Source organism: Salvia splendens, chromosome 5 (genome assembly GCF_004379255.2).
Source record: "Salvia splendens isolate huo1 chromosome 5, SspV2, whole genome shotgun sequence".
NCBI lineage: Eukaryota > Viridiplantae > Streptophyta > Magnoliopsida > Lamiales > Lamiaceae > Salvia > Salvia splendens.
In genome coordinates, this window is record NC_056036.1 from 42,559,252 (window position 1) to 42,665,663 (window position 106,412).

Here is a 106,412-nt window from a genome sequence, read left to right on the forward strand (position 1 = left end):
CAGGCTCATGAGCAAGGTTTGAAGCACGCTCTTCTCCACGGGATCCGTCGCCACCCGCCATTCGGCCATCGTCTTGATCAACTGAGCGCGCGTTTGGGCGCGAGCGAAGAATTTGAGTTTCCGGGTGGAGTGGCCAAGGGGGGATGCCGACTGGACCTCCTGGGAAGCCCCGGCGTTCCCCCTCGCCGCCTGCTGAGCGCGCTTGCGCCCAATCGGTCGAGGTCCATTTACCGTTGTTGATCTTGAACAGAAATTAAGGTAGAGAGAATACTCGTTAAAACAAGTGGTGCGAATGAAAATGACGAACAAAGCGCGTATATATAGTGTTTCGAAAAAAAAAATTTAATTTTTCGCGCTAGGCGGTGCGCTGGGCGATCCGGGCGCTGCAATAGCGCCGAACGGACCGCCCAGCGCCACGCGACCGCCCAGCGCTGCGCGGTTTCTCTCTCCAATCGCCCGCTGGGCGGTTCCAATAGATCGCCCAGCGAACCGCCCAGCGCCGGCGCTCGGCTGGGCGGTCGCTGGGCGCCTATTGTGGATGACCTTGTTGGTAGAAGGAAAGTGACTGCACTCAATTTTAGATGTAGTACCATAATTTATCTTCATCTATAAAATGCTACGAATACCAACAAATTTAATACTATCCCACTTCGTAAATAAAAATATTTTCTTGCATGTTAATCAATGCTAAATTAGTTGGTTCATCGTTTGTTGTGGTTGTATACCTTTTTTGGGGTTGATTGACGGTCCATGCAACAATTTTCAACCTTTTACAACTAATACTCCTACATATATTATTAGAATTATGTTATTATTCTCCAATTTATTGTCTAATTCACGCTTCAAAATTCTTGATCATTGGATAATTGACATGTTGAGTGTGGTACTAAATAGAACTGGTTCAGGTAATTAACCAGAGTATGATATATGTACATGTATGTAGTATGATATTTTGTCGAAATTGGATAAAATTACAATTTACATATCATAATCAAAAGTATCTAACTGTTTAACTAAGTGATGTAAATTAACGAGGACGTGTGCATTCTACATGGGTCCAGAAGATTGGACCTTTATTTTGTCATTTCGGTCCATCGTCATACTCAATCCCAATCAATGATTTTAAGTTTTCAGAATATAACTTAAGTTACGTTTGTGGCATTTTTTTCTTACCTTTTAATTTCAATAATGAAGATAAAATAAATTTATTGGATAGATAAGATCAAATGGACCCCTTCACTAGGAAAAAATAAATCACTGTATTTTATGATAGGGCACCAGCTTTTATATGATTATAGATTTATCATTTCATAGTATAATGAAAGTTGAACAGAATGCAATGGGTCCATTATTGTATACTTTCTAAGCAATAGTTACATTGTCATTTTCTTGCACAGAATCATATTCTCAAGTACCAATATTTGTACACAATTAAATACTCTCTCTTAAATAGGTAGACTTTATATATACTCTCTCTTTCTGCGATTATACTTCTCATTTATTTTTTTGGCTACACGGGTTTATTAAATAAGTAGTACTAGGTAATACTCTCTCCGATTAAAAATGACTCACTTTCTTTTTTAATTGATTCAACTAAGATGATTCATTATTAAAATTAGAAACACCTTTTATCTCTATTTTATTCATTCTCTCTTACTTTACTGTCTTCACTTAACACACAAAATAAAGCTGCATAAAATCTCGTGTCACCCAAAGAAGAGGTCATCTTTTTGGGACGGAGGGAGTGATAATTAAAGGAATATTTATCTCATTTTTTATATTAATTAAATGTGATTAGAAGGAATAATGAAACTTAGGTTTTATTATTTTATTACACTTAATAGTAAAACTGAAATGAGATAAATAATACTCCATCTGTCCCCAAAGAATATGCACTTTGGGTTCGGCACAGGTTTTAACGTAAAATTGGTGAAGTAAGAGAGATGTAGAGAGAAAATGTAATTAAAGTATTGTTAGTGGAGAATGAGTCCCACCTCATTAGAGAAAAAAACTTATCAAAATTAGAAAGTGCATATTCTTGTGGGACGAACTAAAAATGAAAGAGTGCATATTCTTATGGGACGGAGAGAGTAATAATTGATAAACCAAAATGACAAAAATGAGATGTATAATCATGGGCGTAGAGAGTAATATATTATAAACTTCAATATGAATGTTATGATCATTTTTTTAATTATACTTTATAAATGCTTGTCTTCAAAATATGTACTTTCAATATTGTCCCACTTTATTTGAAGCGCTTTTTGGGTAAGTGATTTTAAAAATTATTTTGAGGAAATTAAATAGAGAGAAATATGAATAAATTAGATAAATGAATAGAAAATAAAATAGATAGTTCATGATATAATAAAATAAAAGAGATTACTATTTGTCATATAGAGAAATGACTCGAAGTAGTTTGAAACAAACGTGAAATTGATTACTTGAGTGAAAACATATTTATCTTAAGAAGATTCTTTTATTTAAATTAATGTTGATATTCTTCATTCGGGATTAATAATAGCTATACATAGTATTTTAGTTAATTCATCATAATTAATATCGTCATTATTGAGATTGGTTGGCTCATACATTAATACTTATTTCTCAATCGTCATTATGCAATGATTGCACTGCAGCAGCCTAATCCACTAGATTATACATCCTCAATATGTATTAAAGTATTTTGACATTTTTCTAAAACAATAATTGATTATAATTAATACAGTATTGTAGAGTCCCATGCAACATATAAATATGATTGCATGTTTCGTCACGTATACAATTAATTATATTATAATTATGGACTGTATTTAGACATTATTGCACATATACATACGTAACATATCCTACTTTCTTTCTTCTTTTTTTTAAGAACAATATTCATTTCCCGATTATTATGTGGTTGTTACCCATTTTTTTAATCAACAATAATTTCTCATTTAGTTCATTATACTTATATATGGAGGGTATTTAGACTTTATTGCACCTATGCATTTTCATATCCACTTTAATTTTTTAGTAAATTAATAATAATTCTTCATTTATTTCGTGACAGTCGTAATCCTCAATTTACTGATTGAAAGAGAAATTTTTTGTCGACTGCAATCTGTATCCTACTTAATACATGCAAACATCTTTTTTTCTTTATACATGACAACAAATTTGGGATATTTTTTGCTAAGAAAAATTCTGACTAATATATCCAAATAATGGTCACATGTATATATTATTTTTCTGTCTCATTCTTATCAGTTAGATTAGAACACTTGTTTTTGGGTATTATGTACAGTAGAATACCAGAATCAGTAGATAACGATGAGTGAGTTTATCGTGTGATGCACACACCAAATATTTTTTTATAGCAATAGACACTTTTTAAGTCTGAAAAAAAAAAAAAAAATACTATCACTATAGATATTTGAAAACTGAAAATATCACCGTGAGTCCTTTTTTTCTCTCCCTATTTTCCCTTAAATATTAAAGGCTATCTTTAGTATTCTCTAATCATTTTAAGTTAAAAAGATTATAAAAGATTTGGTTTTTAATTAAGAATAAATAAACACAATTTATTCTATAATTAACTATTTTATAATTCTAGAATTTATTTAAGTATTAAAGCACTTTAAAATTTTAATGATATTATTTCGAAATAATTGAATACTTATTTTATTAAAGAAAGTAGTATAATTTTAGTTATATTTCAATTAATTTGAAATTTATGCACTTATATACAAAATAAATATAGTTATATTATAACTAATATATCGTAATTAAAAAAAGCTGTTACTGTAATTAATTTATTGCAAATTAATCTAATATCAATATGTCTTTTAGTACTACTACTTTGGAGTTTGGATCATGTACAATTAACTATAAAAAAGATAAATCGTCTGAAATATTTAATTATGAGATAAATGATGAATGCAGCATATATAGTCATCCATCCATATAACAGTGTATGTGACTGTGTCACTTTGCATCAACTTCTTTAAAAACTCACACCAAATCAAGATTCAATTTTATTATATTTATTGTTGTTGTTGTGGTAGTTGTTATTATTATTCCATTTCTCATGTTAAAAAAGGTACCTGCGCTTAATTTGTTCATTAATCGACCCTTTTAGAAATTGAATTTGAAAAGTACAATAAAATCATCTGGATTGTTAATGTCATCAAAGAATACCATATTGGTAAAACGTTAATTGCGACTAGGATATATTTTTGTTTGTGCTTGGAAACTTTCAAAATTTCAAATATAAATCGACTTCTATAAATAGATTTATTGGGTGGTTAGTCATTTTCCACGAGGTCTTATAAATAAGATTGAGGGAAAATATAGGTGAAGTTAAGCATTAGTTTTCGTAATCTTTATTCTTATATAGGACGACAGTTATTGGTCAAATAATAAACTTTTACTCTAATTAATCTTTTTTGTATAGTACTACTACCAATATATTATCAATGATGATCTTCCATTTATATATATATATATATATATATATATACCAATATTCAGTGATGATCTTCCATTTATGTATATACGAACAAGAGCATATTTTAGTTGGTCAGAAAGCTCTAATTACATAAACGGTTTATGTACTAAGTACTTTCAGTCCACTTTTGTTAAATTTAATAAGTGTTTCTTATATTCCATTAACTCAATTTATCATAAAACTCATTTTATTATTTTTCACTGACATTTTTTATATTTTTTATATTTCACTGACAAAGGAATTACTTTGCTGTTGACCAATTTTAGCCACTATCATTTCTTTTATATAAAAAAGTACTTAATCATTTGTTTACAAAAATAAGTGGAGAATTAGCTTAATGATTTAATGTGTAGACAAAAATGGTTCAAACGTCCACATAAGAGTTTCTTCGCGTTGACGTAAAAACAAGGAAGAGAGTGTCGGTAGTGAGACACGGAGTGGAGATAGCAATCCTGCCTAACGAGAATATATATACTCTCCAATAACATAATTATAATGAAAAATATTCCTTTTCACTTACACCGGAGGCGCACTGTAGCATAGAACTCCGCGCTAATCTAATCTGTACAGATCCACCTGCATCTGCGCAAGTTAGCCACCACCACCCCCTAAAATCACCATATCTTCCTTTTTCGCCTCTTTCTTCCACCTCTGCTGCAAAGTACATAAAATTGCAGCAATTTCAACAGTAATTGTGAATGTGATTGCTGCTGCTTCATAATAATTGAGTTGTGTGCTACCTTCTTCTACAATTTTTTATATTTATAATCTACAATATTTCTCCACAGTACCTAATTCTTCCTCTCCTTTCCTTTAAATAAAGAACTTGAATTCAGAAACCAAGTTTGTTTGTCCATTTGCGTTGAATTTAGCTTTAGATCTGTTAGAGAGAGAGAGAGAGAGAAATGGTGGTGCATTACATAGTCTCTTTTTTGCTTCTCTTTTAACAAAGGAGAGAGAGAGAGAGAGAAGAGGTTGGAAGGTGCTGCCCTTTCTTCATAAAGTGTAAAGGTGAAGCCTTTAAGCATTTTCTGGAAAGCCCCTTTTGGATTAAGCTGTGAAAAATGATGACTGCTGCATTTGGGAGTAATTCCATCAGTTTCCACACAAGCAATACTTGCAATACTCTGCTGAAAGAACTTCAGGTTTCTATCTTTTTTTCTCACACACACACTTTTTATTTGGTTAGTGTAGAGTAGGTTTTAATGATGTTGTTTGGGGGAGAAAGGGTTCTTGTCATGATGTTTCTATGATTTCTGTTGAACTTTCTTAATTTTGATTTTTTTTTGCCTTTTTGATAAAATTTATAGGATAAGGGTTTATTACTTCATCAATTTCTCACAGTTCCTTGTTTTCCCTTGGAATTGTTATCTTGGTTTTTTTAACTATTCAGTAGAAGAAAGATTAATTTTTAAGATAATTTCTCTGTTAAAGTTTATGATTTGTAAATTATGTTATGATAGGGTAAAAACTGGAGTTCTTTGCACTGTTGGTTGCAAATCATGTCTAATCTGCTTGTGTAACTTTTGATTTTTTTTTCATTCTGACAAGTTTATAGGATAAGGGAGGAAATTTATTAGAGTATGTACTATCATACTATTATAAATATGTAATTTATTATTACTTCATTAATTTCTCACAATTCCTTCTTCCCTTGCAAGTGTTATCTTAAAACTTTTCCTATCAGTAAGACTCTATTTTGTTTTTTTATGAAGAAGCCAAAACATTGGTTTTAATCTGAAGAAAGATTAATTTTTATAATAGTTTATCTGTTAAAGTTTACATATTGTTAATTATATGATGGTATGGGCAAAAATGGAATTTCTTTACATTGTTGATAGCAAATCATGTCTAAACTGCTTGTGTGTATAACCCGAGTTTTTCTAATGAAAATGAAAAGATGAATTTCATATTTTCTTGTTTGAATATCACAATTTTCTAGTTTCTTTGGGTAAGACGGTTGATAAGGGAGTGTAATTTACTTGGTGGTTTTGTAACTGTTGTGATTACCAGCAATTATGGACTGAAATTGGGGAGACTCAAGCGGATAAAGACCGCATGTTAATGGAGCTCGAGAGAGAGTGTTTGGAGATCTACAGAAGAAAGGTTGATGAGGCCGCAAATGACAAGGCACGCCTTCATCAGTCTATTGCTTCCATGGAAGCTGAGGTTGCAATGCTTATTGCAACTCTTGGAGAAATCAACATAAATTCGCAGGTAATGAAGCATCTTTAACACTTGAGACAACTAGCACTTCCATTTTGTGTGATTTGTAGAATGTGTTGTGCAAGAATGTTTGTGACTGAAATGAGACTATGCTCTCGATTCCCGTCTAATGGTATGTTAAGGATAATTGAATCTTAGATTGAGCTGGTAAAACAACATAAAACAATATAAATCAAAGATTTTCAGAGCTTTACTGGTTTTAACCTATTACACACAAATTCACTCCAGCCCAAAACCTCGGTCCTCGATTGCTGAATATTGTTGTGACTGGCCAGTAGTTTTTTATGGTGTATTGGTTATTTTAGAGTTAACAACTTCATCGTTCTGTTCTGGTTATACATCTCTGTCTTATCTTAAACTATATTAATATTAACTCGATTTCACTTATAGATATTTGATTGGTTGTATAATATTGCTTGGCTGATATTTTGCGAACCAACAGGTGCATTCTGACAAGAAAGCGAAATCTTTGAAAGGGCAGCTAGCCTCAGTCAGACCATTAGTGGAAGATCTAAAACTTAAGAAGGAGGAAAGAATGAAGCAATTTGCAGATATTAAGTCACAAATCGAGAAGATTAGTGGCGAGATTTCTGGTTATGGCAGTACTTCCGGTTCTATGACCGCCTTGACTCTGGAAGAACAAGACTTATCAGTGAGAAAACTCACCGAACATCAATCTAAACTGCGTGGTCTTCAGAAAGAGAAGGTTCGTGAAGTAGTGTGTTAAACATTAAAAAATTATCTTCTATATTTCTGCATCCTTCGTTCCAGTCTTTATATTGAACTACAGCGTAGAAACTTTTTTAAAGCCTTATTATTTAATTTGGAAGTGCGTTTACTCACAATTTTAACGACTGCTTTCACTTAAGGATACTGTAGAAGTCTCCTCGACTATGGTTCTAAAACTACTCTTCTTCTTGGCAGTCTGAGCGCCTCCAGAAAGTGATGGATTATGTGAACGAAGTGCATACTTTGTGCGGTGTCCTTAGTATAGATTTCGGCCAAACTGTGAGTGATATCCACCCAAGCTTGCAAGGATCAAGTGTGGGGCTTGTCACGAATATCAGTGACAGCACCTTGGAGGGGCTTGATCAGGCTGTCCTTAAGTTAAAAACCGAGAAAAAGTTCCGGTTTCAAAAGGTATTTGAACTCTGGTAATCTTTTGTTCAAATGTTTTGCTTTCTTGCTAATTTAAGAACTATCGTTGCTGCAGTTGAAAGATGTCGCCGGGTCTCTCTTTGAACTATGGAACTTGATGGATACATCGAAAGAAGACAAGGCTAGCTTCCTTAGAATTACTTCAGTCCTTGGTTTGTCTGAATCAGAAATTGTGCAACCAGGTGCTCTTTCACCGGAGACAGTTCAGCAGGTAAGGGAGCAGTATGAATTTGCACAGCTTTGCGGCTTCTTTCCAGTAACGTGAGTTGATTGTTTGTAATGTCGTCTCGGACAGGTATCAGCAGAGGTTGAGAGGCTCACGAAACTAAAAACGAGTAGGCTGAAGGAACTTGTGATGAAGAAGAGGTCGGAGTTGGAAGATCTGTGCTGTAAAATTCATATTCAACCGGATCAAAGCACAGCTGCTGAGAAAACCAGTGCTTTGATTGATTCGGGTGATTAATCTGTTTCAATAAATACTTCCTCTCTCTCTGTGTCTTCAGTCTTGTTGATTCTTAGTGAAGTTAATCGTTTGAACTCGATCATACTGCAGGCTTGGTGGATCCCTGTGAGCTCTTAGCTAACATCGAGGCACAAATATGTAAAGTCAAAGACGAAGCTTTTAACCGCAAAGAAATAATGGAAAGGATAGACCGGTGGCTTTCTGCGTGTGACGAGGAAAAGTGGCTTGACGATTATAACCTTGTAAGCTACCTTATCATGTGCAGGATATGCAAATCAGATATCAGAATTCCGTCACCTGCAATTTATGATTTCTCTTTTATTGATCGATCATCCAGGATCACAATCGTTACAGTGCTGTAAGAGGTGCGCATATAAACCTTAAACGTGCAGAGCGAGCCAGGATCATGATAAATAAGATTCCAGGTACTTTTTTGGATTCGTTGACGATATCTCTCCTTATCGGAGTTGTTCGTGTTTCTGAGGTTAACGAGATGAAATTTGCAGCTATGGTTGATAATCTAATTAGCAAAACTCTTTCATGGGAGGAGGAGAAACAGAAACTGTTTCTTTATGATGGAGTAAGTGATTTAAAAACTTTCAATGTGTTTTGATGTTTTTGACTACTTTGTTAATTGCATTCTGCATGTCGTGTGTAGGTACGTTTGGTGTCGATTCTGGAGGACTACAAACAAGCCAGACGTCTCAAGGAAGAGGAGAAGAAGCGAGCTCGGGTAATTCAAATTAGATTTTCTTGGAGAAAATTCTTTGTTGATAAATAGTTAAGAAGTAAAGGAATAGCCTTTCTTGAAAAAAATCAAATCTTGTGGAAATCAGAGTAAAAAACTCGCCTTACGTTTACGAGGAAAAGCATCGAGAGACTATTTTTGATGGTTCTCATGTTCTATTGTTGTTTCTACCTTTCCTAAATTTAGGATCACAAGAAACTGCAAGATGTGCTCCTTACCGAGAAAGAATCTATGTACGGGTCTAAGCCAAGTCCGAGGAGAAGCAACAGCTTCAGGAATCAAAACGGATATCGAGCATATGGGAATGGATCAGTGACACCCTCGCCCCGTCGTAACTCCCTAGGCGCAGCCACTCCCGAGCTCCTCACGCCACGTTCATATTCAGGCCGCCACAACGGCTACTTCAAGGAAATGAGAAGGCTCTCCACTGCTCCTCTGAACTTCGTCGCTATACCAAAAGAAGACACCATGTCGTTTTCCTCGATCGGTGGCTCGGAGCCCGAGTCCCCTCCTCAAGTCTGAAGTAAGTTTATTCATTAAGTAGAGAAGCATACTATCACTATCTACAAGGTTTTGGATCATCTTCATTACTATTCATTCTCTGTAGTTCTTGAGAAGTATCGGCTCGTGCTGAGAGGAATCGATAGGGGCTTGTGAATATAGGGTGATGTACACTATGGTGACCGAGGGCCGCGTCTTAGCAGGACGAGACGAACGCGTCCGCGTGTATTTAACTTGCTTCTGGCTGATTTATGGAAGTATGTATGAGGTGTTTGAAGAGATGGGATGCTAAGTATAGAGGTGTTTATTCATAGCTAATTGGAAATAGTGTTGTTGAATTAGGAGATGTTATGTATGTATATAGAGAGGCTTGCTGTTGTTGTTGGGATTTGACTTAGCTTCCCTCCTTTGCTTGTTGCAGTTTCAGAGAGAGATTTTTAAGATATTTGCATTTTGGATTATTGGCAGTGATCATCAAAATACCCGAAAAAACAAATATCTGATGTGAACTAAATTATAACTTCATATTTGGTTTGGTTCGATTCAAATTTGACAAAATTTGGTTTTTTAGTTCAAGTATATAAGAATTTGAAAAAAAATAGTAACGAAATTTACTTTTATCAGTATATAATTATTAATTTTACCTAAAACAAATCCTAGTATAAATATATGTATATATTTTAAGTTTAAATACAGAGTAAAAATTATAAGTATAGATACTCCCTCCGTCCACCATTAAGAGTCTCATTCTTTGGCGGCACGTATTTTAAGAAATGTTAAGAAAAATGATCGATGTGTGAAAAAGAGTTAATGGAATATGAATCTCACTTATGTATAAATATATGTATACATTTTAAGAAATGTTAGTGAAATGAGTTAGTGGAATGTGAGACTCTATTACCATTTATGGTAAAAGTGAACCGGGACTTCTATTCGCAGACGGATTAAAATGAAAAAACGGGACTCATATTCGCGGACGGAGGGAGTAGTATTTTATATCTAAATATTAAAAGTTAGTATGTTTAAAAATAATATAACAGTTATTAATAAAATTATAAGTTTTTATATAAAAATATATAAATCCTGTATTAACGTTAATTGGTCCTTCATAAATAAATTATATGCGCTTGAAATTAGACATGATATAATATTTAATATTGGAAAATTCTTATATAGTTTTGAATTTTCGGTTCTTTTTCAACTTTTTTATTTTTTTTATGTAATTTCAATTTTTTGGTATGCTTTTTTATAGTAGTTCGGATTTTATTTTTCAGTCGATTTGATTCAGTTTTAAATTAAAAAAAAATTGGTTTATTCGGTTCTATTTGAGCAAAAAAACGTACAAAAAATCAAATATTGAAAGTATAGGTGTGTGACCTATTCTAAAATAGTGTAGGATTCAGAAGCATCATTTGAGTTCAACAAAACTAAAGAAATGAATGTCGAATCCACCTTTATGAGGTCTCATATTATTACCCATAGTTCGAAGTGCAAATTCCTTATTGAGTTTCTCACTCAAAAAATATCAAACTTTTACATTATTCAGAGAGAACAAGACACAAGAATATAAGACTATTGGTACAAGGGCGACAAAGTCGATGAAATCGCAACTAATCCTTCGTCACTTCCCTGCTGCTGCTTCAGATGGAGTCCGTGTAGTCATCTGGTCGACAGCGTGCACTCTATCCTGAAGTTCTTCCCATATCGCCTTGTATACGGCCCTCTGTCTATTCACAGCCGATTGCCCCTCAAAAGATGAGGATATGACATCTATGCTGCAAAAATTAGAAGATGAAATCAAACTTTTAGTTTACCAACCCAATGATTATGCGTAGTACAGCATCCTAACAAGATATGAACCCACAATAAGGAATAAGGACAAAAAACGAAACCTTACCTGACATGGCGACCATCACCGTAAGCATCCTTCACAACAACTGAGTCTGCACTCAAATGTTCCTTGATCTAATACAAGGAATATTAACAATATTCAGATAACCGATCCTCATGCTAAGACTACAACGGGAAGTGCGTATTAAATAAAAAAGGCAATCTCTTGTTGTAACCAGTAATGACATTTCACAAGCACTAGCATGTACGACTGTAGGTTTCTTGAAAACTTGCAACTTTAATCCTCGAAAATATGCTAGTGTATTCTAAATGAGTCTACCATCGACAGAATAATATTAGAGAATTGCATTGAATGATGCCTATTCAGTCCAAGCTCAATTTAGGGCCAATTTATGAACAAAATGTATCAAAACAGCATCCTCAAAATATCCAAGGACTAAAAGAGCTCACAAGCTCGAAGTTCAACCAGGTTCAAAAATAATTCATTCAAATTCAAGCTAATTTGTAGACAGAAACTTTTATGATGCATTTTTTCGATAAGGAAATAGGAAAAGCAAAGCCGTGTTATTATTCACCATAATATTCCCCACAATTCGGCACAAGTCAACTCATCGACCATTGGCCAGGAATCTCTTCTCATAAGAGATATGGTGCTTCAAAGCTGACTACAGCATAATACAACCTCAGAGCTTACAAATATACCTTAGGGAAAGAAAGTTATAATCTCTTAAATCTCATGTTTGCCTATTTTCCACTTAAAACCAAAGCTTGTTCCCTTAATCAAATCCAGAAGACTGTTCTAGGATTCTAAGGTAAGCAAGATCATCAGCATAACTTTGTAGTAACTCCAGCAAAGTTTAAATGCTAAGCAGATATGATCCAATAGCTGCACCGGTAAGAGCATTCCCAGTCAATTAATCGCGAGTTGATCAAATTATGTGCCTCAGAGTATAGATTGAGTTGTTTGATAAGGCTAATTTCATGCATCGGTCTAGGGGTTCATTTCATGAAATTGCTGGGTCTAACGCATTGAATTAAGTCAGGTATGTGAAGTTTTTCGCCAGATCCAGGAAAAGAAGAGGACGCTTGCATGGTCCTAGGAAACTGGCGAAAGGGTGAACAATTGGAAGAAAATTGCTAGACGGAGGAAGCCTCGGAGTTGAAGGGTAGAATAGGGATTTCTACGAAAACTCTAGAAGGCTATGTCCGCATCTATAAAAGGGAGAAGCATGCAGGCTGGAGGGACCTTCTCGGCTGGAGGCCTCACTAACAGCTCCTTGCTCGATTCACCTTTCCACACACTTGACTCTGAATTTGCGAGAGATTCCAGTTAGCACTTGACTGGTGGTTCACGTTTAGCTTTCCGACAATGGTTCGAGGGTTGTAACACCGTCCTAGTTCAAGGGCGAAGAAACAATTTACATTTCCGTTGCTATTTACACTGATTCCGCCGAGCTTCGCTGTTCGAAGCTCGGTTTTCTTTTGACAACCAATATTTTCGGTTTTATTCCAGATTTTACTTTTGCTTATGTCTATTGTGTTCATTTCTGGTTTGCTGGTTGAGTTCGATTGATTTCGAGTTAGGATTGTCGGAGTTAGTTATTTTTTTGCAGTTGGTTCTGATTTATTGCCGATACTTGTTGTTTGGATCTGAAGAATGGTTCTGCTTTTTGCATGAATCGGAGGTTGGGTTTTGCTGGAGTTTGTGATTTGTTTGCAGATTGTTCATGATTGATTGAGATTGGAGTAGATCTGTGAAAATCGGAGTTATGGCGTTGGTTTTGCTGTTTGTTGGGTTCGGATGGCTTGGATCCGGAGTGGATTAAGCGTCCGACGTAATCTGAGAAGGAGTACTTGATTTCCATGCCTAGTTTACGTATTTACATTTCATTTCGCCTAGTTTACGTAGATCTGTCGTATCTTCGAGTTATTGTAAGTTTCCGTCGACCAAATCTGTTTATTATGTTTGAATCTGGGCATTTCCTCTGTTTTCTCCATTTGCGAATCTGAATTAGTTAGAAAAGTGCATGAAGATTGTTAGCTGCAGCTTTACCGTACGTTGTCAGGCTTGGATTTCTTGGTCCCCTCTTTTTATTTCCTTTGTCTAGTGGTTATCGGTAGTTATGTACTCGGTCTAGGAATTGTTTAAACTTTTCTGCCTGTTACTTGGTTTAAGAGTCCTTTGTTCTTCGGTCTAGTATTTACGTTTTGTGCCTAGGTCTAGTAGTAGTTAAAATCTCAACCCCTTTTTGCGTGGCAGCAGCCATTTTGTCCAAATTCTCTCAATACTAGCCTACGAATCCATCTCTGTGGGATCGACTCCACTTCCCTATACTAATCCATAGTATTCGGGTTGAGGAAATTTAATTGTTGAAGGAGAGTCGTGAGTGCCCAACGACCGGAGCGCCATTCGATCCCTCGAGTTACTGGACCCTGTGATTCAGTTAATTCGGAGAAGCGTGGTGTCTCGACCTAGCAATTGCTTAGATCAAATTTTGCAAGCGCATAGCTCATAAGACTACTCACACGCCTCCCTTCATTGTTCAAAGACCAAATTAACCTACCAGTCCGATCTCATAACCGAAAACCCCAATCAATCAGGAAAATTTAAACTACATATGAAAGAAACAAATAGGTATGTTTGATAAAAGGCACCGGTAAGAGCATTTCCAATCAATTAAATGCGATTTGACCAAATTATATGCCTCAGAGTATAGATTGAGTTGTTCAAAGACCTAATTAACCTACCAGTCTGATTTCATAACTGAAAACACCAATCAATCAGGAAAAATTAACCTACAAATGAAAGAAACAAATAGGTATATTTGAGAAAAGGCACCGGTAAGTTCCTATCAATTAAATGCGATTTGATCAAATTATGTGCCTCAGAGCATAGATTGAGTTGTTCAAACTTCAAAGACATAATTAATCTACTAGTCCGATTTCATAACAAGGCACCGGTAAGAGCAATTCCAATCAATTAAATGCGATTTGATCAAATTATGTGCCTCAGAGCATAGATTGAGTTGTTCAAACTTCAAAGACATAATTAGCTACCAGTCCGATTTCATAACTGAAATCCCCAATCAATCGGACAAATTTAATCTACACATGAAAGAAACAATTAGGTATATTACAGAAAAGGCACCTTCTTCTCCATTGTTTTCATCAAAGGAACTTCGATTGGGGACGGAGTGTCGGTCGCCTGGACGCAGAAATTCCGCCTGATTGCAAAAGCAGAGGAGGAACGACCGAGGCTCCGGCTGAGTAGCGAGCGGATGGAGGTTGTAGCCGACGTCGAGATCATCATCGGCGAGGGAGCTCGGCGGAGAAAGGAGCGGCTGCCGGAGAGACATAGGGCGGCGACGTTAGGGCGGAATAGCAGCGATTTGGCTGCCATTTTTGGATGGATTTGTGTAGACTGTAGTGGTGAGGGCTGATTGTTTCATTCCCTCTCTTCAAATTTATATCCCTATAATTATTAATCAATTTAAACACTAATTTTGAAGTGATAATACTGTCAAATCTCTCTTTTAAATAATCAAAATTAATAATTATTCAGTTTTAGTGTCATAGCATATGGTAAAATATAATATAAATATCTTTTAATTAAGTAAATTTAATTTTCTTTTTCCTTGTAAATACAGTATTATTCTATTTATTCCATTAAAATTGATCATTTCTTTTTGGGCAAGGGATTTTAAAATGTTTAATGAATTAAATAAAAAGTGAATATAATAATAAAAAAAAGATTTATAAGTAAAAAAGAGAATTGGGAAGAATCAAACTATTTTGGAGGACAATTTAACGCATTATAAACCTTTTATTACTATTATATTGATACTTATTTAATAAAGAATATATAGTATGTTAAAAATAGTATTCCATATTAAGATCATTCACAAATCACAACTCATATCTCATTGAATATTCCAACTCTGTCATATTATCATTTTCCTTTTAACAGCAATAAGAGAACAACAATTATTATCTTCAACATTCAGTTTCCAAAAAAATTTATCTTAATTATTAAACTAAAGAGTAGTATCATCATGCAACTTCACCTGCCCTGATGATTACCTTTTACTCAAATGGTAATGATAAGATTTAGATGCCAAGACACAACAGAAATTTCCATACGAATGTAAATATATGAAGCACCAAACTTATAGAGAAAAGGATATGGCCTCAATAAATATCATTTTCAAAATGAGCAATAATATTGTTTTTTCACCTAAGAAGTAAAACTATGTACTAATTTCACAAGGGAACAATTCATCATTGTCTGATATTCTTTTTACGACACTATTAAATTGACTGGATTTATTTGGAATTCATGCATGACAGTCCATAGTTTTGGAATGATGCGCTGTGCTCCCAACTGGCAGGTTCAAACACAGTTTCGGATCTAAAAAGCATGGATGAAATCCCAACATATGATTGTGAATCCACGAATTACTTATATCCCACAATCAATTCATTGTTAGCCCAGCTGATCAAGCCAACAACCACAACCAACTATTTCATCGAATTTTCCCCTTCTTCTGTGACTACTTCCTTTCGTGTAGGTACATTCTCGGTCACCGTTGTGATCACCAGATACCCTTAATCGGCACCACATATCCAAGAGAATGATTAGACATAAAAAAAAAAACAAGAAAATTTGCCATCAAAACATGGGTATTAATATTATACAAGGAAGTTTACTACTAGTATATAACCAAATCTTGAAAGAAGCCTGATTGTTTTCAACAAATAAAACAAAAGTAATCAAATCTATATTAAATTACAAGCGTTTGTTTTTTGGAATGCAACCACTGGTTCGTTCAAATTTCCTTGCACGAGCAACTTCACCGTTGCATCGTGCATAAATTTGAAAACTGTAGATGCTTTGTGTCTTCTCATTTCAACTTCATTGCCGCAAAGGATTCTGCCACATCCATTGCAGTTTCAATACGAGATGCATCACTCCCCTGAAAGAGTGACAAAATCCATGAGCCAGAAAATAAAACAAAGCGTTCAGCTGCACGCAGTTAGCAGCTATATGCAAGCACGCGAGAAAATATACCCTCTCTGTTCCCCAGATGAGCATGAATACAAATCTTGACGTATTAAAACGCGCTTTAAACATTGTTTATGCATCATTATCCAAAGAGGTTTATTAAAATGGGATTACTCACCTGGCCTTGAGCAAGACCCCCTTTTCCTCCACCTCCTTTTCCACTTATCAATTCCAAAACCTTTTTCAACCATTCTGTAACATTTAAGGACTTGTACTTGCCATCTTTCTCGGGTACACCAGCACAAACAAAGGCCTTGTTCACTGTTTCGTCTCTGCTAAAGACCATGATCGCCATCCCCTATAAACACAAGTAAATCGGATTCAGAGAACAAGTGGAAAGTGGCTGTTAATCTAAGTAGGAAGGTGACGAGAACCTTCTGCTCCATGACTTTGACAACTGCCTCACGGATTGCAGAAGTATCAGAACCAACACCAACATGTGAAATGCAGAAGGTCTTTCCATTCGATGAAGCACCTTCAGCTGTTTGTATGGCTGCTTCGATGGCTTTCTGCATATGTTCTTCGGCTATCTTCTTTTTGGCTTTGATGACTTGGCTCTGACAAAAGCACAAGTCATCAGAGTGTAAGAGAGTCAATTAGGTAAGCCAATACATAGCGGAGTACTTGACAAAGAACAGGATCAACCACTAACTATGAGGAAATAATCAAAATTTGTTTTAAAATCACCATCGAGTGAATGACTAGCATTAATTTTGAAGTGCAGATGGAAACAACCACATGATCCCTACCTAACTATTTTCTCAAATAAAACAGTTTACAGATCTCTGAGGACAGATAAGAATTAGGCTCGAGCAGTAACATACGACTCCATTAGTACTCAGCAGACTTGAGAGTGAGAAGTACCTGAAGCACAGAAATTTTTGCCTTGAGATCAGCTTTTGTTGCAGAAGGGACAGATGCTCCTTCCACACGACTATTTAAGGCAGTTACTTTCTGAGAAATAATTCCGAAAGAGGTCAGCTCATAAGATAAAAAATAAGACATAGTAGTGATGATTAACAAGTTAATGTTTAAAGGAAATTAAGTCTTCAAACAACATGCCTCTTTTTCACGAGTGTTAAAACTATAAAATATGACTGGAGTAATTGAAGGAAGTATGATTGCATGTCAAAGTTTCAGGCATTAAGACAAATAAGGAAAGTAGTTATCCAACAAAAACCTGCTCCAGAATGCTTCCTTCAGTTTTGGATGCTTCATTTATTTCTTGTTCAAGTGATGCCGCCAGTTCAAAAGCTTTGAAAGCATAATCCAATGTGACGGCTGTAATTCTACGAATTCCTTTAGCAATTCCTTCCTCTTGTAAGAGTGCAAATGCTTTGGCTTCCCTAGTGTTCGATATGTGTGTCCCTGAAGGGGCATTTCAACTTTATTAACCCAGCAGAGATTCCCTGTCAAAAGGTGATTAAAGTCCTTTACTTACCTCCACATAACTCTGCAGAGATTGATAACCATTCTTCACTTTCAGGATTTGTAAGTAAATCCTCCACTTTGCGACCGACTGATACAATCCGCACAGGGTCAGGATACACCTACAGAAAAGGGGGGAAAAATTAACTGAAAGATGAAAGACAAAATGTAAGAAACCAGAAAATTCAGACAAAATGCTTCCAGTATAAAGATTCTCCAATCTCACCTCCCCAAAAACAGCTCTTAGACCATTTACACGTTTTGCATCAGCAAGTTTGGCCTCCTTTGCGAAAACATCCAGTTCAGCCTTAATCTGCTCGTTCACAATGGACTCGATTTTTCTTAGTTCCTCGGGCTTCACAGGCTTCCCTGCATTACATTGTGGGAGCATCAGTTACCTAATATAAGGACTGGAAAAAACTAAAGCAGATGAGCTTACCATGAGAAAAGTCATATCTCAGCTTCTCAGGAAGAACAATGGATCCTTTCTGGTCGACATGGTTACCAAGTACCTCCTGCACTTATCACAATGTATTGAAAGCTAATTTCAAAAATAAACAGGACCCCATGTAGAGGGCAAGTGTTTGTTCTGGCCTTACCCTTAGAGCAAAATTCAACATGTGTGTGCAGGTATGATTGGGAGCAATCAATGTCCGTCTATCATAGTCAACCTGCTCAGCAACAGTCCCAACAAAAACGCGACTTAATTGGCCAACAAAAGTACCTAATTTGCGTGTATCTGAACTATCATGATGAAATCCTTAAGAATGAAATAATGTATCACCTTACAAACCACTTTATCGCCAATGTAAAGCCTGCCAGTCTTTCCTCTAAAAGAACCAATATGAATAACAAACCCGCCATAAATCTGAACATTACTGACTTCAAAAGCTCCATCAGGGCCTTCAATTATTCCTGTATCATATATCTACAAGACAATATTGACCGAGTGAATTAAAAACCGTGCTCCAAACCCATGGATGGTTTTGCATTTGCACAAAATAACCCAAAATACGAAATAGTAGTGTATTATAATTTCCCAGCGCAAAAAAGAAAACCTACTAATTCAAGTTAGAAATCTTTACATAGGATAATGAGTTAGAGTATACAATTAGTGTTCTTTAACTATGTTTGTGTCTTGTGGACCATCTCATGAAATCTTGCCTTATAGGGTAACATAGTTGAGAACAATTACAGTTCATTCAGACACAATTCAGTCTGCGAATGACCCATCGATCAATCTTGGGTAACCAGCAATCAAATTACAGCCAGTTTAATGTAATTATTTTAACTAGGAAAATGAGACAAGGTTTCTTTAAAAGCAAATATGAGAACCAATTTACACTTAAGTAACAATTATCCACCACAACAATTTGAAAAATGTAACCAAATTAAGAGCTGACACTGAAGGAGAAAAACAATAAGTGGTATCTGTGACAAACTAGATGAAATCCAAAGCAGATTGACTTTAGATGTTTACCTGACCACCTTGCTCGGCATAAAAACTAGTGGTTTCAAGGATTAACCCAACTTCTTCACCAGGAACAACACTTTCGAGGAATTCAGCACCAGAGTAAATAGCTTTAATCGCACTTGTGTGGTCCTATAAAATGAAAATATACAAATCGAAAATGAATTGTTTATGGCCCAGACCAAAATGGTCGCAAGATTCATTTGTAGGAAATCAGTGGGGACAAAAATTGAAAAGCCAATTTTGACTTGCAAAGAGTAGCAAGAATAATTGGATGCAATTAATTAAAATGATTACAAACCTGGAACCAGATAAATTTAAATGAATCATCTGTAGCAGAAACCCCTTTCTTGTGCAATGAGGCAGTAGCATCAGCGTCCATGGCAATAACAGCACCAGCTTGCTAGAAAATCCACAGATAACTTTTAGCATAACCACATTAAGAGGAATAACAATCTTTGAATATCAATTGGCAGTTACTGAGTTACTTCACTCAGTGCATCAATACCAAGAATTATTCTAAAATTTGCTTATACAAAAATAAATTTTACAGCAAAATTATACTTTCTACTTCAAGAAATTTAATTCTGAGTTTCTTAAAGAATCAACAGAGGTAGAGAAATATATCTGAAGAATAAGCATTTTGATTATTTATTTGTAGCAGCGTGTATCATTACCTTATTCTGTGCACTCCTTGATCTTTCTCGTGCTTTATTCATTGCTAGATTAAAGCCTTCCACGTCCACTGTCAAGCCTCTTTCTTCAGCCATCAGCTGATAGACACAAGTTGTCGGTCACAATCAAAGGAAGAAAATCATTTTCACACTGAAAATTGGGGAGGCAATTACCTGAGTTAAATCTAAAGGAAATCCATAGGTATCCCACAAGTCAAATGCATCCTGCAATCGAATGTGAAATTGGTAGTTAGAAGCCAAATACTAGTGTCCTGATTGCTGTAAGTATACGTCAGTAGACCAATTTTATTACGTAGTAGATGTTTGAACGATGCAACTATGCATGTCCAAATTTCAGCTTATCAAATATAAACTGCACATCAGATAAGTGAGAATCAAGAAATTAGGAGGGAGTGCATGAACATTATCCATGTGGAGTCGTGGAGGTAGGTCCCAATAAATGAGAATATAAAAGAAAGTCAGGATGTTTTAGACATGTGTGAAGCCCTTCCATGCTTTGACATGAAGTGCAGAACATATAAATCATCTTCTTAATTAAGTAAAGATGGAAAGACCAGTAAAAAGAATTGAAAAAATTCTCAAGAAAAAAAGGATTTACTAAAAAATTACTTTTACAATATGTGTGTTGCTCGAACACGGTGGCAACATGATAAATATATGCTACCCATGTAGTGGGATATGTGGTTAGTTGCTCGAACTCCAATAAATCTATTATTCTTTTCTTGCCAGGGCTCCAACCAGTCACAAAAACAAATTTTCCGCAGCTAACAAAAATTGTATTCATGATCCTCTACTTAATCAATTAGGTCATAAAAACATAAACTGCATGCATGCTAACGCATGAAATTGAATGGCAAAATCAACTCTTTTACAAGTCTATAGGAAGCAGTTTAACAAAGAATAATATGTGGAAGTGAGTAACAATGTAATAGTTACAAAAGCTAGATTGGCCTACATATGAGAAATCTAGACAAAGGCACCAAATTACCATAAAAGGATAGAGACGAATGACAACAAAACGGGCTAATAACTTGCCTGTCCACTAAGTGTTTTCCCTTGGACTTCTTGAGCAGCCTTCTTAAATTTCTCAATTCCCTGCGGAAAAAACAGACCAAAGCATCAGAATGGAACCATAGTTTCTACTAGGGGATCTAAAATCAGTATTTAACAAAACTGATGTCAGTAGTAGAAGATGGATGGCTACAGAGTCGTGACAGATGTCTGCTAACTGAAGCTAATATAACCCAAATAAAAACAAGTCAAGGCATGGAACGGTTGTCTGCATATAAAAAATGAAGCTGCAAACTGACCACCAAATGACCAAATGGGAAGGATTATAAAACAAGATAAAGGAAATCAATGGACATACTTTAGTTAAAGTCCTGCTGAAGCTGGACTCTTCATCTGCAATAATCTCCCTAATCTTCACGGCATGTTCTTTCAGCTCTGGAAAAACATCACTCATGACATCCACCACAATTTGCACCAGCCTTTTCACATAACAATATAATAGTATGAGAAGCAATAAACAATTCTATTGAAACAAAACACATGAAAGATCATAATCGAGGAGATAGGAGGGAGTATATATTGCAATACCTCAATAGTGGAAACGTACAGTACAAAATACAAAGGATATATCTGGGGGAAATAAAAATATAACAAAAAATAAGCATAATGTGGCAGATGTGTACCCACTGAAAAAGCCTGGTTGAGCTTTCAGGACTTCAGTACCATATCTGACAGCTCGTCGGAGGATGCGCCTCAACACATATTCACGCCCATCGTTACCTGCAGATCAGTTATCAGCTTCTCAGACCATCTAAAAGATTCACATGATAGGCATAACCGTGAAGCTATATACTGACATCCCTCAAATAAGTCCAAAAATTCGGATGCTAAGAGTTTCGGAATATGCTATTGCTGGCAATATGAATGAGAGTACAACTTATGAACTAGGCACATCAAAAATCATGATTACAAACATTAGAACTTCACCTGGGCACGAACCATCAGCTATGGCGATTGAAATTGTTCTAATGTGGTCAGCAACAACCCTGTAGGCCATGTCAACTCCATCTAGGTCATCAGCTCCAACTTTCCCAGAGTATGGGCGGGCTTTAGTTGCCTAAAAAGAGTATAAATTACTTAGAGACCACGAATATCTAACACAAATATTCAAGTAAAAAATAGCAAGATTGGGAGCAAAATCCCTTATTATTTTCTGAAAAGTCATGTCTTAATATATAAGAACATATTTCACAGCCTTAAACATTTAAAACATGAAAAACTCCTTATCTCAAAAGAATCTTCAGACTACGAATAGGTTAGTTTACCAAAGATGCAGATATTCCATTTACCTGTTGTATTGCATCAAATATGGGCATGAAAATGTCGGTATCATAATTGCTCATCTTATTTTGAAGAACAGAAGTTAATCTTTCAAAACCCAGCCCAGTGTCAACATGTTTTGCAGGCAGCGGTTTCAGTACTCCATCCGCTTCCCTGTTAAACTGCAATGTCCTATCAATTCAGTTGTTGTAACCATAGGCACATAATTAAGTCCCATAGTATAGGAGTAAAGAACCACCTGAATAAACACAACATTCCATATTTCAATCACTGTAGGGTCATCATTGTTCACAAAGGATGCAGCATCACGCCCGCCAATCCTATCAAAATGGATTTCAGTACAGGGCCCACAAGGTCCAGTATCCCCCATCTCCCAAAAGTTGTCCTAGCATAAAATAATAAAATTTAGTGAATACAGAAAGTAGACATCATTAAGATAGCCACATAAACTGAATGCAATGTCGGACACTAATATACAGTGATACAAATACATATAAATAAAATAGCCACATGAATGCAAACATGTTCTGAAACATAGAACTAACGAAAAAATTATTTATGTTCATATCTTTACTGTTTTCGACTAACTAGCTATCTTAATGTTGTGGTCCAAATGCAGACATGTCGATAGTGTCGGAACCACTTCAAGCATCAATTTAAGCCACTCTTACCAGATCATTCCATAACAATGAACATCAACTTACAAGTATATATAGCTATATATGCATGCACACTTATAAATACATAAAATCATGCATGGTGCAGACAAATTAGGAGGAAAGAGAGAAGGGTTCGCACTTTACAACCAAAAGGCAAAACACGGTTGGGAGGAAGAACTTGGAGCCACTTATCTCTTGCTTCAAAGTCAGCCGGAAGACCAAGTTTCTCATCTCCACCAAAATAGGTGGCATAAATTCTATCACCAGGCAACTTATATACCTGTTCCGAAGTACAACAGATCAAATTTGAAGTGGAATTAGTGAAACAGTGAAGAAGAGAACAAAATCGGCATACATAAATCTGACATGAAACTTTTACCTTGGTAAGGAGCTCCCAAGCCCATTCAATGGCCTCATTCTTAAAATAATCCCCAAAAGACCAATTCCCAAGCATCTCGAAAAAGGTATGGTGGTAAGTATCCTTGCCCACATCGTCAAGATCATTATGCTTACCACCAGCACGAATACACTTCTGAGTGTTGTAAGCACGTTTGAGTTTGCTCAGCTCCGTGTTAGGGTCAACCGTGCCCAAGAAGATAGGCTTGTACTGATTCATACCTAACGAATACAATCAAACACACACCAGTGACAACAAATCAGCATCTATATTTTCAGCTTCCATCGGATCACAGATAGTACACTTTCACTAACACCAATTTGACCAACTAAGCACTCAAATCCAAAACATTTATAGATAGAACTCCGAAGTCCAAATTGCAGAACTTCGGATCACAAATAGCTACTCCTCTTCAAATTATGTATAACGCTTTCGCTAACACCTATTTGACCAACGAATCATTCAATCCAAAAACAATTAAATAGAGCACTGAATTGCAGAACTTTGGATCACAAATAGCCAATCTCACTCACTAATCATTCAAATACAATTCATAAACAGTTGAAATAGCTCCGAATAACAGAAAATCATGGATATTCGAGAAGCAAAACCCTACCAGCATTAGCGAAGAGGAGAGTGGGGTCATTGTGTGGAACTACGGGGCTTGATATCCAATTGACGTGAGCTTTGTCCTCGAAGAATTTAAAAAATGTGTTCCTGACTTTATTCGCCGGCCACTCAGTTTCGGTCGCTTGAGACCCCATGGAAGGCGTTGACGGTGCTTCTTCTGCCACGATAATACCGCTGCGGCTGCTGTAGGATTGAGCTGGACGGAAAAGCACGAGACTCCGGCAGACTGTGGCAGAAGTAACCGGCGGCGGATGCGGTTGCGGCGGCGGCGGAAGTTTGAGTAATTTGCGGAGTGGTAACGCTAAAGAGGAAATGCTAACTTTGATAGTGTAATAAACCCTCATCCATTCCCTTGTAGACTCGCATATTTTATGGATTAAACAAGGATTCTTAAATATTTGTCGATTGGTTTTGCTATGTATAATTAGTTTTGGGTTTACATATAATCAGATACCAATCTCTATGTAACGTTGTGTATGAATAATTTTAGCTTATAGCTACATGTTTGTTGATGATAGTAATATTATGGAGTAGTATATTGGACCAATTTAATTTTGAAAAGTCTAGAATAATTCAATCTCTTGTAATCAAATATCAAAATTTTCTCATAAAGTTAATGTTTGTGTATCGCGAATAACATTGAGCATCTATGTGATCTTTTAATTACATGAAGGATATTTATTCATTACTAATTTCGAATAACGACATGCATTTCTTTTTATATGCAAAAAATATTATACGTTTAAATATTAGTGTGAATTCGATAAATCTAAAAGAATTTTAAAAGTCATTGCGTGTCTTGTTTGGTTGTTGAGACACCCCCTATTTGGCATGGTATTCTATTGTGCCTATTTCTTAGAGCATCCACAATGGCGGCGAGCCAACCGGCTAGCCGATCCCAGGCGCTCGTTGGTCCGCTCGCCGAACCATTGCAGCCGGCGAGCGCAAAATCGGCAAGAAAAATGGCGAGCGCACGCCGATTCCCGAGCGCTGGCCGATGCGCTGGCCGATCGGCTGGCCGCCTTTGCAGGCTCCCGATCGGCGAGAGATCGACCAGCCGATTTTTTTTTTTAATTTAATTTTCAAAACACTATATATACGCGATTTGCACGTTATTTTCATTCGCACCACTTGTTTTAACGAGCTTTCTCTCAATTGCACAAGATCAACAACTCGAAATGAGTAGCGCGGGTGGTAGTAGTGATGGTAGTGGTGGGGATGTTGAGGAGTACGAACGGCGAATGAACGAAGTGTTGGAGGCCTATACGGACCGTGAGATAAACCGGCTGTTACAGAGGGCCTTGCAGCCGGCGGTACCTTGACCTCGACCCGTTATCCACTGCCGAACAGTGATTGAGCGGGATCACGTAGCTGCACATCAGCGGCTATATGAAGACTACTTCGCACCGGAGCCGCGGTTTAATGCCAACCTTTTCAGGCGGCGTTTTAGGATGAGCAGAGCCCTGTTTATGCGTATTGTTGACGCTTTGGAACGTCGATATATGTGTTTCCGCTTCAGGCACGATGCGGCTGGCAGACCCGGCCACACACCTATTCAAAAGTGCACTGCGGCAATCAGGCAGTTGGCCTATGGAGGCGCGGCAGACATGTAGGACGAGTACCTCCACATCGGTGAGACGACTGCCCTTGAATGTATGAAGTATTTCTGTCAGGGCGTGGTTGAAATATTCCGTGATCAGTACCTTCGAAGCCCTACCCCTGAAGACTGCCAAGAGTTGATGCAGATGCACGGGGAGAAGCATGGGTTCCCGGGTATGTTAGGCAGCATAGATTGTATGCATTGGGAGTGGAAGAACTGCCCCGCTGCCTGGAAAGGGTTCTACATGACCGGCTACAAGGGAAAGAATCCCACGATGATCCTCGAGGCCGTAGTTGATTACCGGCTGTGGATTTGGCATGCATATTTTGGGGTAGTCGGGTCGAACAACGACCTCAACGTCCTCAACTCGTCGCCCCTTTTCAACGAGCAGTGCCAGAGGGTCGGTCCGGCCATCAGTTTTATCGCCAACGGGAACCAGTATGATATGGGCTACTACTTGGCGGATGGGATATACCCGAGGTGGCCCGTCTTTGTGAAGACGATCAGGCGCGCATCAGATGAGAGGAAGGACTACTTTGAGGAACGGCAAGAGTCATCGCGCAAGGACGTGGAGCCCGCATTTGGTGTGCTCTAGTCTCGATGGGCGGCAATTAGGGGTCCAACGCGTTTGTGGCATGTCGACTGCATTGCTGATATAATGTACGCCTGTATTATCATGCACAACATGATTGTCGAAGATGAAGGTGTACAACTGACTAGTTGGGCCAACGACGATAATGAAGCCGGTCCAAGCCACGGCGTGGCCGCCCCCAACGTACGAAGTGGGGTACCTCACGATGAAGTCGGTCGCCTCCAAGCACATGCCGACATGCGCCAAGTAGAAGCTCATATTCGACTAAAAAAGGATTTAATTGAAGAGTTGTGAGCGCGGAGGACTGCACGACGTTAGTTTTTTTTTTTAATTATGTAATTTTTTTTAATGTACCTTTTTAATTTAAATAAAATTATTGCATTTTCCCGTATATGTGTCGTAAGTTGAATTCCGTATTTTGTGTGATTGTTATTTTTATAATTTTGTTTATTGTGGCTAACCTATGGTTAGGCTATTGCTTGTCCAGTTGTTTGTCCTGATGATGTGACAGAAGGAGTTTTTAGTGCTGATGATGTGGCAAGAGGAGTTTGTGGCTAGGCTATGGCTGGGCTATGGCTAGACTATTCTTATTGGATATGCTCTTAAAGCTAGTCTCCGGTAATAGTTTTTTCACCTTTATCTTGTCATTATTACTCTCATCATTCACGTGGGATTGATTTAGTCGATCAGATTCTGAGCATTAAGGAGGAAAATAAGGGTCAAAGAGGTGGATCTCTGGTCGAAGGGGTGGCAGGGGTACGACGACAAGCAATGGAAGACAGTAGTGTATCTCGAGCTTATTTCAATAGGGAGTTGATTTTGGTCGGGTTTGATTGGTGTTCCATAACGTCCAAGGCATGGATGAAATAATTAAGAATAAATTTACATTTGATTAAACTTCACTATTTTTGTTAAAATTTGCAACTTTATTTGCTTGAACTTGAATTGATAGTATGTGAAAGTAAGAGCATCCACTATAGGGAAAATGGGACGGACACCCTGGAAGGGGCGACGACGGGCCGGTCTATAGTGGCAGGGACGTCCGCCCCGGGGCGGACGAATCAAAGTGGGACGGACGAGGTACCGGCGGATAGGGGGCGAGGACGGGGCGGTGGGGGATAGGCGCGCCGGTCTATAGTGGGGCGGCGGTCTGCGCGCCTTAGCCCCCTCGATTTTATTTATTTATATATTTTTCGAAAATTTATCCTATAAATACCACTCATCCACCATCCATTTACACCATTTACACTCTCCATTCATTCACTATCTACACTTTCACTCTCTAAAAATGCACGGTGGAGACGACGAATCACCCGGCTCGCACGAATCGGGGATACGGCGACAATCCTTCCTAGCCGTCGGGATATGGCAGCTATCCTTCTCAGCCGTCGGGATATGGCGGCTCTCCGTCCCAGCCATGGAGCTTGAATCAATCTCCCCCGCCGTGGGCATCGAGTCCAACTCCTCCACCATCTCAGCCGTGGAGGTCTTCGAGTCCAACTCCCCAACCTTTGCCGAGGAATCTAAGCCGCTCGGCGTTTGGAGATTACAGACCCAACCTCGACGCCCTTCACCATCCGCGTCCGGAGACCCATTTCCAATCCAGCAGCTCTCCTTTCACTCAGGCAGATCAAGACGCACTGGATACGGTGTTCAATCTGCTTAATTCCGGCGTACCGGATATGCCCGTTGCGACAAGAGGCGGGGGGGTCCGGTGGCGGCTGCGGCGACGGCCGTCGCGGTGGCGGTGGCGGATCGGGCAATGACAGCGGAGCCGGATGATCGGGCAGCGGCGCCGGGTCCGCGACTGGCGGAGCTTCCAGTGGCTCAGTTCCAGCCGGACGGCAAAAGACCACGCACTACACCAAAGAGGAGTCCGTTGCTGTTGCGAGGGCGTGGGATGCCGCCACATCCGACCCCATAGAGGGCACCGATCAGAACGAGGTGAGCTTTTGGAAGCGCGTCGTAGCAGCGTACAACGAGTTCAAACCTAGAGGTGCCAGAGAGCGTGACGCGGAACAGCTCCGCAAGAAGTGGTCTAGGATTCTGCCGCCCACCCGGCGGTTCGCGGGCATATACCAGAACAACCTGCTCCATGTGGAGAGTGGCCGAAGCGAGGCTGACGTGAAAACACTTTCGATGAGCCAATACAACGCGTTGGGCCATCCTAAGTTCACAATGTGGGAGGAGTATCTAGTTCTCGAGGACTGCCCGAAATTCAAGGCCATCTGTGCGCAAGAGCAGGCTCCGGCGCCGAAGCGGACAAGACACAACATTGCCGGGGACTACAGCAGCGGCAGCGGCTCGCAATTGAACGAAGAGCAAGCCGAAGAGCCCTCCGCTACACACTCTAGTCGCGCCCGCCCTCCGGGACAACATGCCCCTATCCGACGCGCTAGAGAAGCTGGCGGTTCCTCCCGCCGATCGTCGGCAGCGTCTGGATCGCGCGCCCCGCAGCCCGTGCGTATATTTCCGTCAAGAGCAAACGAGGTCTTGAGGGATAACGTATATGTGCAGCTGACGCACGAATTGCTTGAAGTCTGCAACAAATACGAGGCCGCAACCGACCCGTACATCAAAAATATATACTCCGACCTCATACGTCGGCTCCAGCGTCGTCTGCGCTTGGCTGATGATGGTCCTGGGGCAGCGGCCGCCGGCGGCAGCGAGGGAGACGGAGAAGAGGATGAGGAATCGAACTCCGCCACCGATTAGACGGTGGCGGCGTTTTTATTTGTATTTTTTTGGACGTTCGTTGTATAATTTTACCTTTTGCCAATACAACGAATATTCAGTCTCAATTACCTCGTTTTATAATTATTTCAATTCAGCTGATTTAAAAAAGAAATGAAAAAATTAAAATGAAAATTGGTTATAAAATTTTGGGGCTATTGGAAGTATCCGCCTATAGTGGCGGAAACAAAAAATTGAGGTTGTGGATAAAAAATTAAGGCTGTGGATAAAAAAAGGGGGTGGGGCTATTGGGAAAGGCAGCCTATAGTGGATAATCTAAGAGACTAAGATGAGGAGAAATAGAAATGGATATGATATAGGACTATTGTGTAATATCTGTATTTTCCGTAAAGACAGATATATCTATGTGAGAAAAGTGGCAACACTGCCAAAACCATATAGAAAACCTAAAATAAAACTCCCATCTTCTTCATTTTCCCGTTGATTTTGCAGCAAACATTCTCTCTGAAGCAAATTCAACAAGTTTTTGTATTGAGGATTTTTTCCTAGATCCTTTAACCACAGATGTTAATTCCAGTTAATACCTTTTGATTCATCCACTCCAATTTCCCCTATTAATCAATTAATATCCAGAGGCAAACAATTCATATTTCCCGAATTTGGCTTAATTTATGATCGCGTGAGCTTTAATCGATTTCGATAATTGCTCGGAAAATTAATGCCTGATCGACCGGTGGCAGCTCGTCGATGAGAAATTGGAGAGAGCGAACTCTCCAAGACCTATGCGATGCCGCTCCCACTCTATCTCAGCCGCAGGCATGTTTTTTTTCGCTGCCCTTTTTGAAACCTACTCTTTTAGGGTTCACTTGATTCCTCGCATTTTTATTGATCTTTTGCAAATATCTGGACGCTCATTGGCGTGGTTCTGTCTCAAGTTTCGGTTTTGATTTAGTTTATTGTTTTATTTATGTGAGATACGTGACGAACTTGCAGAATTTATGGGTATTGGGTACTGGATTTGTCTCTACACACGAATGCATAATTTGTCAGGAATTGTTCTTATTCGACAAATGTATAGAAGCTTTTATTGGATTTAAATGCAATTGTGTTGTTGGAGTGTTGGCTGTATTATGTGTATAGATGCTCTGATTGTGTGTGCTGGCGGTTGGAACTTTAGTTTTCATTATTGTACTTTAATGTGTGTTGTCGGATTACCCCGTGTTTTGAGGAAATTTAGGATGGAAGGACCAAGTGATGAAGCAAATTGTGACTCTGCTGTCCAATATGGTGAACACTTTGGGTATCATGTCCTGTCGCATTTGTCTCTTCTGTCCTGCTCTTCCTTGTTTGTAGTTACCCTGAATTATCAGAAAGTGCTTACCTTTTCTATTCCTAATGTTTTGATGGTCTAAGATGGTACTGGAATATATTGACTTTTGGTTTGGGTTAGGCAGATTAGGTGAAATTAGTCGATTTAAGTTCGATATTTCCGTTGTCTATTCCAGTGTCAATTCTGAACAATGGAAGAAGCTTGAGTTTAGATAAAAGTAAAAAAAGAAGCAAGGAAAAACTTTTTAAGTGTCTATACAATTAGAAAATGAACGTCATTGCTAATTTCCATAAAGATAGCCAGGCATAATGTCTGAGTTTATAAGTTTGTGTGAAGTTAATTCTTTGGAGGTCCTCCCATTTATGCTGCCCTTTCTTCTGGTCTTCACTGCTAGTAATGAAGCAATGCAATCAATCTATTGCTACCATTCATGTTCTCTGAGAATCTATGTAAATTTAATCCCAGATATTCGGGCAACTTGTATTTTTCATCTTTTTATATTATCTGTTTTATTGTTTTATTTTATCTGTTGAATCCATATTATATTTATCAGCAGAACTATGTTGGGTTTCATACGACAAAATCCTTTCTTAGTTTCTTACTGTGGTCTGGCTATAATTTATTTCAAGCAATGTTCATTAAGTTGCGAAATTAGTATATGTTCTGTACAATATGGTAGTTGATTCTGCATTCCTGATTCAGTGATTAGTAGCTCTTATATATTTTCTTTGCGATCATTATACTCTTTTGCCTCTATTCTCTAAACTAAGCAATTGCAAACATAAAATTTGACACGGAAGTTGGTGTTTTAGGACATTCATCAGTATAAGAAAAGTAGTAATTGGTATTTTAGGCATCAATCTGTATGTGTATTGACTATCTTATCTCTTTAGCAGTCCTATTTGGAAGAGTTGTTCATCGGTTCTAATTTATCAGAGATCACACAATATCATGTTAGCTACTCTGAATTATCTGCTGAGAACCAAGTCCAACAATTATTATTCAATATCGAAGTTGTGCTGGATACTAGAGCTCTTTAAATGTTATCTGGAGAGTACTCGTCTTTTGCTCATTTGGCATGTTTGATAATTGTTTTTATTTGATTGATGACAATGGTCCATCTATATACTTGTTAGCAGTTGAATAATTAAATGTGCAAGATAGCTGTTTACTGCAGTGTGATCCTGCTTTCCACTATGATACTTCCAGCACCCAATCTTTCCGCCTTGATTTATTCTCTGAAGTTAACTAATATTGTGATATGTTAATTGATCAGGCGACATCTGAAAATAGCAGCCATTGCTCTGGTAGAAGCTTAAAGGACTATCGAGGGAAGTCTGGGACGTGTAACGTGTGCTCTGCTCCTTGCTCGTCCTGTTTTCATGTTAATAAGGTTCTGCTGAAATCAAACAATGGGCATGGTGGAGAAACATGTGTTGGGAATACTGAAACTGAGCAACTAAGCATACTGAGCACTGTTGGAGGCATGGATTCAACTGCTGATTCTTTTTCTGAAAATGCAGCAGGCAAGGCTTCTTCAACGACTTCCAATGCATTCGATGATAGTGCCATGCACTCAAAGTGTGATGGCCGGAGATCTCTGGAAGGACATGATGATTGCTTGTCATTTGTCAGTGGAACTGATGAACAGTTTACTAGAAAATCTGACATGGAAGACAGTGGGAATAAGTGTAATAAGCAGAACAGTGGAGAAATTTTTAGGAAGATGTCACCTAGTAGCTCACAAATTGCTAATGCTACTGAGATGCAAAAGGATCAGAGTACTTCTGAAGCTTCCAATGGCAAGAACCTACCGCAGGAAGAAAGCCCAATGAATGTAAATGATAATAAGCTTTCAGATACTAAAGTTGAGCTGTTGAAGGGTTCAACTGAGCATTTAAATTCATCACCACCTAATAATGTGGCTTCTGACGATGTTTTCGGCGATCCTCCAAAAATGGATCTCAATTCCACTGAGAAGAGTGATGACATGGAGATTGAACTTCATCCAGCTGATGAGAGTGATGACTCAGATATGGTGGAAGAAGATGTAAGAATGTGGTATTCAGTCATATTTCGTATAATTTGATAATCTGGTTGATCATTATGTTTCAGTGGTATTAATTCTACCCATACATCTGGAACAACAAAAATATTTCTCTGTCTGGAGATCTCTCTAATAAAATTATAATCTGTATAAGTATGACTCATTATGGATCTACACCCCCTATGATTATTCAGTAAACTATTAAATTCTTCTAGTCTTCTCATTCATTAAGTCCAGAGGTCATGAAACTAAAATTATGTAGTGTGGGCTACCCTTATATTTTAATGTATGTTTGCACAAGTTTCATTACAATACTGGTATTCAGTTACATAGTAATGTTTCTTCTATACTACTTTATATAGTACTATTTGATACTGTTTATATAGTTTCTGATGACCATTTCTGGACTTTTTTTTCCTAATTGATTTAAGATAATAGTACTAAACACTTGATTAACAACATCTGGTCCCATTATTGCTATTATCCCTTTTCTTTTGATAGAGTGAATTATCACTTAATGTCGACAAGAAGATGCTGATTCTTCTACCGGTATATGCACATATTAAGAAGGTTGAAGATTTGAGGTGTTCATAAGCAAAGATATTACACTAATTACAATATTGTCATGCATTTATTAATTATTTTCAGACATAAAAATCTGATAAAATTTCTTTTCTGTTGAACAGGTAAAAGTCTGTGATATCTGTGGGGATGCAGGAAGGGAGGATTTACTTGCTATATGCTCTCGGTGCAGTGATGGAGCAGAACACACGTAAGTCTTTGGATTCTCTAGAGTTTCTAATATGTGATGTTGCAAAACTGTGCATTTGTAATGATGCTTGTTTCCCAGATACTGTATGAAGGAAATGCTGGAGAAAGTCCCCGAAGGGGAATGGCTTTGTGAAGAATGCCAAACACTGGAGCTGGTAGGAAATGGAAAGCAAGAAAAGATTGGAAGTATGGATGAAAATGAGAAAAATATTTCGCCTGGTCGAGTAAGTGAAAATTTAAACAACTCTGATTTTGAGGGACACAGAACAAAGAGTTCTACAAAAAATATTTCTAAAAGGCGTAGAGATGATGAAGATGCCGAAGTTTCTTCTATTGCAAAAAAGCCCGCCCTTGAGTTGACAATTGGGTCGCCAAAGACGTCCAATTCCAAACTAGCTGTTCTTTCTCGCGAGAGTTCCTTTAAGAATTTAGATAAGTGTAGACTACGGTCTCCAAATCGTTCTAGCTTAGACACAATCCCAGTTAATGATGCTACAGAATTGGCAAAGCCTGCTTTAGATGCTCGAGGGCTCAATTTACGAGGTTATAATGCATACCTTGTTCTTTTTTTTTTTTAACTTTTGCATTGAGTCGACATGTAGCCTGACATGTTAAGTTAGTCTTTCAAGACTTTGAGGTTTCCACTGGCAGTCATCTTAATTCTTAGTCCTTCATTATTGACAACTTCTTTCTGTTCTCGCAGGTAATTTCTCAAAATCTAATTCTTTTAATTCTCTGAATTCAAAGCCAAAGGTCAAGCTCGTAGATCAAGTTGATATTCAGAGGCAGAAATCAGCTAAGGAACATGGTTCTTTCCGTCTTAAGGAGGGTGCAGTTCGATCTATAGGGAAATCTATGTCATTTAGATCTACAAATTCTGATCGTTCTGAATCAAACATAAAGATGTTATCGCCTAGACCTTCTAACATCCAGGACCTTAAAAATACAAAAGAGAGGAGCGCATTTGAACGGCAGCGCTCTTTCAGAACAGAACACCCATCACATAATTCAGCAATGGGTGATTCCATGAATTCGACATCGCGAATCGGTAAAGGACCATCCTCCAGGGCAGAATCATCTTCACTTGCCTCCCCTACCAATCACCAGGAGGTGAAGGCACTACAGACTGATGGTAAATCAGCAACATTATCAAGGTCATTTAGTCTTGCATCTCGAAGGAATGCAGATTTACCCAGTACTACAGGTAGAGTTTGATTTCAGCTTTTTGAGCTGGTTTCTTTTAGTACTTTTGAACTAATAATATTTCCGATTCATGTTATGTTTGCATGACCAGGTGAATTCAAGAGACCGTCAAAACATAGGCATAATAAATCTGCGCTTTCATCAGCCAATGGAGCTAATAATATTGAACAAAAACATAATCAGACTAGCCTGAAGCAGGATCCTCCCTCATGTGGTGTTTCTGAAAAGTTGTCTATTAGTGCTAGTGAAGGTGTATCTAATGGATTGGCTCAGTCCAAGGATTTAGCAAATTCTGCTGACCGACCGAGGGACTCTTCTGGAAGCCGATTGGCCCCACGGTCCTCAAGAGATGAGAGTGACAACCTGAAAGCTGCAATTGAAGCTGCTGTTCTGAGGAAACCAGGAGTCTACAGGAAGCATAGAGCTTCTGGTCAATCTGATGAGTCATCCGTGCGAACTGCAGCTCCTGTTGCTACTCATATAGACCAAATGGCAAGTGCCAAAAGTAGAAAACTATCTTCTGATGTGGAGCTAGCTGAGAGGCTTCTAGTATCTCGGAATTTCACTGCTGACCCTAGTAAAGAGGAAACTCTCAATAGTGTAAAGCAGTCCTTGCTGGTTCGTGCGGAGGGTGATTCTTCTGGAGTTCGAGATGGTGTCCATATAGGTCTTTCCTCGAGAGATGCACTCAGTAATGTCCCAATAGTACTGCCTATCTTGTTGAAATCCATAGCAATCCCCGAGCATGAATATCTTTGGCAGTATGCACTTATCTCTCACTGATTTTATTTTAAATCTTTGCCTCCATAAAAACTTGTTAGCTTCATATTCTCCATCACTGTGCTCTGTATGTGCAGGGGAAGTTTTGAGATTTGTAGAAGTGGTCAAACATTTGAGTTGTGGGATGGAATTCAAGCTCATCGATCGACATGCGCCTCACCTAAAGTTGTTGAAGCTACAAACAAATTTAATAATAGAATTTCACTCTATGAAGTTCCTCGTGCAAGCACCTGGCCTATTCAGTTTCAGAAAAATGGTGTTGGATACAATAACATAGCCCTTTTCTTTTTTGCTAAAGATCTTCAGAGGTACTACTATTCATGTTGTTTTACCTTGCATAGTCACAAATAATCTTTATCAGTTTGATTGTTATTGACTTGTATCCTAAAAATTGACATCTCTTTAATGGTGGTACAGCCATGAGAAGATGTACAAAGTTTTACTGGATAATATGATGAAGAATGACCTTGCTCTCCGAGGAAATTTTAACGGTGTTGAGCTCCTCGTATTTCCATCTAATCAGCTTCCTGTTAATTTGCAACGTAAGTGAAGCAACTGTCTCTATTTTCTTCCCAATTTGCACTTTTGCAGAATAAGTGGAACAGTTATTTAACATAAACTTATGAAATTAGGAAACTGGTTAGAGAATGTTAATTGTCGTAGAAAATTGAATCTAGATGTAACTAAGTCATACTTCTTCTGTTATCTAACATTGTGAGCCACAGTACAAGTTATTTTTTTTCATGTATGTGCAGGATGGAATAAGTTTTTCTTCCTTTGGGGTGTTTTCAGAGAAAAGAAAGAACCTAGCCTCCGGCAAATGCCCGAATCCACAATTGCACCTCTAGATATCCCTCCGCATATAATGTCTTTGCCTGAGAATAAATTCTCACTCAGGCCTGTTTCTGATAATGCAAGCCAAGATGAACATCCAGAGGTTGAAGTGCCTGCTTCAGAAGAGTTACGGGGTTTACCTAGAGCTGTCAAAAGTGACGCTGGTATGGATAAATCTCCTTTGGATCAGCTTGGACACAGGCTAAATTCTAGTTCGTCATCTGTAGAAAAAAGTGATGGTCCAAAGCAATGTGGAGAAGTGAGGGATACTTATCAGGTACTGTTCTGTGTTAATTTTTCTGGCTTCACACGTTGCCTTTTTTTGATTCGTGGTGTCGTCTAAATTGGCCTATTTCTTTCTGCTCTTCCTTTTTCATGGTAGTGGAATGTTATACTTGGTTTAGCTTGATGTTCACAAATATGTAGTTTTGCTTAGCTGATGTTTGCTAAGCTTTATTCTGCCGTCGTTTATATTCTTTCGCACAGGAAAGCAGCATCAGTTCCAGCTGCAGCCCCGCTGTTGCTGTGACTAATCCTGATGCTGGAAGGGAGCAAACGCTAATGGAACCGGACACTCCACTTGGCAATCCGCATTCACTGCTCGATTCTACCAAATCGGTGGCAGGCACTTCCAAGGGTGACGCATGTGACGGAGCTATATTGGAGAAAACATGTCGTAAAGATGAGTTAAAATCAAGAATGGATGCTATCGATCTATCAAGAGAAGCAGAAATGCCCATGGAGGGCATTAAAGACCTAAATGTGGAACCCGACAAATGGGTCTTTATCCAGAACGAACCGATGCTTCCTGGACCGTCATCCTCAGGGAATCATACTCTTTCTTCTGGCACTGGTTATGCATCACCCAGAAAGGACAATATGCACAACGAAACTGTCAAACCACTTGAAAAAGTAAGTACAGACAGACGAACTCTAACTCGCATAAGTACAGACAGACGAACTCTAACTCGCTAGTCGCTTGTATACATGGCAATTTTATATTTATCATAGACTTGTAACGAGGATGGATTGTGTCATAGGTAAGCCACGTTGCTACGGCCCCCTACACACTGCAGAGTCAAAATGTTGAAGCTGATCTCGGGCACATCCCTAAATACTATGACCACGGACACGGTGAAAGGTTCTTCTTTCCCGTGCAAGCGCAGCCTGTGACGGACTCAACCCTACCCGACGGATCTATGCCCTGGAAAACGCGTTTACTAGATGATGATAGGCTGAGTGACAAAGCACCGAATCTAGAGCTTGCTTTAGGGGGTGAAAGAAAACTACTGACATTGGGCATTGAGGCGCCATTGGTCAGTAAAATAGACCATAAAGTAGACGAGGAACGTATTCTTGAAGAGGCAAGGAGGAAGAAGGCGGAGGAGGATGTATCGGCTTCTCTCTCCCTTTCCCTCTCTTTCCCCTTCCCAGAGAAGGACGCGGATGCGAAAAGCGAGCTCACGTCTCAGAGGAAACATGTGAATACCACTTCCTCAAGGCTTCTCTTTGGAAAATTGAGAGACAATTAGATTTCGTTGCGTTGAACTGGAAACCATCACTCTATAATTTTGCTAGGCTTTTTTTTGTCTCTTTAGTTTGAAACTCAATAGTCCTAAATGGCTGGTTGTATATATGTAGAGTATAGGAGCCGTGACACTGAGATGAAATTTTTTTCTCTCATCAATTTGCTTTTCTCCATTTTCATTATTTTTACTTCTTTTTTATGACAGAAAAATCTGATGATATCAATAGTGGGATTTGAACACAACTACTTACAAATATTTCATTGGATGTAGGTTGGATCTGAATATATACAAATAGTTTGCCCCTAGTTTGTAAGGATGCAAACAAGGAGCCTTGTAAACAACTACGGCAAATGCTCATCATTGTTGCATGTTGGTATACATCAACGTGGATCTAGAAAATGAAACTTGTATAGTTGAATACAGTGAAAAAGGTTGACGGAAGGGAAGATAAATAAAAAATGAAAAACGGAGTGTTAGGGTGTCCACTATAAGGTGGACACGCCCAATAGCCCCGCCTCAGTTTTTGTCTATAGCCCCAATTTTGTTGTCCATAGCCCCAAAATTCTATTTCCGCCACTATAGTGGACAACTCCAATAGCCCCCAAATTTTATAATCAACTTTCATTTTTAAATATTTTTTAGTTTTAATCAAGTGTAATTTAAATAATCGCAATGTAATATCCCGATTCCTCAGTGTCGGGTGATTCGTCGTCTCCTCGGTGCATTTTGTAGAGAGTGTTTTTGTAGAAAGTGAGTGTATGGATTTTGTGAAAATGGGAGTGGGGGAGGAGGGAGAGTGGTATTTGGTATTTATATAGAGGAAAAAATGAAAAAAAAATTCAAAAAATCCGGCTATAGCCGCGGCGGATATCCGCCACTATAATAGCCGCGGCTATAGCCGCGCCTATACACACACCGCCGCGTCCTCGCCCCACTCGCGGCGAAGCCTCGTCCGCCGCCCTTCCCCCCACCAGCCGCGTCCACCCTCGCGGCGGACACCCTCCCCACTATAATAGCCGCGCCTACCGCCCCCGTTCGCGCCTTCCGCCGCGTCCACTCCATAGTGGACGCTCTTATAGCCCTGCAATAGTGGGGTTGGACTTATCCTGACCCCGCCTAAATACACATCAATAAATTAAAACAACAAAGAGGCAAACAAGAGTGTGAAGAAACCAATGCAATTCTCCTTGGTTCCACCTTAACATGCAGCAATAATTGTTTTGAAATTTGAACAATAAACAAATGTGAAAAAGGGAAGCACATTACTAGGTAAACAAATTTGAAAAAGGGAAGCACATTACTAGCTAAAATTATCGGTTCATGATTCAGTCGATCAGACTAGTTCAACCATTAATATGCATGAATTTTACAAATCATGATCAAATTGATTGATCTTATCAATCTATAATGACTCAACATATTAGTTGTTTATAAGTCCAAATCGGATTGGATAACGCATCGATTCGCAATCAAATCTGCCCGTTCAATCGGATTTTTAAAACACCACTCTTTGAAGCAATGTTTTAAAAACCGGACTGGTAAGCAAACCGATGAAGCAACTGGTTCAATGGTTCAACCGGTTCAATGATCGAACAACTGGTCAAAATAGAATATTATTTTAAATATATAATATATAAAATATGGGTCGTCTTCAACTGAGATTATCACCATAATCCCAAATTGAGACTGAATATTGGCCCTTTAGTCCAAAAATCAAAGGCTGAGATTGAATAAAAAAATATCAATAAATAGTAGACAAAATATCAATAAAAGGGTAATATAGTCATTATGTTATCATATGATAATTTTTGTTGGTGTTTTTTATATCAACATAGTGTATTATAAATATCAACAATATGACATGAGAATATCAAAACAAGTAAAAAAAATATCGACACAGTTTTATTGATATTTTACCTACATTATATTGAGATTTTGCATACACTATATTGAGATTTTTTTTACATTTGTTGATAAAATCTGATTATCAACATCTACGAAAATTGAAATATAATTTATCAAATTTCATCACCCGAACATCGTCGGAACATATGCAATTGAGATCTCGTTGGAATCCTTATAGAATTATCTTTAATTTGATATATTTTTTGCGAAAAATAATTTAAATCGAGAGAGTTACATAAATTTAAAGTTTTAAGATGATTTTGATGAGAGTGAATTGACATAAATACGAAGTTTATTTAATAATTTTTTTTCATTTAAAATATAATCCACGTGGCATTATTTCAACCGCTAGATCTCCTAATCTAATGGCTAAGATTTGGTCTTGATTTGTGATTGCTAATTAGTTGGCAATTGATCACTCCCCTATAAAATATATATTAAATAATGAATGATAAATGTAATTAATAATTTATCACTAAAACACATTAAACATTATGTATACATATATATAAATATATTATACAAAGAATATTAAAATATAATGAATATTAAATTTATACTAATATTTTTCATAATAAAGTATATTTTAAATATACTAAAATTTTGTTGATATTTTATGATAAAACAAATAAAGTTGTTTTTTTTCAAAATATGTTTTATTTGAACCAATAATATAACATATAGTAACAAAATGCAATTAATAATATACAAAAATATTAAATCTTATGTATAATTGATTATATATAAATAATGGAGTAATAAAATTTAGTGAATGATAAATATAGTTATATATAATGTAATTAATAATTATTTATTAAATTTAGATTATAAGTTAGTGTAAATATAAATTTATCATGTTTAATATATAAATTTAGTTATGTTCATGTTATATCACTCAAAGTATTGTAATGGAGTGGTAAAGATGTTACTAATTTGACAATAGGTCTTGGGTTCAAGCTTCAAGCCTTCTTGACAACAAAGTCTTAAGCATTTTTTGTGAAAATCGATTTTCGGTTTGCGGTCCAACCGGTCAGTTGCACTGGTTCAAAGCGGCTCAAAATAGTGGCGGTTTATATATGAGCAAACTGGATCGGACTACCTACCGGTTCATGGTCCAATCGGCCGGTCCAGTCCGATTTTTAACCGGTCCAGTCTGATTTTTAAAACACGGCTTTGAAGTTTTAAGTGTATTGTGATTTTTTTGCGTCGATTCGCTAAGGTAATGTTTGCATAAATTGGATATTTTTCCAATAAATCCCAATTCTTATCTCTTTCTACTAATTTTACTGAAAATCTCTCTCTCTCACACACACACAGCTGCGTCTGAAACTGTGGTAATTCCGCTCATCACATTTCCGATGGCATCCGCGGTGGTTCCGTTTTCTATCTCCGGTAATAATTTAGACGCTTCTGCTTGTGGATTCGTTGCGATCTTCCCCGAAACTCCCCCCATTAATACTGTGCATGTTCGCTTTGTGTTTCAGTTTTAATTAGTGCTCTATTCTATGTTTCTGTATCCAAATGATTTCAACTCTAACCACGAGATTTAGAATGCGTGTTCTGTTTGTTTTTTTTGTGCCGGCTAAGATGATTGTAAACTATTTTCTCGGTTCTATCGCAGGGGGAAATCATGTAAAGACCAGCGGTATTTCGATGGCGAACTCCGGTGGTTTGGCGAAGACGCAGCTGTTAGCAATTCGAAGCAAGGCTCGCACTCGCAACAACCGTGATTTGTCCGTTTGCGCTGAGTATAAGTATGAAATCCCTAGCTAGAATTTTGTTTGAATTATTAGGAGGAATATAAATTAACACGCACGCTTAAAATGATGCAGTTTTGTCTTGAATTAATTTATAAAATCAGATGATAGTAGTCTTAATGTATGCTTTGAGGTAAAACCCCCCTGTGGGGTTCTCGGTAGAAGACTGAGTTCGTATATGTGTTGTTTTGTGGTAGTGGCTATATTTGCAGGTTATTTGTCTGAATCATTTTCATGATCCACTCTTCACTTACTTTTTTTTATTGAGGAAAATGCTTTTGGTTGACTTGTCTGGATCATGGACTTCGTGGTCATGTAATTCATGGCTTTGATGAGTTACATATGGTTGTTTTAGCTAAAGTTTCTAGTCATTCATCCTCCTTCTATCTTGACACGAGGAATGATGTAATGCTACTCTAATCTGGCTTGGTATTTTCATGCTTCTGCTTTCTTAGCATTCCCTTGCTAGATGTAAATTTGGGACCTTTCATCCTTCAAGCATTGTATATTGGGAAATCATATTTGTGTCTATTCTATACTATTTCAAACATTTAATAAAAAGAGAATTGATGCAGGCATGAAGGATGATGTTTTGAGGTAAATTGTTTGGGGACAGTTGGCTAGTTAAGTATGCTTGGTGTTATAGGTCATGGATTTCGTGAAGTGTGTCGCAACAGGTTTAGGGCTTTAGTGGGAACTGGGAAGTAAGTTTCTTGTTATATTTGGTCAAAGTTAACCACCTTGCTTGTGTTTTGGCTTCTCTATGTCTAGCTGGAGTTATCTATCATTTTATTATAGAAAATTGGTCGTATTCGTGTGGATGTCATCTCTTTGCAACTTAAATCCATATCGCTCCTGCTATTGCTGTTATACTTGTACTCATTGCCTTTTGGCTGTGGCTGGCTGCTGCATATGGATTTGAAATTCTGCTCTCTTCCTTTTCATTCTATATACTATGCAAGTACAAACCGTGGATCATGGCATAAGTCTATGAAGATAATCTCTCAGTCTTGTGATATATGGATTTTACACTCTTATGTTTATCGGAGTAACCAATGTGCTAATAGTAATAAAAATTGGATTTTACACTGTTATGATTATATGGATTTCTTAAAGGCATAAATCATTGGTGCCATTTACCAGCTATAAGTGGCACTACCTGTTGATTTATAAGATCTTTCTTTGTACTTGCAGTGACCGCAATGGTGGAAATGGGGCTGATTTTGCAGCTGGCTTCATTATAGGAGGTGCAGTATTTGGAACACTTGCTTATATTTTTGCTCCACAGGTAAGTTTATATCTTTTATATCTCGCGTGCTACATTTTTTTAAATCCCAGAAGCTTAATCTAAAGCACATTGGGGCTCTGTTGGTCATGCTGTATTATATTTGTGAGATAAAAAGGTGGAAGTTTTGGATTTGTTGACATCACTAGTCAAAAAAGTTGTTGAGACTCTTGAAAGTCAGTTGTGTCAAATATAGTGCGAGTGTATATTTCAGAAAGACCTTCCGTGCTAGGAATGGTGTTTATTTTGGAAGGTTCCCTAAAACACACACATATTGATCAATTTGGACAACTTGAGTATGAATGGACTTTAGCTCATGGCATCTCTTTTCTCTTGGGAACTCTGCTGTCATTACTGCAGCTTTAAGCATCTATATTTTTATTTTTGGCCTGGATGGGGCACTTTGCATACCTTTCGCAAGGTCCATCATTTGGATCTTCTGCAAATTACATGACATACAATTTGAATAGATTTTTCTAAAACTTTGTAAATGACAACAGGAATATTAGACCCGTCTTCTTCATTAAGATGTGTTTCAAATGCCTTAGAATGTTGACCTTAGTCAAACCTATTTGAACTCAGCATAGTAGGTCGAACACCAATTATGTTTGAACCTCTAGGAGCCACTAATAGTATATTTGAACCAAGTCTTTCTACTCAATACAGTTCATTAGTTTCCACATGGATTGAGAGCTATTTAATCACATTGAGTTTAGTGCTTCACATATTATGTGGGAGAAATTGCTCTTTTACACAAAATACTGCTTTGGCAGAAGGAAAATGCTGCTGTGGAAGGCACACAAACATGATACACGTCAAAACTTATGCCACTATCATACAATTCATTGATTCAATGTATACACTCTGATTTTATTTCTGTTTCAAGATAAGAAGATCTCTGCTAAATGAAGACGAAGCTGGATTCAGAAGGGCCAAGCGTCCGGCATACTATGATGAAGGTTTAGAGGTAATGGTCGTATCTGCAACTTTCTTGCGCTGATCACCCACCAATTTCTTGACCATTCTCTTTCTGAAATTACAGAAAACCCGGCAGACCTTAAATGAGAAAATCGGCCAACTCAACTCAGCTATTGACAACGTCTCCACCCGTTTGAGAGGCGGCAATAATCTGCCCCAGGTGCCTGACGAGAGTCTTGAGACTGATGCTGAGGAAGCTGCACTGTAAGGACTGGTTTTCTTACATCTCCATGGTTGCAGCATGTTCGATCTTTCCCGTTTTAATAGTTGGTTTGTTGAGCATGTGAATGGATGCTTTCAGTGCATAACAGTTTATCTCCATTGGCAAACTTCATTATGAGTAGGAAGAACACCTCAACTTTAGAAATTATTTGTTCATGGCATATCTGAGGAGCTTATTTTCTACTATTTGACATTTTGTTTTCCTAATAAAGATTGTTGTACCGTATATTGTTGGTGCTCACATGACCACCCGAGTTTCGGCCACTTCGGATTTTCAGATGGCGATCTAGGGATGTTCGTTCAGCCCAAACCTACAGGTTGATCTAAATAGTCTGTTAAATATAGAGGTTTAAGGCTAATAATTTTAGCCCGGTAAGTCTCTAGTCTAATTTTTCATAAAATTTTTAGATTGTGAATTCTATGCTTATTCTATATATATGATCATTAATAAACAGAAATTTTATCATTAGATTTTAGGTGATTAGGTCAGTTAGCCTATTGAACTAGTCCAAAACTCGAACATTTAGAATTAAAATTGTAAATTTCTAACTCCGTAAACTTTTAACTTGAGTAGTAATCTGCAATCCAAATATGACTTATCCAAATATAACTTGGATACAAAATTTTTTTTGGAATACGAAACCAAAATTTTCCTTAAATTTGGGGAAATAAAAGAGAGAGACACGTAACATTTGCCTCAAAAGCAGAATTCTTTACGTCTTTTCCGTTCCTTTCATACTTAATAAATCATCCAATAATAAAAAGAAACAGAAATTTGTGGAAGCAAAAAAAAAACATAAAAATAGGAGGCCGAGTCCCAATCCGACCCGGATCCTAGAGAAGGACGGGTTCGGGTTGGGCCGGATCCGAACCGGACGAAACAAAGAGGCGAATTTGATCCAGAAATGTCAGATGCTGCGGCCGATCCTTACGCTTCACGTATCCCCTCGCCGCCTTCTCCGTGTAGCAGTTATACGCCTCCTCCTCCTCCCCCTCTCCTCCGCCGCCGCTCCTCCGCCACATCGCCTCCGCGTAGCTCCGGTGCGCGTAGTACGCCTCCGCCTCCACGATCGCCGTCTCCGCGTCGTCATCGGTGTGGATCTGGATCTGGATCGGGCGGCGCTCGTAGTGGCCGCGCGAGATCCCCTCGAGGTCGTCCATCCTGGCGAGCGCGGCGGTGGAGACGGCGTAGAGCTCGCCGGAGACGCGGTGGCCGCGGCCGGGAAGGTCGAGGAGGAAGGGGACGCGGTAGGGGCCGCAGACGAGGGGGAGGCGGAGGGCGGTTCGGCCGGAGCCGGCGAAGGCGGCGTCGCCGGAGGAGATGAGGTCCTGGAGGAGGTGGTGGTTGGAGAAGCCTTGCTTCAGAGTGCCGTAGGTGAATATCAGCGTCGCCGCGGCCGGCACTCCCATGGCGGAATTCGCTTTTTGCTTGCTTCGGGAATTGTGGAGATTTCTCTCTCTCTCTCTCTATTTGAGAGAATTATGATGTTTTCGTACGGTAATTTACCATTGAAATGATTGCTCCGCTGCTGCTCTATATATATATAATGTGTGTTACTGTGTGTACGTATCCGTGGTATCTGGTTGGCCGTTTTTATTTGAGAATTAAAAAATGACAATAAAAAATAAAAAGGGATGGGCCCGCTTATTTGATTTGTCTCTTCCTTTTTCTCCATTGCCCTTATCAATTCCTTTAAAGAAGCAAAACGAAAAATATTACTCCTATGTCCATGATAATTGTCACTATTTTTCATTTTTGTCATTCCATAATAATTATCACATTTCATTTTTATCATAAATAATAAATAGGTCTCACACTCCACTAACTCATTCTACTCACATTTTATTTTAAAACCAATATAAAAATATAAGTTCCACATTTAACTAATTTTTCCAATTAACTTTTATTTAAATTTCTTAAAACTCGTGCTCATAATAGGTGAAATAATTATTGTGGGATAGAGAGAGTACTTTCTTTCTACTTTTAAAACATCATTCCGATTTGCATATGCACCTTGTGAAAACTCACCTTGACCAACATTATCATTGCTTTCTTTCACTTACAAAAGAATAAAAATATGTTCGATAACGAGAGGTAAGATGAACAAAATTCATCGACTATTTTTAATTATTAAGCTAATTTAATTGGTATTTTTAAAATAGAAATATCAAATCTCTTGTTTGTTTTTCTCTCTTTCAGTATTTTATTTTCTCTGTGCTTAAAATCACGTGTAACAAGAAGTGCTATATATAAAGTGAGATGAAAAGTATGTTTCATTTCTCTCTGCTTTATTTTCTTTCCACCTTCCCTATTTTATTCTCCAAATGTTGTAAATGAAGTAAATACGAGTTGAAAAAAAGTTAGGGTATGTGACCACGGACGAATAGAAAAGTGTTTAAAACTAGTACTAGTAAGATTAATTACATGAAAAAGTATGTGAATTTTAAATACATATATTTTTGTTATGGTAGCATCAAAGCCATTCTGGCATGTGATCATTTCTGGTAAAGTTGATGTCACAATTAGCAATTTAGGTAATGAAGAAAATAGGTGTCTCCAAATTATATAGAACTCATTAAATTTGGTCGTTTAGCTTTAATGAACATTAATTATTAAATTTGAACAATCTAGTCACTTGTACTTAGAGCATCCACGATCCTAAGCTCGCCCTATGCACTGCCACGTCAACATTTTATCCTCCTACCTTTCCACCTGAAGTGGGGCGCCCTAAGGCACGCTCTAAAGGGAGCCATAATCATTTTCTTTTATTTAAATATTTAAATAACTAAAAAAATTGGGAAAAACCTTACTTTCGTTTATAAAATTAATCATCTTAATAACTCGAAGAAGTAAATTCTCGTTTCACCGAATTCTACTTTTTAATCATAATTTTATTTATTCATTTTCCCAATCATACTAATTAAATATAACCTTATTGTGAATAAATTCGTATAAATCTAAAACTATTTAGGGGCCTACTTTAACGAAGCTAACGAATAATTAGTAAGGCACTAAGCATTTTTAATAATTAGTTTTTCAAATATCTCAACTAGCGTTTGTAGACCAATGGTTAGGATAATTGTCTTTTAAGCAATAGATCCGGGTTCGACTCCTGGCAAATGCATTTTTAAGGAAAATGCGTGCAAAAAATCAAATCGTCCGTCGTTCGCCACTGTGGCGCGCTCGAGGCATCGGACGGCCTATCATCCGCCCCACTGTGGATGCTCTTAGCAATAATTGCAATCTTTTGATCTTCTTCCAGAAGCAGCTACTCTCAAATCATTCTGCAATGACCACATATTTTTTCTTTATTATCCTCATTTTTAATAAATACTCCACTATATGTAGTTCACACATAGTATATCATTATATAATTAGATAAATTGTCAGAACAATTATAAAATTTAGTAATATTGTGTTCAAATTACTGTATAATTTAAATTATATTAATCTAGTATTATTCAATTAGTGTAGTCTGAGAGTCAGAATTTCTTTTCAAGCCGAAGCTTTAGTATATGACTAAATCATTCATCTATGCTCGTTATTCTCATCGTTTTAAATGAATATCAATAAACTACATTGACATTTTGTTAAATTTATGTTAGTTGAATTTATTTATTTAAAAAAATTGTTGAAAAAGTTATGAAATATCCTTATAAATACACGATGTAAAATGGCACTATAAATAATAATAATAATAATAATAATAATAATAATAATAATAATTATTATTATTATTATAGAAAAAAAAAGAAACGTATTGGGCTTAGGATTTCCTTTCCCTCTCTTTATTTCAATTGAAAAAACATTGTCCACATTCATTTCCTCCCATTCTTCAAATTTCACCACAAACTCCACTATTTCTGCCCCTGCAATCAATGGTGAGTAATCCAAACTCTCTGCTTCAATTAATAGCAATACCGCGTCGATCGGCGCCATCACTTCACGATTTCAACAGTATTCATGCATTTCATTGATCATTGAGTATGTGTGTGTCAGTGCGTGTGTGTTTTTCCGATCAATTCTTTCGATTAGTACAGTTTTGAGGTGAATAGATTCATTATTGATTCTCCGATCACGATTTCAGGTCAGTTTCTACGGCGGAGAAGAAGCCGACGGCCGCGGCAGCAGCAAGTGGCCGCCGTGGCTGCGGCCGCTGCTGCAGAGCAGCTTCTTCGGCCAATGGAAGGCGCACGCGGCGACGGCGCACAAGAGCGAGTGCAACATGTTCTGCTTGGATTGCATCGCCGCGCCGCTCTGCTCACTCTGCCTCGACTTTCACAAGGATCACCGCCGTATTCAGGTCAGATTCTCGGGATTTCGTCTCCGATCGCTGAAATTTCACCTCGCGCCGTTCGATTTTGACGAGTTAGGGTTTGATTTTGATCCGCAGATGCGGAGATCGTCGTACCACGACGTGATTAGAGTGGGGGAGATTCAGAAGTTTCTGGATATCGGAGGTGTTCAGACCTACATTATCAACAGCGCGAAAATCGTGTTTCTGAATCAGCGCCGCCGCCCTCAGCCGCGCCACGGGAAAGGCGCCGCCGCCAATTCCTGTTGCGTCTGCTACCGCAGCCTCCTCGATTCCTTCACTTTATGTTCCATTGGCTGCAAGGTCTAAATCTACGAATTCGAATGTGAATTTTGCTGATTCGAATTTGGTCGATTGATTGATTATGCAAGTCCAAATTAAATCCCCTAAATTTCACCACTCTTTTGCTGTAGATCGTCGGAACATCGAAGAATTTCGATAAGGAGAAGATGAGGATTGATGATGGCGGCGGGGCCTCCGACTCCGACGAGTCGTCGGAGACGTTGACCGCTGCCTGCTTTCATAAACAAGCTTTTGGAAGGAAAGCGCAGAGCTTCACTCCATCGACTCCGCCACAGACTGCCGTGGCATAGCGGCGGAAAGGCGTTCCTCGCCGAGCTCCCACCGGCGCCATTTTAACTGAATAATGCATTATGTTTATTATGCGTTTGTTACATAGTGAAAAGGATAAATTAGAATTCAAAATAAAATTAAAAAAAGTAAGCAAAATATGCTGTGTAGTGTAGCATAGTAGTTTGTTTGTAACATAGTTGTATGGAGTAGTAAATAGAAAATAAATAAAAGGCCTTTTAGAGTATCGGGTATCGAAATATAAAGGGCCTTTTAGAGTATCGGGTATCGAAATATTCGATATCGGCATGTGCGGGTATTCGATATCAGGTCAGGTTTTTTTTTAAGGGGGATCAACGATGGTTCCCCATCTACCCCTGAAGTGACTCAGACCCCCGGCCTAACGGTCGGAGGTGAAGCGTCTTACCACCGAACTGCGCTTCGTTGTCTTGGAGGGGACCAACGGGTCCACCAACCTCCCCTGGCACGGGTCCAGACCAGTTAACCTATCTCCCGGAGGTGAAGCTTCTTACCACCAAACTGGGTCCAGACCAGTTAACCTATCTCCCGGAGGTGAAGCTTCTTACCATCGAACTGCGCTTCGTTGTCTTGGAGGGGACTAACAGGTCCACCTACCTCCCCGAAGTGACTCGGACCCCCGGCCTAACGGTCGGAGGTAAAGCGTCTTACCACCGAACTGCGTTTCGTTGTCTTGGAGGGGACCAACGGGTCCACCTACCTCCCCTGGCACGGGTCCAGACCAGTTAACCTATCTCCCGGAGGTGAAGCGTCTTACCACCGAACTGCGCTTCGTTGTCTTGGAGGGGACCAACAGGTCCACCTACATCCCCTGGCACGGGTTCAGACCAGTTAACCTATCTCCCCCAGCTCCTAGGTCCAGGCCAGTGAACTCATCACCAGTTAACCTATCTCCCCTAGCTCCTGGGTCCAGGCCAGTGAACTCATCACCCAGGGGAAATTAATCCCCAAGATGCGGCTCTCAGAGGTCGAACACGTGACTTCTAGGATGACGCGGTATCCTTGCCCCTCTACCACTTGGGCTAAGGGGCATGGATATTTCCAAAAAAACGGACTCTCATTTTACCCGCACTAATAAAGACCATGACTCCATGAGGGAGAAGATGGATAAGCCAAACACCACTCTTATTCCTCAACTTGTGATCGGATAGTTACGTTTAACCGAAATATGTATGTGACTAAATATGAACTAATATTTACTTGTAATATGATGGTTCTGACAAATTATTATATCCAATTTTTGTTGGGTCTTGATAGTTTAATGTTTCATAGTAATAAATTAATATTTTCTTAAATTCGTTGATCGTCTTGTATTCGGCTGCAACCGTTTCTATATAAAAAGAAAAACAAGGAAAAAGTTGATTTCATATTTATTTTAGTGAGTTGGAAAGTGAAGCCTTGATTTTAATTTTACAAAGAGAGAGTATTATACTAATTGACTAAATGGATTATTACTAGTAGTGGAGAATGGAGTCAATAATTTGGAAATTTTCAGTTGAATATTTCTTGTTTTTATGTGGGTGAAAAGTTCTTCCTGGGGGTGCTCCTCCAATTTTTATTTAGTTTCGTGTCAAGAAAATAATCAGCAACTTTTGGCAGAAATAAAGGGGCAACCACCAAATCAAGCATTAACATTCATCAGTGGTGTTTCCATTTAATTGAAATTATAGTATTTTTTTTGTTAATGGGGCACTAACATCGTAACATCACTTAAACATATTTTCAAACTCTGAAAATTAATTAAATTAATCATAAAATTTAAATTTATTCTTAATTATTTTATAATAAAAAAATATTCGTCACATATATAAAATATATTGTTTATATTTTCAATAAAATGTGCTGTTGTTTTCTATAAATAAATAATATTGTTTAACTAATCAGCAGCGATGTCTATCCACAGCTATATCTAATAAGGAGTACAATACTATTTTACTATATTACAGATAATTGAAAACAGATATTCAGAGTTTATCTTTTTGGTTTTGAAAGATGCAAGACTAAATAGTTACTTACTCCCAAAAATTTAATAACTTCATACTTTTTTTACAATTTGCTTTTTGTCTAATCAAATGATGTCCATTTATTTCATCACTATATTCTTCAAGGGCCAAAATGCTCATGCCTGTGCCTCCATCCTTTCTTCATCTTTTTATACAATTACTAGCGGACAACTATATTTAGATATTATTCCATTTAATCTGCTCTTTAAGACATGACACCTAAAGTGATCCTGAAAATTAAATCTATGAAAATTTAAATTTCTTTAATTTTTTTATTCATAAAGGCACCTCATAAAGTGATGGATCATATGCCAAACTTCAGCACAAAACATTTTAGTACGAATAAATAACCGAACATGGAGATCAATCAAGCAATCAAATCAATGTACTTTTATAACTAATTATAATCCGATTGAAATAAAGACGATTACCATCAAATTCCACTATTGTTGCTTGATTTAAGTGTCGCCATCTCAGTGTCCTATCCTATATTATGACAATATTAAAATTTGATCTTATTCAATGATTTTTGTATCAATTTGGTAAAGACGAAAACAACTAGTACTTCTTTACACAAGAGACACACTAACTTAGACGTTGATTCGATGCCAACTTTTGTTTTAACCATGATTGAAAGAGACTCAAATAATTGAGTTTTTTTCTCTTCTCGAAATAAGATAAATAATAATTCCTTATTTTATTCATAAATTATGGTTACTTGAATCCTTATGTAAGTTGAACTCTTGATCTATCTATTGATTGAGAGAGGATGAAATAATTGAGATTTTTTCTCGATTTTTTAACTAGATATAATCCTTGTTACCACCTAAGTTGTGTTTTATGTTGTACTTATAGAATAATTTAGTTGATATAGGTTGGTATTCATAAATAAGATGTGTTTTCTTCATCAGCGTCACAGAGTAATTTCTTCAAATGGCGGAGTGTACTTGATAGCTGGCTGATGTAAACCTGATCTAGTTCCACATTATCCGCAGAGACACAATCCTCAGCAATGCTGAGAACCTTCAATAACTGACGAGTCCCTGATCTTAGAGTACTAACATGATCTGACATCAATCTAGTTTGGAGGGAGGTAAAATGAAATTTTTGAGAGATGTGTTAAAGGATAGTTTAGTAAATCTATAATTATTGGAAGGGAAATAATAAGAAAAATGAAGATAATAAATATAAAAAGGTGTAAAACCCTTATTCCGAAAAATTCGCATGTCTCGGACCCATATTTCGAAAGGTAAGTGAATTGAATTCCTTATCTTGAAAGATTAGCAAATTTAAACTCATATTCCGAAATTTCTCAAAATTATACTAGTATTCATAATGGATAGGCTCCATGAAAATATGTGATACAAGTAAATGGGCCAGGCCCATTACATATCGTTATATCATATCAATTGTGTTTTGTTTATTCTGTTTTGATAATTGTTCTCAGCTCCATCACTTCTGTACTTATTCTTTGTGGTACTACTAATAGTTATTCTATGTAATATACATCGCATAAACCGGTGAAAGGGGATTCCGTCGAAGATAAGAATGGACGGCCGCCGGAATTGCAACGGTAGAGCCGTTAAAGAAGCGGAAAATCAAAATCCGACGGTGTGCAGGCGGTGCAAAGAGCTGTACACGGCGGTGTCCAATTCCCCTAGCTCTTGCCGATTTCACCCCTCATTCTTCGTCTGCCGCCGCCACGACGATCAAAAGAGGTATATAAATATCTACATCTTATCCTATGATGATTCTCTATTTTCGCTGCAATTGTGAGGAAAACTATTCTAACTGTGGAGATCGAAGTTGACTGAAGCTATATTTGCGATTACTGTAGCTGGTGCAGAGCCATTTCGTATTACCAGTTTTCGATGTGAATTGTGATATTTTATTTATTCACGAGCTATAATTTCCATCTGTATTATCTCATTTATATCGGTTCTGCGTTTTCCATGATTCTGTTAGCAATTGATCTAACTGCCAATAGAAGGAAGAAGAAAATGAGGGAAGGAGATAGGAGAGTGAAGGTTAAAGTAGTTAGAGGTTGTTAAGAGGAGCTGAAAACGCTAAGAACGCGAAGAAACTTTCGAGAAATTGTAAGAGAGAGAGAGACTCCATAACTCGGTGAGATCAATGAGGTGTATCATGTTTGCATAGAGTTTTCATTTGTTGTTATCATCGTGATCATTCCTGTTCAATGTAGTGAGAGTTCCTCTCCTAGTTCTGAAATCCTTGATATCTCATTGTTGGTAGTGCATTAATGTAAGGAAAGTAAGCTTAATAGGTCACTAATTTCCTTCATCACTCCTCCTTTGTATGATATACTCTTTAACTACGACATAATCCTTGCTAAATCGATCAAAAGAAATCATAACTATGAATTAATTATTCAGTTTACGGATCATTTGATTCGATTTCCCTTCTATGGTACATCAAAATGTTGTCATTGCTATCAATATCAATACCTCCTTCTAGAAAACATCATTTCCCTTATGGTGTAATAAGTAAACTACCGTTTTGAATCATCCATGTCTGTGGGATTCCCCCAACACTAGTAGCAATTGCTTTGGTGATTTCTTTGTTTTAATGGCTACATCAGACACATTCATGATTGGAGAATGTTGGACCACAGCTAGTGACCATTGTTCACCACAATAAAATTAATCTTTGATTCTCTCATATTCTTAGGACTGGATGATGTTAAACAAGTGTTGGCATTCCAACCAAGTGTCAATATTGTTAAAATTTGGTAACTCCATGTTCTAGCCCAAGATTTGGTCAAAGTTGGTGTGAATCGTGTGATTATAGTTTGACTGACTTCGTCTTATTGAGTTTCTTTGTGGCAAGTCTGCTCATTATCCTTGATCAGTTTTCTCTTACAAAAGGCTATAAGCAATCCATCAATGCAGTCAAGCTTGTCCAATAATCCTTGCCTTTGTTGAATATGCTTAGAATTAAATAATTGAGAAACAGCAGATACTAGATAATCATGTTAGACCAAACAGCCTGCCAACGTAGAGTCAGGAATTATTCACCACTCACTAGTTTCCTCTTCAATTCACTCTGATGAAAACAGGGAAAAGATGGATGAAGAACCTTGAACTAGAGTTGGAGTATGCAATGGAACTGCCTTATGTGTTAAGATATAACAGGAGAACTCATCCCCAGAAAAACTAGGCTATGAGGAGAGACAGCTTATTTGGTCTATAAACCCCATATCGTTGCTTACAACCGACGTTGGACAAGTTTCCTTGCATAATAACGTCTCTAAATTAAGCTAATCAAGTTAATTATGAATAAATTATTTAATCAACTGATTTGATGGATCTTTCTCTGTTGCACACCCAAAAGGGAAGATACGCATTTCTATCAATTGTCTTTGCTTGGTGAGTTCTGGAATCTGCTGTTCCCTCATATTCTAAAGGGTAGTTTGGTAGGGTAGATAACTAATGTATGTTGGTGTTATATGATCAAAATGATTTAAAATGTGTGTTCTTTTCATGTTTTGTTTATTTATCTTCCCTCCAAACATGCACTAAGAGGCATGAAATGACACGACAAACATAACTTGAACACTCATTTCCTTTTAGACTTCAAATGGAGTATTTTTCCATCAACAGTCTTCCCATGATCAAGTATGTTGTGCTACCGTGTTTAGTGCTTTGATTGCCTTACTGCAGATTCTTTTCAGTTGTTTCATTGACTTGTTATGTGGATGGAGCTGGTTTTTATCACTATGAGAGGACTTTTTAAAGCTCCGTTACATTCTCGACAGTGAAATATGGTCTTAGGAGGGATTGGCCTTAATGAGAATGCACTACCCAGTATCAAATCAGATTAAGGCAGTCGTCATATTTTGTTATCCATGTTTTCTTATTTCTTAAAGGAACAGATTCTGAAATTAGATTAAAGCAGTCGTCGTATTTTATTTTCTTATCCATGCTTTCTTATTTCTTAAAGAATAGATTCTTGGCAGCTGAGTGTTGATTTCTTGATTACCCATCTATTTAGTTTATCACCTTGGGGCTATATTTGAATTGATGGACATGCCCGATTCTGGGCAGCTGAATGTTACATTTTCTAGTACTACAAGTCACAATATTCTCATTGTTGATGTTTGTGTTATTATACCTGAAACTAGTTTATTTTGTCTGTTTCTATAACCACATCAATGATGTCTCTCTCTCTCTCGATATGGTCGGGCTATAGATTCTGTTATTAACAAATATCTCTGTCATGTATTCAAGGTACTACGAACTGGGACCCGATGATCCACCATATGCAGCCAAGTTTTACGATTGTTGTGGAGCAGAAGACCCGGCCGCACCCGGCTGCAACACCAGTTTTCACATATCATACGATGATGAATAAGCACGGCCGGCATCAGTGAAACATGAATCGAAGCAGGTGAGAATGCAGAAAGAGCCTCGTGACTACATAACTTTTCTAGTTGAAGCTGGCATGAAGAAGAATAAATGAGAGAGATAAACATAAGTGGTACACCTCTTTTTATCTGTTTCTGTCCCCACGTTTTCACCTACATGTGTATGCTTGCATTCTTGATTTAGTTATATAGGCTTGAAATTTCAATGTGACATATTGTGGTGCTTGCATTATTTATTTTTCTTCTAGTTATGTGACAACTCATTTCTACCTGTTGGTTTGGATTCTCAGAAACATAACTTTTAGTTGTAAAATAAATAATGATATAATTTAGTCTTCTTCTCTTGTTTATGTCTTTGGGGTTAAATAATTGAGTTAATTGTCTATAAAATCACAAAGTTTGGTCAATTTTTTGTTTAATAGTAACGTAAATGTATATTAATATAACGATGTTAACGACCAAACCAAACGACGTAATTTTAAGCTTAAGAAACCAAAAATAATAGCACAAATATAATCAAATAGGACAATGAGGGCTTTTGAAACATCGTGATTTGTCATTCAAATTTTGAAAAGTGAGATAACTTAGAATTTTATTGACTGCAATAGACCGCCCAGCGTCGGCGCTCGGCTGGGCGGTCGGCTGGGCGCTATTGTGGATGGTCTTAGAGTATTAGACAACATCTCCATCACCTCCTTATCACTTTTAATATCCAAGTGGGTAGCTGTCACAAGATTCACAAAGGTGCGTCTACTCCATGTCTCAATCCCTATTTTATTCAATTCCTCGATTAAATCAAAATACCCAAATCTGTCTGGGTCTAAACCACTTGCCTCTGTCCTTCCACCACCAATATATTTCTGAAATTTACCATTAGGAATGAATTGACCCCCATGATGAATAGAGAGGCCAAATATATCGTCCCTTAACAAATTCCAATTTCAAATTCAGATAACTTATCACAAATATATAAACAGAATTTCATTTATGTTATACTACAACAACTTTATACTAAGGCAATCTCATTTTTGAAAATATAATGAATCTGAAATTTATGAATCTGAAATTTTTGAAACGGGAAATCACTATCAATGCATCTGAATCAATTAATAATCAATCCCTAAAATGAAACGGGAAATTGCCGTCGAATGTTCACGGGAAGTCGACATTTAGAGGCAATTTGAAGTCATGAAAAGTCGACATTTAGAAGAAGGACTTACGCAGTCGGCGGCGCCATCGGATGCAGAGGTCGTCGCCGCCCCGTCACCGCGCGGTCACGCTAGCCGCGAGGTCGTTAGCCGGATGCTGTGGAGAAGAAGTGAATTTGAGTTTTTGTGGGAAGTGAGTTTGGGTGTGATTTTGCCCTAGCGAAATGGGGCTTGAGATTTTGCAATTTTACGTTTAAGTGTTAAGATTAGGGGAAGGGAAATGAAGAAAATTTAAAAGGAAAAAAGTATTTAATGCCTAGTCAGTATCCTAATCATCCGCCACTTCATCACAAAATTTACACGTCAGCATCCGGGTGGCCGGAATACCCGACACGGGAAATCGGCACTCAAATGTAAAGTTCATGACTTTTCATGCAACTTTTAAAGTTTACGGGAAATACCAAACTTTTGGCAAAGTTTACGACTTTTGAAGCAATTTACCCTATTTGTAGCAATTTACCCTATTTGTAAAATAATATGTATAGCAATTAATTCTATTTCTCATATATTTGTAAAGTGTGTGGAGCCCATATCCCATGATAGGAAAGGGAAACGTGTATTTGAATCTATTTTCATTTTTGTGTTGTGCATAATAAATAGGTACTCCTAGTGTATTTGAATTTTACAAAAAAAAATAAAGGTGTCGCTATAGAGCTATTTTTGTTAGTACTATAATTATTAGGTAAAGAAATGGAAGCGACGAATCTACTCCTCTACTCCATCCCGCTATGAATAAAATGTTTCTTTTAGACATTAAATTTTAAAATAATGTTTAAAAAGTAGAAGAGAAAATAAAATAAAGTTATGAAAATAAATTAAATAAGAGATAGTAAAATAAAATATTTTTACTAATATTTTTATTAGTAATATTTATAAAATAATGTTTCTTTTTACTAATATTTTTATTTTATTTTATTGTAAACACAAAAAGAAAATGTAAAATAAAATAAACTGACAGTATGGAGTTTTTTGGCTCACCTTCAGCCGCCGACCAGAGAGAGAATATATATATAGAGAGAAGTAGAGGTTGCTGTGAAATCGGTATACAGACTATACCATTCCAAAATCATCTTTTTTCAGTAACTTCTTCCCCACTTCCATATCTATTTCTCTCTCTACATTTCCCTCCTTTCTCTCTCTACAAACTGTAATTCGCATACAAACACCTTTACAAACTCGCACTCAGATTTATGTTCTCATCTACGGAGACGCAAAATGCCTGCATTTCATTGATTCTCGCTCGTTCCCCACCCAACGAATCACTATCGGACGCAGCTGGCCGTTCCCCACCACTCAGATTTTTGTTTTGCGCCGATCTGATGCGTGATTCTTTTTTTTAAGTAGATCATAGTTCAATCGGCCGAAATGCACCGTTCAATCACCGTTCATTGATCCGGTGTTTTCATTTAGAAATTCAGTTTTGATTTTCGGAATTCTTCCGTCGGAATCCTTAATTTCGAAGTGTTGCGTTTTGATACTCTCTGATTTTCGTAATTGTTCAATTTATTGTCGTGTGATGTGTATGTAACTCTTACGAGACAGGTGAAGTTCATGTTAGCTGGATTATACTTGCTGATTTGTGTGAATGATTGAATTATGCCGTTGGAATCCTTAATTTCGAAATGCTGCGTTTTGATGCTTTCTGATTTTCATAATTATTCAATTTATTGTCGTGTGATGTGTATGTAACTCTTACGAGACAGGTGAAGTTCATGTTAGCTGGATTATACTTGCTGATTTGTGTGAAAATTGATGAACTGTGTTGATCTTGTGTGCTCGATTTTGATATGAAATGAGGTTTGATTTCGTGACAACTCAAGATTGCTGCTGGACTATAGATCTGCTGTATCTGGAGCTCCTGCTAAAGCATCAATGGCAACTACTCGAGTGAGCAAGGCTAGCAGCAGGGGAGCAGCAAAATCCAATGCGGATGCAGCTTCTCCCCTGCAAAGCTCTCGCCTCTCAGCTGATCGCTCCCCGAGATCTGTTCCGTTGAAGCCGGCCGTCGAGCGCCGGTCGCCCAAGCTCACCACCTAGCCTGAAGTAAGTCTTAGTATTTGGTTGTATTTGATGATGGATTTTGACAAGCAATTTGCAATTTTTGGATGCAAATATGAGGCTTCAGCATAAGAAATGAATTTGATGCATCTATCTAGATTGTGAATGAGAAAAACGAGTATTTGTTTGATCAGAATTCTTTGTTAATTCGCAGAAAAAGGTGACTCGTGTTTCGAAACCAGCTGAAGTTCAGCCTGAATTGATTCTAGCTAAGGAAGAGCTTAAGAAGGCTGAGGAGAAGCTAGTTTTGGCTCAGAGTGAAAAGGAGAAGGCTCTTGATGAATTGAAAGAAACCCAGAGATTGGCTGAGGAAGCGAACGAGAAGCTCCGGGATGCCTTGATTGCTCAGAAACGAGCAGAAGAGAATTCTGAGATTGAGAAGTTTCGAGCAGTTGAGATGGAGCAGGCCGGCATTGAAGCTGCTCAGAAAAACGAGGAGGAATGGCGGAGAGAGCTCGAAAAGTTAAGGGACGAGCATGCAGCGGACGTTGCTGCTCTTCTTTCCGCCACTCAGGAAATTCCGAAGGTGAAGGAAGAACTGGCTCAGATAGGTGAGGCAAAAGACCAGGCACTGCAGCGTGTAGACGATGCAACGAAAATAGCAGAGGCTCATGCCCAAAAAGTTGAAGCTCTTTCAGCTGATGTTGGTCCATTTGAAATTTGTGCTCGATTCTAGAGTCGAAACGGTGGTAAGTGCGAAAGAGAGAATTGTATCAGAACTGAAATTGGAGATAGATTCCCTGGAGACACAGCTTGAAAAGGCTGAGATGCTGGAGGAGAAATTGGCAGAAAAAGAGGCTATCTTAGGTCAACTTAATGTTGACCTCAAGGCTGCAAAAAGGGGCGAGTCGTATGCTCGTAGCAGAGTGGATCAGTTGCAAGAAAAAGTTGAGGAATTAGCATCTCAAGCTGAGCAAGCCAAGAGATTGGAGAGATCTGCATCAGAATCACTGGAAACTGTGATAAAACAGCTGGAAGGATATAATGATTCTTTGCATGATACAGAATCACAGATTGGATCGCTTAAGGAAAAGGTGGTCTTGCTGGAAATCTCAATCGAAAGGCAGAAAAGGGATCTAGAGGAGTCGGATATCCTCCTTGACCTCGCGAAAGAAGAAGCTTCGGAAATGGCGAAGAAGGTTGAATCTCTGAGGTCGGAGGTTGAGACTTTGAAAGAAGAAAAAGCTCACTCTTTAAACAACGAGAAGCTTGCAGCTGAAAATGTGCAAACTCTGTTGGAAGAAAAGAACAAACTCATAAACGAGTTGGGAAATTCGAGAGACGAAGAGGAGAAAAGCAAGAGGGCGTTAGAAAGCCTAGCATCGGCATTACATGAAGTTTCTGCAGAAGCAAGAGATGCGAAAGAAAAGCTGTTGTCGTTTCAAGTTGAGCACGAAAACTATGAAACACAAATAGAGGATCTGAAGCTGGTTCTCAAAGAAACAAACGAGAAGTATGAAAGCATGGTTGGTGACGCGAGACAAGAAATTGATGCGCTGACTGGTTCAATCGAACAGTCCAAGCGTGATCACCAGAACTCGAGAGATGAGTGGGAGCAGAGGGAGCTTCATTTGATGAACTCTATCAAGAAATCTGAAGAGGAGAAATCATGTGTTGAAAGTGAAATCAACAGGCTGGTCAATCTGCTAAAAATGGCTGAGGAAGAAGCTTGTGCAACACGAGAAGAGGAGGGACGTTGGAGAAGTTCGTTTAAAGAAGCTGAGTCGGAAGCCATTTACCTAAAGGGAGTCCTTAGTGAAGCAAAGGCTGAGAGCATGAGACTGAAAGAGGGTCTGATGGAAAGGGAAAACGAACTGCAGAACGTTCTTCAGGAAAATGACGAGCTGCGGAAAAGAGAAGCTTCTTCTCTAAAGAAGATCGAGGAGTTATCTAAATGATGGTTCCGCGAATTTTTGATGTTAGCAAATGCTGGTAGAGAATGAAGATTATGACACAAAGAATTTACGTGGTTCGATTTACTGAAGTAAATCTACGTCCACGGGAAAAAGGGAGGGCAAGATTGTATTGCTTGATCTGTTTTCTACAGCTTACAAATACAAACTTGCTATTTGCTATATGGTGTTTTATCTCTAGAGAGCTTAACCTTCTCATATCAGATCTAAGTTCTATTTATATCTTGGACTAAGATCGTGGCTTGCATCACCACCCTAAGTCGTGGATGTCGTGTAGGTCATGGCCTAAGATCGTGGATGTAGCGTAGGTCATGGCCTACGATCGTGGCCTGAGTTGACACCACGTGGTAGTGGGTGTGTTGGACATCCTGTATGGGTCCACTAACTCCTTGTTCGGTCGAATACTGAGACCGAACTGCTTTGGTTGCCGATCTGAGAGTAGAGCTTGATGCCGACCTGAGAGCAGAGCTTGATTGGTTGGCTTTTACCGAGCTGTAGGCTGAGGCCGAACTCTTTGGTAATGCCGAACTCATACTCCTGCTTTGGTTGCCGACCTGAGAGCAGAGCTTGATAGGTTGGCTTTTACCGAGCTGTAGGCTGAGGCCGAACTCTTTGGTAATGCCGAACTCATACTCTTCCTTGGGCTGATGGGCCGTCATTGCTGTTGGGCTTGTTTAGTACGCACCCCATCACTACCCCCCCCGAAAAGCGAAGTGAATCACTTCGGCGAAGCGAGTCACTTCGGCATTCTGGAAAAGGGTACGGGGGAGGCTGAAGTCAGGGGACGTGCCCTGCGCGTGACTGCATTAAATGCGGCATTAAATGCGACAGTAAAATCCGGCCGTCGAATCCTGAAAAGGTGGGATATGAAACGGTGCGATGATTTGAAATCTTTTCCAAATCTGATAAATACCGCCTTTCTTCATCATTTGAACACCTTTGCTATTGGCTTCTTCTGCACTCTCTATCTTTTGCGTGAAAAATTTCCTTCCGCTTTCAAAAATTTCCTCAGGATTTCTTCAAACTTTCAAAGAGTAAGAACCATGTCTGCTTCTTCTTCGTCTGAGTCTGGTAGCGGTAGAAAAGGGGGTAAGGGGTCTTCTAGCCGGAAAGAATCCGGGGAGAAGACCGTAGAGTATTTTCACAGTATCTTGAGCAAGGATACTGTGATATCCCTTTACGAAAAATACTCTTTTCCTGGGGGGAAGGCGGTGGTTCCCGACGATGATCATAGGGCTAACGACCCGCCGGAGGGTTATGCCACCGTTTACGAAGCCTGCTTAGAATGCGGGCTTCGTTTCCCTCTTCCCCCACCTTTTGTAGAGCTTCTTGATTTTTTTCAACTCCCTTTAGGTCAGGTGACTCCGAATTCTTGGAGGCACTTGTCGGCTTTTGCTGCCGAACTCCGTAGGTTAGATAAGGATCTGTCTCTGCGGGCAATCCTTAATTTTTTCCAATTTAAAAGGAAGGGATCTTGGTTTTACTTGATCCCCTTACAGCCTTTTAGGGCATTCTGCAAAACCAAGTGGCCGAAATGGCAAAACCGCTTCTTTTTTTATAATAGGACAACGGCTCCGGGCTTCCCCTGGAGAGGGCCGAAGTCCGTGATTCCTCACCCTCGGTTAGAACCATTGGCCGAGCTCGATGACGAGCTCAACAAGATTCCCATAGTTAGGAAACAATACACGGAGTCTGAGCTCGTCAAGGGCGACGTCGTGTTCGACATCTCGTCTTCGGACGAAGAGGCCGAGGGTGAGGATTTCTCTTTACCTTTATGTTCTACTGCTTTAACGAAGAAAACTAACCTTGCTTTCTTGCTTTTTGGCAGTGTTCATGCTGAACAAGGCTACCCGAAAATCTTCGGAGTCCAAGGAGCCGGAGAGGCCGAAAACCACCAGCTCGGCGTCTGATGCCGAGAGGACTCCGAAAAGGCAAAAAACCTCTTCGGATCCGAAGAAGCCGGAGTCAACTTCGGCAAAGGGGAGGGGGAAGGCCCAGAAGCCCCCGAGAGCGCCAGAGAAAGACGTGGTCTTGGCGCCTCCTTCGGAACATATCTGTGAGCCGTTTTTATGGCCCACGGACTTCGCCGAGGTGAATTCTCTTCTTGATTTTCTGGCCTTGCTTTTTTTCTGTATTTTTTGTGGTCCCTTTGTTGACTTTTTTCTTTATTCATTTTCAGAGGAACGATATGCTCTCCAAGCTCGTCGCCGTCGAACTCTCCAAAGCGTCCAATGACTATGCCGAGATGCAGAGGAAGTTGGCGGCTGCTTGTCATCGGGCCGAACAGGCTGAGGCTAACTTTGAGAAGGCCAGAGCTGCTAGGATTTCGGCCCAGGATGAAGCTCAGTTTGCCAAAAACCAGCTCGTCATCCAGCGAGAGCAGACGAAGCGGAGCGATGCTGCTGCCGTGGTTGCCCAAGGGGAGGCTCTCCGTGTTTACACGGAGAAACTCTTTTTGAGCAGCCAGTTCTCGGCCTTTGTCGGTAGTCTGGTGAGGCTAATTACCGATAAGGGCGAGCAGGGGGCCGACGTCGTGCTGCCTCTGTACAGCCGAGAGATAGCAGCTCGGCTTCAGAATCTGCCGCTCCTTGAGGAGCTCGCTTCATCCTCGGTCCTGCTTTCTGCAGACCGAGTCCGGAGTTGTCGAGCTGATCGGGACGAGAACCTGGAGGCTATCTTTGCCTCCGTGGGACCCGTTTCACCCGCTTCGACTTACAACGGAGAGGGTGAGGCCGAGCCGCTGGAGCTGGAGTCCGAAGTCGAGCGGGCCGGGCATCCGGAGAAGGAGGCCGATCAGGAGGCGGAGGCGAGGCCGGCAGGAGGCGAGGCTGAGGCTGAGGTAGCCCAGGAGAAAGAAGCTGTACCAGACCGAGGAGCCGGAGACGAAGCTGGCGGAGTATGATTTCGTCTCCCTTCTCTTAGTCTAGTTTCTTCCTTGTAAAATGGCCTTGAAGCCCTAGTGTAAAAAATTTTCCTTGTGAATGAAAAATTTTCTACACTTGTCTTCGTATAGCTTTTCGTACTCGCCTTTATTCCTGTTGTATTTTACTATCTGCTCGGTACAGCTGCCGAACTAATATAGCTGCTTTGTACCCAAGGAGATGGAGATACTTCACTGGAAACGGCTGTACTCTTCGGCTCTGGACGAAGCTGAGAGAAGAGCTATAGCCGATCAGACGAAGAATGACGAGCTTCTGGCTCGTTTAGTGAAGCTGGAGGCCGATATCAAGGACTTAGAGTCCGATAAGAAAGATCTGGAGGCCGAGCTGAATACGACCGTTGCTGAGAGGACTGCGTACGAGGATTACATCCGTGTGCGCGGGGGATTGACCATCTCGGATGTTCAGAGTCGAGTTGACGAACTGTGGGAGGAATATCATGTACTCCGGAGGAACAATGCGCTGGAGAGCTCGGCTTGCCACCAAGTTGTGAAATCATTACGGCGCTGGGCTTCTCGGTACGACATTGTTCTTTCTCGGCGCCCCTCCATAGAAAGATTCCTTCGGCATGTCGTGCCAACAGATGCTCGCACTCCAGATCAAGCCTCTGGTTCCCTTGTTCAAAATCCTACTTCCAGTCAACAACGAACTCCGGAACAGCCGGAAACGTCAAGACGAGAACGGGCTCAGGAGCAACCGGAATCGTCAAGACAGGGACGGACTGAAATTCGCCGAGGAGTTGTGACTATGAGCGAGCAAGATCAGCAGATGATTATTGCAGAGACTCTTCATCGCCGAGGTGTTAGGACTTCTCGGGCTCGGGGAAGAGGCGTTGGGTCGAGGATAGCATCTCGTCGACCTGCTTATTCTTCATCTGCTCGGAACAACCGAACTCGGCTTCCAGAGGATTTTGCAGATAGGTGGCTTAACTTCAGCAACCCTGGATAGTAGAATAGTCCTTTGTAATAGCGTAACGCCATTTTGTAGGGTAGCTGAGTTGTATGCCGAACAAGATTTGAAAAATGAAATTTTGTTTTCGCTTCTAACACTGTATTTACAGTTTAGCGAAAAAATTTCATCGTACTTGTCCTCGGTCTTATGAAGTAAACTTCTTTGACCGGACTTGGTCCTTGGTCTTATGAAGTAAACTTCTTTGACCGGACTCGTCTTTGGTCTGATGAAATAAACATCTTTGACCGGACTCGTCTTTGGTCTGATGAAATAGACATCTTTGACCGGACTCGTCTTTGGTCTGATGAAATAAACATCTTTGACCGGACTCGTCTTTGGTCCGATGAAATAAACATCTTTGACCGGACTCGTCTTTGGTCTGATGAAATAAACATCTTTGACCGGACTCGTCTTTGGTCCGATGAAATAAACATCTTTGACCGGACTCGTCTTTGGTCCGATGAAATAAACATCTTTGACCGGACTCGTCTTTGGTCTGATGAAATAAACATCTTTGACCAGACTTGGTTTGTGTTCTAATTTGGCGATTTTTGTCGCCGGGATCGAACTTTCCCTTGTCCTAATTCGGCGAGTTTTATCGCGTGGATCGGACTTTCCCAGTTAACCGAAGTGGTCTTATGCAGTAAACCTCTTTGACCAGACATGGTCGTCCCCGGTCTTATGAGGTAAACTTCTTTGACCGAACTTGGTCGTCCTAATTCGGCGAGGTTTATCGCGTGGATCGGACTTTCCCTTATTGCAGTTCGTTTCAGACGAAGTGCTTGTTAAGCTGAATTGCGGTCTTGTATCCTCCTTGGAAGCTTGGACTCACAATCGTTGGCTTATTGCAGTTCGTTTCAGACGGACTGCTTGTTAAGCTGACTTGTGGTCTTATATCCTCCTGAAGCTTGGACTCACAATAGTCTTTAATAATCGATCTAAAAAGGGGATCAGTCTTTAAAGAACGATATACCTTGGTACCATTTGTAAGAGACGACAAGCACATAGAGACAAAACACATAGGGAAAAAATGAAAAAGACGAAAGAAAAAGACTTTAAACCTTTTATAAAACGACAAGTAAAAGGTGCAAGTAAGAAACAAACAAATAAAAACATATACCCCTATGACCGAACTAGACACGAGACGGACTGACCGGACTGTCTCTTACAAGTGGAACTTCTTGAGGTTGGAGATGTGCCAGGTTCGGGGTACTTGTTCTCCTGACATGTGAGTCAATTTATAAGACCCTTTGCCGAGGACTTCTGACACCCGATATGGACCCTCCCATGTGGGTTCGAGTTTGCCCAGCTTTTCTGCTCGGCTTACTTCGTTGTTTCTCAAGACGAGATCTCCCACTTGAAATTGAAGCTTTTTCACCCTTTGGTTATAATACCGGGCTACTTGCTCCTTATACTTGGCTGCTTTTATGCACGCCAATTCTCTTCTTTCTTCGGCGAGATCTAGTTCTGCTCTCAGTCCGTCGTCATTCATTTCTGAGGAGAAATTTAGAGTTCGGGGACTGGGTACGCCGATCTCCACCGGAATTACGGCTTCAGTGCCGTACACCAGACTATACGGAGTTTCACCGTTGGAGGATTTGGGTGTAGTTCGGTAGGACCATAGGACTTGAGGGAGATTTTCTACCCATTGTCCTTTGGCTTGTTCTAACCGAGCTTTTAACCCTTTCACCAGAATCCGGTTCGTTACTTCCGTTTGTCCGTTTGCTTGGGGATGGGAGACCGAAGTGAACCGCTGTTGAATGTTCAGCTCTTGGCACCAATTCTTGAACGTCTTGTCGGTGAACTGAGTCCCATTATCCGAGATGAGGATGTGGGGTATGCCAAATCGGCACACTATGTTCTTCCAGACGAAGTCCAATGCCTTTGAGCTCGTTATCGTAGCTAATGGTTCAGCCTCCACCCACTTCGTGAAGTAGTCCACGGCAACGATAAGGAATTTCATTTGCCGAGGAGCTTGAGGAAGTGGTCCCACTATGTCTATGCCCCATTGCATGAAAGGCCAAGGGCTTTGCATAGTGTATAGATCGGTCTGCGGCATCCTTGGGACATTTGCATGAATTTGGCACTTCGTACACTTCTTGACGAGCTGCACTGCCTCTTGTACCATGGTTGGCCAATAATATCCCCATCTCAGAACTTTTTTTGCTAAAGCTCTGGCTCCGATGTGGCTACCGCACGATCCTTCATGAACTTCTCTGAGGATGTAGTCCGTCTCTTCTGGTCCTACGCACCGCAATAACGGCTGGAGGTAAGACTTTCTAAAGAGGACTCCTTCATGAAGTTCGTACCGAAGAGCTCGGCACGTGATCTTCCGAGCTTCTCTCTTATCCTCGGGCAATTGTCCTTGATCCAGATACTGCAAGATCGGCGTCATCCAGTTCGGCGAGCTGGATACTGAATGTACCTCGGCTTCATCAATGCTTCGATGCATTAATTCTTCCGCCTTTGAGCTCGGATCTGAGGCCAACTTACTTAAGGCATCTGCTCGGCTATTTTCCGCTCTGGGAATGCGGATTATCCGAAAATAGGAGAAACTTCGGCTGATGCTTCGCGCTTTGTCCAAATACTTCTTCATTCTCTCGTCACGAGCTTCACTTGTACCCAACATGTGATTTACTATGACTTGTGAATCACAATGGACTTTGAGAGATTTGACGAGCAGACTTTGCGCTAACTGGAGTCCGGCCAGGAGGGCTTCGTACTCGGCTTCATTATTAGTAGTGGGGAATAGGAAACGAAGTGAGTAGGTTACCTTGTGTCCGTCGGGAGCGACAAGTAAAATACCAGCTCCACTTCCCATCTTGTTTGAAGCTCCATCTACGAATCCGCTCCAGCAGTCCGGCGGTTCTACTTCGGATTCCAAGGGCTGTGCTAGTTCGGCATTGGCAGAATTCTTCTGTTCGGCAATAACAGGAATTGCTTGATCGAACTTCGCTTCTGCAAGAAAATCCGCCAAGGCTTGTCCCTTGATGGCTTTCCGAGGTAGATATTCAATTGTGTGCTCTCCCAACTCTATAGCCCACTTGGCGATTCTGCCTGATGCTTCTGGTTTGGTCAACACTTGCCGAAGTGGCAGATCAGTTAAGACGCATACCTTGTGAGCATAGAAGTATGGCCGCAGTCTCCTTGCTGCATTTACTAATGCTAGAGCAATCTTTTCCAGAGGTTGATACCTGGTTTCTGGACCTCTTAATGCTCGGCTTGTAAATAGATGGGAAGCTGCTTTAGGCCTTCTTCTCGTACAAGCACCGCGCTGATGGTTTGATCCGATGCCGCTAAGTATAAGAATAGTACTTCGGCTTCGGCTGGAGCAGAGAGAATAGGAAGCTCGGCTAGATAACTTTTGAGCTCGTCAAAGGCCCTTTTCTGCTCGGCTCCCCACTCGAACTTTGGTGCCTTTTTCAACACCTTGAAGAACGGCAGTTGCTTTTCGGCTGCTTGGGAAAGGAATCGACTCAGTGCGGCTAGACATCCGGTTAGCCTTTGCACGTCATGTATGGACTTCGGCATTGCCATGTTCTGAACGACTTGAACTTTTGAGGGGTTTGCCTTGAGTCCGTCTTTTGAAACCCAACAACCCAGAAACTTTCCCGAATCTACCAAAAAGGTACATTTTTGGGGATTAAGTTTGAGGTTGGCTTTCTTGAGCACGTTGAGAGTGGACTTGAGGTTGTGCTCGTACTCCGAGGTGCTTTTGCTCTTGACGACTATATCGTCAACATACACTTCGACCTCCTTTCCAATCAGGTGCCGAAAAAGCTTGTCTACCATCCTTTGATAAGTGGCTCCGGCATTCTTTAAACCGAATGGCATCTTTTTATAAGCGAAAATGCCGAAGTCAGTAATGAAGGCCGTTTTTGAAGCGTCAATCTCATCCATTAAAACCTGATGGTATCCTTTGTATAGATCAAGAAAACAAAAAATTTCAAAGCCTATCAGAGCTTCTACTTTTTTATCTATGTTCGGAAGGGGATAGCAATCTTTGGGACAGTGCTTATTTAGATCGGTGAAATCTATGCACATCCGCCATCCTCCTTCCTTTTTCTTGATCATGACAGGATTGGCCACCCACGAAGGATACTTCACTTCGAATAACACATCCGCCTTCAATAATTGACGGACTTCGTCATGGATGACTTGACTTCGTTCTGCCGCAAAGAGTCTTTGCTTCTGTTTTATCGGCCGGACCGAAGGATCAATATTTAAACGATGAGTGATTACCTCGGGGGGCACTCCGGTCATGTCCAACGGAGACCATGCAAAGACGTCTTTGTACTCCTTGAGGAGCTGGATGGTTTTTTCCCGAAGTAGAGGCGTTCCCGCGAAGCCGATCTTAACCGTTCTGGATGGATCGTCTTCGTACAGCTGAACTGTCATCGAATTCGGCTCCGGTATGACTTCGGTCATTGCCTCTGACTCCGGCTGCTGTGATTGCTATGCTTGGTGGTGCCGATCTGAATGCTCGGCACTTCTAAGCGCAATTTGCAGACATTCCTTTGCTCTCTTTTGGTCACCTCGGATGACCGCTATCCCTCCTTTAGTAGGGATCTTGATGGTGAGGTGATAAGTGGAGCAAATGGCCCGAACTGTGTTGAGCCAGTCTCTTCCCAGGATGACGTTGTACGGGGACCGAGCTTTCACCACGAAAAACTCAATCATCGTACTGGAGCTAGTAGGCGCTTTCCCCACCGTGATCGGAAGGCTGATAATACCTTCAGGGCGGGTGTCCTCCTGGGCGAAGCTCTTCAGGGGAAGCGGAGCCGGGCTGAGCCGAGCTGGGTCCACTTCTAGTTTGTCGAAGCACTCTTTAAAAAGAATGCTGACTGACGCTCCTGTATCCACAAACACCCTGTGGATCAGTTTGTTTGCCACTCCGGCTTGGATGACAATGGCGTCTTGGTGAGGAGAGATGGCCGGGACGGGATCAACATCCGAGAACGTAATCACTTCGTCCTGCTTCAGCCTTTTATGCGTTGGCTCCTCTCGATTGGAGCCCCTGCGCTCTGACTTCAGGGACGACTTGGTCTTCCCGGCAGGGAGAGCGTCAATAGTCAGGATTACTCCATCATATTGCGGCTCGTCATCGTCTTCGGGATCCGGCTGCCTTTTCGGATCCTGAGGAGCGCAGTTCGCCCCTCTCTGCTTCTTATTCTTCTTTGACTGCTTGCTTTGGTATTTTTTCAATGTCCCTGCCCTCACAAGAACATCGATACCTGCAGCCAAGTTTCTGCACTCCTCGGTATCGTGACCGTGGTCTTGATGGTAGGAGCAGTAGTTATCCTGGGGTCGGCGCGCGGCTGATTTCGTCATCCGCTTTGGCTTTTCGAACAGGTCAGAGTGCAGTTCGAAAATTTCCGCTCTCGGCTTGTTCAGCGGTACGAACTGAGCGGGCGGCTTCTCGGGATTGAGACGGGGTCCCAATCTGTCTTGCACCGGAGTCCTTTGAATCCTTTCAAAAGGAGTTCGGCGAGGATGTCCCTGATCGCCAAAAGGAGTCCGGCGAGGATGTCCCTGATCGCTATGATCGGGCTTCCTCCTGTCTCCTCGGGACGATGAGCTGTCTAACGACCGTTTGCGACGGTCTGCCTCATCGGCCCGGGAGTACTGGTCCGCAATGTCCCACATTTCCTGAGCTGTCTGCGGACCGCACTCAACGAGCTTCCTGTAGAGAGCTCCGGGCAGGATTCCATTTTGGAATGCCGAGATGACAAGCAGATCGTTGAGATCGTCTACTTGCAGGCATTCCTTGTGGAATCTTGTCATAAAGTCGCTGATTTTTTCGTCGCGACCTTGACGAATGGAAAGCAGCTGAGCCGAAGTGATTCGGGCTTCCGCTTTCTGAAAGAACCTCCTGTGGAAGGCATCCATTAGATCTCGGTAAGATCTGATGCTGCCCTGGGGGAGGCTATCGAACCACCTTCTCGCGTTCCCGATGAGCAGCTCGGGAAACAGCTTGCACATGTGGACCTCGTTGAGACCCTGGTTCGCCATGTTATACTGATAGCGCCCCAAGAAATCGTGAGGGTCCACGAGCCCGTCGTAAGTCATCGACGGAGTTCGGTAGTTCTGTGGTAGGGGAGTTCGGGTGATGTCGTCCGAGAACGGAGTCTTCAGTGCTCCGTACACGGCGAATCCGATATCTCGTCGGTATGGAGGAGATGGAGTTCTCCTGTGATTCCGGTACCGAGGATTCTTTCTCCTGGAAGACATGACACTACTGCGGTAGTGACTGTCTCGTATGGAGGGAGAGGGAGAATCCGCCGTTTTCGTCTCCGGCTGCTTTTGGCTTTTTTGCAGGAAGGTTAAGAATTCCTCCTGCTTTTCAGCCAAAAACAGCTTGACAGCCTCGTTCAAATCGGGCTGCTGGGAAGACTCAGTGGGACGATTTTTGGAGCGGCTTGTTCCTCCGCCATGAGAACTGGTGGTGGATTTATCCCTAGGCTGTTTCCCAGACCTATGGGATGGATTGGCTTCCTCCTGGTTCTCACGGGCAGGAATACGGGTACTCTGCGATCTGGTATGCATTTTTTGGGTGGAAAAAAATGGATCAAAAATTCGCTTTATCACAAATTTTGTTCTCTGCTTCCCACAGACGGCGCCAGTGATGGTTCCGCGAATTTTTGATGTTAGCAAATGCTGGTAGAGAATGAAGATTATGACACAAAGAATTTACGTGGTTCGATTTACTGAAGTAAATCTACGTCCACGGGAAAAAGGGAGGGCAAGATTGTATTGCTTGATCTGTTTTCTACAGCTTACAAATACAAACTTGCTATTTGCTATATGGTGTTTTATCTCTAGAGAGCTTAACCTTCTCATATCAGATCTAAGTTCTATTTATATCTTGGACTAAGATCGTGGCTTGCATCACCACCCTAAGTCGTGGATGTCGTGTAGGTCATGGCCTAAGATCGTGGATGTAGCGTAGGTCATGGCCTACGATCGTGGCCTGAGTTGACACCACGTGGTAGTGGGTGTGTTGGACATCCTGTATGGGTCCACTAACTCCTTGTTCGGTCGAATACTGAGACCGAACTGCTTTGGTTGCCGATCTGAGAGTAGAGCTTGATGCCGACCTGAGAGCAGAGCTTGATTGGTTGGCTTTTACCGAGCTGTAGGCTGAGGCCGAACTCTTTGGTAATGCCGAACTCATACTCCTGCTTTGGTTGCCGACCTGAGAGCAGAGCTTGATAGGTTGGCTTTTACCGAGCTGTAGGCTGAGGCCGAACTCTTTGGTAATGCCGAACTCATACTCTTCCTTGGGCTGATGGGCCGTCATTGCTGTTGGGCTTGTTTAGTACGCACCCCATCACTAAACTTCTTGAAGAAGCTCCGGTGGTGGTGCCTAATGGGCCGTCGTGGGATACTGCACAGCGAAATATTGCTCAAGGGTCAACTGTGAAGTTGAGAGTTGAGTTGACCACCATCTTTATAGCAAGTGCAAATATCCTAGTTATTGGCGGATTTTCTTCTTGATGGCTCTGGCCAGGTTTCAAAGGTCCATTGAATTTTTATATTATTTTGTTAGTGCTATAATTATTAGGTAAAGAAATGGAAGCGATGAATCTACTCTTCTACCCTATTATACAGCTATGAATAAAATGTTTCTTTTAGACATTAAATTTTAAAATAATGTTTAAAAAGTAGAAGAGAAAATGAAATAAAGTTATAAAAATAAATTAAATAAGAGCTAGTGAATATACTATTCAATTTTTTTTTGCTAAAAATGAAATGACTTACACTATCCAAAAAGAAACGCTACAAATTATTACTACTATTACTTATGATGGGATGTAATTACACTCCATAACAAATGCTGTTGTGTTCAAAACGCATAAAACTGCAAATTTGCTTCTTTCATATGCTATCTTTATTTTTATTTATTATAACTATAATATTCAATTTAAACACTAAAATATAGCATTATAAATCAAAGGTTATAAATTATAATCATCATATCGAATATTACGTGTATTTTATTTTTATTTATGTTTATTATAACTATAACTTCCAGCAAATTTTAAATTTGGAATAGAAATTATAATTTTTAGCAATTATCCCACAATAATAAAAATTAAAATTAAAATCAATACTATAAAAAGATCAAAGACAGTATAATATAACTATAAAACAACGTTATTATTTTTTTATTGTGAGTTAAAAGTGGCTGATATACACAAAATGATGTGATTTTATTATCATAATCTTTAATTTTGATCATAATGATTGAAAAAAAATAAGCATTACTCCAGTTTAGTTTTAAAAGTTATGATATCGATAAAAATCAACATTACTAATAGTATAATGGTTTTACTTTTTTTACTAATAAAATAAAATAAAATAAACTGACAATATGGAGTTATTGGCGCTCACCTTCAGCCGCCGACAAGAGAGAGTATATATATAGAGAAGTAGAGGTTGTCAATTGAAACTAGAAAAATAACATATAACTGTTCCATATCGGTGTTAAAAGAAAACTGAAACTAGTATATAAATCACATGGGTCACTCCTCCTATCACCAATTGGTTTTATGATGGAACCCATGGATTTCTATCATGGTATCAGAGCGGGTCACCGACTGTGGGTCATATTTAACTGACCCACAGTATATCTGGGCTGAAACCGAAAAAAATGACTGACCCAGCAGTATAACTGGGCTAAAATTTGGGTCAAGTGGTCCAACCGATCGAAAAAAATTGGGCCGATTGTCCAATCGATTAGAAAAAAAGTCCAACCCCTCCAAGGTTCACCTTGAAGGGTTTGAGGGAGGGTGTTGGCAATAGAAACTAGAAAAATAACATATAATTGGGTTTGAGGGAGGGTGTTGACAATTGAAACTAGAAAAATAACATATAACTGGATAGTGTTGGCAATTGAAACTAGAAAAATAACATAGGGTTCACCTTGAAGGGTTTAAGGGAGGGTGTTGGCAATTGAAACTAGAAAAATAACATATAACTGGGTTTGAGGGAGGGTGTTGACAATTGAAACTAGAAAAATAACATATAACTGGGTAGTGTTGGCAATTGAAACTAGAAAAATAACATATAACTGTCCCACATCGGTGTTAACAGAAAACTGAAACTAGTATATAAATCACATGGGTCACTACTCCTATCACCAATTAGTTTTATGATGGAACCCATAGATTTCTATCAACTATACCATTCCAAATCATCTTTTTTCAGTAACTTCTTCCCCACTTCCATATCTATTTCTCCCCCTCTCTCTCTACATTTCCCTCCTTTCTCTCTCTACAAACTGTAATTCGCATACAAACACCTTCACAAACTCGCACTCAGATTTATATTCTCTTCTACGGAGACGCAAAATGCCTGCATTTCATTGATTCTCGCTCGTTCCCCACCCAACGAATCACAATCGGACGTAGTTGGCCGTACACCATGTCTACCAAGCCTAAGTAAGCGCCATTTTTTTTTTATTTTGGGTATAATTTGATCTGTTTTTTTTTTCTATTCTTGTGAAGTTTTGTTGAGTAATATTTTGTTTTTTTGTTGTAATTTCCCCCTTCTTCCACCACTTCTCCTTCCTATCTCTTGAGACATAACAGAAGTTCAACATATACATAAAACATAATCCAAATTCAAAAGCTAAAACACATGTCATCATCACTTTCCTCATGTTCTTCATTATTTCGCTTCAACCACTTCTGTTTTCTATTTCTGTACTGACCCTCACGAAATTCATCCCGATCAACGATGTCCTTGACATCAAACCTAGGGCATTTTTCATAGGAACCACATATATAGTCGTTCACGAGAGAATTACCACACACGTAGCAGAAATGGTTACCCTTGTAACCATGAGCTCTTGCCCAATGCTCCTTCATGGCTTTCGGATGATTATATGGCTCATAGCAGCAATTACACCGGTGACGGCAACCAGCTTTCGCCATTGATTTCTGATTTTTGCGCTTAGCGTGTGTTTTCTTGAACCTGTCAAAAATGAGAACTTCTCCAAAGGAGTTTGACACTCCTCCAAAGGCACCCAATCGAGCATTACCAAAATGAGATCGAACATTATGTTCGGTTTGATAGTATGTTTGTGCCAGAAATGTTCGGTTTAGGTAATGTTCGATCTCGTTTTGGTAATGCTCAATTGGGTGCCTTTGGAGGAGTGTCAAACTCCTTTGGAGGAGTTCGCATTTTTGACAGGTTTAAGAAAACACACGCTAAGCGCAAAAATCAGAAATCAATGGCGAAAGCTGGTTGCCGTCACCGGTGTAATTGCTCCTATGAGCCCTATAATCATCCGACCATGAAGGAGCATTGGGCAAGAGCTCATGGTTACAAGGGTAACCATTTCTGCTACGTGTGTGGTAATTCTCTCGCGAACGACTATATCTGTGCTTCCTATGAAAAATGCCCTAGGTTTGATGTCAAGGACAGCGATTATCGGGATGAATTTCGTGAGGGTCAGTACAGAAATAGAAAACAGAAGTGGTGGAAGCGAAATGATGAAGAAGGTATAATTTGATCTGTTTTTTATCTATTCTTGTGAAGTTTTGTTGAGTAATATTTTGTTTTTTTGTTGTAATTTCCCCCTTCTTCCACCACTTCTCCTTCCTATCTCTTGAGCCATAATAGAAGTTCAACATATACATAAAACATAATGCAAATTCAAAAGCTAAAACACATGTCATCATCACTTTCCTCCTTTTCTTCATTATTTCGCTTCAACCACTTCTGTTTTCTATTTCTGTACCGACCCTCTCGAAATTCATCCCGATCATCGTTGTCCTTGACATCAAGCCTAGGACATTTTTCATAGGAAGCATAGATATAGTCGTTCGCGAGAGAATTACCACACACGTAGCAGAAATGGTTACCCTTGTAACAATGAGCTCTTGCCCAATGCTCCTTCATGGCTTTCGGATGATTATAGGGCTCATAGCAGCAATTACACCGGTGACGGCAACCAGCTTTCGCCATTATTTTCTGATTATTGCGCTTAGCGTGTGTTTTCTTGAACGTGTCAAAAATGAGAACTCCTCCAAAGGAGTTTGACACTCCTCCAAAGGCTCCCAATCGAGCATTACCAAAACGAGATCGAACATTATGTTCGGTTTGATAGTATGTTTGTGCCAGAAATGTTCGGTTTAGGTAATGTTCGATCTCGTTTTGGTAATGCTCGATTAGGTGCCTTTGGAGGAGTGTCAAACTCATTTGGAGGAGTTCGCATTTTTGACAGGTTCAAGAAAACACACGCTAAGCGATAAAATCGGAAATCAATGGCGAAAGCTGGTTGCCGACACCGGTGTAATTGCTGCTATGAGCCCTATAATCATCCGACCATGAAGGAGCATTGGGCAAGAGCTCATGGTTACAAGGGTAACCATTTCTGCTACGTGTGTGGTAATTCTCTCGCGAACGACTATATATGTGCTTGCCCTAGGTTTGATGTCAAGGACAGCGATGATCGGGATGAATTTCGTGAGGGTCAGTACAGAAATAGAAAACAGAAGTGGTTGAAGCGAAATAATGAAGAAAATGAGGAAAGTGATGATGACATGTGTTTTAGCTTTTGAATTTGCATTATGTTTTATGTATATGTTGAACTTCTGTTATGGCTCAAGAGATAGGAAGGAGAAGTGGTGGAAGAAGGGGGAAATTACAACAAAAAACAAAATATTACTCAACAAAACTTCACAAGAATAGATAAAAAAACCGATCAAATTATACCTTCTTCATCATTTCGCTTCTACCACTTCTGTTTTCTATTTCTGTACTGACCCTCACGAAATTCATCACGATAATCGCTGTCCTTGACATCAAACCTAGGGCATTTTTCATAGGAAGCACATATATAGTCGTTCGCGAGAGAATTACCACACACGTAGCAGAAATGGTTACCCTTGTAACCATGAGCTCTTGCCCAATGTTCCTTCATGGCTTTCGGATGATTATTGGGCTCATAGGAGCAATTACACCGGTGACGGCAACCAGCTTTCGCCATTGATTTCTGATTTTTGCGCTTAGCGTGTGTTTTCTTGAACCTGTCAAAAATGAGAACTCCTCCAAAGGAGTTTGACACTCCTCCAAAGGCACCCAATCGAGCATTACCAAAACGAGATCGAACATTATGTTCGGTTTGATAGTATGTTTGTGCCAGAAATGTTCGGTTTAGGTAATGTTCGATCTCGTTTTGGTAATGCTCGATTGGGTGCCTTTGGAGGAGTGTCAAACTCCTTTGGAGGAGTTCGCATTTTTGACAGGTTCAAGAAAACACACGCTAAGCGCAAAAATCGGAAATCAATGGCGAAAGCTGGTTGCCGTCACCGGTGTAATTGCTGCTATGAACCCTATAATCATCCGACCATGAAGGAGCATTGGGCAAGAGCTCATGGTTACAAGGGTAACCATTTCTGCTACGTGTGTGGTAATTCTCTCGCGAACGACTATATCTGTGCTTTCTATGAAAAATGCCCTAGGTTTTATGTCAAGGACAACGATTATCGGGATGAATTTCGTGAGGGTCAGTACAGAAATAGAAAACAGAAGTGGTGGAAGCGAAATGATGAAGAAGGTATAATTTGATCTGTTTTTTATCTATTCTTGTGAAGTTTTGTTGAATAATATTTTGTTTTTTTGTTGTAATTTCCCCCTTCTTCCACCACTTCTCCTTCCTATCTCTTGAGCCATAACAGAAGTTCAACATATACATAAAACATAATGCAAATTCAAAAGCTAAAACACATGTCATCATCACTTTCCTCCTTTTCTTCATTATTTCGCTTCTATCACTTCTGTTTTCTATTTCTGTACTGACCCTCACGAAATTCATCCCGATAATCGCTGTCCTTGACATCAAACCTAGGGCATTTTTCATAGGAAGCACATATATAGTCGTTCGCGTGAGAATTACCACACACGTAGCAGAAATGGTTACCCTTGTAACCATGAGCTCTAGCCCAATGCTCCTTCATGGCTTTCGGATGATTATAGGGCTCATAGGAGCAATTACACCGGTGACGGCAACCAGCTTTCGCCATTGATTTCTGATTTTTGCGCTTAGCATGTGTTTTCTTGAACCTGTCAAAAATGAGAACTCCTCCAAAGGCACCCAATCGAGCATTACCAAAACGAGATCGAACATTATGTTTGGTTTGATAGTATGTTTGTGCCAGAAATGTTCGGTTTAGGTAATGTTCGATCTCGTTTTGGTAATGCTCGATTGGGTGCCTTTGGAGGAGTATCAAACTCCTTTGGAGGAGTTCGCATTTTTGACAGGTTCAAGAAAACACACGCTAAGCGATAAAATCGGAAATCAATGGCGAAAGCTGGTTGCCGACACCGGTGTAATTGCTGCTATGAGCCCTATAATCATCCGACCATGAAGGAGCATTGGGCAAGAGCTCATGGTTACAAGGGTAACCATTTCTGCTACGTGTGTGGTAATTCTCTCGCGAACGACTATATATGTGCTTTCTATGAAAAATGCCCTAGGTTTTATGTCAAGGACAACGATTATCGGGATGAATTTCGTGAGGGTCAGTACAGAAATAGAAAACAGAAGTGGTGGAAGCGAAATGATGAAGAAGGTATAATTTGATCTGTTTTTTTTATCTATTCTTGTGAAGTTTTGTTGAGTAATATTTTGTTTTTTTGTTGTAATTTCCCCCTTCTTCCACCACTTCTCCTTCCTATATCTTGAGCCATAACAGAAGTTCAACATATACATAAAACATAATGCAAATTCAAAAGCTAAAACACATGTCATCATCACTTTCCTTCTTTTCTTCATTATTTCGCTTCTACCACTTCTGTTTTCTATTTCTGTACTCACCCTCACGAAATTCATCCCGATAATCGCTGTCCTTGACATCAAACCTAGGGCATTTTTCATAGGAAGCACATATATAGTCGTTCGCGAGAGAATTACCACACACGTAGCAGAAATGGTTACCCTTGTAACCATGAGCTCTTGCCCAATGCTCCTTCATGGTCGGATGATTATAGGGCTCAAAGGAGCAATTACACCGGTGACGGCAACCAGCTTTCGCCATTGATTTCCGATTTTTGCGCTTAGCGTGTGTTTTCTTAAACCTGTCAAAAATGCAAACTCCTCTAAAGGAGTTTGACACTCCTCCAAAGGCACCCAATTGAGCATTACCAAAACGAGATCGAACATTACCTAAACCGAACATTTCTAGCACAAACATACTATCAAACCGAACATAATGTTCGATCTCATTTTGGTAATGCTCGATTGGGTGCCTTTGGAGGAGTGTCAAACTCCTTTGGAGAAGTTCTCATTTTTGACAGGTTCAAGAAAACACACGCTAAGCGCAAAAATCAGAAATCAATGGCGAAAGCTGGTTGCCGTCACCGGTGTAATTGCTCCTATGAGCCCTATAATCATCCGACCATGAAGGAGCATTGGGCAAGAGCTCATGGTTACAAGGGTAACCATTTCTGCTACGTGTGTGGTAATTCTCTCGTGAACGACTATATCTGTGCTTTCTATGAAAAATGCCCTAGGTTTTATGTCAAGGACAACGATTATCGGGATGAATTTCGTGAGGGTCAGTACAGAAATAGAAAACAGAAGTGGTGGAAGCGAAATGATGAAGAAGGTATAATTTGATCTGTTTTTTATCTATTCTTGTGAAGTTTTGTTGAATAATATTTTGTTTTTTTGTTGTAATTTCCCCCTTCTTCCACCACTTCTCCTTCCTATCTCTTGAGCCATAACAGAAGTTCAACATATACATAAAACATAATGCAAATTCAAAAGTTAAAACACATGTCATCATCACTTTCCTCCTTTTCTTCATTATTTCGCTTCTACCACTTCTGTTTTCTATTTCTGTACTGACCCTCACGAAATTCATCCCGATAATCGCTGTCCTTGACATCAAACCTAGGGCATTTTTCATAGGAAGCACATATATAGTCGTTCGCGAGAGAATTACCACACACGTAGCAGAAATGGTTACCCTTGTAACCATGAGCTCTTGCCCAATGCTCCTTCATGGCTTTCGGATGATTATAGGGCTCATAGGAGCAATTACACCGGTGACGGCAACCAGCTTTCGCCATTGATTTCTGATTTTTGCGCTTAGCGTGTGTTTTCTTGAACCTGTCAAAAATGAGAACTCCTCCAAAGGAGTTTGACACTCCTCCAAAGGCACCCAATCGAGCATTACCAAAACGAGATCGAACATTATGTTCGGTTTGATAGTATGTTAGTGCCAGAAATGTTCGGTTTAGGTAATGTTCGATCTCGTTTTGGTAATGCTCGATTGGGTGCCTTTGGAGGAGTGTCAAACTCCTTTGGAGGAGTTCGCATTTTTGACAGGTTTAAGAAAACACACGCTAAGCGCAAAAATCGGAAATCAATGGCGAAAGCTGGTTACTTTCACCGGTGTAATTGCTGCTATGAGCCCTATAATCATCCGACCATGAAGGAGCATTGGGCAAGAGCTCATGGTTATAAGGGTAACAATTTCTGCTACGTGTGTGGTAATTCTCTCGCGAACGACTATATCTGTGCTTCCTATGAAAAATGCCCTAGGTTTGATGTCAAGGACAGCGATTATCGGGATGAATTTCGTGAGGGTCAGTACAGAAATAGAAAACAGAAGTGGTGGAAGCGAAATGATGAAGAAGGTATAATTTGATCTGTTTTTTTTTTATCTATTCTTGTGAAGTTTTGTTGAGTAATATTTTGTTTTTTTGTTGTAATTTCCCCCTTCTTCCACCACTTCTCCTTCCTATCTCTTGAGCCATAACAGAAGTTCAACATATACAGAAAACATAATGCAAATTCAAAAGCTAAAACACATGTCATCATCACTTTCCTCCTTTTCTTCATTATTTCGCTTCTACCACTTCTGTTTTCTATTTCTGTACTGACCCTCACGAAATTCATCCCGATCATCGCTGTCCTTGACATCAAACCTAGGGCATTTTTCATAGGAAGCACATATATAGTCGTTTGCGAGAGAATTACCACACACGTAGCAGAAATGGTTACCCTTGTAACCATGAGCTCTAGCCCAATGCTCCTTCATGGCTTTCGGATGATTATAGGGCTCATAGGAGCAATTACACCGGTGACGGCAACCAACTTTCGCCATTGATTTCTGATTTTTGCGCTTAGCATGTGTTTTCTTGAACCTGTCAAAAATGAGAACTCCTCCAAAGGCACCCAATCGAGCATTACCAAAACGAGATCGAACATTATGTTCGGTTTGATAGTATGTTTGTGCCAGAAATGTTCGGTTTAGGTAATGTTCGATCTCATTTTGGTAATGCTCGATTGGGTGCCTTTGGAGGAGTGTCAAACTCCTTTGGAGGAGTTCGCATTTTTGACAGGTTTAAGAAAACACACGCTAAGCGCAAAAATCGGAAATCAATGGCGAAAGCTGGTTGCCGTCACCGGTGTAATTGCTGCTATGAGCCCTATAATCATCCGACCATGAAGGAGCATTGGGCAAGAGCTCATGGTTACAAGGGTAACCATTTCTACTACGTGTGTGGTAATTCTCTCGCGAACGACTATATATGTGCTTCCTATGAAAAATGCCCTAGGTTTGATGTCAAGGACAGCTATTATCGGGATGAATTTCGTGAGGGTCAGTACAGAAATAGAAAACAGAAGTGGTGGAAGCGAAATGATGAAGAAGGTATAATTTGATCTGTTTTTTTTATCTATTCTTGTGAAGTTTTGTTGAGTAATATTTTGTTTTTTTGTTGTAATTTCCCCCTTCTTCCACCACTTCTCCTTCCTATCTCTTGAGCCATAACAGAAGTTCAACATATACATAAAACATAATGCAAATTCAAAAGCTAAAACACATGTCATAATCACTTTCCTCATTTTCTTCATTATTTCGCTTCAACCATTTCTGTTTTCTATTTCTGTACTGACCCTCACGAAATTCATCCCGATCATCGCTGTCCTTGACATCAAACCTAGGGCATTTTTTATAGGAAGCACATATATAGTCATTCGCGAGAGAATTACCACACACGTAGCAGAAATGGTTACCCTTGTAACCATGAGCTCTTGCCCAATGCTCCTTCATGGCTTTCGGATGATTATATGGCTCATAGCAGCAATTACACCGGTGACGGCAACCAGCTTTCGCCATTGATTTCTGATTTTTGCGCTTAGCGTGTGTTTTCTTGAACCTGTCAAAAATGAGAACTCCTCCAAAGGAGTTTGACACTCCTCCAAAGGCACCCAATCGAGCATTACCAAAACGAGATCGAACATTATGTTCGGTTTGATAGTATGTTTGTGCCAGAAATGTTCGGTTTAGGTAATGTTCGATCTCGTTTTGGTAATGCTCGATTGGGTGCCTTTGGAGGAGTGTCAAACTCCTTTGGAGGAGTTCGCATTTTTGACAGGTTTAAGAAAACACACGCTAAGCGCAAAAATCGGAAATCAATGGCGAAAGCTGGTTGCCGTCACCGGTGTAATTGCTGCTATGAGCCCTATAATCATCCGACCATGAAGGAGCATTGGGCAAGAGCTCATGGTTACAAGGGTAACCATTTCTACTACGTGTGTGGTAATTCTCTCGCGAACGACTATATATGTGCTTCCTATGAAAAATGCCCTAGGTTTGATGTCAAGGACAGCGATTATCGGGATGAATTTCGTGAGGGTCAGTACAGAAATAGAAAACAGAAGTGGTGGAAGCGAAATGATGAAGAAGGTATAATTTGATCTGTTTTTTTATCTATTCTTGTGAAGTTTTGTTGAGTAATATTTTGTTTTTTTGTTGTAATTTCCCCCTTCTTCCACCACTTCTCCTTCCTATCTCTTGAGCCATAACAGAAGTTCAACATATACATAAAACATAATGCAAATTCAAAAGCTAAAACACATGTCATAATCACTTTCCTCATTTTCTTCATTATTTCGCTTCAACCATTTCTGTTTTCTATTTCTGTACTGACCCTCACGAAATTCATCCCGATCATCGCTGTCCTTGACATCAAACCTAGGGCATTTTTCATAGGAAGCACATATATAGTCATTCGCGAGAGAATTACCACACACGTAGCAGAAATGGTTACCCTTGTAACCATGAGCTCTTGCCCAATGCTCCTTCATGGCTTTCGGATGATTATATGGCTCATAGCAGCAATTACACCGGTGACGGCAACCAGCTTTCGCCATTGATTTCTGATTTTTGCGCTTAGCGTGTGTTTTGTTGAACCTGTCAAAAATGAGAACTCCTCCAAAGGAGTTTGACACTCCTCCAAAGGCACCCAATCGAGCATTACCAAAACGAGATCGAACATTATGTTCGGTTTGATAGTATGTTTGTGCCAGAAATGTTCGGTTTAGGTAATGTTCGATCTCGTTTTGGTAATGCTCAATTGGGTGCCTTTGGAGGAGTGTCAAACTCCTTTGGAGGAGTTCGCATTTTTGACAGGTTTAAGAAAACACACGCTAAGCGCAAAAATCGGAAATCAATGGCGAAAGCTGGTTGCCGTCACCGGTGTAATTGCTGCTATGAGCCCTATAATCATCCGACCATGAAGGAGCATTGGGCAAGAGCTCATGGTTACAAGGGTAACCATTTCTGCTACGTGTGTGGTAATTCTCTCGCAAACGACTATATCTGTGCTTCCTATGAAAAATGCCCTAGGTTTGATGTCAAGGACAGCGATTATCGGGATGAATTTCGTGAGGGTCAGTACAAAAATAGAAAACAGAAGTGGTGGAAGCGAAATGATGAAGAAGGTATAATTTGATCTGTTTTTTTTATCTATTCTTGTGAAGTTTTGTTGAGTAATATTTTGTTTTTTTGTTGTAATTTCCCCCTTCTTCCACCACTTCTCCTTCCTATCTCTTGAGCCATAACAGAAGTTCAACATATACATAAAACATAATGCAAATTCAAAAGCTAAAACACATGTCATAATCACTTTCCTCATTTTCTTCATTATTTCGCTTCAACCATTTCTGTTTTCTATTTCTGTACTGACCCTCACGAAATTCATCCCGATCATCGCTGTCCTTGACATCAAACCTAGGGCATTTTTTATAGGAAGCACATATATAGTCATTCGCGAGAGAATTACCACACACGTAGCAGAAATGGTTACCCTTGTAACCATGAGCTCTTGCCCAATGCTCCTTCATGGCTTTCGGATGATTATATGGCTCATAGCAGCAATTACACCGGTGACGGCAACCAGCTTTCGCCATTGATTTCTGATTTTTGCGCTTAGCGTGTGTTTTCTTGAACCTGTCAAAAATGAGAACTCCTCCAAAGGAGTTTGACACTCCTCCAAAGGCACCCAATCGAGCATTACCAAAACGAGATCGAACATTATGTTCGGTTTGATAGTATGTTTGTGCCAGAAATGTTCGGTTTAGGTAATGTTCGATCTCGTTTTGGTAATGCTCGATTGGGTGCCTTTGGAGGAGTGTCAAACTCCTTTGGAGGAGTTCGCATTTTTGACAGGTTTAAGAAAACACACGCTAAGCGCAAAAATCGGAAATCAATGGCGAAAGCTGGTTGCCGTCACCGGTGTAATTGCTGCTATGAGCCCTATAATCATCCGACCATGAAGGAGCATTGGGCAAGAGCTCATGGTTACAAGGGTAACCATTTCTACTACGTGTGTGGTAATTCTCTCGCGAACGACTATATATGTGCTTCCTATGAAAAATGCCCTAGGTTTGATGTCAAGGACAGCGATTATCGGGATGAATTTCGTGAGGGTCAGTACAGAAATAGAAAACAGAAGTGGTGGAAGCGAAATGATGAAGAAGGTATAATTTGATCTGTTTTTTTATCTATTCTTGTGAAGTTTTGTTGAGTAATATTTTGTTTTTTTGTTGTAATTTCCCCCTTCTTCCACCACTTCTCCTTCCTATCTCTTGAGCCATAACAGAAGTTCAACATATACATAAAACATAATGCAAATTCAAAAGCTAAAACACATGTCATAATCACTTTCCTCATTTTCTTCATTATTTCGCTTCAACCATTTCTGTTTTCTATTTCTGTACTGACCCTCACGAAATTCATCCCGATCATCGCTGTCCTTGACATCAAACCTAGGGCATTTTTCATAGGAAGCACATATATAGTCATTCGCGAGAGAATTACCACACACGTAGCAGAAATGGTTACCCTTGTAACCATGAGCTCTTGCCCAATGCTCCTTCATGGCTTTCGGATGATTATATGGCTCATAGCAGCAATTACACCGGTGACGGCAACCAGCTTTCGCCATTGATTTCTGATTTTTGCGCTTAGCGTGTGTTTTGTTGAACCTGTCAAAAATGAGAACTCCTCCAAAGGAGTTTGACACTCCTCCAAAGGCACCCAATCGAGCATTACCAAAACGAGATCGAACATTATGTTCGGTTTGATAGTATGTTTGTGCCAGAAATGTTCGGTTTAGGTAATGTTCGATCTCGTTTTGGTAATGCTCAATTGGGTGCCTTTGGAGGAGTGTCAAACTCCTTTGGATGAGTTCGCATTTTTGACAGGTTTAAGAAAACACACGCTAAGCGCAAAAATCGGAAATCAATGGCGAAAGCTGGTTGCCGTCACCGGTGTAATTGCTGCTATGAGCCCTATAATCATCCGACCATGAAGGAGCATTGGGCAAGAGCTCATGGTTACAAGGGTAACCATTTCTGCTACGTGTGTGGTAATTCTCTCGCAAACGACTATATCTGTGCTTCCTATGAAAAATGCCCTAGGTTTGATGTCAAGGACAGCGATTATCGGGATGAATTTCGTGAGGGTCAGTACAAAAATAGAAAATAGAAGTGGTGGAAGCGAAATGATGAAGAAGGTATAATTTGATCTGTTTTTTTTATCTATTCTTGTGAAGTTTTGTTGAGTAATATTTTGTTTTTTTGTTGTAATTTCCCCCTTCTTCCACCACTTCTCCTTCCTATCTCTTGAGCCATAACAGAAGTTCAACATATACATAAAACATAATGCAAATTCAAAAGCTAAAACGCATGTCATAATCACTTTCCTCATTTTCTTCATTATTTCGCTTCAACCATTTCTGTTTTCTATTTCTGTACTGACCCTCACGAAATTCATCCCGATCATCGCTGTCCTTGACATCAAACCTAGGGCATTTTTCATAGGAAGCACATATATAGTCATTCGCGAGAGAATTACCACACACGTAGCAGAAATGGTTACCCTTGTAACCATGAGCTCTTGCCCAATGCTCCTTCATGGCTTTCGGATGATTATATGGCTCATAGCAGCAATTACACCGGTGACGGCAACCAGCTTTCGCCATTGATTTCTGATTTTTGCGCTTAGCGTGTGTTTTCTTGAACCTGTCAAAAATGAGAACTCCTCCAAAGGAGTTTGACACTCCTCCAAAGGCACCCAATCGAGCATTACCAAAACGAGATCGAACATTATGTTCGGTTTGATAGTATGTTTGTGCCAGAAATGTTCGGTTTAGGTAATGTTCGATCTCGTTTTGGTAATGCTCAATTGGGTGCCTTTGGAGGAGTGTCAAACTCATTTGGAGGAGTTCGCATTTTTGACAGGTTTAAGAAAACACACGCTAAGCGCAAAAATCGGAAATCAATGGCGAAAGCTGGTTGCCGTCACCGGTGTAATTGCTGCTATGAGCCCTATAATCATCCGACCATGAAGGAGCATTGGGCAAGAGCTCATGGTTACAAGGGTAACCATTTCTGCTACGTGTGTGGTAATTCTCTCGCAAACGACTATATCTGTGCTTCCTATGAAAAATGCCCTAGGTTTGATGTCAAGGACAGCGATTATCGGGATGAATTTCGTGAGGGTCAGTACAAAAATAGAAAATAGAAGTGGTGGAAGCGAAATGATGAAGAAGGTATAATTTGATCTGTTTTTTTTTATCTATTCTTGTGAAGTTTTGTTGAGTAATATTTTGTTTTTTTGTTGTAATTTCCCCCTTCTTCCACCACTTCTCCTTCCTATCTCTTGAGCCATAACAGAAGTTCAACATATACATAAAACATAATGCAAATTCAAAAGCTAAAACACATGTCATAATCACTTTCCTCATTTTCTTCATTATTTCGCTTCAACCATTTCTGTTTTCTATTTCTGTACTGACCCTCACGAAATTCATCCCGATCATCGCTGTCCTTGACATCAAACCTAGGGCATTTTTCATAGGAAGCACATATATAGTCATTCGCGAGAGAATTACCACACACGTAGCAGAAATGGTTACCCTTGTAACCATGAGCTCTTGCCCAATGCTCCTTCATGGCTTTCGGATGATTATATGGCTCATAGCAGCAATTACACCGGTGACGGCAACCAGCTTTCGCCATTGATTTCTGATTTTTGCGCTTAGCGTGTGTTTTCTTGAACCTGTCAAAAATGAGAACTCCTCCAAAGGAGTTTGACACTCCTCCAAAGGCACCCAATCGAGCATTACCAAAACGAGATCGAACATTATGTTCGGTTTGATAGTATGTTTGTGCCAGAAATGTTCGGTTTAGGTAATGTTCGATCTCGTTTTGGTAATGCTCAATTGGGTGCCTTTGGAGGAGTGTCAAACTCATTTGGAGGAGTTCGCATTTTTGACAGGTTTAAGAAAACACACGCTAAGCGCAAAAATCGGAAATCAATGGCGAAAGCTGGTTGCCGTCACCGGTGTAATTGCTGCTATGAGCCCTATAATCATCCGACCATGAAGGAGCATTGGGCAAGAGCTCATGGTTACAAGGGTAACCATTTCTGCTACGTGTGTGGTAATTCTCTCGCAAACGACTATATCTGTGCTTCCTATGAAAAATGCCCTAGGTTTGATGTCAAGGACAGCGATTATCGGGATGAATTTCGTGAGGGTCAGTACAAAAATAGAAAATAGAAGTGGTGGAAGCGAAATGATGAAGAAGGTATAATTTGATCTGTTTTTTTTATCTATTCTTGTGAAGTTTTGTTGAGTAATATTTTGTTTTTTTGTTGTAATTTCCCCCTTCTTCCACCACTTCTCCTTCCTATCTCTTGAGCCATAACAGAAGTTCAACATATACATAAAACATAATGCAAATTCAAAAGCTAAAACACATGTCATAATCACTTTCCTCATTTTCTTCATTATTTCGCTTCAACCATTTCTGTTTTCTATTTCTGTACTGACCCTCACGAAATTCATCCCGATCATCGCTGTCCTTGACATCAAACCTAGGGCATTTTTCATAGGAAGCACATATATAGTCATTCGCGAGAGAATTACCACACACGTAGCAGAAATGGTTACCCTTGTAACCATGAGCTCTTGCCCAATGCTCCTTCATGGCTTTCGGATGATTATATGGCTCATAGCAGCAATTACACCGGTGACGGCAACCAGCTTTCGCCATTGATTTCTGATTTTTGCGCTTAGCGTGTGTTTTCTTGAACCTGTCAAAAATGAGAACTCCTCCAAAGGAGTTTGACACTCCTCCAAAGGCACCCAATCGAGCATTACCAAAACGAGATCGAACATTATGTTCGGTTTGATAGTATGTTTGTGCCAGAAATGTTCGGTTTAGGTAATGTTCGATCTCGTTTTGGTAATGCTCAATTGGGTGCCTTTGGAGGAGTGTCAAACTCATTTGGAGGAGTTCGCATTTTTGACAGGTTTAAGAAAACACACGCTAAGCGCAAAAATCGGAAATCAATGGCGAAAGCTGGTTGCCGTCACCGGTGTAATTGCTGCTATGAGCCCTATAATCATCCGACCATGAAGGAGCATTGGGCAAGAGCTCATGGTTACAAGGGTAACCATTTCTGCTACGTGTGTGGTAATTCTCTCGCAAACGACTATATCTGTGCTTCCTATGAAAAATGCCCTAGGTTTGATGTCAAGGACAGCGATTATCGGGATGAATTTCGTGAGGGTCAGTACAAAAATAGAAAATAGAAGTGGTGGAAGCGAAATGATGAAGAAGGTATAATTTGATCTGTTTTTTTTATCTATTCTTGTGAAGTTTTGTTGAGTAATATTTTGTTTTTTTGTTGTAATTTCCCCCTTCTTCCACCACTTCTCCTTCCTATCTCTTGAGCCATAACAGAAGTTCAACATATACATAAAACATAATGCAAATTCAAAAGCTAAAACACATGTCATAATCACTTTCCTCATTTTCTTCATTATTTCGCTTCAACCATTTCTGTTTTCTATTTCTGTACTGACCCTCACGAAATTCATCCCGATCATCGCTGTCCTTGACATCAAACCTAGGGCATTTTTCATAGGAAGCACATATATAGTCATTCGCGAGAGAATTACCACACACGTAGCAGAAATGGTTACCCTTGTAACCATGAGCTCTTGCCCAATGCTCCTTCATGGCTTTCGGATGATTATATGGCTCATAGCAGCAATTACACCGGTGACGGCAACCAGCTTTCGCCATTGATTTCTGATTTTTGCGCTTAGCGTGTGTTTTCTTGAACCTGTCAAAAATGAGAACTCCTCCAAAGGAGTTTGACACTCCTCCAAAGGCACCCAATCGAGCATTACCAAAACGAGATCGAACATTATGTTCGGTTTGATAGTATGTTTGTGCCAGAAATGTTCGGTTTAGGTAATGTTCGATCTCGTTTTGGTAATGCTCAATTGGGTGCCTTTGGAGGAGTGTCAAACTCCTTTGGAGGAGTTCGCATTTTTGACAGGTTTAAGAAAACACACGCTAAGCGCAAAAATCGGAAATCAATGGCGAAAGCTGGTTGCCGTCACCGGTGTAATTGCTGCTATGAGCCCTATAATCATCCGACCATGAAGGAGCATTGGGCAAGAGCTCATGGTTACAAGGGTAACCATTTCTGCTACGTGTGTGGTAATTCTCTCGCAAACGACTATATCTGTGCTTCCTATGAAAAATGCCCTAGGTTTGATGTCAAGGACAGCGATTATCGGGATGAATTTCGTGAGGGTCAGTACAAAAATAGAAAATAGAAGTGGTGGAAGCGAAATGATGAAGAAGGTATAATTTGATCTGTTTTTTTTATCTATTCTTGTGAAGTTTTGTTGAGTAATATTTTGTTTTTTTGTTGTAATTTCCCCCTTCTTCCACCACTTCTCCTTCCTATCTTTTGAGCCATAACAGAAGTTCAACATATACATAAAACATAATGCAAATTCAAAAGCTAAAACACGTCATCATCACTTTCCTCATTTTCTTCATTATTTCGCTTCTACCACTTCTGTTTTCTATTTCTGTACTCACCCTCACGAAATTCATCCCGATCATCGCTGTCCTTGACATCAAACCTAGGGCATTTTTCATAGGAAGCACAGATATAGTCGTTCGCGAGAGAATTACCACATACGTAGCAGAAATGGTTACCCTTGTAACCATGAGCTCTTGCCCAATGCTCCTTCATGGCTTTCGGATGATTATAGGGCTCATAGCAGCAATTACACCGGTGACGGCAACCAGCTTTCGCCATTGATTTCTGATTTTTGCGCTTAGCGTGTGTTTTCTTGAACCTGTCAAAAATGAGAACTCCTCCAAAGGAGTTTGACACTACTCCGGTTTATGATGATGTTGTTTATGGTGGGTGAAGTAAATAGAATTGGGGTTGAAATGGGAGATGGTAAAGGCGTGGTTGGTTCCAAGAAACAAGGCGAGATCCGAAGATGGGCATTCCCTATAGCTCTTTCATCCATTCGAGATGTAAAGTTGCCCTTTTTTGGCAATTTCGAGATGCTGGCACTCGAAGATCAACTTGAAATCGCTAATCAGATCGGTACGGCATGGATGCAGATCATGTCCAACTTGAATGACCTCAGTGTTGCCACAAGCTTCTTGTGAGCACTTCATGTTGGATACCTTGTGCGTTGAATAGTGGTCTTTATTAGAACTTGACACTAATATTTCTCATTAAATTAGTTTCTTGCTGCCCATCAATGAAATGTGCGTACACATGTTAGCATACCAACAAATAAGTATCACACAATAACTAGCATAAATGCAAAATAGATTGTTCATTATAAATACGACTTAATAATATGTTAACATTAAAAAAAATAATACTAGAATCAAGTAAGTGTGGGAGTAAACCAAATGGGCGCGGGGACAGTATTAGTAGTATTAGTATCGGTATTGGTATTGGTATTGGTAATGATGCGATGCAAGGGATAGTAGCAATTGGAGAGAGTAAAGTCGTGGTGGCAGATTCCGACATCGGGTTGATGATGATGTTGTTTATGGTGGGTGAAGTAAATAGAATTGGGGTTGAAATGGGAGATGGTAAAGGCGTGGTTGGTTCCAAGAAACAAGGCGAGATCCGAAGATGGGCATTTCCTATAGCTCTTCCATCCATTCTCCTTTATAATTTCTAGTGTACCAAAAAAGTGAGTTTTGTGTTGGTGTTTGTGGATAAAACGTGTCACCAGCAACAGCTTATCCGTCTGCTCCACATACGCCAGGTGATCCTCTGTCAAGTACTCATCATCCGTCGGCCCCAACGGACTATCGTTTTGTCTCTGAATCCAAGCTAATTTGGGAGAATCCATGTCCCTCAGGTCCCATTCCTCCAGCCCCAATGCGTGGAACTCCGATTTGGTCAAGCAACTGAACACATTGCTCTTGCTTGAATACACGAAATCATCGTACGACTTGGGATACACCAACTTGAAGGTCTTGTCCTCTTCATCCATGTATGGCTTCCCTATGGGGACCCACTCCTGGCTGTGCCCCGGGCAGCAGAAGGCCAGCCGGTCGTCCTTCCCGTACGACACCATGGCGCGGCACTCCTCGGACCCGGGGGAGGCTGCAGACAGGATTAGCTTCGACACCCTGGCTTTGCCGCTGAGGTGGTGGAGGTTGAGCACGGGGTCAGGAAGGGACTGGATTGGGGGGAGCCTGATGTGGCGGCGGGTGATGGGGTTGGAGAGGAACAGCTCGTTGTTGCGGTTGTTCATCAATGCTAGCCACCCGTGGGATGACCCCACCACCCGGGCGTTGTCGTCGGGGATCTCGGGAGGCTCTGCTCCCGGACCGTACTTGTTGATCAGCACAACCTCCTGGTCGGCCAGGCTGTAGAAGTTGTACACCATGCCGCCGCGCCTTCTGTCGAATGTGGGCGGCAGCATCAGCCATGGATTTGGTGGATTAGTGCTCGTGCTCGTGCTCATCATCCTACGCCCACGCCCACGCCCATATAATCTGGCTCCAAATACTAGTAGCAGCATTTTCATCATTTGCGTAATTGGTTGATTATTAGCATTATAGGGTAGGTATATATATATATAGATACATACTATTATTAATTCGTATCTTCAACAAATTAGTAGTATTTTATAAGATTGGGATGAAATCTTTGAAATTAATCCTCCTATATCAATATTAATTAATTATGTATGTCTCAAATAGTAAATCTTGAGGCTCAAGTTTTATAAGATTGAACTATATACTATATCTCAAATAAAATCTTGGAATTCAATTTATTCTTCCTAAACCCTAAATTTAATCTGGCCGCACCTCCAAATACTAATAGCTTTTTTTGATTATAGAGTTAGGGGCATATCTTATTATAGGGAGTATTAAATAAGTAAGAGGTGATGATCTTCGACTTGGAGCGCAAGTTATAATAAGATTGGGTGAATCTTAAATTCAAATTATTAATTACAGTATATATTATAATGTATATCCGTGGAATATTCACAACATATTAATCATCCAATATTAATAACAAGGAGGGATATTAGTATAGAGGGTGAGGGTGAGATTGAGATGCAGCAGAGAATGAATCTCCAATTTATATTCCGTGGTAGTAGGAATATGAATAGGAATTGGAATTGGAATTACTGGTATAGAATGATGAGCAGCAGCAGCAGCATGATGGAGCCATGGCTGATGCTAGCAGCACCGAAATCCGATCATAAGTTGTACAGCCTTGGAGAGAAGAAAGTGATTAGCATGAAGAAGGAAGCGCCGCCACCACCGTCGTGGGCACAGGGGGAGCGGGTACAACACTTGGGATGCACCCGCGGCTGGATGGCATCATTCAATGAAGATAACCAACAGCTTTTCCTCTCCAACCCCATCACCTGTCGCCACATAAAGCTTCCCGCCTTGCCCCTATCACCCGGCATTAATACTAGTATTATCCTTACCTCCTCATCTCCCGATGCCCACGACTGCCGCGCCTTCATCAAATACAACAAACGCATTGCGCTCTGCTTCCCCGGCCACAACAGCAGCAGCACCTGGCTTCCCGTGTGCAACCACCTCCACTACGAGGATATCGCCTACTCCACCCGCCAGAAACGCCTCTTCTGCTTAAACTTTGACTCGCTCGAATGCTGGGACCTCCAATCTCCCTCCTTTCTGTGGAATAATCCCTTGTATGGTGATGAGGAGGAGGAGGATGAGAAGGCGTTTGTCTACACTGGATTCGCTTACCCCCTGTGTCTGGTGATGGACGAGCATTCCAACCGCCTATTTCTAGTGAAACGTCATCTCTTGGATGGTCGTGTTGGGCGCGACGGATCCTACATGAGAATCGTCGCCTCAACTGGCGGCAACGACTACCCACACAAAACCCTTAGTTTCGACGTCTATGAAGTCGATGTCAAGAAAGGGACACTCACCAAAATGGAGGGTTCATTGGATGGTTTGGCAATGTTTGTCGGACCCAACAACTCATTTGCGCTTCCCGCGGCGGACTTCAACTTGACACCCGATTCCATATATTTCGTCGATTATTTGACAGGTGACGATTGCCATGATATTGGCATCTTTAATTATGTGGATACCAAACTATCTTCCATCTACTATCCCTCTCATCCCTCTCAGACACCCAGGGGGCTTGCACCTACCTTTTGGTTCACTCCAACTCCATATTAGCACTAGTTTTGGTTTGGTTTTTTTGTTTTGCACTATCATTTTATGGACTACTATTTATTTCACTGCGGTAATTAGTATTTCGATTCTGTCAAATTCAATTTTTTTATCAACCTGGATTTCTGAGTATAATGTCATTAATATTTCTTTAATTGCTTAGTTGTGGTGTACTAACTAACTCTCATATGGACTTAAACATTATCGCCCATTTTTCCACGATTTATGATATAAAATAATGTATCCAAATACTGCTTTTATCAAGATAATTTTGAAATTAGTTTCAAACCTAAAAACTAAAACTATTCTTAATTTATTATTCACATTTTTTTCTTTCTTTCTCTTTGCTTTATCTATTCTTCTTTTGTGCATACCAACATACCAACAAACAAGTAGTATCACGATAACTAGCATAAAAGCAATACATATTCATTATACACACTCTTTAATTCATGTACTTAGTACTATAATCAACCTTTTTAAATCCTACCTAACCATAGAAAGCACATACAAGTATATTTATAATATATTTGTCATGTCGCTAACACTTTCTTTCAAATGGAAAATTTCACCGACTAAGCTCTATTCGAATGGAAATGTTTATTAGACATTTAGAAGGATATTAGTTTTAAACATTATACACTTTAAATGAATTATAAAATTAATCTTAAAAATTTATGTACCATTGAAATTTGTAACAATTTCCTATGGTGAGTCATTTTTCAAATTTATGAGACATATTTTATCATTTAAAATCATATTATTCAACTTGGATTTCAAGAATTGGGTTGTCGATCGAGATGGCATCATTTTGTCTATAATTGAGACTAACACTACAAGAAAAAAGAGCTCAAAGGATGTTTTTTTTGCTTAATTGAGGATGCTTTTTTGTGTTCCTAAATACATTTTGCTTAATTGAGGACGCTTTTTTGTATTACTAAATACATATGCTTTAAAAAGTGTCTTTACTGGTGAGTTAATTTTTGGGATGCTTTTAACGTGCGTCTCCATCATATTTAAGACGCTTTTACTTGTACTTAGAGACGCTTTAAATAGTGCACACTACAAAAAAATGGAAATTAGTGACGAAAATATCCGTCAGTAAAATCCATATATCGAAAGAGATTAATGACAAATTCCTGACAGAATGCACTATTGTAAAAAGCTGGTTAGTAAACTTCAAATTTTATTACTGACGAAAAATCTATCGCTAATAGTAGTCCATATTTTAAAAAAACATCAAATTTTATTTTCTAGTTTATAAATTTATTGATTAACCATTAAGAAAACATTCACAGATACAAATATATGATTAGGTGAGACACCCCTCACACTCGTAATAAGTAAATTACAACTTCAGAAACAATAAATTGAGATCAGGACATTATGCATCTTCTTGAACTGATAAAATCTCTACCTTCTTCTCTCTTCCGTCCTTCCAATTATCATTGAGCAAAGCTTGTGCATTTGAAAATCAGATATCCATCTACACAAACCTCAATTATCATATATTTAATTTATCTAAACTCAACTATCTATGAAGACGAGCACTAACCTTGCTCCATAGGCTGCGCACACCCCGAGTTGGCCACATATATTATCTGGTTGCAATCGTAGACATACCAAACCATGGTTGAGAGCAACATCAGAAATTGGGAACAAATGTAGAGCATCAAAAACAAGAAAAGTTACCTCTTTCAAGAGAATATCCATAATAGATAAGCCATATTTTTGAACCACAAACTTGCATTCTTGATTTACCACTCCAGATACTTCTATGGCATGGGTTGATCATGGCTATCAGTCTACAACAAATGATCCATTAGCATAAATCTACAAACATCTTTAAATAGGCTTAGCCAAACATCCTACTAGTCTGATTACTAAAGCATAGCAAATATCGTTGGACCGGCTATAAGAGAAGTCACAGAATCCGGAAACGATGTACATCCTTAGGTGCAATAGTCTACAAAATGCATACAACATGTATGATGTATCTCACATTTTTTTTATCAAATCTATAAAAAGTGGTGAAAAATGTGGTGTGACATACCAGTGATACCACTACTTTGTTTACCACTGATGAGAACATCGATCACCCATATCAAACTGCAAAATATCCAATCCACAAATTCAGAAATCAGCCAAAACAATCCTCAATTTTTACATGTAACTTTCAAGATTAGTTATATATGCTCTATAATATACCTCTTCTGTCATGGACAGAAACATCTGACTTGAGGTCATCTGCTTACACAATTATTGTGCAGTTTTAGATTGCCTACACAAATATTGAGAAACATCAGCAAAAAATCTTGGGAGTAACCATTTTTCGTACACTAATAAGAATATGCATTAGTGAGCGGATTAGAACTTATGGATGTACCTGCAATGTCCTAAAAAAGAGAGAGATTCAAGAAAAAATTGTATGCATTTAAATTTATAAGAGGGGATTTCATGAAGATGAATGATGAACCAACCTTATAAATGTGAAAAGGTAAGAAAATGAACCTTATTCATGAATTTCACAATGATCTCAATCGACATTCCATGAATGAAATTCTTAAACAAAGTGGTTTCATAACATGCCTCACCACCACTGTAGTTGAAGACAACAAATTTCAAATTGTTCAATAGTGACTGAGAAATCTACGTGAATCCAATTTCACTAGTCAATAACTCAATTCTCAGAAATCGAATTAACGACAATCATGTTTGTATTATTTCTAGTCAATATTGTATTATTTGTTTCTCAGACAAAATAAGAGCTCTTTTTATTAATTATTTTGCCGCTTCGAATTACCGTATCTTCATGTTTTTTTCATTCTTGCACACAAAGCCATAAAATCCCAAATTCATGGGGATACGGATACGGATACCTCACTGTTGGAACTTGGAACCCGCTTGGATTATAAATTTCTTCCAACTTCGGATTAACATGTTGGGCTAATATAGAGTTAGCAAGTCCATATCCTAAAATAGATAGATGCTAAAATTTCTTTTTTAAAAGACGGTTCAAAATTGAAATAATTTCTATTTTTAAGAGACGAATGTAATATCTATCTTACTTTATTCTCTTGACTCAATACACAAAAATAAATTGCATAAAATTAGTGTTCATCTTCCTTGAAACAAAGATAGGATAACATTATAATATTATATTCTAGACATTTGGGAAAAATTTTACATTATTAAGAAATGTTGGAATGCGTAAAGATAATCCTGAAGGATTACATTATAATTTGTTACTTATGTTCTTTCCCCCCCTTTTTTTATAAGAGGGGTGTTATTTCTTATTTTTATTTATTTATTCTTTATCTATTTGGTGGTGCAATTTAAAACTTCTTAGTAGTGAGCTGAAAAGATATAAAATTTTTGAGTTGTAAACATTAAATTCTTTACATTTAGACTTACAGTTACATAACTTAACATTTTTATCTTGAACTCTCTAGATTTTTTATTTAACGAATCGTTTTCTTAGATTTTTGCTCAATAATTTTTATCCAACTAAAAGATTTCCTCTATTTTTCTCTAAATTATGCAACATTACTGTTAGCATAATTTACCTAATATATCTAATTTATATTTTATTCTATTTTGAAAAATATACGTGCCGAAGATGAAGTTTGATGATTATGAGTTTTAGTAATTTTTTAGTGATGCTACTACTATTTTTTAAAATATTAAATTATTAGTATAAAATATGAAGTGAACTACTACTACTATTTGTAAAAATATAAATATACAGATGCTGAAATTAAAGTTAATATAAATAGAGTCTTACGGATAGTATAATATTTGAGCTACGAGACAATGGTCAAACTAAATTACTAGTTTTCCTTCACAGTGAGAGAGAGCCTGGGTAAAAGGATGCAAAAGAGGATACACTATCGAGGTTTCTAATTGAGAAAATGACCGATGAGTATTTGTGGGACATAATTCTCAGTTTTATCAAGCATCTTCTTCTTTTTTTTGGATGGTCATTCTTTACTTATTGTCAATTGATTTTAAGATGAGATTGCAACATGTATAATCTTCGAAATATACATAAAGCTGATAAATTATACTCCTATTTAATTGGAAAATGATTTCTTATCCATTAAATAAAGTCATCATTGGAAAGGTATATTGACAAAAGTAAAAAAGTAATTCCCGGTTTTAAGTAATTAGTATTACTCCCGTCCCTTAAAAATAGAAACTATTTCTATTTTTGGATCGTCTTTTAAAATATAAAATATAAAATTTTCTATTTTAGGTCGTGGATTTCACAATCAACTAATACTACTTCTATTATTTTTTCTCTTCTCCTTTCTCACTTTTCTCTCTTTTTTTTCTCTTTTATTGATTTTATTTTCTTACATGCATTAAAACTCATTTCAAAGTTTCTTACTTTTCTCTTTTTTCTTTTTCTTTTTCTCTTTAATAATTTTATGCTCTTATTTTACCAATTAATGGAGTTTTATTTTTCAAGAATGGAGGTAGTAAATGTAAAAATCATGGATTAAATATGCCCGGTCAATGGATTTTGACCAAATAATAAATGTGACGAGACATTTAATTTTGTGAAATTAAATGATATAGCGTCGATCTACATTTTACGTAGATAAATGTAGTATATTCACTTTCTCAAATCCGATTTCCGGTGAGTGAGAAATAGTGGATTAAAGTTGTGCATAATTAGCTTTTAATTAAAGTTTAGAGTTTGAGCTTAGGGAATAATTAACTAGTGTTAATTATCCCACCCAGGAGAAGTAACACATATTTTAATGTGTTTAAATTAAGTGACTTTATGTTACTTAATAATTATAGTGGACCAAGATGGGTGAAAGAGCCCACACGCGCGCGCCGCCGCCCGCCCGCCCGAGCCTGTGCTCCCGATCTTGGACTGGACTTGGACTTTGGGTGGTCTTTGGGCTTGGTGCTTGGCCCAAACTAATCTTTTTAGACCACAGCCGAGTCAGCAGTCCAAGTGACTTGACACATCGTCAAGCGAGGCACAGTCACGGCTGCCACATAAGAAATCCACACGCTCCACACGCGAAAGGCACACTCCTGCCACACGCCTGTAACCGACGACGGTTACGAATCTGCCATGATGAGCCTTCAATGGCTTGGTTGACCCTGCATGGTGGCTTGGCCTATAAATAGGCTAGTCATACCACTGCATTAGCTACACAAACAAGCATTCTCTGCATTCATAAGCTCTCTCCCTCTCTCTGCATTGTTTTTCTGTCGAAAGCTCCCTCTCCTCCATCCAGTTTGTCGGAGCTATGTTGATTGCGGTGCTGCTTCACCAGAGACGTAGCCGTTTTACCTTTGGGGTCGACACGTCAAACCGAGAGCACTACCTGGGCGTATCTCATCTTGCGGGAAGAGGCCTCCTCGACTCGGCTAATTCACGGTTTAGTTGTTTCGATTTTCCGTTGTAATTTTAAGTTCAGTTTCTCCTTTTGTATTCTTTCTTTTGGGTTGTATTACGCCCGGTTGTATCTCTTGTAATCCCCAGAAACCAACAGTAAATATACTCCTTCCATCCCTCATTAATTGACACCGATTGACTTGACATGAATTTTAAAAATGCAATAAAAAATGTATAGAAAATATTAGTTAAATTTGAGAATAAGTGGAATAAAATAATGGAATTTTAGAGTAAGGATGTCAATTAACTAGGAATGACAAAAAAAAATTAGTGTCAATTAGGGGGGACTAGTTTGAAAATTTCAATTAAAGTCTAAAATGAATGAAGCAAAATCGACCTTATAAAATTAGAAGTTGACATTAGCGTTTGGACTTTGGATTGAAGACTTACTCCATTTCGGAAACTATCCCAATTAATCCCTTTTCTGAAATCCCCAATATCCCGCCATCTGGGGTTTTAAGCAAAACCCTAAATCCCCAAAGCATCACTCATCCTCACTTCCACCATTTGAATCCACTCAACTGCAGGCAGATATGAGTTTCGCGGCGTTCAAGATGATGCATTGGGCAACCGGCATCGAGCACTGCGCCTCGGGTTTCATCACCCATTCCTCCGCAGATTCCACGCCCAAAATCCCTCCGATCACCGCCCACGACATCGACTCGGACTGGACCACCTCCACCAAGCCGATTGGACCGCTTCCCAACCTCATTACTGCTGCCGCCAACGTTCTTGAAGTTTACATTGTAAGAATTCAGGAAGAGGCTTCTCCGTCCTTACCTCACAAAGCTGCTGCCGAGCCGTCTTAGCTGGCGTTTCCGGTGCCTCACTTGAGCTCCTTTGCCATTATAGGTTTCTTCTTTTCCTATATTTAGTATTTACTTGAATTATGCATTTCCTTTCATTGTGAGGGGAAATAATTCAGCTGTGCAATGTTGAAAAGCTTTGTTGCACTTCTTTGCTTGGCGGATGCCCCAGGAAATAATGTATTGAGGAATTGGCCTCTTGTTTTTAGTTTTCAGTTTGGTTTGATGCCTTGCTTAGCTATACTTTGTTTTTAGTTACTTAATATTATATGTGTTCAAATTGATGATTGGAGGAGTTAGTTGAAATTTGTCGGAGATGTTTGAATGTTCGTAGGTAAAACTGCGAATTTTTTGTTTGCAACAATGTTATTTAGTATTAATATGAAGCTAAATTCATCAAATGCAACAAATGTACCATCATGGTTACTCACTTTTTTTGTTCTATCACCTATTGTCTTTCACATTGTTTAATATTGTATTAAGAAAGTAGTTGTCGTGGTTGAGCTTACATAACGTCATCATCATTGTCGCACTCAGTATTTTAACCTAGTTTTGGAATTTGGATTAAAATGTAGCTATTTACTGAAGTAAATTTTGTTAATATTAGCAATGATTCTTTTTTTGCACCCACATTTTTTCAGAATGATTGTCAGTTTCCTCAAGTAATTTGTTGCAATGGCACAACACTATTATTCGTTATTTCAGATGCTAATTCAATTTTGTTTAATGTGGTGTAGGCTGCATGGCAATGTGGAGTCATTGGAGGTGTTACCAAATGGAGCTACTGATGGTGGAAGGAGGAGAGACTCTAACTCTTTTATATTGACTTTTCGAGATGCAAAAATCTCAGTTTTGGAGTTTGATGAATCAATATGTGGGCTACGAAGCAGGTGTGATGTAATCTTATTATTGCATATTCCTTTCCCACATGTTGAAGGAACGCAATGCATTCTATATATTGATTATACTTGCTGATTTGTGTGAATGATTGAATTATGCCGTTGGAATCCTTAATTTCGAAATGCTGCGTTTTGATGCTTTCTGAATTTCATAATTATTCAATTTATTGTCGTGTGATGTGTAAACTGTTACCTCACAGGTGAAGTTCGTGAAAATTGATGAATTGTGTTGATCTCGTGTGCTCGATTTTGATATGAAAATGAGGTTTGATTTCGTGACAACTCATGATTGCTGCTGGACTATAGATCTGCTGTATCTGGAGCTTCTGCTAAAGCATCAATGGCAACTAGACGTGTGAGCAAGGCTAGCAGCAAAATCCAATGCGGATGCAGCTTCTCCCCTGCAATGCTCTCGCCTCTCAGCTGATCGCTCCCCCGAGATGTGTTCCGTTTGATGTATCTATCTAGATTGTGAATGAGAAAAACGAGTATTTGTTTGATCAGAATTCTTTGTTAATTCGCAGAATAAGGCGACTCGTGTTTCCAAACCTGCTGAAGTTCAGCCTGAATTGATTCTAGCCAAGGAAGAGCTTAAGAAGGCTGTGGAGAAGCTAGTTTTGGCTGAGAGTGAAAAGGAGAAAGCTCTTGATGAATTGAAAGAAACCCAGAGATTGGCTGAGGAAGCGAACGAGCTGTGCGGCACCGATACGGATACGTGTATCCGTATCCTTCACGCGGGTACGGCTCTTTCCCCAACAACCCAATACGCGGATACGTTTTAACTATTTTTTTTTAATAAATAATAATAGTGCATAATAAATTACAAAATTGATATTCTAATTCAACATAGGGACATTAAAGGTCTATTACACTCAAAATAACATGATAGCAGCAGGTTCTAAATTAGGAAATAATTAAAAGGGAGAGAACGATGTCATACTGCTGAAATTGAAAGCTCTAACAGGGGAAGGGAGAGAACGATGTCAAGAACCTTGCTGCAGTCGCGCGGGCGTGGGTCATCGTCGTCGTCGCAGTGGCGGCGCAGGCGCGAGTCGGGCATGGGGACGAGCTGGGGTAGGGCAACACATTAGCCGCTGCTTATATACTCCTTTCAACAGGGCTCCTTTAGATGGGCTTTAAACTGGGCCGTATCCACCGAAGATACGTATCGAATCTGAGGTTTCCCGGCCCAATACGGCCCACCTCGCGGATACGCCCAGGATACGTATCGTCGGTGTATCCGTCGCGTATCAGTATCGGATACGCGATACGGCAACAGGGTGATGTATCGGTGCCGCATAGCGAACGAGAAGCTCCGGGATGCCTTGATTGCACAGAAACGAGCAGATGTCAAGATTAATAATAGTATGTACACTAACAAAATTAATAATAGTAAACAAGTCATTGACAATACACCAGATGTCAAGATGCTATTTAGTAGTTTGATAAACATACAGTCAAAGGCAAAGGGAGAGTTGGAGGGTTTAATTGATCCAGAACAAAACATAGCTAAGAGATCAAGCAGTGTGTGATCAAAAATAAAATGCACGCACATAAACAGATCAGAATATACCTTCATCTTCTTATCTTCATCATTTCCCCTTCTTCCACCACTTCTCCTTCCTATCTCTTGAGCCATAAGATAAGTTCAACATATACATAAAATAAAACATAATGCAAATTCAAAAGCCAAAACACATGTCATCATCACTTTCCTCCTTTTCTTCCTCCTGAAATTACAACAAAAAAAACAAAATATTACTCAACAAAACTTCACAAGAATAGATAAAAAACAGATCAACTTATACCTTCTTCATCATTCTGTTTTCTATTTCTATACTGACCCTCACGAAATTCATCCCGATCATTGCTGTCCTTAGCATTAAACCTAGGGCATTTTTCATAGGAAGCACAGATATAGTCATTCGCGAGAGAATTACCACACACGTAGCAGAAATGAATATCCTTGTAACCATGAGCTCTTGCCCAATGCTCCTTCATGGCTTTCGGATGATTATAGAGCTCATAGCAGAAAACACACGCTAAGCGCAAAAATCAAAACTCAATGGCGAAATTCATCCCGATCATCGCTTCAACCAGCTTTCGCCATTGATTTCTGATTTTTGCGCTTAGCGTATGTTTCTTGAACCTGTCAAAAATGAGAACTCCTCCAAAGGCACCCAATCGAGCATTACCAGAACGAGGTCGAACATTAGCCAAACCGAACATTTCTGGCACAAACATACTATCATTAGAACAAGAAAAAAAATCGAAATGCAGTAAAGAAAAACAAGGACGTAATAATTAGAAAAAAAAATGTGTACAAGGGCTGAAAATGAAAGATCAAACGGCTACTTCAGACGGCTACTAAAACCATCTTATTTATAGCTAAACCCTGGGTTATGTAAAGGAGCTGAATGGGCTGTGACTGCAATGGGCTTCCAATTTCAAGCCAGGGAAAAAGATGGTGCCATCACCGTTGAATGTTTTAAACCAAAGCCCAATTCCGTAAATTTTTTTTATATACAAATCAATTTGGAAAAATGAAAAAAGTGAAGAAAATTTAACACATCAATTATATATATATATATGATTGTGATCAAGATAGAACCATTCTTAAACGTATAACTATTCTTAAACGTAGAACCTATATATATATATATATATATATAGGATTGTGATCAAGATAGAACCATTCTTAAACGTAGAACAAATGCCAAAACGGAGGTCGTTAGATCTTTTAATCCAATGGTGTTGATTTGCACAGCAACTTCCCATTACAACCAAAACTATTATTAATGGGTGAATGCAGAGAAGTGAAAAAATAAAGCATGCAACATTATATTGTACATCATACTATAATATAAAATTTCTTAGTAAACAACATTATAATAAATCAAAATTTATGAATTGTTACTCTACTAAATTATGATTTTATGATATACTCTATTCGATTAAAAAGATTATCAAATTTACAAAAACCAGTATTCATCAAACCCTAAGACCATCCACAATGCCGCCCAGCCGAGCGCCGGCGCTGGGCGGTTCGCTGGGCGGTCGCGTGGCGCTGGGCGATCCGCTGGGCGGTCGCGTGGCGCTGGGCGATCCGCTCGGCGCTATTGCAGCGCCCGGATCGCCCAGCGCACCGCCTAGCGCGAAATTTAATTTTTTTTTTCCGAAACACTATATATACACGCTTTGCTCGTCATATTCATTCGCACCACTTGTTTTAACGAGTACTCTCTCTATTTTAATTTCTGTACAAGAGCAACAACGCGAAATGAGTAACGCTGGTGGTGGTAGCGGAGGGGATGCTGAGGAGTACGAACGTCGAATGGCCGAAGCGTTGGACGCATATACGACCAACGCGATAAACCAATGGATGAAAAGGGCCTTGCAGCCGGCGATACCTCCACCTCCCCCAGTGGTCCACCGCCGCAGTGTGATTGATCGGGATCACGTAGCTGCACATCAGCGCCTATACGAAGACTACTTCGCACAGGAGCCTCGGTTCAACGCCAACCTTTTCAGGCGTCGTTTTAGGATGAGCAGGGACCTGTTTATGCGTATTGTTAACGCATTGGAGTCTCGATATCTGTATTTCCGCTTCAGGCACGATGCGGCAGGCAGACCCGGCCACACACCTATTCAAAAGTGCACTGCGGCAATCCGGCAGTTGGCCTACGGAGGCGCGGCAGACATGTGGGACGAGTATCTCCACATCGGTGAGACGACTGCCCTGCAATGTCTGAAGAATTTCTGTCTGGGAGTGATAGAAGTATTCGGTGATCAGTATCTCCGAACGCCTACCCCCGAAGACTGCCAAGATCTGTTGCGGATGCACGGGAGTCAGCATGGGTTCCCGGGTATGTTAGGCAGCATAGATTGTATGCATTGGGAGTGGGAGAACTGTCCCGCAGCCTGGAAGGGGTTCTACACGTCCGGCTACAAGGGAAAGAATCACACGATGATCCTGGAGGCCGTAGCTGATTATCGGCTTTGGATTTGGCACGCGTATTTTGGGATAGCTGGTTCGAACAACGACCTCAACGTCCTCAACTCGTCGCCACTTTTCAACGAGCAGTGCCAGGGTGTCGGTCCGGCCATCAGTTTTGTCGCCAACGGCAACCAACATGGTATGAGCTACTACTTGGCGGATGGGATATACCCTAGGTAGCCCGTCTTTGTGAAGACGATCCGATGCCCAGGAGATGAGAAGAAGGCCTACTTTGCGGCACGGCAGGAGTCGGCGCGTAAGGACGTGGAACGCGCATTTGGTGTGCTCCAGTCTCGATGGGCGGCAATTAAGGGTCCAACGCGTTTGTGGAATGTCCAATGCATTGTTGATATAATGTACGCCTGTATTATCATGCACAACATGATTGTCGAAGATGAAGGTGGCGATCTGACCAATTGGGTCAACGACGATAATGAAGTCGGTCCAAGCCACGGCGTGGCCGCCCTCAACGTACGGAGTGGGGTACCTCACGATGAAGCCGGCCTCCTACAAGCACATGCCGACATGGGCCAAACGACGGCTCATATTCGACTCCAAAAGGATTTAATTGAAGAGTTATGGGCGCGGAGGATTGACCGCCGTTAGTTTTTTTAAATTATGTAATTTTTTTTAATTAATGTACTTTTTAAATTTTATTAATATTAGTGAATTTTCTTGTTTTTGTGTCGTAAATTTAATTCCGTATATTGTGTGATTGTTAATTATTTCATTTTGTATATATTTGTTAATAGTGATGTGGATAGTATGTGGCTAGGCTATGGCTGGGCTATTGCTGGGCTATTTGCTTGTTTTGATGATGTGGCAGGAGGATTTTTAGTGCTGATGATGTGGCAGTGGCTAGGCTATGGCTGAGCTATTGCTGGGCTATTCCTATTGTGGATGGTCTAATAAATGACGTTTTATTATTTCATTTCCTTCTGTGTCGCCGCCTCGATCCCCTCACCCGCCTGCACAGCCACCTAATATCCTTGCACTACTATTTACTCCCTCCGTCCCATATAATTTGGGACACTTTGACCGGACACGGGTTTTAAGAAATGTAATGAAAAATAAATTGAAAAAGTTAGTGGAATGTGGGTTCCACTTTTATATATTAGTTTTATAATTAAATGTGAATAGGAATGAGTTAGTGGAATGTGGGGTCCACTACCAAAAATGGTAAAAGTGAAATGAGTCAAATTATGTGGGACGACCCAAAATAGAAAATTGGGTCAAATTATGTGGCATGGAGGGAGTATTTGAAATTATAACTTGATTTGATTTTTTATCATTTTCAGAAGATTCATTTCATATTATAGAATTCTCTACTAGATTATTAAATGTTAATATCTAGATCTTTCTCTATAAAAATCTAGATATTTTACTACATTATAGAGAATTCTATTAAAATATCTAGATATTCTCCTACTTAATCCTAGATATTTGCATCTAGATAATTTTATTACAAAAATCAAGTTTGTTTATATTAAGCTACATACCTCAAGGGCAACCAAAAGTATTGCACAACCAAAAAAAAGAGAGAAACTCGATAAAAAAAATCCGATCTTTGTTAAATACAAATCGATCTTTGTTATAAATCACCTGATTAACAATAAAAAAAATCGAAGAAAATTTTGATTTTTGTAATATAAATCAATTAGATCTATATCATCACAACCAATACAGATCAATATCAATTTCAATTTAGATCTATACACAACATCTAACTATCATCATAACCAAAAAGATAGAGAAATTTGATGAAAAATTTGATCTTCGACCAGCTCAGATTTCCTGATAACCATCATCACCAAAAAAGAATTGGTTCAAAATATTCGACCAGATAAAATTAGATCTAAAAATCAGATCTTTAACCAAATTTTAAAAGAAAGGAAAAATAGAAGAAAATACAAATCAATTGAAATCAGATTTCCAGATTATCAACATCATCTGGAAAAGTATCGGTTCGAATATTCGATCTTTAGATCTAAAGAGATCTAAACATCACCGAAAAACAGAAAAAATTATTGGTGAAAATCAATTTTGAACCAAGCACCTAATCTGATCCGATCTTTACAATCGGTAAAAGATCGATATATCGTTGGGAAAAAAATCAATATAATCAGAGAAAGCAGAAGACAAAAAGAGAGTTTTTCTAATCGGTAAAAAATCAGAAGACAAAAAGAAAAACATGGAGTGAATTTAATCGATACAAAGCCCAATCATGATCAAGCGCTGAAAAATCGATCTAGAGTTTCATAATCGATGAAAAATCAACATAGGAAACAGAAGACGACATGAGAGATGGAGGAAATTTAAGCGATACAGAGGAAGAAGATAAGAGAAAAAAGAAATGAAGTAAAATTTTAGTATCTCTGGATGAATGATGTCGATGATTGCAGGGGCG

At 39.5% G+C, this 106,412-nt stretch overlaps 8 protein-coding genes, 2 long non-coding RNA genes and 1 pseudogene across 14 annotated transcripts; 8 read left to right on the forward strand and 3 right to left on the reverse strand.

Moving 5' to 3' along the window:
• The first annotated feature begins 4,991 nt into the window (after positions 1-4,991).
• Positions 4,992-10,052, forward strand: LOC121801967 (65-kDa microtubule-associated protein 6-like). Its single transcript, XM_042201460.1, has 12 exons — positions 4,992-5,640; positions 6,509-6,712; positions 7,164-7,427; positions 7,646-7,861; positions 7,935-8,090; positions 8,175-8,334; positions 8,433-8,584; positions 8,680-8,767; positions 8,849-8,922; positions 9,001-9,075; positions 9,277-9,613; positions 9,698-10,052. The coding sequence occupies exons 1-11, from the start codon at positions 5,560-5,562 to the stop codon at positions 9,610-9,612; spliced, it is 1,806 nt and encodes a 601-aa protein (XP_042057394.1). The 5' UTR covers positions 4,992-5,559; the 3' UTR covers position 9,613; positions 9,698-10,052.
• A 975-nt stretch (positions 10,053-11,027) lies between these two features.
• Positions 11,028-14,895, reverse strand: LOC121801814 (protein BOLA4, chloroplastic/mitochondrial-like). Its single transcript, XM_042201233.1, has 3 exons — positions 14,591-14,895; positions 11,489-11,556; positions 11,028-11,366 (listed from the first exon to the last, which is right to left on the reverse strand). The coding sequence occupies exons 1-3, from the start codon at positions 14,840-14,842 to the stop codon at positions 11,213-11,215; spliced, it is 474 nt and encodes a 157-aa protein (XP_042057167.1). The 5' UTR covers positions 14,843-14,895; the 3' UTR covers positions 11,028-11,212.
• Positions 14,896-16,104: 1,209 nt separating this feature from the next.
• On the reverse strand, positions 16,105-24,535 carry LOC121801970 (alanine--tRNA ligase-like). Its single transcript, XM_042201462.1, has 23 exons — positions 24,123-24,535; positions 23,489-23,727; positions 23,249-23,389; positions 22,689-22,835; positions 22,459-22,611; positions 22,097-22,226; positions 21,793-21,889; positions 21,468-21,588; positions 21,134-21,193; positions 20,252-20,302; positions 20,081-20,176; positions 19,705-19,806; positions 19,413-19,535; positions 18,717-18,860; positions 18,532-18,603; positions 18,372-18,447; positions 18,159-18,301; positions 17,946-18,054; positions 17,685-17,872; positions 17,369-17,458; positions 16,879-17,061; positions 16,623-16,802; positions 16,105-16,415 (listed from the first exon to the last, which is right to left on the reverse strand). The coding sequence occupies exons 1-23, from the start codon at positions 24,478-24,480 to the stop codon at positions 16,344-16,346; spliced, it is 3,075 nt and encodes a 1,024-aa protein (XP_042057396.1). The 5' UTR covers positions 24,481-24,535; the 3' UTR covers positions 16,105-16,343.
• A 4,874-nt stretch (positions 24,536-29,409) lies between these two features.
• On the forward strand, positions 29,410-37,674 carry LOC121801971. The gene is made up of 11 exons (XM_042201464.1): positions 29,410-29,838; positions 31,629-32,402; positions 33,086-33,171; positions 33,250-33,713; positions 33,874-34,374; positions 34,465-35,134; positions 35,231-35,461; positions 35,571-35,695; positions 35,909-36,264; positions 36,474-36,899; positions 37,028-37,674. The coding sequence occupies exons 1-11, from the start codon at positions 29,770-29,772 to the stop codon at positions 37,517-37,519; spliced, it is 4,194 nt and encodes a 1,397-aa protein (XP_042057398.1). The 5' UTR covers positions 29,410-29,769; the 3' UTR covers positions 37,520-37,674.
• Positions 37,675-40,655: 2,981 nt separating this feature from the next.
• Positions 40,656-43,889, forward strand: LOC121802123. Its single transcript, XM_042201701.1, has 5 exons — positions 40,656-40,813; positions 41,043-41,175; positions 42,373-42,466; positions 43,350-43,430; positions 43,506-43,889. The coding sequence occupies exons 1-5, from the start codon at positions 40,780-40,782 to the stop codon at positions 43,647-43,649; spliced, it is 486 nt and encodes a 161-aa protein (XP_042057635.1). The 5' UTR covers positions 40,656-40,779; the 3' UTR covers positions 43,650-43,889.
• A 460-nt stretch (positions 43,890-44,349) lies between these two features.
• LOC121802122 (putative gamma-glutamylcyclotransferase At3g02910) lies at positions 44,350-45,278 on the reverse strand. The gene has a single exon (XM_042201700.1). It carries the CDS (start codon positions 45,071-45,073, stop codon positions 44,498-44,500), a length of 576 nt encoding a protein of 191 aa, XP_042057634.1. The 5' UTR covers positions 45,074-45,278; the 3' UTR covers positions 44,350-44,497.
• A 2,132-nt stretch (positions 45,279-47,410) lies between these two features.
• Positions 47,411-48,796, forward strand: LOC121802666 (protein RGF1 INDUCIBLE TRANSCRIPTION FACTOR 1-like). 2 transcript variants are annotated; one of them, XM_042202340.1, is made up of 4 exons: positions 47,411-47,545; positions 47,752-47,967; positions 48,058-48,282; positions 48,393-48,796. In XM_042202340.1, exons 1-4 carry the CDS (start codon positions 47,543-47,545, stop codon positions 48,570-48,572), a joined length of 624 nt encoding a protein of 207 aa, XP_042058274.1. In that variant the 5' UTR covers positions 47,411-47,542; the 3' UTR covers positions 48,573-48,796. The 2 variants fall into 2 exon arrangements, with proteins under 2 accessions (XP_042058274.1, XP_042058275.1); XM_042202341.1 differs by having other exon boundaries at positions 47,511-47,648.
• Positions 48,797-52,022: 3,226 nt separating this feature from the next.
• LOC121803542 lies at positions 52,023-55,325 on the forward strand. Its single transcript, XR_006051060.1, has 2 exons — positions 52,023-52,309; positions 54,839-55,325. It is a non-coding gene; the product is annotated as an uncharacterized LOC121803542 (long non-coding RNA).
• Positions 55,326-57,986: 2,661 nt separating this feature from the next.
• On the forward strand, positions 57,987-60,252 carry LOC121801972 (annotated as a pseudogene).
• A 31,522-nt stretch (positions 60,253-91,774) lies between these two features.
• On the forward strand, positions 91,775-92,890 carry LOC121804322. The gene has a single exon (XM_042203812.1). It carries the CDS (start codon positions 91,775-91,777, stop codon positions 92,888-92,890), a length of 1,116 nt encoding a protein of 371 aa, XP_042059746.1.
• A 5,803-nt stretch (positions 92,891-98,693) lies between these two features.
• On the forward strand, positions 98,694-101,421 carry LOC121801973. 4 transcript variants are annotated; one of them, XR_006050717.1, is made up of 5 exons: positions 98,694-99,155; positions 99,847-99,999; positions 100,209-100,464; positions 100,533-100,746; positions 100,973-101,421. It is a non-coding gene; the product is annotated as an uncharacterized LOC121801973 (long non-coding RNA). The 4 variants fall into 4 exon arrangements; XR_006050718.1 differs by having other exon boundaries at positions 100,209-100,746; positions 100,904-101,421; XR_006050715.1 differs by having other exon boundaries at positions 100,209-100,746.
• The last annotated feature ends 4,991 nt before the right edge of the window (positions 101,422-106,412 follow it).

What these genes read in the sequence shown, in the direction of transcription:
- LOC121801814 (XM_042201233.1), bottom strand. Translation starts at nt 14,842, where the DNA reads ATGGCAGCCAAATCGCTGCTATTCCGCCCTAACGTCGCCGCCCTATGT. An exon ending in TGAAAACAATGGAGAAGAAG is followed by an intron (nt 11,557 to 14,590) that starts GTGCCTTTTCTG and finishes TCCTTGTATTAG; the next exon opens with ATCAAGGAACATTTGAGTGC. An exon ending in GGTGATGGTCGCCATGTCAG is followed by an intron (nt 11,367 to 11,488) that starts GTAAGGTTTCGT and finishes TAATTTTTGCAG; the next exon opens with CATAGATGTCATATCCTCAT.
- LOC121802123 (XM_042201701.1), top strand. Translation starts at nt 40,780, where the DNA reads ATGGCATCCGCGGTGGTTCCGTTTTCTATCTCCG. An exon ending in GGTTCCGTTTTCTATCTCCG is followed by an intron (nt 40,814 to 41,042) that starts GTAATAATTTAG and finishes GTTCTATCGCAG; the next exon opens with GGGGAAATCATGTAAAGACC. An exon ending in ACTATGATGAAGGTTTAGAG is followed by an intron (nt 43,431 to 43,505) that starts GTAATGGTCGTA and finishes CTGAAATTACAG; the next exon opens with AAAACCCGGCAGACCTTAAA.
- LOC121802666 (XM_042202340.1), top strand. An exon ending in AGGATCACCGCCGTATTCAG is followed by an intron (nt 47,968 to 48,057) that starts GTCAGATTCTCG and finishes TTTGATCCGCAG; the next exon opens with ATGCGGAGATCGTCGTACCA. An exon ending in TATGTTCCATTGGCTGCAAG is followed by an intron (nt 48,283 to 48,392) that starts GTCTAAATCTAC and finishes CTTTTGCTGTAG; the next exon opens with ATCGTCGGAACATCGAAGAA.
- LOC121801970 (XM_042201462.1), bottom strand. Translation starts at nt 24,480, where the DNA reads ATGAGGGTTTATTACACTATCAAAGTTAGCATTTCCTCTTTAGCGTTA. An exon ending in CAACCAGGCTTTTTCAGTGG is followed by an intron (nt 21,589 to 21,792) that starts GTACACATCTGC and finishes TTATGTGAAAAG; the next exon opens with GCTGGTGCAAATTGTGGTGG. An exon ending in GCGATAAAGTGGTTTGTAAG is followed by an intron (nt 18,604 to 18,716) that starts GTGATACATTAT and finishes GTTGCTGAGCAG; the next exon opens with GTTGACTATGATAGACGGAC.
- LOC121802122 (XM_042201700.1), bottom strand. Translation starts at nt 45,073, where the DNA reads ATGGGAGTGCCGGCCGCGGCGACGCTGATATTCACCTACGGCACTCTG.
- LOC121801967 (XM_042201460.1), top strand. Translation starts at nt 5,560, where the DNA reads ATGATGACTGCTGCATTTGGGAGTAATTCCATCAGTTTCCACACAAGC. An exon ending in CTCTGCTGAAAGAACTTCAG is followed by an intron (nt 5,641 to 6,508) that starts GTTTCTATCTTT and finishes TGTGATTACCAG; the next exon opens with CAATTATGGACTGAAATTGG. An exon ending in GTGGTCTTCAGAAAGAGAAG is followed by an intron (nt 7,428 to 7,645) that starts GTTCGTGAAGTA and finishes TCTTCTTGGCAG; the next exon opens with TCTGAGCGCCTCCAGAAAGT.
- LOC121801971 (XM_042201464.1), top strand. Translation starts at nt 29,770, where the DNA reads ATGAGAAATTGGAGAGAGCGAACTCTCCAAGACCTATGCGATGCCGCT. An exon ending in AGTGATGGAGCAGAACACAC is followed by an intron (nt 33,172 to 33,249) that starts GTAAGTCTTTGG and finishes CTTGTTTCCCAG; the next exon opens with ATACTGTATGAAGGAAATGC. An exon ending in GAGCATGAATATCTTTGGCA is followed by an intron (nt 35,135 to 35,230) that starts GTATGCACTTAT and finishes CTGTATGTGCAG; the next exon opens with GGGAAGTTTTGAGATTTGTA.
- LOC121804322 (XM_042203812.1), top strand. Translation starts at nt 91,775, where the DNA reads ATGCAGCAGAGAATGAATCTCCAATTTATATTCCGTGGTAGTAGGAAT.